This window comes from Carcharodon carcharias (genome assembly GCF_017639515.1).
Source record: "Carcharodon carcharias isolate sCarCar2 chromosome 27 unlocalized genomic scaffold, sCarCar2.pri SUPER_27_unloc_7, whole genome shotgun sequence".
Lineage (NCBI taxonomy): Eukaryota > Metazoa > Chordata > Chondrichthyes > Lamniformes > Lamnidae > Carcharodon > Carcharodon carcharias.
Window position 1 is genome coordinate 346303 of NW_024470651.1, and position 144179 is coordinate 490481.

General features: G+C 44.7%; 2 protein-coding genes, 1 long non-coding RNA gene, 8 other non-coding genes and 1 pseudogene across 18 annotated transcripts; 7 read left to right on the forward strand and 5 right to left on the reverse strand.

The window, feature by feature from the left end:
- Positions 1 to 6243: 6243 nt before the first annotated feature.
- On the reverse strand, positions 6244 to 81248 carry LOC121273968 (zinc finger protein 239-like; the record flags this gene model as incomplete). The annotated part of the gene is made up of 3 exons (XM_041181107.1): positions 81208 to 81248; positions 76891 to 77276; positions 6244 to 6688 (listed from the first exon to the last, which is right to left on the reverse strand). Coding segments are annotated over exons 2-3 (732 nt in total), but the record flags the coding sequence as incomplete, so codon positions are not given.
- LOC121273969 lies at positions 22640 to 26316 on the forward strand. The gene is made up of 3 exons (XR_005942140.1): positions 22640 to 22731; positions 23094 to 23185; positions 25171 to 26316. It is a non-coding gene; the product is annotated as an uncharacterized LOC121273969 (long non-coding RNA).
- trnae-cuc lies at positions 36132 to 36203 on the forward strand. The gene has a single exon. It is a non-coding gene; the product is annotated as a tRNA-Glu (tRNA).
- trnal-aag lies at positions 46652 to 46733 on the reverse strand. The gene has a single exon. It is a non-coding gene; the product is annotated as a tRNA-Leu (tRNA).
- Positions 48748 to 48821, forward strand: trnan-guu. The gene has a single exon. It is a non-coding gene; the product is annotated as a tRNA-Asn (tRNA).
- On the reverse strand, positions 50999 to 51070 carry trnae-uuc. The gene has a single exon. It is a non-coding gene; the product is annotated as a tRNA-Glu (tRNA).
- trnak-cuu lies at positions 55799 to 55871 on the reverse strand. Its single transcript has one exon. It is a non-coding gene; the product is annotated as a tRNA-Lys (tRNA).
- LOC121273967 (zinc finger protein 135-like) lies at positions 58632 to 70413 on the forward strand. 8 transcript variants are annotated; one of them, XR_005942138.1, is made up of 3 exons: positions 58632 to 58783; positions 60552 to 60657; positions 62888 to 63453. XR_005942138.1 is itself a non-coding variant. In XM_041181105.1 (3 exons), the coding sequence occupies exon 3, from the start codon at positions 69178 to 69180 to the stop codon at positions 70300 to 70302; it is 1125 nt and encodes a 374-aa protein (XP_041037039.1). In that variant the 5' UTR covers positions 58632 to 58783; positions 60552 to 60657; positions 69082 to 69177; the 3' UTR covers positions 70303 to 70413. The 8 variants fall into 8 exon arrangements, 3 of the variants coding, with proteins under 3 accessions (XP_041037039.1, XP_041037037.1, XP_041037038.1); XR_005942139.1 differs by having other exon boundaries at positions 62938 to 63453; XM_041181105.1 differs by lacking the exon at positions 62888 to 63453 and adding an exon at positions 69082 to 70413.
- A 9433-nt stretch (positions 81249 to 90681) lies between the features above and the next one.
- On the reverse strand, positions 90682 to 104250 carry LOC121273964 (annotated as a pseudogene).
- Positions 104251 to 107014: 2764 nt separating this feature from the next.
- Positions 107015 to 107087, forward strand: trnak-uuu. Its single transcript has one exon. It is a non-coding gene; the product is annotated as a tRNA-Lys (tRNA).
- A 3448-nt stretch (positions 107088 to 110535) lies between these two features.
- trnas-aga lies at positions 110536 to 110617 on the forward strand. Its single transcript has one exon. It is a non-coding gene; the product is annotated as a tRNA-Ser (tRNA).
- Positions 110618 to 111812: 1195 nt separating this feature from the next.
- Positions 111813 to 111884, forward strand: trnae-cuc. The gene has a single exon. It is a non-coding gene; the product is annotated as a tRNA-Glu (tRNA).
- Positions 111885 to 144179: the final 32295 nt, after the last annotated feature.

Genomic DNA, 144179 nt, shown 5'->3' on the forward strand with positions numbered 1-144179 from the left:
TGTTTCTAAAACAATACTCTTTTTATACTGGATTTGGGGACGGGGGAGTAAGGCTGTTTATTTAGCAAACCATTTTCCCAGGGTCAAACAGGAAATGTTGGAAACACTCAGCTGATCAGGGAGCATTTGTGGAGAGAGAAAGTTAACATTTCAGGCATTAGGCTTTGTCAGAGTTAACAACTGCCTTAAAATGAAAGATGGAGGACTGTCTCACACACACACACACACACACACACACACACGTTAAATCTTTCTTTCATTCAGAAATATTAATTCACAGAATACTTAATACAGTTATTTTCAGACTGGAAACTTAAACCTGCCGTTTCACAGATCACAGTTTTACACCAATGTCTGATTTGACAAAAGCAAAAAAACTGCAGATGCTGGAAATCCAAAACAAAAATACCTGGAAAAACTCAGCAGGTCTGACAGCATCTGCAGAGAGGAATACCATTAATGTTTCAAGTCCGAATGACTCTTCATCAGAACTAAGAAAAAATAGAAAAGAGATGAAATATAAGCTGGTTTAAGGGGTGGGACAGGTGTGCCTCTGTTCTCTCAGGTCCAACACTGACATTGTCACCAAACCCACTGACAAGGGTGGTGCTGTTGTTGTCTGGCGCACTGACCTCTACCTCGCAGAGGCTGAGCATCAACTCACAGACACTTCCTCCTACCTCCCCCTGGACCATGACCCCACCACTGAACATCAAGCCATTGTTTCTAGGACTGTCACTGACCTCATCACCTCTGGAGATCTTCCTTCCACAGCTTCCAATCTCATAGTCTCCCACCCTTGGATGGCCCGCTTCTACCTCCTGCCCAAAATCCACAAACAGGACTGTCCTGGCAGACCGATCATGTCAGCCTGTTCCTTTTTGCTATCTTGACTCCATTCCCTCTCCTCTTGTCCAGACTCTTCCCACCTACATCCATGATCCTTCTGACACCCTACATCATATCAACAATTTCCAGTTCCCTGGCCCCAACCACCTCCTCTTCACCATGGGTGTCCAATCCATCTACACCTCCATCTCCCACCAGGATGGTCTGAGGGTTCTCCGCTTCTTTCTCAAACAGAGGCCCGAAAAATCCCCATCCATCACTACTCATCCGTCTGGCTGAACTAGTTCTCTCACTGAACAATTTCGCCTTAAACTCCTCTCACTTTCTCCAAATAAAGGGTGTGGCTATGGGTACCCACATGGGCCCCAGTTATGCTTGTCGCTTTATGGGGTATGTGGAACGTTCCTTGTTCCAGTCCTACTCAGGCCCCCTCCCACAACTCTTTCTCCAGTACATCAATGACTGCTTCGGTGCTGCTTCATGCTCTTGTCTGGACTTGGAAAAATTTATTAATTTTGCTGCCAATTTCCACCCCTCCATCATTTTCACATGGTTCATTTCTGACACTTCCCTTCCTTAACCCCTCTCTCAATTTCTGGTGATAGACTGTCCACCAATATTCATTACAAGCCCACCAACTCCCACAGCTACCTTGATTACAGCTCCTCACACCCCGCTTCCTGTAAGGACTCCATCCCATTCTTTCAGTTCCTTCGGCACCGTCGCATCTGTTATATGATGTCACTTTCAAAAACAGTTCCTCTGACATGTCTTCCTTCTTCCTTAACCAAGGTTTTCAACCAACGGTGGTTGCCAGGGCCCTCAACTGTGTCCGGCCGATCTCCCACGCATCTGCCCTCACACCTTTCTCTCCCTCCCAGAACCATGATGGTGTCTCCCTTGTCCTCATTTATCACCCCACCAGCCTCCGCATTCAAAGGATCATCCTCCATTTCCGCCAACTCCAGCATGATGCCACCACTAAACACAACTTCCCTTCGCCCTCAGGGCGGCATTCCACAGGGATCATTCCCTCTGGGACACCCTGGTCCATTCCTCCATCACCCCCTACATCTCAACCCCCTCCCAAAGCACCTTCCCATGCAACCGCAGAATGTGCAACACCTGCCCCTTTACTTCCCCTCTCCTCCCCGTCCAAGGGCCAAAACATTCCTTTCAAGTGAAGCAGCGTTTCACTTGCACTTGCCTCAATTTAGTTTACTGCTCCCAATGCAATTTCCTCTACACTGGAGAAATCAAATGCAGACTGAGTGACCACTTTGCAGAACACCTAGTGTCTGTCCGCAAGCATGACCCAGACCTCCCTGTCGCTTGCCATTTCAACACACCACCCTGCTCTCATGCCCACATGTCCGTCCTTGGTCTGCTGTAATGTTCCAGTGAAGCTCAACGCAAACTGGAGAAACAGCACCTCATATTCCGACTAGGCCCTTTATAGATTTCTGGACTGAATATTGAGTTCAACAATTTTAGATCATGAACTCTCTCCTCCATCCCCACCCCCTTTCTGATCCCAGATTTTCCAATAATTTATATAGATTTTTCTTTTCCCACCTATTTCCATTATTTTTAAATATATTTCCACCCATTGTTTTATCTCTACCTTTTAGCCTATTTCGATCCCTTCCCCCCACCCCAACAAGGGCTATCTGTACCTTGCTCATCCTGCTTTCTACCCTTAATGTCATCATTAGCACATTTCTTAGCTAATATCACCATCGTCAACACCTCTTTGTCCTTTTGTCTGTGACATCATTTGGCAATCTCCACCTATCACTGGCCCTTTATCCAGCTCTACCTGGTCCCGTGCCCCCACCCCCACCCCTTAAACCAGCTTATCTTTCACCTCTTTTCTATTTCTCCTTAGTTCTGGTGAAGAGTCATTCGGACTCGAAACATTAACTGTAATCCTCTGCAGATGCTGTCAGACCTGCTGAGCATTTCCGGGTATTTTTGTTTCTGATTTGACAACACTTTTCCGGCATTCACCGTTGTTCTTCCTGACTCAAAACACAGCTGTAAAGGAATCTTCTGTATCATGTCTAGGAGATCTGAACCCTGGAACAGAGCAGCCAGGACAAACTTTATACACATCTCAGGGATTAACCCACACAGAGATTTTCCTGCCAGTGAAGAGAGACAAGAATGACCAAAGTGTTGTTTGTCCCTCTCAGTGTGACCCTGATCCAAACAGGTGAAGGTAGATAAGTGTATAGATGGAATGTGAAATGGGCCGCTCCTACTACCCAAGGGACACTGATTGTGTTCCAAACCTCATTTGTTTTTTAATAAGCTTCTGATAAAATGCTGAGGGAATGAAGTCTCAGGACTTGTTAAATAACCTGATGGTGTTTTATGACAAGTTTAACAGGGAGGGGGGTTGAGGCCAGTGCAGTTTGTGCTGTGTTTGCAGACATTGGATCAAGTACCATTTATTAAGTCTGTTAGTAAACTTGACGCTCATCTGATCAAAACATCAGCAGTAGCATGGATACAAAGATATGTAAGTGATAGCAATCAGAGAGCTAGGGTGAATGGCATTTCCTTTGGAAAGAAGTGAGATTTACAGTGCAGTTCCCAGGGTTCAGCACCAGGATCTCTGCTGTTTTTTGATAAAAATGACTGACTTATGTTACAAATGTGCATAAGCTTATTTCTGGTTTGGAAATTGTAATTTTTAAATGTAGGATAAATGAAAGAGCACCTGGCCTGAAGGGAAAGTAGACAGGTCTGGGGTAATTTCAGATCAAAGTGAGGTCCCATGTTATGTCCATGAAGCCATAATAGGAGGTGTTAAAAGTTAAACAATGGAGGTCTCGGTAACTGTCTCTTGAGGAGATGACTGTCTGTGAGGGTTTATATTATTAATAATTTCCCCCAGATCAGAGAAAGTTGAAGGCCACTGGTAACCAAGAGATGGTTTCAAAGTATCCAAATACTTTTCAGGTCAAAGAAGTGGTTTAAAGTTAAAGATAAATAATTTCCATTTATTTCTAAATACAGGCCATGTGTATCAAGTGATAATGGAAATGGGTTGAGAGGGGAAAGTTCACCATATTTCTGCAGTAAATGTCAGTCTGGGGGTCAGTCTGTGTCCTCAGCAGTTTGTAGAAGCAGAGAGAGAATCTGCCTGCAGCCTGAATAAGGAGCAGAGCACCATCAGGAACCAGGGGTGTTTCTGATTTGAAGACAATATGCAAGGATGTGAGTGAGGCCCATGCTCAGGCTGGACGAATCCAAATTCAGTTCTATGATGACAGGATTCTCCTCCAGAAGGAATGAGGTCAGTTACGGTCTGAGAATTGAGTGACGTGTTTCAGATTTCCAGCATCTGCAGTATTTTGCTTTTAAACTTTCAGACAGTGTATTACAGATGAAAACAACTGACTGTAGAATGAAATGTTTTCTAATGATGACCAGTCTGCTGTGAGTTTCTAACTTAGTTCCAACTTCTCTTTCCCATGAGGAAAGACTAGAGAAACTGGGAGTCTTTTCATTAGAATGAAGTAGGATGAGAGGAGATGTGAGCAAGGAGTTCAAAACTGGATCAAGGACATGATCCAAAATATTACAGACACTCCTTGTCCTTCAGGATCTGTGTCCAGGGAGGAAGCTGATGGGTTTATCTCATCATCATCATCTCATTGTCAGAATCAAACACTCTCCAGTAAAATACAGCATGGATTAGATACAGAGTAAACCCATCAGCCTGTCCCCCAGATACAGATACTGAGGGACAGGGAGTGTCCGGATCAATGACATAACTCACTCTGTAAGGTAGAAATTAATCCTGTATCTCTCCCCAATAAAGGTGGAAATCTGGGACATCCTGTCTCCAAACACATCCCAACCTGTTCACAATGAGATTCCCAGTGTGGAGAACTGGGACATCCTGTCTCCAAACACATCCCAACCTGTTCACACTGAGAATCCCAGGATGGAGAACTGGGACATCCTGTCTCCAAACACATCCCACCCTGTTCACACTGAGAATCCCAGGGTGGGGAACTGGGACATCCTGTCTCCAAACACATCCCACCCTGTTCACACTGAGAATCCCAGGGTGGGGAACTGGGACATCCTGTCTCCAAACACATCCCACCCAGTTCACACTGAGAATCCCAGGATGGAGAACTGGGACATCCTGTCTCCAAACACATCCCACCCTGTTCACACTGAGAATCCCAGGGTGGGGAACTGGGACATCCTGTCTCCAAACACATCCCACCCTGTTCATACTGAGAATCCCAGGGTGGAGAACTGGGACATCCTGTCTCCAAACACATCCCTCCCTGTTCACACTGACAATCCTAGTATTTGGGAGGTGACAGCATGCTCCAACAGTGTAGAGAGAAGAGGGAGGTTGGAGATGGGGCAGTTATTTGCAAGAATGTTGGGATCAAAGGTTTGTTATTGAGGAGGGCTGGTGATGGCAGATTTGAGGCAAAGAACAGCACCTGAACAGAGAGAACCGGTAACCATGTCTTCAAACATGGGGAAGTTGTGTGATCAACATTGTCACGGGAATAGGGTCGATGGAGCAAGAGGTGGGTCTCATGGACAAGATGAACACTGAGAGGGCAGGAGGGGAGATGGGAGAGAAACTGGAGAAAGATCTGGGTTCAGGGCTCAGACAAGGAGGATCTTTAGAGACAGTTTGTCCCGGTGGGCTAGTGGAAGGGAGGGAAGCAGCAGAGACAGCTGATCGGATTGTCTCAATCTTAGTGACAAAGAAGCTCCATGAGCTCCTCACACTTGTTGTTGGAGGTGAAGGTGGAGGAGACAGGGGAGGAGAGCCCTTCAAAATGAACTAACAGAGATGTTCAACAGATTCAACACACACTGTATTTAACAAAAAGCTGATTTATTTAACTTCATCCAGTATATTAGGAGTCGATGAACATCAGCAGAAACAGACCCCAAAGAATATGGTTCAGTCTGGATGTGATTAACAGCAAAATCCAATCACTACAGTTACTTGTGAACTCGCTGGTGTCTCAGCAGGTGGGATGAGGTAGTGAATCCCTTCCCACACTCGGAGCAGGTGAATGGCCTCTCCCCAGTGTGAATTTGCTGGTGTACAGTGACCTGAGATGATGTCCTGAACCCAGTCCCGCAGTAAGAGCACTTGAATGGTCTCTCATCAGTGTGAACACGTTGATGGCACATTCGCTCCCAGAACTTCCCAGAGTCTGGGCATTTGAAAAGTCTCTCCTCAGTGTGAACTCGCTGGTGTGCCAGCAGATGGGATGACTGAGTGAATCCCTTCCCACACTGAGAGCAGGTGAATGGCCTCTCCCCAGTGTGAATCCTCAGGTGCACAGTGAGGCTGGATAATGTATTGAACCCAGTCCCACACTGAGAGCACCTGAATGATCTCTCATCAGTGTGAACTCGCTGATGATCACTGAGTTGAGATGATCGCCTGAACCCAGTCCCACAGTGAGAGCATCTGAATGGTCTCTCGTCAGTGTGAACACGTTGATGGAACATCAGTTCCCCGGAACTTTTATAGCACTTCCCACAGTCTGGGCATTTAAAAGGTCTCTCATCAGTGTGAACTCGCTGGTGTTTCTGCAGGTGGGATGACTGAGTGAATCCTTTACCACATGTGGAGCAGGTGAATGGTCTCTCCCCAGTGTGACTGCGCTGATGCTTTTCCAGCTCAGATGGGTATTTGAATCCCTTCCCACAGTCCCCACATTTCCATGGTTTCTCTACAGTGTGACTGCATTTATGTCCTGCCAGGTCAGATGATCGGCTGAAGCCTCGTCCACACACAGAACACGTGTACGGTTTCTCCCCACTGTGAACAGTGCTTTTTCCCTCCATGTTCAAAATCCAATGATATTCAGGTTTTGATAAATTGGGCGACTGCATCAGATCCTGATGTGATGTTTGGTTTCAGTTTCCAGACTGCAAATCCTCCCCTTCTAACACCCTGTGAAATTGATTTAAAACAGAAAAAAGGGAGTGAGAGAGAACCCACAAAAACACAAAGGCAGGTTGTGAAATTGAGCTGAATGAATCTGGGAATTTGTGGGGCCGGCACGAGGAAAAAGTGACCATGAAAACTGCTGGATTGTCATAAAAACCCAACTGGTTCACTAATGTCCTTCAGGGAAGGGAACCTGCCACCCAGTCTGGACCCACACAAGACTCTGGCCTCTCAGAGAGAAAATAGAGATAGAGAGAGGGAGGGAGAGAGAGGGAGGGAGAGAGATGGCAGAGTCATTCGGTAAAGCAAATGGATTTTATCATCTCCAATTCAACCAGAACTTTGACAGAATCTTCCGAACCCTCAACCTCTTCACTCCAGAAGGACCAGGGTAGGAGGTGTATGTGAACAATATCACCTTCAAGTTCCCTTTCAAGTCATACACCAGCCTAACTTGTCTGACATCCAGTACTGGGTGAACAGAAATTTCCTCGTTAAATATTAGGAAGACTGAAGCCATTGTCTTCAGTTCCCGCTACAAACTCCATTCCCCACACACGGACTCCATCCCTCTCCCTGACAACTGTCTGAGACTGAACCAGACTGTTCACAACCATGGTGAAATATTTCACCCCAAGAGGAGCTTCCAACCATATATCTACATCATCACCAAGACCGCCTATTTCCACCTCAGTAACATCGCCCGACTCCATCCCAGTCTCAGCTCATCTGCTGTTGAAACTCTCATCCATTCTTTTGTTACCTCTAGACTTAACTATCCTAACGCACTCCCGGCTGGTCTCCCACATTCACCCTCCCTGTAATCTTGAGGTCATCCAAAACTCTGCTGCCCATGTGCTTACTCACACCAAGTCTTGTTCACCCATCACCCCTGTGCTCACTGACCTACAAAGGCCCTGGGATAAGGAGAACCTAAATTTTAAAATTCTCATCCTTGTTTTCAAATCTCTCCTTGGTCTTTCCCTCCCTATCTCTCTAATCTCCTCCAGCCTCACAGCCCTCTGAGATGTCTGCGCTCCTGGAATTCTGACCTCCTGAGCATTCCCAAATTTAATTCCTCCACCTTTGGTGGCCACGTCTTCAGCTGCCAAGACCATGAACTCTGAAATTTCCTCCATAAACTTCTCCACCTCACTTTCCTCCTTTAAGATAATCCTTAAAATTTACCTTTTCAGCTGCACATTTGTTAATCTGCCCTGATATCTCTTCATGTGGTTCGTTCTCAAATGTTTCTTGAAACACTCCTGTGAAACAACTTGGAGCATTCTGTTACACAAAAGGTGCTATACAAATACTAAAAAGGCTAGTATCTTAAACCTAAATAATGGCAACAATGTGGGGATGAAAGCTGAGCTAGCTGAAGTGAACTGGGAAACTAGGCTAGAGAATAGATCAATAGAGAAGCAGTGGCAGACATTTAAGGGGATACTTCAGAGTATTCAGAATAAGTACATTGCTACAATAATGAACAATTCTAAGGGGAGGACCCAACATCTGTGGTTTACTAAAGAAGTTAAGGGAAGCATCAAACTTAAGGAAAAAGCATATCACAAAGATGAGTGGCAGGACAGATGATTGGACAGAATATAAAGAACAACAGAGAATGACTAAAAGGTTTATCAGGAGAAAGAGATTAGAGTATGAAATTTAAAAATGGATAGCAAGAGTTTCTTCAGATACTTAAAAAGGAAAAGAGTGAGTTAAGTCAGTGTTGGTCCTCCAGAGAGAGTCAATGGGGAGTTAATAGTAGAAAAGGAAATGGTGGAAGAGGTGAACAAATATTTTGTTTCTGTGTTCAATATAGAGGATACAAAAACACTCCAGTAATCGCTGCAAATCAGGAGGTGAATAGGAGAAAGGAACTTGGTGAAATTGAAATCACTGGGGAAATGTTACTGAGCAAATTGATGGAGTTGCAGGCTGCCAAGTCTCTGGGACCCAATGAACTACATCCTGGGGTCTTAAAAGAGGTGGCTAATGAGGTAGTCAGTGTTAATTTTCCAAAATTTGCTAGATTCTGGAAAGGTTCCATCAGATTGGAAAGTACCAAAAAAAACCCTCTATTCAAGAACGGAGGGAGGCAGAAAACAGGAAACTATAGGCCAGTTAGCTTGACTTCTGTTGTGGAGAGTTATTAGTATTGATCATTAAAGAGGTTATAGCTGAGCACTTAGAAGAGCTCAAGGCAGTCAGGAAGAGTCACCATGGTTTTGTAAAAGGAAAGTCATGTTTAAACAAATTATTAGAGTTTTTTGAAGGAATAACATGCACAGTGGATAAAGGGGAGGCTGTAGGCATACTGCACTTGGATTTCAAGAAGGCATCTGATGGAGAGTGCGAGAGGAGGACCCTGGGACAGGCAGTCAGCAGCACCTAGAGGAGAGAGCGAGAGGAGGACTCTGGGACAGGCAGTCAGCAGCACCTAGAGGAGAGAGCGAGAGGAGGACCCTGGGACAGGCAGTCAGCAGCACCTAGAGGAGAGAGCGAGAGGAGGACCCTGGGATAGGCAGTCAGCAGCACCTAGAGGAGAATGCAAGAGGAGGACCCTGGGACAGGCAGCTAGCAGCACCTAGAGGAGAGAGCGAGGGGAGGACTCTGGGATAGACAGTCAGCAGCACCTAGAGGGGAGAGCGAGAGGAGGACTCTGGGACAGGCAGTCAGCAGCACCTAGAGGAGAGAGCGAGAGGAGGACTATGGGACAGACAGTCAGCAGCAGCTAGAGGAGAGAGTGATAGGAGGACCCAGGAATAGGCAGTCAGCAGCAGCTAAAGGAGAGAGCAAGAAGAGTGCCCTCTGCAGTCACCGTTGCCGAGTGAAAAACAAAGAGTGGCATCACCGGAAAACTGTAAGTTCATTAGTTGGTAAGTAACTGCTAGTTTGAACTACCTATTTGAAGTTGATTTCAGCTTAAAGGTGTTGACAGGGCCCCAGGATCGGAGGCCTAACACTTCAGCTTCAACTCAGCAGAGAGTGTGTGTTCCAATTGATTTTAAAAAGTGTATTTTGAATTTCTATTCTAACTTGCTTTCAGATTAAAGGTAAATAGGAGAAACATTTTACAGATTGGTAAACTAAAGACCAGGAGGAAATTTAAAAACTAATTTAAAAATGAATTAAATAAAATAGAGATGCAGGGCCAGGCGATGTGTTGTAGCTGCATGATGTGGGAGCTGGTGGACCCCATTGTGGTTCCTAGTGACACCTGTGGCAAATGTTGGTTGCTCGAGGAACTTCGGCTCAGAGTTGATGAGCTGGAGTCTGAGCTTCGGACACTGCGACACATCAGGGAGGGGGAGAGTTACCAGGACACTGTGTTTCAGGAGACAGTCACACCCCTTAGATTAACTACCTTAAATTCGGCCAGTGGTCAGGGACAGGAGGGTGTGACTATGAGTGAGGCAGGTAGAGGGATCCAGGAAGTAGCACTGTAGGAGCTCAGCCCTTGCCCTTACCCAACAGGTTCAAGATTCTTGCTCCCTGTGTGGACGAGAGCGGGGACTATAGGGAGGATGAGCAAACTGACCATAGCACCATGGTACAGGGAGCCATTCAAGTGGGAGGAGAAAAGAAAAATGTAGTTGTAATCAGGGACAGAATAGTTAGGGGAATAGATACTGTTCTCTATGGCCAGGATCGTGGGTCCCGAAGGCTGTGTTGCCTACCTGGTGTCAGGATTAAGGATATCTCAGCTGAACTGCAAAGGAACTTGGAGTTGGAGGGGAAAGATGCAGTTGTCGTGGTCCACGTAGGTACCAATGATATAAGTAGAACGAGGAAAGAGGTTCTGCTGAGGGAATATGAGCAGCTAGGAGCTAAATTAAAATGCAGAACCAAAAAGATAACAATCTCCGGATTACTACCTGAGCCATGAGCTAATTGTCACAGGGTCAATAAGATTAAACAGGTAAATGCGTGGCTCAAAGATTGGTGTGGGAGAACTGGGTTTGAATTCATGGGACATCGGCACCAGTACTGGGGAAAGAGGGAGCTATTCCATTCGGACGGGATCCTCTTGAGTCATGCTGGGATCAGTGTCCTGACGAATCACATAACTAGTGTTGTAGATAGGGCTTTGAACTAAATAGTGGGAGGGAGGGTTCAGTTGTATGGAAATATAAATCAAAGTTTAAGGAGAGGGTAAGAGTGCAGCTTAGGGACGAGGCTGATTGCTATCAAAAAGTGAAAGGAAGGGACAGAGTGTGTGAACGCCACACTGCACCAAAGAAACATATAAGGAGTAGGGAAAATTGACAATAGGACAAACTTAAAGGCTTTGTATCTGAATGCACATAGCATTTGGAATAAAACTAATGAGTTAACAGCGCAAATAGAGATAAATAGGTATGATTTGGTGGTGATTACTGAGATGTGGTTACAGGGAGAACAGGTTTGGGAGTTGAACATCCAAGGGTACTCAGTGTTTCGGAAGGATAGGCAGGAAAGAAAAGGAGGTGGTGTAGCTTTGTTCATAAAGGAAGAGATTAGTGCTATAGTGACGAATGATATAGGCACTGGAGAACTAGATGTAGAGTCAGTCTGGGTAGAAATAAGAAATAGCAAGGGAAAGAAGTCCCGGGTGGGTGTAATCTATAAGTCCCCAAACAGTAATTTAGCAGTAGGGCACAGTGTAAACCAGGAAATACTGGGAGCATGTAAGAAAAGCACGGCAATAATCATGAGTGATTTTAATATGCATATAGACTGGAGTAATCAAATTGGCAAGGGTAGCCTTGAGGGAGAGTTCATAGAGTGTATTAGAGATTGTTTCTTGGAGCAATATGTTGTGGAACCAACCAGGGAGCAGGCTATTCTGGATTTGCTTTTGTGTAATGAGAAGGGATTGATTAATGATCTCATAGTAAAGGATCCTCTAGGGTAGAGTGATCATAGCATGATGGAAAAAACACATCCCAGGATCTTAAAGGGAGTGACAGCGGAGATAGGGGATGCATTGGCTATAATATTCCAAAATACCCTGAATTCTGGAAAGGTTCCAGTGGATTGGAAAAATGCTAATATAACGCCCCTATTCAAAAATTGGGAGGGGGGCAGAAAGTAGGAAATTATAGATCAGTTAGTTTCATGTCTGTAATTGGGAAATTGTTGGAATCCATTATTAAGGAAGTAGGAATGGGGCATTTGGAAAGTCAAAATGCAATCCATCAGAGTCAGCATGGTTTTATGAAGAGTAAATCATGTTTGACTATGATAGGTTAGAAAAGGTAGGTAAAGAAAAGCAGTTCCTATCAACTGATTGTAAAAGGGTCAGAATGTAAATGGGACAGAGATTTCAGATTTTGGCCAAGAGGTATGGGGGGTGCGAGGAAGAATATGAGTGTTGATGACCTGGCACTCAATGCTTACACTCAGAGACCAATAATATCCAGGTCCTGAATTTCTATCTTGGACTGACAGTGACAGGTTTGGGAAACAGTTTGTACAGAACATTAGAAAAGGAGGATCCAGGTCTTGATGAATCGAGTGACTGTCAGATCTTAATGTGATGTTTGGCTTAACTTTCCCATCTGTAAATCCTTCTCTTCTAACCCCCAGTAAAAGGAGTTTCCAAAATCCAACCTGTCAGTCCAGGACAGATATTGAGAAAAAGCAAACATTTCATTTGGTTTGAGTTTACTGTCTGTAAATCCTCCCCTTCTAAACCCTCTGTAAAAGGAGTTTCCAAAATCCATCTCTGTCAGGCCAGGATAAAAATGCACAACATTCTTTCCTCGAACGCTAGTTCTGTCGAAGGGTCATGAGGACTCGATACGTCAACTCTTTTCTTCTCCGCCGATGCTGCCAGACCTGCTGAGTTTTTCCAGGTAATTCTGTTTTTGTTTTGGATTTCCAGCATCCGCAGTTTTTTTGTTTTTTTTCTTTCCTCCTGCTACCTGGACCAGGATGACCGCGCATGCGCCGTGCTGCACATTGCCCCCTATAAAGATGGCGCCCGTTACCCCGGGCCTGGCTAAGGGAGAAATCCAGATTTTTTCGGCCTGTTCTCTGCAAACACAAGACCGGTACCTTGTTATTTGGGGTCTGCAGCTTGTACTGTGTCTTACTGAAGCCTCCCTGCCCACTCCGCTGGCTCCATTCCTCCTCACACACCCACTAACTCTATTAGTTTGCTCCACACGATAGTCTCTCACCAGCTCTGAGCAACTTCAGTCACAAGACCAGTACTGCGCATGTTCATGGAACAGACCGCAATGCGCATGCTCCAAACATACTCTCCAATGCGCACGCGCACCGAACTGTTGTCATGAAGATAGGGCACATTCTGCTCCCCTTTGAATGCTGGGTAGCGCCGCCGCCATTGAAAGTCCTTATTTTTTGAACAAAAAAAATATTTGTGATCCGATGACGATTGGAGTCACAGGGCCACGTTATAACGTTATTAAGCCAATTGATATGACAAACAAAGTGCACATGTCCATAGTTCTGTCCCGAGTGTAAACAACAGAAGAACAATCCCCTACGTTTTGATGTGAACTCACTAGAGTCTCAGCAGGCAATATGAGCAAGTGATTTTCCTTCCGATACACAGAACATCTAAATTCCATCTTGACAGCAAACGGTAAATGATCATTTTACAGTGTGATTTCACCCATAAGTTTTGAGCTAACACTGGGATCTCAACCCCTTCTGATAACAACTTCTACATTCTGAACCATCTACAGTTATCAAAAAGCAGGTGCTGTAAATCTGAAATGAAAACAGAAAATGCTGGAATTTTCAGCAGATCTGGTAGTTTCCGTGGAGAGAGAAACATAGTTCATAGTGATTTTCTTGTGCTTATTGTAAATCAGTATCGTGTATTCACTGCTCACAATGCGCTCTCCTCTACGCTTAGGATACTAAATACCATTGGGTAACTGTTTTGTGGAATATCACCTTTCATTGTGATCCTGAGCTCCTGGTCATTTACCAGTTTAATTTTCCACCCACTCCCACCCTGACCTCTCTGTCCTTGACCTCCTGCACTGTTCCAATGAAGCTCAATGGAAGCTCAAGGAACAGCAGCTCATCTTTGATTAGACACTTTACAACCTTCCACACTCAACATTTATTTCAACAATTTCAGATCATAACCATCAATCCCCTTTTTTCAGACAGTAGGTGCTGCTAATGTTTCTGATGTTACCATGTGTCCCTCCTCTGGTCCTGCCTTTTGTTTCTTCATTTGTCCCATTAGTTTAATTCATTGTCTCTTATCACCCAATGTTGCCTCGCACCATCAACCCTTTTGTCATTTAATCATGGCAATCATCCTATCACAAATCCATTTGTTCTTTCTTCCTCAACTCACCACTCCCCAGCCCCCACCCCCCGTCTCTTTTTCCTGACTCTAAACTTATCTGTAAACAATTACATCTCTAAATTCCTCCAGTTTCGATAAAAGATCCATTATTAAGGAAGAAATAGCAAGACGTTTAGAAATGATAACACAATTATTTAGAAATAACACAATAAAACAGAGTCAATGTGGGTTTGTGAAAGGGAAATCATGTTTGACAAACTTGCTCGAGTTCTTTGAGGATATAACAAACAGAATTGATAAAGGGGGACCGGTAGATGTAGTGTATTTGGATTTCCAGAAGCATTTGATAAGGCACCACATAAAAGGTTATTGCACACGATAGGAGCTCATGGTATTGGGGATAATGTATTAGCATGGATTGAGGATTGGTTAACACACAGAAGACAGGGATTCGAGATTAATGGGTATTTTTAATGTTGGAAAGATGCAACTATTGGAGTGCCGCAAGGATTAGTCCTAGAGCCTCAATAATTTCCTATCTATATTAATGAGTTGGAGGAGGGGGAAAAGTGTAATGTATTTGCTGACGATACAAAAATAGGTGGGAGGGCATGTTGTGATGAGAACATAAGGAATCTGCAATCGGAGAGAGACAAATTGCGTGAGAAGGTAAAAACTTGGCAGATGGAGTTTAATGTAGGAAAGTGTGAGGTCATGCACTAGTAGGAAAAATCAAAAGGCAGGCTATTATTTAAATGGAGACAGACGTCAAAAAAGTGCAGGATCTGGTTGTTCCTGTGCACAAAACACAAACAGTTAGCATGCAGGTGCAGCAAGTTATTAAGAAGGCAAATAGAATTTTGGCCTGTATTGCTAGGAGGTGGGAGTTTAAAAATAGGGAATTCTTGTTACAACTGTACAAGTTGTTGGTGAGGCCTCACCTGGAGTATATGCATAGTTTTGGTCCCCGTAATTATGAAAGGATATACTGGCATTGGAGGCAGTTCAAAAGAGATTCATCAGTTGATTCCTGGGGTGAAGGGGTTGACTTATCAAGAACGGCGAAACAGGTTAGGCCTTTATTCATTAGAGTTAGAAGAATGAGGGGTGATTTTATTGAAACGTACACGATTCTGAGGGGGCTTGTCAGGGTAGATGTTGAGAAGATATTTCCACTAGTGGGAAATCTCGAACTAGGGGACATAGTTACTGAATAAGGGGACGTTCATTTAAAACTGAGATGTGAAGGAACTTCGTTCTTCAGAGTAGTGAATTCAGGCAGTGAATGTCTATAATTCTCTACCCCAGAGAGTTGTGGAGGCTAGATCACTGATAGCATTTAAATAGAAGGTAGATTGATTTTTAAAATATTGGGAAGTTGAGGGCTATGAGGAGCTGCCACGAAAGAGGAGTTGAGGCCTGGAGCAGATCAGCCGTGATTTTATTGAATGGCAGGGCAGGCTAGAGGGGCCGAATGGCCGACTCCTGCTCTTATTTCTTATGTTCTTATGAAAATGTTTCTGGTGAAAAGGGTCGGAAATGAAAATAGAAGGCACAGGTAGCATGGATAAGCCAGGTTGTAAGGCTTGTCAGCAGTTTCCCTGATGGTCTAGTTGTTATGATTCGGTACTTTTACTGCTGTGGCCTGGGTTTGATTTCCGTTTAGCGAATGATACAAGCTCGTAAAATGAGCTCGAATTATTTCCTGATTAAAATTATTAGCTCTGCCAGAATCAGTGGAGTGAGAGCTTGAGTTTTGCATCAGAGTTGGAAAATGTCATCCGTGCAAAAGGTCGAGAACAAACACAGAGATGGAGATAGGGAATGAGAGAAGGGCTCCGATAGGCTGCAAATCACTGACTATAGAGATGCTGGTGAAAGGAAAGATATAGCAATAATCGGGGAGATTTTATTATTTACACCGACACAAATATCTCCCAGATCTGGTTCCAAATCTCGTGTTAAATGAACAGAAAACTTCTCACTCAATCTTCCACTTCTTAGCTGCACCTCCTTCCAATCATTGTAAACTCCTCTTGCATCTTTCATCCTGATATTTTTCTCTGTAACATTTTGATATGGAGCTGCACAACTAATGTGAATAAAGTTAATGATGGTAAAAATGTGTTCAACCCCTCGGGAACTGAACCACATTGACACACACACAGGCATTTATACTAAGAGTGACAGAAGGCAACCGTTTGTCTAAGGAGAGACAAACAACCTGAGAGCAAGCATTTCACCAAACCTGGCTCCGCTTTTGTTCCATTTCCGACTGGACATTTTGTGAATGCTTTCATCAATGAACGGAGATAGGAAAAATCCAGAGTTTCTGGATGGAGTTGATTCAATGTAACCGATAATTACCTCTGTAGACACAGAGCTAAAACCAGGAATAATGAGAAGTGGAAACCCAAATGGATTTGGACTCCATCACCTTAATCACTCGGCCACAACGACCAACCCTATGGATAGGTTAAAATTATTTCTATATAAGCATAGATGGCTGCAGCAGAGAAGGAGGGCGTTCGGCCTATTGTGTCCATGCTGGCTCTCTGGAAGAGCAACTCAATTACTTTCACTACTGTACATTCTCACAAAATCAATTAGTATTTGTACTGCCTCTCCTCCTTCTCCCAGTTAAAATGAAACCCAATACACGCCCGCATTCACTTTGAACTGGCACTTTTTCGTCAGAAGAGGGCACTCAAAGTTATAGGTGAACCACCTATAACTTTGGCAGCGGTTCCACAGAGACTGGAACCTGAATCCAGCGCCTGAGGCCGTTCTGCCAGGCTACCTCTCTCAACCTGCTGTTTCCCATTGCTTTGATGATATTTCCACTGAGATGGAACATTGAAAACATCAAAAATGAAATAGGAATTGGCCATAAGCCCCCTCGAGCCTCCTCCACTAGGTCCTAACATCATGTCAGATCCCCAGCCTCAACACCAATTTCCCACCCAATCCTGATAGCCCTTCATTCCCTTAAAGTCCAAAAATCTATCCACCTCAGCCTTCAATATACTCAGCAACCGAGGATCCACAGAACTCTGGGCTACAGAATTCCAAAGATTCACAAGCCTTTTAGTAAAGAAATGTCTCCTCACCTCAGTCCTAAATGGCTGACACATTATCTGGAGAATCTGAGCTCAGTTCTTGACGCTCCAGCCAGGGGGAAACAGCCTCTCAGCATGTTCTCTGTCAAGCTGGCTCAGAATGTCAGACTGTTCAATGAGATCACCTCTCATTATTCGAAACTCCAGAGAGAACAGACTCATCTCACTTAATCGTTCCTCCTAGGACAACCGCCTCATCTCAGGAATCAATCCAGTGAATCTTGGTTGCACAAAGAAAGCGAGTGAATAGAGGGAACAAAGAGCACAAGAGTCAACAGAGATAGAAACACAGACAGAGAGACTGAGAGAGTGAAAGAGACCGAGGCTGATATAGAGAGACATAGAGAGACAGATAGAGACAGAGAGTGAGGTAAACCTGAAAGGAACAGATACGCTTCACCATTCCATACGATTGTTAACTTAGTTTGTCAGACAGAAAGAAAGAAGAGAAAGAAAGACTTACATTTAAACAGAGTCTTTCACCAACTCAGGACAATGGGAGGCGCTTTAGAGTCAATGAAATCTTTTTGAAAAGTGTAGTCACTGTTGTAATCTAATGACAGAGAGAGTTTGATAAAAATGCTGATTCAGCAGATGACAAAATCTGATCTTAAGAATTCCATCTCAATGTAGAATCTTCCTATATCTCTAGACATTTCATTGTTTGTTTGATGCAGGTTCAGCTGATATAAATCTGCAGCTGAGTGAATAAATTTCACCTCGAATCCCTGACGAAACAAAGCATCCTATTTCTATCAGGTCATCTCTCAGCCTTCTCCTTTCTAGATGTCCGAGGGATTTCCATTTGGACTATTTGTATTTACAAATTCATTCTCTTGATGTGTCCATTGCCTTAACCACTCGACCACAAGGACTCAGTGTCTGTTTAAATGTTGCTCAGTGAAAATTTCAATCATCCTCCGCTTTGTAGCATACGGGCAGTTAGTAACTGAAAGATACAATGTGGCAAAGATTAATGGTAAACCAGAGCATTGGAAAAGTTTTAAAAAACAACAAAAGATGACCTAAAATAACAAAGAGGGAGAAAATTAACTTTGAGGATAAACTAGCAAGTAATATAAAAACTGACTGTAAGAGTTTATTTAAATAGATTAAAAGGAAGAGAGAGGCCAAAGTGAGCTCAGCTCCTTAGAGAATGAAGCTGGGGAAATAATAATGGGGAACCAGGAAATGGCAGAGGAGTTGAATAAATACTGTGCATCAGTCTTCAGGGTAGAAAACACTAATAGCATGCCAAAAATACTAAATAATCAAGAGCTAAAAGTATGGGGGTGTGGAGTCGTGGGGCTGAGGAACTAGGTACAATAACTATCACAAGAGAAAAAGTTCTAGTGGAACTAATGGAGCTAAAAGCCAATAGGAAACCTGGACCTTATGGGTTGCATCCTTGAATATTAAAGGAGATAGCTAAAGAGATAATGGATGCACTGGAAGTAATCCTCCAAGATCTTTAAATTCTGGAAAAGTACCAGAGGATTGGAAAATTGCCAGTGTGACACCCTTATTCAAAAGGGGGTGGAGACAAAAGGCAGATAACTATCGGCCAGTGAGATAAACATTTGCTATTTGGAAAAAGTTGGAGTCTATTAAAAGGATGTAATTGTAGAGTATTAAAAAATATATAATATAATCGAGCCGAGTCAACATGGCTTCATGATGAGGAAATCATGCCTGACAAATTTATTAGAATTATCTGAGGATGAAACAAGCTGGATAGATAAAGGGGAACCAGTAGATGTAATATGTTTAGATTTCCAAAAGGCGTTCAATAAGGTACCACACATAAGACTACTTAATAAGGTAAGAGTCCATGGTTTGGGGGTAGTATATTAGTATGGATAGAGGATTGGCCAACTAATGGAACACAGAGAGTTAGGATAAGTGGGGGCATTTTCAGAATGGCAACCTGCAACTAGTGGAGTGCCACAGTGATCAGTGATTAGGCCACAATTATTTACAAAATATATTAATGGCTTGGATGAGGGAAATGAATGTACTATCACCAAGTTTGTGGACGACACAAAAATAGTTGGGAGGGCAAGTGGTGTGGATGACAGAAAGAGTACGGAGGGATATGGACAGGTTAAGTGAGTGGGCAAAAACTTGGCAGCTGGAATATAATGCGGGAAAATGTGAGTTTATGCACTTTGGCAGGAAGAATAGGGGAGCTGAATATTATTTAAATGGAGAAGGACTGCTGAAAGCTGCAGCACAGAGGAATTTGGGGGTCCTCGTGTATGAATCACAAAAAGCTAGCACACAAGTTCAAAAGGTAATTGGAATGTTGGCATTTATTTCAAAGAGAATGGAATATAAAACAAGGGGAAGTCTTGCTAAAACTTTACAAGGCATTAGTTAGACAATGCCAAGTATATTGTGAACTGTTTTGATCCCCATATCTAAGGAAAGATACAATAGCATTGGAGGCAGTCCAGAGAAGGTTCACTGGGTTGATCCCGTGTATGGAGAGATTTTCTTATGACGAGAGGTTGAGTAGGTTGGGCGTGTACTCATTGGAGATTAGAAGAATGAGAGGTGACCTTATTGAAACATTTAAGTTTCTTAGGGGGCTTGACAGGGTAGATGCTGAGAGGTTGTTCCCCCTTGTGTGAGAGTCGAGGACCAGACGGAATAATATCAGAGTAAGGGGTTGCCCATTTAAAACAGAGATGAGGAGGAATTTCTTCTCTCAGAGGGGAGTGAATCTGCAGAATTCTTTACCGCAGAGGGCTCTAGAGGCTGGGTCATTAAATTTATGCAAGACTGAGATAGACAGACTTTTAATCAGTAAAGGAATCGAGGATTATGGGGAAAAGGCAGGAAAGTGGAGTTGAGCATTATCAGATCAGTCATGATCTCATCGAATGGTGGAGCGGACTCGATCAGGTAAATGGTCTACTTCTGCTCCCTCGTCTTATGGTCATATGGTCAGTCTCCTCTGATATAAATAAACAATGAGATAAGTCTCCTCTTGTATGTTTTAACACTGCTCTTTTTACTTTGTACAATGTTAATGTGCAAATACACGATGAATGAGTTAATGTTTAGATTGGTAAAAATGTGGAACTGAACCACATTGACACACACAGAGGAACACACAGAGACATATACCCCGAGAGTGACAGAGCACAAGGTTTGTCTCTCAGGGGAGACAAACACCCAGAAGGCAAGTCTGACACCAACCGGGCTCCATTTTTGTTCCATTTCCAACCGGATATTTGGTAATGATTGCTGCATTTGACCAAATGTGGCATTATGGAACCATAGCAAAACTGGAATCAATGGGAATCAGGGGGATAACTCTTCCCTGGTTGAAATCATACCTAACCCAAAGGAAGATGGTTGTGGTTGTTGGAAGTCAGTCATCTCAGCTCCAGGACATCACTGCAGGAGTTCCTCAGGGTAGTGTCCTCGGCCCAACCATCTTCAACTGCTTCATTGGTGACCTTCCTTTCATCATAAGATCAGAAGTGGGGATGTTCGTTGATAATTGCACAATGTTCATCAACATTCACGACTTCTCAGATACTGAAGCAGTCCCATGTTCAAATGCAGCAAGACCTTGACAATATCCTGGCTTGGGCTGACAAACGGCAAGTAACATTGGCGCCACACAAGTGCCAGACAATGAATATCTCCAACAAGAGAGAAACTAACCATCAGCCCTTGATATTAAATAGCAACAATCCACATTGAAAGAAAAGGAAAACAACTGCAGATGCTGGAAATCTGAAATTAAAACAGAAAATTCTGAAATTCTTATCACATTTGGTAATATATGTGGGACAGAATAATAGTTTATATTTCAGGTCTGTGACTTTGCATCAGGACTGTATAACTAGATAGAAATCAATAACCTGGAACAATCGATCTGTTTCCATTTCCAGAGATACCGCTGAGCATTTCCAATATTTTCTGTTTTAAGATCGGATTTCCAGCAGCTGCATTATTTTGGATCACTTTGAATCAGTTTTCTCTTACTTAACGTTACCTGGTTAAATAGGTAAAAGGTGGAGGCTTTAATTAATGAGACAGCAGTTATGTCACCCTGTTCGACATGAAATGAAACAAAATGACAATTGCTCACTCTTAAATATTCTTTCATGGGATTTTGGTGCCGCTGTCAGGTGCAGCATTTGTTTTCCATCCCTAATTACCCTTGATGAGAGTGACTTGCTCGGTTACTTCAGAGGGCAGTTAAGAATAAACCCACATTGCTGTGGGTATGGAGTCACATGTAGTTCAGACTGGGTAGGGACGGCACATTTCTTTCCTTAAAACATATTACTGAACTAGATGGGTTTTCATGACAATTGAAGAAAACTTCAATGCACCATTACTGAGACTAGCTTTCAATTCCAGATTTATTAATTCAATTCCCAACTCACCAAGGCTCATTCAACAGCACCTTCCAAACCCGTGTGCCAACCACCACTAAGGACAAGGGAAGTGGATCATTGGGAACACCACCACCACCTGCAAGTTCCCCTCTATTCAAACATCATGCTGACTTGGAACTATATCGCCGTTACTCCACTGTTACTGATTCAAAATCCTGGAACTCCCTTCCTAACAGCATTGTCATTGATTTTTCTCCTGTTATACAGTCTGATGCAAAGTGATAGACCTGAAATATAAACGATGATTCTATCACCACATATGTGGCCAAATGTGATAAGAATTTCAGAATTTTCTGTTTCAATTTCAGGTTTCCAACATCTGCAGTGTTTTGCTTTTCTTTCAATGTAGAGAGTTGAGAATCTGGAATTCCTTACCAGAATGGTTTGAGATCCATGTGTGAGCTGGTGACCCATGGGTAAATTCCCACTGTGAAAATACGAGCTGAATGAATGGGAAGACATTCATTCAGTCATCCCATTTACTGAGACAGCAGCACAGTCACAATGGAAAGAGACCAGTCAGATAATTTACGTATGTGAACTGAGGTGAACGGAAGTGACTCAGTCTCCGCACCGGTTAAAACTCCAGCTTTAAAAGTTCAAAGGATTTGATCCATAATTAGTACACTCTGGCAAGACACAGGTTAGATGTTTCGTATGTGGGGGAAAAATTCACTTGTTCACCCCAATTTTTGAGATTCCAATGAGTTCAGATCTTACTGTAGGGGTTTGTTCTGCTGTTAATTACACTCAGGACAGAACTGCTGGAAGGTTCGTGTGCTTTGGTTGCTGCATTAATTGATTTCATAATTTTCTACCTTGACCCTATTACTCCAATCGTAAGCGGATCTCATAACATAATTTTCGATTGAATCATATTTCATATTTCAATGGCGGTGATCTTACCCAGGATTCGCGGCGCGATAGAAGGTGCCTTATTCTCACTCAATGAGCCGGTTGCGCAGGCGCTCCGGGGAGTCAAGAATAGAGCATGCGCAGTATAGTGACCGACGGTGCATGCGCAGTGTGGGTGCTGCAGCTGCAGGGTGGTGGTGGTAATTTGGATTCCGCAATCGGAGAGAAATGGCCAAGTTTTGGAGGGTAATGGAGGTGGCGGGGTGGGTGGGGAGGCTTCATGAACACCCAGTGGGGGCCTCAAAAGCTGAATAAGAGCCTATAGAGCCCGTTAGCACCGAACGGGCCGGTAACAGCTGCAGGGCCGCGTCAACAGGCTGGAGGCCCGAGTTAATGCAGCAGGGCGCATGCGCGGTCATCCTGGTCCAGGTAGCAGGAGGAGAGAATGTTGTGAATTTCTATCCTGGACTGACAGGGATGGATTTTGGAAACTCCTTTTACAGGGGGTTAGAAGGGGAGGATATACCCACAGTAAACTGAAACCAAGAGAAATGTTTGTCTCTTCTCAATTTCTATTTGCGGACTGACAGGGATGATTTTTTTTACAGGATATTAGAAGAACAGGATTTGAAGGCGGGTAACTCAAACCAAACATCAGATCAAAACCTGATAGAGTCACTCGATTCATCAGAACCTGAAAGTATGTATGTCTGTGGAAAATGATTCAAACATCTATTTGACTGGAAATAGGGGAGAGCAAAGTCACAGAGGGGTTTGAAAAGAAGGATGAGAATTTTAAATTTGAGTTCCTGTTTAACCAGGAGCCTGTGTAGGTCAGTGAGGACAGGGTGATGGGTGAGTGAGTGGGACTCAGTGCGGAGGATACTGGCAACAGAGATTTGGATAAACTCCAGGTCATCAAAGGTTGAATGTGGGAGGCCAGCCAGTCAAGTTTAGAGGCCACAAAGGAATGGGTGTGAGTTCAGAAACATGTGCTGAGACAGGGCCAAGTTAAATGATGTTACTGAGATGTGTTTGGGACAGGAGGGGAATAATTTAAACTACACTGATTTCTCTCACCATCTGCTCGTAAATAGAAAGGTGTTTTTGATTTGCTTCCCTCTTTCTAAGTATTCTTCAACCCTCGGTTTTCACATGTTATAATTTCTATTAATAACCCCACAGCAAACTCAAGATGGGACAAGCTCAAAGGGTTAGTTCATTTGCACACACCCACAACATGGGTGGTGATCGCAATGTAGCTCCTTTGCATTCATACAGTAAAAAAGGGATGGAGGAAAAAAAGATTGACAGGACAGGGACCACAGAGAACAAGTATTTTATGTGGGTTCCAGAATCTGGAATCAAAGTGCAGTGAGGTGTTCCTTTATGGAGGTCGGCAGGTTGAAAAACGATGCTGTGTAATTCACTTTTCCGGTGGAGTTGACTTCATGCGATGAGATAGCTATGCAGAGATGAATCAGTCTTGTAGACAAAGGCACAGATGTTCCAGCAGAAACAGTGTAGATGTGGTCTGGTATTAAATTTGGGCAGAACACCTTTTCTGTCTGCTGCTTGTAGATGTTAAAATGGCAGACTGAGGTTTATCAGTGCAGCAGGGCAATATTACTGGTTACACAAGCTGGAGGTCCATGTCCAATGACTCCCATCAATTAGTTTTGTCTTTGACAAGGGATGTGTATCCCTTATCTGGGTCCCTGAAATGGTTAAATGTCTCAATCATTAAGAATTGTCTCAGCAGACCGTTGGACCCTGTTGGCCAGCCTGGGTTATGAAATGCAGATGGCTTTGGATAGCTGTCTTTGAATTTGGCCTGTGCAGCCCGGAGTATGTCATGAATGTCTCAGAGTTAGCGAGTTCCAAATTTCTCCGATAATGTCAGACAGAGTCTTTTGTTCAGGGGCCACAGACTGCTTCAGCCATTTTAAAAGGTCCTTGTCCAGTTTTTAAATTTTTAGAAATAGCCATGAGGATATCTATATCTATTTTCTAAAAAAATATACAGTGTGAGGTCTCAGTATCCTCATATATGGAAACCCACTCTTGGAGAAGGCAAAGATATGTGGTTGGAAGTTCATCTTGAGGTGAAATATTTCACCATGGTTGTGAACAGCCTGGTTCAGTCTCATACAGTTGGCAGGCAGAGGGATGGAGTCAGTGTCTGGGGAGTGGAGTTTGTCCTGGGGACTGAAGACAATTGCTTCAATCTTTCCAATGTTTAAATGAAGGAAATTACTGTTCATCCAGTATTGGATGTCAGACAAGTCAGGATAGTGTGTGACTTGGAGGGGAACTTGGAGGTGATAGTGTTCACATGCACCTGCTACCCTAGTCCGAGTTGGTGGTGGATAAGGGTTTGGGACACTATTTCTAGTTATAGATATATAAAATACCTTTCCTTCATTCCTTCTACTCCCATCTCTCTCAGCCTCGCTCCTCACATAGCACCCAGAGTCTAGTGTAGGCCCAGAGCGGGTGGCAGGTTCCCTTCCCCGAAGGACATTAGTGAACCAGTTGGGTTTTTATGACAACCCAGCAATTTTCATGGTCACTTTTTCCTAGTGCCGGACCCACAAGTTCCCAGATTCATTCAGCTCAATTTCACAACCTGCTTTTGTGTTTTTATGGGTTCTCTCTCACTCCCTTTTTTCTGTTTTGAATCAGTTTCACAGGGGATTAGAAGACGAGCATTTACAGTTGGGAAACTCAAACCAGACATCAGCTCAGGACTTGACGGAGTCACCCAATTTATTGTAACCTGAATATCATTGGATTTTGAACATGGAAGGAAAAACATTGTTCACAGTGGGAAGAAACCGTACACGTGTTCCGTGTGTGGACAAAGCTTCAGCCAATTGTCTGGCCTGTCAGAACATAAGCGCAGTCACAACAAGGAGAAACCATGGAAGTGTGAGGATTGTGGGAAGGGATTCTATTACCCATCAGAGCTGGAAACTCATCGACACAGTCACACTGGGGAGAGGCCATTCACCTGCTCCCATTGTGGGAAGGGATTCACTCAGTTATCCAACCAGCTGATACACCAGTGAGTTCACACTGACGAGAAACCTTTTAAATGTCTAGACTGCAGGAAGTGCTATAACAGTTCCAGTGAAGTGATGTACCATCAACGTGTTCACACAGACCAGAGGCGATTCAAGTGCTCTCAGTGCGGGAGTAGGTTCAGGTGGTCATCTGACCTCACTAACCACCAGCGCACTCACACTGGGGAGAGACCTTTTAAATGTCCAGACTGTGGGAAGGGCTACAAAAGTTCCTGGAACCTGATGTCCCATCAGCGTGTTCACACTGACGAGAGACCGTTCAGGTGCTCTCACTGTGGGACTGGGTTCAAACATTCATCTGACCTCACTAAACACCAGCGCACTCACAGTGGGAGAGACCTGCTCCGAGTGTGGAAAGGGATTCACTCAGTCATCCACCCTGTTGAAAAACCAGCAAGTTCACAATGACAAGAGACATTTTAATTGCCCAGAGTGTGGGGAGTGCTTTAAGGGTTCCCGGGAACTGTTTCACACTGTTCAGGTGCTCTCACTGTGGGCATGAGGAAATCATCTCAACTCACTGTCCACTGGCAACTTCACACTGGGGAGAGACTATTCACCTCATCTCGAGTATGGTTAAGGATTCACTCAGTCATCCTACCTGCTGACACAGCAGTGAGCTCACAAGTAACCACACTGATTGGATTTTACTCAAACCCAGGACTGAATGATTTTCATTGGGGTCTGTTTCTGCTGATGTTAATTAACTCCAGCCCAGTTAGAGGGGTTAATATTGATGATTAAAGTGAAGTAAATTAACTTTGTGTTAAAGACAAGTTGTGTCCAGCCTTTTTAATATCTTTCACACAATTTACACACAAGTTAAAATCAGGAATAGGCCAGTCGGCCCCTCAAACCTTCTCCACCATTCAATAAGATCATGTTGATCTGATTGTAACCTCAAATTCACATTCGCAACCAGCTCAGATAACCTTTCACCCCCTTGATTATCAAGAATCAATCTACCTCTGTCTTTAAAATATTCAGTGACTCTGCTTCCACTGCCTTTTGGGGAAGATTCACGACCATTTGAGAGAAAAAAAATTCTCCTCATCTCTGCCTTAAATGGGTGGCCCTGTCTTTTTAAACAGTGAACCCTAGTTCTCGATTCTCCCACAAGAGGAAACATCCTCTCCACATCCACCCTGTCTAGACCCCTCAGGACCATATATGTTTCAATCAAGTCACCTCTTACTCTTCTAAACTCCAGCAGACACAAGCCTGACCTTTCCAACATTTCCTCATAAGACAATCCGACTATTACAGATATCAGTCTAGTGAACCTTCTCTGAACTGCTTCCATTGCATTCACATTCTTCCTTAAAACAAGGAGACCAATACTGTACACAATACTCCCAATGTGATCTCACCAATGACATGTATAACTGAAGTATAACCTCCCTACTGAGATTCAATTTCCCTTACAATAAACAATAACACTCCAATAGCTTTTCTAACCACTTGCTGCATCTGTACACTAACATTCTGCAATTCCTGCTCTAGGACACCCAGATCCTTTACATCTCAGAGCTCTGCAATCTCTCACCATTTAGTTAAGAAGTTTTTCTATTCTTCCTGCCAAAATGGACAATTTCACGTTTTCCCACATTCTCTGCCATTTGCCAGATATTTGCCCACTCACTTAACCTATCTATATCCCTTTCTAGCCTCTTTATATCCTCTTTGCAACTTATTTTCCTACCTATATTTGTTTCATCAGCAAATTTAGTAACCATACCTTGGTCCCTTCAAACAAGACATTTATATAAATTGTAAAAACTTGAGGCCCCAGCACTGATCCCTGTGGCACACCACTTGTCACATCATGCCAACCAGAAAATGACCCATTTATGCCTGTTAGCTCACCAATCTTCTATCCACACCAATGTGCTACCCACTATACCATGAGCTTTTACTTTCCGCAATAACCTTTGATGTGGCACCTTATCAAATGCCTCCTGGAAATCTAAGTACAGCACATCCACAAGTTCCCCATTATACACAGCACCTGATTTGCCTTTAACAAAATCATGTTGACTCTGCCAGAATACCTTGAATTTTTCTTAGTGTCTTGTTATAACATGATTCAGATTTGCATCTAACGTTTTCCCCACGACAGATTTTAAGCTAACTGGCCTGTAGTTTTCATTTTTCTGTCTCCCTCCCTTCCTGAATAAAAGCATTACATTTGTTATTTTTCCAATCTCAGGGAGCCTTCCCTGAATCTACAGAACCTTGGAAAATTGATACCCACTCAACAACTATTTCACTAACCACTTCTTCAAAGACCTTAGGATCATGTCCATTGGGATGTGGGGAATTGTGAGCCTGCAGCTCCAGCAATTTTCTCAGAACCATTTCCCTGCTGATTGTAATTATCTAGAGTCCCTCCCTCCTTTCCATTTACCAATTTACAGCTATTTCTGGGATGTCACTTGAATCCACTAAACTGAAAGGTACCCGGCTGGAATGTTAAACGGTGACGTCATGCAGCAGCACTTTGGGTCTTTGTTTTGAAGAAATGGAATTCGGCTGTTCTCATTAGGAATGCTGGAGACAGACTGATCAACAATGTCATCATCAAATGGCACAACACAGTAAGAGGACCTTCACCAACAGTTTCATTGTCATAAGCTTTTTTACAAAGAGCTTTCTAATTCATCCTAAATCCCCTCTTTCTCTCCAGGACCCTGATTTTCCCCGCCTCAAGCCGATGTGCAATTCCTTTTTTTGAAAACTTTGAGTTAAGAGAAAACAATATTGAAAGATAATCAAGAGCTTCGGCAGTGTCCAGTCTGCTAAATTCTGCAGTTTTAGCAAAGTTTCCTTGACCCTTTGACATGAGGAATTGGACTGAGGATTCTTAAATTGTTTCTGAACCAAAACAATCCACTTAATCTGTTGATTTTTTGAATTATTTTTTTAAAGTTTTTTCTGATCATCACATCATTTTTCTCAGTTGATACATAGACTCTAACCCCTTGCTGTACAACCTGTTACAGAGATAGTTATAGGAAAGAGGGAAAGATTTGCAACAGCTATACAAAGCCCTGGTTAAATCATACCTGGAGGACTGTGTATAGTTCTGGGAACGGCACCTTATAAAGGATCAATATTTGCCTTGAAAGTTTCAGAGGAGCCGCATTGATGAGGTTGGTGGGTTTTGGAAATTGGAAGCTGTACATCCGCAGCTTGTGGCACTCTTTCACCTCACTGTTCACTTCATGTTCATGTCTAACACACTCAATGCTGTTATTGGCTGAAACAGTCTCCTAGGTTTTCACTAAACATGTTCGTATTTGGCACTCCTGCTCCTGCCACCCGAGTTTGGCCCTCAGCAGGGAATGTTGTTTTCCTGTTGCTGTGTGAACTGCCACAATGAACTGATCATGGATCCTATTTCCCCTGGGATCTACAAAACCTGTCACTTCTCTTTTTCTTTCATTCTCACTCTTCCATTCCCAGGATGAGTCAAGTCTCCTTTCGGACTCTTCAACAAATCCATTTGGGCAGACAAGTGGCAGCTGAAATTTAATGTAGGGAAGTGTGAAGTGATTGATTTTGGCCAGAAGGATGAGGAGAGACAACATCAAGTAAAGTGCCAAAGCAAAATTCTGCAGATGCTGGAAACCTGAAATAAAAACAGAAAATGCTGGAAAAGCTCAGAAGGTCTGGCAGTATCTATGGAGGAAGAAACAGAGTTAATGTTTCAAGTCCAATATGACTCTTCTTCAAAGAAGCATTTTCCCTCTTCCTTTTTCCACAGATGCTGCCAGACCTGGAAAGATTTTCCAGAATTTCCAGTTTTCAAATGAAATGTACAATTCTAAAGGTGTTTCTCTGTTACACAGTGAGTGGTTAGGATCTGGAATGCACTACCTGAGAGTGTGGGGGAGTCAGATTCAATCGTGGATTTCATAAGAGAATTGGGCGAAAAATGCAGGTCCACAGGGAAAAGGCGGGGGAGTGGGACCAGATGAGTTAGTTTCCAGAAGAGTAGGAGATCTCCCTTTTCAGACAGAGTTGAGGATTCTTTTCGCTCTCTCTAAGGGCCATTAGTCTATGGAACTAGTTTCCCCAGAAGACAGTGGAGGCTGGGTCACTGAATTTATTCAAGGCAGAATTAAGTTTCTCATAGACAAGGGAGTTAGGGGTTATGGGGGCGGACAGGAAAGTGGAGTTGAGATCACAACCAAATCAGCTGAGATGTTATTGAATTGTGGAACAGGCTCGAAGGGCTGAATAACCTACTTCTGCTCATTAGTCCGATGTTGCTATAAAACGGGCCGAATAGCCTCTATCTGTGGTGTAACCTTGGCTCTGAGTGTATAACACTAAGAGGGGCCCGAGGGGAAAATGGTCTATTCCTGCCTCTATTGCAGTCCATCTGTCTCTAATTTCAGTAAATTAGCCACACCCACAGAACCACACACACGCATACGCTGACTTTACAATACCCCGCAATAGTATTATGAAAACAATATAATGATTTCCTGATTAATGAAAGTGTTGACTGCCACTCCACAGACATATGAGCATTTCTTCCAGTCTGAAATAGAAATGAATGGGTTTATTGAATCAGATTAACGTATTTATTCACCATCTCACAGGGTAACTGAGAATAATATGGTCACCTTAAAGCTAAGAGCACCAATGTTAAAATATTGAATATTAAGTCCTGAAACAAGCCCTGAAGATGAATTTCAATATTTGGAAGGAGGTGCAGCTAAGAAATGGAAGATGTGAATGATGTTATTGATGATTGAGAGGAATACATTGCAACCTTGGGACTTTTGTAGGTCGGCTACCTTCTTGACTTTGAAATTCAGAACAATCTGAGGCTCCAGGTTGAAAACAACATTTCTCTTTGTTACTTGTGATATGACGCTTGCCACTTGGATGTCCGGCTATTTCAGGTGGTAGAGTCTGCGACCCTTGCTTTCAGCACAGTGTGTTCAAGCCTCACACTGGGCTCAATTGTTTTTTAAACTTTGCTGCTTTGATGGGTGATCCCCAGCTCTACATCCTCCAGCAGTGTCACCGCTCAAACTGAGTCTTTCTCCATCTCACTTTGTTAATATCACAGCCGTTGGTTTATGACTGAAACTGCCCTCTCCTTCAGCGTGGGAGACAAGTTTGTAGCTGCAGCCTAAGTTACAATGAATGATGACTTTAAAAGTGTCGAGTTCCACTCAAGCCCCTGGACCAACAAAACTGCGCAGCCGCAATCGGACAGATTTTTCTCCCTGCTGTTCAAACTGGTACAAATATCCCTCCTGATCAACCAATTGGAACTGCTCCTTCACAGCAGCTAGCGGGGTCGAATGGCCTCCTCCTGTGCTGTAACTTTCTATAGTTGTTTCATTTCCATCCCCAATGCTGCTGCCTTCACAGTCATTCTATCATCTTACAACCCATTCCAGCAAAATCCACACACTTCCCTTGTGTTCAGCTCCTCTGATGTCATGGGACTGAGTAAATTCAGTGAGAAGTTTTCTTGTTACTTAACATGAGATTCGGAACCAGGTCTGGGAGATATTTGTATCAGTGTCAATGGTAAAATCCACCCCATTACCACCCATATTTTGCCTTGTACCAACCAACACGTCTAACATCAGCCCTTTTCAGCCTCTCACTGCCCTTCTCTTTCTGCCTCTGTGTTTGTTCTCAGCCTGTTGTACACGCGTCACGTCCAGCTCTGATGCGAAACGAAAACTCTCACTCCTCGCAGCTTCTGGGCAGAGCTGTTTTCGATCAGGAAGTCATTGATGTTATTTTTTACATGAGCAATAACTTCATTTCCTGAATTGGAACCTAATGCCGGTTGCGGTGTTGAGAAAACACAGTCCAACCATTGGACAACCAGGGAACTGCCTCCGAGCCTTTTAGCCTGGCTTATCCATGATACCCTTGCCTTTTATTTTAATTTCAGGCCTTTATCACCAGAGGCAAGTTTCTCCTACAAAATGGTAGGTTTAGGTTGAACACAAGCATCTTTTTCAGCTAATGACAGCAACAGTTGCTGTGAGCTGGAACATAAAACCGACAAAGAGGTGAAATAGCCCCACAAGCTGCTCATGTGTAACTTTCAATTCGGCTGGTGTGCTGCTTTCAAACAGCAGTTGTGATTGTTTGATCAGGAGTGATATCTGTGCCAGTGCCAAAAGTGGACAGTAAAATCTGTCCCATTAACTCCCATACTTTGTCTGGCACCAATATGTCTTCCGTCTGTGCTGTGCATCCTATCACAGCCCTTCTATTCTGCTTTCACATCCTCCCTCTACCGCTGTGTTTGTCCTCAACCTGTTCCACGTGTGACATTTCCAGCTCTGATGTGAAACTTCTCCTCTCCCTCCACTGATTCTGGTAGAGCCGTTCTGTGTTTTCTGTTTTCAATCAATAATTAAATCAAGTTCGTTCTAACAATTTCACAAAATCGTCATTCTCTGACCGGAAATGAAAGTCGGCCACAGCAGTAAAACCACCAAATCCCTAACCACGAGACCATCAGTGAAGCTGTCAACAACCCTAGCGGCTACTTTGGCCTACTTTTCCATTTTCACCTGAGACAAGTTTCTCTGACAGAGGGGTCTGTTTAGGTAAAACACAAACAGCTTCTTCAGCCAATCACAACAATGATGTCATTGTAAGTTGACTGGCCGGTAAGTGCTTTGTGTTCGGCACAGTGTGTTAATAACCAGCTTAGGGCACGGGAGTTAAGGAAGATCCATAAATAAATTAACTAAAACTTTAAAAATACCATAAAATAATTAAAATAAACACTTGAAACACATTGCTGTGTGGTTAATAAACGTTATTAAACGTACAAATATTTAATAAGCACAGTAAATTGTACCATACATAGGAATTATCTAAGTTAATAAATGAAGTAATTAAATTAAGTTAACTAAATAAAATAATTAACATTGGCAGGACAGGTGTAATTGCAGCGGTGGAATGTAGGCCCTTTGGACACCAAGGTGATCCAGGACAAACACGTCTGCAGAAAGTGTATACAGCTAGAGGAATTCCAGATTATTGATCTGGAAGCCAAACTGCAGGCACTGCGCAACGTAAGGGACGGTGGAATATACATGGGCTCTTCATTCCAAATGACAGTCGTGCCTTTAAAAATTGAGTCATCTATTGTGGTTAGTGGTGAGGGACAGGAGGATGTGACCGTAAGTGAGGCAGGTAATGGAACCGAGCAGACAGTGGTGGAGGAGCCTCAGACGTTGCAATTGTCAAACAGGTTTGAGGTGTTCACAACCTCTGTGGCTGAAAGAGAAAATGTAAGTTGAAGGAGCAAGCTAGCAATGGCACGATAGTACAGGGAGCTGTTCAACTGTGGGGAGCAAACAGGAATATAGTGGTAGTAAGGGACAGTATGGTGAGGGGTATTGACACCATTCTCTGTAACAAAGAGCAAGAGTCCAGGAGGCTGTGTTGCAAACCTGGTACTAGGGTTTGTGACAATTGCTCAGGGATGGAGAGGAACTTGCATTGGGAGGGGATGGATCCAGTTATCATGGTACATGTAGGTACCAATGACATAGAAAGGAAAAGGAAAGAAATTCTGCATCGCAAGTATGTAGAGCTAAGCACCAAATTAAGAAGCAGAGCCTCAAAGGTAATACCCTCGAGAAAGGGAGCAGGAAGTCGAGACGAATCCATCAGCTCTTTTTTTAAAAAAGCAGACATAGACATGATGGGTGGAACGGCCTCTTACTGCGCTGTGCCATTTGATGATGACATTGTTGATCAGTCTGTCTCCAGCATTCCTAATGAGAACAGCCGAATTCCATTTCTTCAAAACAAAGACCCAAAGTGCTGCTGCATGACGTCACCGTTTAACATTCCAGACAGCTCCATTGGGATCTTTACAGCGCAGGGTTTATGTAGGGCAATGAGGGTCACGGTCACCTCATAGACGAATGGTTCTCTGTTTGAAACCAGAAAGCAGCATTATCAAAATACAGAGTGGGGAAAAGTTGCATCGTTGCTGTTTTTTGTAAAATAGTCAATGACTGTATTATCTCACAGCCATGTGACATTTATAGTTCCCAGGTTTTTAATGATATTCTGAAAAATGCACTGTCCTTAAGGAATAGAGAAGGATAGGGGCTGAACTGCACTAAGATAGTTCGCACATGTGAGGTGTTGAATGAGCTGCTGATGTGCTATGTTATCTGATGATACTAATGTTAGATCAATTTCTCTGCCACATGGCTAAGGTTTACAGCTGAATTATACTTCCACAAAGCAAGGATCAGAAGTGCAATAAGACTGCACGGTTTGTCGTCCTCGGTCGTTTGCAAGGAGCTGCGCTTGTTTTTGATGTGTTGTGGTTATCACATTTGCTTTAGACACCGAAGATACCCTGATTCGAAATTCACCATAGAACAGCAGAACTGGCAACATCTGTGGAAATTTTTCTTGCTGTCATTGACAACCTGGGTCTGTGTGACGATGAATGTAGATGAGATGGGGGGAGATGTGAGGGGGGAAGGGAAAACATTGAAAGCTTCATCTTTGAGTACTTTTGTACCACCAAGCTTTCAGTTAACAGCCGAATGCACTGACCAATGGTACAACACAGACTGATGCAACTTCTGTCTTCCTTGTACAAAAAGTCTCTTTGAACACCAGAACATAACTTTCTCAGCTTTTGAAAAATGTGCTGCCTTGTTGGTTTTTTAAAAAAATACATATTTTTAAAGCCAAATGACGTCTTGCTAACCCATCTAACTTTGCAGCTTCTACATTGTCCAGCCCATCGCCCACTTTTCCACGGAACTTGGTTTCATCAACTAAACTGTAGCCACAGGCTCCAGTGAGAGTTGAACGCGTGACGCCTGGTTTACGAGACGAGTGCTATACCCACTGAGCTTTGGGGCCAATTGCTAAATAAGGTCCACAGAAAGTTGACCATTATCAGTGGACGAGGACCAGGGTAAAGTTCCAAACGAATGACATTTGACCGGCCTGGAAACATCTGAGAGGGAGAACAGGAAGTTAAAAGATGCGACATGAAAAGTGGCAGAGTTTGATGTGCGTCACTTACTTTCAGTGATGAATTTCTGCCGCGTGTCGCCTTCTCAGTTTCACAGGAGCCGCAGGGATGAAGTTGGCTGCACCTGGTTAAAATGAGGAATATTGGGAACTGTAGTCAGCAGGATTCAAACCTACAGGGGGAAACCCCAATGGATTTCAAATCCATCACCTTAAACATTGAGTTATGAGCAACTGCTGCTCCGAGCTCAAAGGTGTTCTTATCAAATCAGAGATGGCGACAAAATAAGTCACTCGGCCCATCGTGTCTGTGCTGGCTCTCTGGAAGAGCAACTCAATAAATTCCACACATCCGCCTTTCCCCCACAATAATTTATATTGGGATCTTTACAGCGCAGGGATTATAGAGGCGAGTGGGGTCATATACACTTCACATATGATGGAGCTGCGGTTTGAAACCTGGTAAGAGCATTATCCAAGCTTTTTAATTGAGTGTGAGAGAAAGCCCGATAATTTACGTTTGTTGTAAATATGAACACGACGGTTGGAATCCTGCTGACTAAAGTTTTCACCATTTGTGATTTTAACCAAATTAATTATCAGTTAATTAGAAGGAAACCCATTCAAATGCGTCCGTATTTTCTGATTCCCATTCATTTGTCAACATTCAGTAAATTTGCTTTCGGAAATGGAACAAACACTGAACCAAACTGGTGACACCCTTGCTTTCTGAGCCTGTGTCTCTCCTTAGGCCTCTGTCACTCTCAGTGTATATCTCTCTGTTCCTCCGTGATTGTCAATGTGGTCCAGTTCCCTGAGGGGGTGAAAACGTTTTTAACGTCGCAAACTTGATTTCAGGTTAAAATGTCGATGAGAAAAGTATCAGCGTGAAAAATAAAACAGGAGATTGGCCCTTTCTATATTTATCCTACAACAACAACAACTTGTATATATAAAGCGCCTTTAACTTGTTGAAACGTCACAAGGCGTTCCCCAGGATCATTATATAACAAAGTGTGACACCGAGCCTCATATTCGGCCAGATGACTAAAAGCTCGGTCAAAGAGGGAGGCTTTAAGAATTGTCTTAAAGGAGGAAAGTATCGATTTCATGTTCCAGCTCTTCTCATTGCAGAAGAAGTCACTTGTGTTCAACCTCAACAGACTATTTGGTCGGAGAAAGTTGTCTCTGGCGAAGGAGATCGGGAATAAAAGAAAAAAGTCAAACGTTGCCTCCATAATCCAAATGTCAAGCCTTATTGTTAGTTTCCGTGATATCCAGTGACTGGGAATCGGCGCTTCCATTGGACCAATAGCGAACAGGGTGGAGGATTTTGGAAATTGAAAGTTACGCATGTGCAGCTTGTGGGACTATTTCATCTCACTTTCGGTTTCATGTTCCAGCTCACGGCAACTGTTGTTTTCATTGGCTGAAGAAGTCGTTTATCTTGAACGTAAACAAGCAGTTTTGTGCTGAAAGAGATCTGAACTGAAAAACAATAGGCAAAAGCAGCATAGATAAGCCGAATCGAAAAATGTTATTGTAACTTCCCTGGTGGTCTAGTGGTTAGGATTCGGCGCTCTCACCGCCGCGGCCCGGGTTCGATTCCCGGTCAGGGAATGTTGGTTCATTTCATTTGTTAAAACGAGTGTTGATCACTCATTGCTTAAAACTCCACCATAATCAAAGGAGTGAGAGTTTAAGTTTCGCCTCAGGTCTGGCAAACATCACACTCGTGAGTGGCAGTGAAGGAAGAGGAGAGAAGGGCTGGTTGCAAAGCACTGACTATAGAAATGTTGGTGTGAGGCAAAATATGGGTGGGAGAAGAACAAGTTTTGCTGCCTACATTTTGCATTGGCACAAATATCACTCTTGATGGATCAACCAATCACTACTGCTCTTTGAAAGCAGCACGCCCGGCCGAATGGCCTATTTTTGTAACTTTCTATAATGTTATGTTTCCCAACAGCACGGGTCATTCTGCCATTTTATAACCGACTCGAGCGAGTTGAACTTTCTTACCTTGTATTTAGCTCTTTTGAAACGTAAACACGGAGCAAATTCAGCGAGTTTTCTTGTCATTTCCAGCGCGAGATTAGTTACGAGACTAATTGAGCGACACATTAATGGTGCCAATCCTTCACTGGAGCTCACCGCGGCCAAAGAGCACTTTTACCATCAGCCTGTTATGTACCTTCTTGCAGTACATCTGCTGAACAAATATAAGCTTCTCACAGCTCTGCTTTCTTCACATTGGAACCCAGTGTGAAAATCAATTTCAAAGCTGAACAACTGGGTGGAGAGAGTGACTGTGGATAATCGGAACTGTGCACATTCCTGTAATCAGTATCTGGGAGAAGCAGGAAGATGAGATCCCGGTGTCTTTTTACCCACGAGTTTTACCCATTCCCACCAACTGGCTGTGTCTGCATCGAGCAGCTAATTGACCTGGAGGCTGGACGGGCAAAGGGAGCTGGAGGCGAGGCAGGGACAGAAGCAGGAAGAAATGCGACAATAAAGTGCTTTGAATTTGAAGTGTTTCAGTGGTGAATGTCTGTCTTGTAAGTTTCACAGGAGCTGCAGTGATTAGTTGGTGTTTTTTTTTAAGCAGCAAGATTTAAAAGTAAAAAGATAAAAGCAAATTACTGCAAATGATGGAAATCTGAAACAAACACAGAAAATGTTGGAAAAACTCAGCAGTTGGACGGAGACACAGAGTCAATAATTACAGACCGTACGACTCTTAATCAGATTTTTAAAGTATTACAGCTGCCAAAGTGGGGCTTGAACCCACGACACTGAAATTAAGGATCGCATGCTCTACCGATTGAGTTAGATGGGTATGTGATAAACAGCTTCGTCTCCCAACATACATGGATGGTTTTGTTGCTTTCCACCTGATACCTCAGCTTGGTCGGAATTTTAAAGTGTGGAACATAATCGGCCTACAAAAGCCCCAAAGTTGCAATTCATTCCTCTCAATCATCAATCACATCATTCACATCTTCCACTTCTTAGCTGCACCTCCTTCCAAATACTGTGATCGATTTTCCTCTCGATCTTCTCATGGATTTAATGCTTGGCTGCTTTGTGTCCTCATTTTGATATCAGATTCGCATCAACATCCAACACAAATTGAATTGCAAACCTGTAGGACAAACAATGGAAAACAAGTCACTCGGTAACTCAAATCCCATGATGCTCATTTTCAGATTCACAACAGACAGCTTTGCAATAAAATGAAGGGATTTTGCAGTGAAAAGATTACAAAGTTGGTGTGACTTTTATTTGTGACTCGCTCACTCGGGTATTCTGTAAATGCTGTTCGGAGGTTTAGTGACCAGGATATAATCTACCTGCCTTTTCCTGAGCCTGTGCTCGGTGTATTGGGAGGTTTGGTCCGGGTTGGAGAATCTTGCGTCCCAGGGATGGGCAGTAACCCGCTGATTGAAGCTGCAGTCACCGCTTTCTGCGGGCAGCGGGTGATTGGAGAGTGCGGGGCCGGAATTTGCTGCCTTGCTGCTTTTCGCTGTCTCACTCACTGTGGAAATGAGGAAGAGGGAAGAATTGATGGATTTGTTTGAATCCAATAACTTCATAGATTTCCAGTGTGTTGGATATCGGTACATGGTATGCCTAATTGTTTTCCCATTACATTTGAAATTAATATTCGGGAAAAAGCCACTTAACTGGGAACTCACTGGATAACAGTGGATCCGGCAACATTTCTGGAGTCTTGACATTCAGTTCAAGGACCCAATGACAACCAGGAACTGTGTGACAATGAAAGCTGATGGGGAGAAAACAGTAATAACTTCGCCCCTGGGTGGCCTCGAACACGGTAACCGATTGTGCCACGGAGACCGATTCAAACGCAAATAGCGTGTCAGCGAGTTAAAGCTTCAGATGGTTGAGAACAGAATGACAATTGCTCTCTATCAGTTTTACTCTTCCAAAATAAAGGTTGAGACATTCATTGTGGACACATGGAAACAGTCTGACCCCACCCACTGCAGACACATCCCTGTCACCAGGAACTGGCTCTCCTACAACCGGAGCCATTTCCCTTCACGCCTTTCGGTGCCTTGACTGTTACCAAGTATTCTGATTGTCCCGAAGCCGATATTAGGCTTGAATTCCTGCTGTGCAGTAACGAGAATCCTTTCAAAGTCTCAGATCAGTAAATTTCACTGATAACATCAGAGTCAATGTTCCAGCGTCTTAAAGAAGGTTATGGTGCCTTGACTGTCTCTGGTCAGTCGGCCAGTTCACCCTTCATTCTCCTCTGATTCCGGTTCCCAAAGTCTTTCTGAAGATTCACAAAGCTGGGGACTGGGTTTTCTGTTTTGGCTGTTTATCCATTTTCCCACCTGTCAACTGACAATATTTTCCAAAGTCTCATCTCAATCCTCCGCTTTTCATCATGTCCAAGGATGATGAAATTCAGTTTGGTGGAGAGATTACAGAGACCGGGATTTTTCTCATTAAAACAAAGACGGTTAAACGGAGATTTCATGGAGCTGGTCAAAATGATGGGGGTGGGGGCAGTGGGGACGGGCGCTCTCCACTGACGGGGGTCAGTAACCAGAGGACAGGGATTTAAGATAATTAAAGATGGCCAGACCTGCATTTTTCTAGCGATTTTCCCGATCGGTGGATGCCTCAAACCACTTTCCAGCTAATTAAGTACTTTTTTGAAATAAGAACAGGAAATGTTGGAAAAACTCAGCAGGTTTCTCTCTCTACAGATGCTGTCAGATCTGCTGAGCTTTTCCTGCATTTTCTGTTTCCCTTTCCAGATTTCCGCAGTTTTGCGTTTATTGAAGTGGAGCCATTGTTGTAATGTAGGGAACACGGCAGCCAAGCAGCGCTCAGGAAACAGCCAAAACCAGACACGTCACAATGAGCAGACCATGTGTTTGTTGTTGAGGGATAAACACTGACCAGGTCACGTCAACCCATATGTTTTGGAAATGGCTTTGCCCAGTTTTGAACCAGAGACCTTTTCACGTGTTAGGTAAGCATGATAATCGCTGCATCACAGAAACAGGAAACAACACAAAGGCCCAATGGGCTTCACTAAAATGTTAAACGGTGACGTCATGCAGCAGCACTTTGGGTCTTTGTTTTGAAGAAATGGAATTCGGCTGTTCTCATTAGGAATGCTGGAGACAGACTGATCAACAATGTCATCATCAGATGGCACAGCGCAGTAAGAGGCCTTTCGGGAGATCATATCTGTGTCCGTTTTGTACAAAGACATTTCCAGTTAATCTCAATTTCGTTGCCTCTTTCCATAACCCTTTTTTCATTTCCGTGCAAGTCATTGTCCAATTCCCTTTTGAAAACTCTGAGTTAAGAAACACAATATTGAAAGAGGTGCAGGAGCTTCTGCAGTGTCCACGCACAGTGTGTGAAAATTAACAAAGTTTCCCTGACCCAATTTTCCCAGCGTTCTCTAATTTCCATTCGTCTGCAAGGATTCACAAAAGTTACAGCTAGAAATGGAAGAAAAGCAGTGCGACGTTGGTGTTATTCTTGCTTTCTGGGTGTTTGTCTCTCCTTAGAGACTTGTTCTCTGTCACTCTCGGTCTATGTGTGTTCTTGTGTGTGTGTGTCAATGTGGTTCAGTTCCCCATTTTTACCATCCAAACATTATTCACGTTAATTGTGTAGCTTCATATTAAGATGGTACAGAGAACAAAAAGGCCGGATTTAAAGTATACAAGAGAGGTTTTCTTTCTTCTTTTTGACTGGAGACTTTTCAACTTCTAAGGGTCGGGATGGTACAAAGTGGAGAATGATGGAAATTGTCACTGAGCAACATTTAAACAGGCAGACACCGAGACATTGTGCTGGAGTGGCTAAGGCAATGGACACATCGAGAAAATGAGTTTCTAACAACAAATAGTCCAAACTCAAATCACTTGGACAATAGGAACTGTTTACATTGCTGTCAGGTGCCGCAAGGAACAGGAAAATAAAAGTTCCATCACAAATGTTACAGGAACGGATAGGTTATAATCACCAGGAAAGGCTGAACAGCCTGAAACTCTTTTCTCTGGAAAAGAGAAGGCTGAGAGATGACCTGATAGAAATGAAATGCTTTGTCCCTGTTTCTTCCGCGATTCGAGGTGAAATTTATTTCTTCAGTTGCAGGTTTACGTCTTCTGAATCTGCATCAAACAAACAATGAAATGTTTAGGGACATAGAAAGAAAGATTCTACATTGAGATAGAATTCTTAAAGTCGGATATTGTCATCTACTAAATGAATAACTTTTATCAAACTCTCTCTGTCATTAGATTACAACATTGACTGTACTTCAGCAAGATTTCATTGGCTGTAAAACGCCTCCCGTTTTCATGAGTTGAGGAAAGGCTCTGTTTAAATGTGAAACTTTCTTTCTCTTCTTTCTTTCTGACTGTCAATATGAGTTAACAATCATATGGAATGGTGAAGTGTATCTGTTCCTTTCAGTGTCTACTCCACTCTCTGTCTCTATCTGTCTCCCATTGTCTCTGTATACCTGTCTCACTCTCTTCACTCTCTCAGTATCTCTGTCTGTGTCTCTATCTCTGTTCACTCTTGTGCGCTTTGTTCCCTCTATTCGCTCGCTATCAGTGCACAAACAAGATTCACTGGATTGATTCCTGAGATGAGACGGTTGTCCTAGGAGGAGAGATTAAGTGAGATGAGTCTGTTCTCTCTGGAGTTTCGAATAATGAGAGGTGATCTCATTGAACAGTCCGACATTATAAGAAAGCTTGACAGTGAACATGCTGAGAGGCTGTTTCTCCCCGGCTGGAGCGTCTAGAACTGGGCTCACATTCTCCAGATATGTGTCAGCCGTTTAGGACTGAGGTGAGGAGACATTTCTTTACTAAAAAGCTTGTGAACTTTTGGAATTCTGTAGCCGAGAGGTCTGTGGATCATCAGCCGTTGAGTATATTGAAGGCTGAGATGTTTAGATTTTTGGTCTTTAATGGGATGAAAGGGCATCAGGATTGGGTGGCAATTGGTGTTGAGATTGTGGATCCACCTGATCTTATGAACTGGAGGAGGAGGCTTGAGGGGGCTTATGGCCAATTCCTGTTCCTTTTTTGATCCTGTCAATGTTCTATCTCAGTGGAAATACCATCAAGGCGATGCGAAACAGCAGGTTGAGCGTGATAGTCTGGCCGAACGGCCTCAGGTGCTGGATTCAGATTTCAGTCTCTGTGGAACCGCTGCCAAAGCTATAGGTGGTTCACCTGTGAGTCACTTTGAATGCTCTCTTCTGACGAAAAAGTGCCAGCACAAAGTGAATGTGGGAGTCTATTGGGTTTCATTTTAACTGGAAGAACGAGGAGAAGCAAAACAAATATTAATTTATTTTGTGAGAATGCACAGTAGTGGAAGTAGTTGAGTTGCTCTTCCAGACAGCCAGCATGGAGAAGATGGGCCGAATGCCCTCCTTCTTTGCTGCAGCCATCTATGCTCACATACCATCAACATTAAACTATCCGTAGGGCCAGTCGTTGTAGCTGAGTGGGTAAGGCGATGGAGTTCAAATCCATTGGGGTTTCCACATCTCATTATTCCTGGTTTTAACTCTGTGTCTACAGAATTAATTATCGGTTATGTTGAATGAAATCCATCCAGAAACTCGGGAACTATTTCCGTTAGTTGATGAAAGCATTCACGAAATTTCCAGTCATAAGTGGAACAAAAACGGAGCCAGGCTGATGCCATTCTTGCTTTCTGGGTGTTTGCCTCTCCTTAGAGACAAGCTCTAACTCTCGGTGTATATGTCTGTGTGTTTTCCTCTGTGTGTGTCAATGTGGGTCAGTTCCCCGAGAGATTGAAAACAGTTTTACCATCAAAAACTTTATTCACGTTAGTTGTACAGCTTCATATCAAAGTGTTGTAGAGACAAATATCAGGATGGAAGATGCAAGAGGGGTTTGCAATGTTTGGCATGAGGTGCAGCCATGAAGCAGAGGATTCAGAGAGAAGCTTTCTTCTCATTTAACACGAGATTTGGAACTAGGTCTGGGAGATATTTGTATCAGTGCAAACATTAAAATCTCCTCGATAAACCTACAAGATTTAGGGGAGGCTTGACAGGTTAATGTAAAGAAGACTTTCCAGAAGTGGGGAATCTTGATTCAGTAGGCTCATTTTTGTGATGAAGAGGCTGACTTATCAAAAACAGCGAAACAGGTTAAGCCTTTATTCATTAGAGTTTATACGAGTGATGGGTGATCTGATTGAAACGGACAAAATTCTGAGGAGGCTTGACAGGGTAGATGTAGAGAAGATGTTTCCACTAGTGGGGAGTCCCGAACTAGGGGACATAGTTACAGAACAAGGGGACACTCATTTAAAACTGAGATGCGAAGGAATTCCCTCTCTCAGAGAGCAGTAAATGTCTGGAATTCTCTACTCCAGAGAGTTGTGGCGGCTAGATCACTAAAAGTATTTAAAGAGGAGGTAGTTGGATTTTTAAAATATCGGGAAGTTGAGGCCTATGAGGAACTGGCACGAAAGAGGAGTTGAGGCCTGGGGTAGATCATCCATGATCTTATTGAATAGCGGGGCAGGCTAGAGGGGCCAAATGGTCGACTCCTGCTCTTTTCCCTTATGTTCCTGTGTTCGTTTGAAACGTGTCTCTGGTGAAAGGGGCCAGAAATAAAAGGCACAGATAACATAGGTAATCCAGGTTGTAAACATTGTATGCACTTTCCTTGATGGTCTATTAGTCAGGATTCAGCGCTTTCACAGCTGTTGTCAGGGTTCGATTCCACTGGCCAGGGGTAACAATTTATTGACCTCGTGCAAACTGTTAAAATGAGCTCGAATAATTTCCTGATTAAATGCGAGAAATGCAAGTCATCTGACTCTTAGTGGCGTGAGAGCTCGAGTTTTGCATCAGAGTTGGAAATGTCATTCAGTCGCAACCGTTCGAGAACAAACACAGAGATGAAGATAAGGAATGCGAGAAGGGCTGTGATCGGCTATAAAGCACTGACGGTGGTGTACGACAAAATATGGCGGTAATAGGGGAGATGTTATTGTTGACACCGATACAAATATCTCCCAGAACTGTTTCCAAATCTCATGTTAAATGAGAATTAAACTTGTTGCTGAATCTTTCACATTTTAGCTGCACCTCCTTCCAAACATTGCAAACTCCTAAGATAAAAGCAAAATACTGCGGATGCTGGAAATCTGATACAAAAACAAAAATAGCTGGAAAAGCTCAGCAGATCTGACAGCATCTGTGGAGAGGAATACAGTTGAAGTTTCGAGTCCGTTTGACTGACTCTTCAACAGAACTCATGAAGAATCATAAGGACTCGTAACGTTAACTCTGTCTTCCTTTCCACAGATGCTGTCAGACCTGCTGAGTTTTCCCAGCTATTTTTTTTTAATTGCAAACTCCTCCTGCGTCTTCCATCCTGATATTTTTCTCTGTAACATTTTGATATGAAACTGCAGAACTAATGTGAATAAAGTTCGTGCTGGTAAAAATGTGTTCACCCCCCTCAGGGAACTGAAGCACATTAACACACATAGAGGGATACACACAGATTCATACACCGAGAGTGACAGAGGGCAAGGGGTGGTATAGAAGGAGAGACAAACACCCAGAAAACAAGCATGACACCACCTGGCTCCATTTTTGTTCCGCTAGAACTACAAGTTTCGTGAGTGGTTTCATGAATGAACGGAAATAGGAAAACCCCCTTGGGATGCTTTAATACTTGGATGGATTTGATTGAATCTAACCAAGAATTAACTCTGCAGACACAGAGTTAAAACCAGGAATAATGAGAGCGGGAAACCCCAATGGATTTGAACTCCATCACCTTAACCACTCGGCCACGACAACTGGCCTTATGGACAGCTTAATGTTGCTGGTATAAAAGATGGCTGCAGCACAGAAAGGCGGGCTTTCGGCCCATCTTCTCCGTGCTGGTTGTCTGGAAGAACAAGTCAGCTACCTCCACTGCCGTGCATTCTCACAAAAGCAATTAATATTTGTATTGCCTCTCCTCCTTCTCCCGGTTAAAATGAAACCCAATACACGCTCGCATTCACTTTGAGCTGGCACTTTTTCGTCAGAAGAGAGCATTCAAAGTGACCCACAGGTGAACCACCTATAACCGCTTGGCAGCGGTTCCACAGAGACTGGAACCTGAATCCAGTGCCTGAGGCCGTTCGGCCAGGCTACCTCTCTCAACCTGCTGTTTCCCGTCGCTTTGATGGTTTTCCCACTGAAATGGAACATTGAAAGCATCAAAAAAGGAACAGGGATCGGCTATAAGGCTCCTCGAGCCTCTGCTACCATTTCATTAGATCATGTCAGATCACGAAACCCAACACCAATTTCCCATCCGATCCCAATAGTCCTTCATTCCCTTAAAGTCCAAAACCATATTCACCTCAGCCTTCAATATACTCGTCGACTGAGGATCCAGAGACATGTGGGCTACACAATTCGAAAGATTCACAAGCCTTTAAGTAAAGAAATGTCTCCTCACCTCAGTCTTAAATGGCTGACACATTATCCAGAGAATGTGAGCCCAGTTCTAGACACTCCAGCCGGGGGGAAACAGCCTCTCAGCACGTTCACTGTCAAGCTGGCTCAGAATATCAGACTGTTCAATGAGATCACCTCTCATTATTCTAAACTCCAGAGAGAACCGACTCATCCCACTTAATCTCTCCTCCTCATCTCAGGAATCAATCCAGTGAATCTTAGTTGTACACAGGCAGCGAGTGAATAGAGGGAACAAAAAGCACAAGAGTGAACAGAGATAGAGACACAGACATAGAAACAGAGAGAGTGAAAGTGACCGAGACAGGTATACAGAGGCAAAGAGACGCAGACAGAGAGAGGGGGGTGGGTAGACACAGAAAGGAACAGATACACTTCACCATTCCATATGATTGTTATCTTTAGGTTGACAGACAGAAAGAGAGAAATAAAGATTTACATTAAAACAGAGCCTTTCACCAATTCAGGAAAACAGGAGGCTCTTGAGAGACAAGGAAATCTTTTTGAAACGTAGTCACTGCTGTAATCTAATGACAGAGAGAGTTTGATAAAAATGCTGATTCAATAGATGACGAAATACGATCTTAAGAATTCCATCTCAATGTAGAATCTTTCTTTCTATCTGTCCAAACATTTCCTTGTTTGTTTGATGCAGATTCACAGGATGTAAACCTGCAGCTGTGTGAATAAATTTCACCTCGAATCCCTGACGAAACAGGGGCAAAACATCCCATTTCTGTCAGATCAGCTCTCAGCCTTCTCTTTCCCAGAGAAAAGAGTTTCAGGCTGTTCAGCCTTTCCTGGTGATTATAAGCTATCCGTTCCTGCAACATTTGTTATTGAGATTTCACTTTCCTGTTCCTTGCGACACCTGGCAGCAGTAGAAACAGTTCCTAATGTCCGAGTGATTTCAATTTGGACTATTTGTATTTAAAAATTAATTCTCTCGATGTGTCCATTGCCTTACCCACTTGACCACAAGGACTCGGTGTCTGTCTTTTTAAATGTTGCTCAGTGACAATTTCCATCATCCTCTACTTTGTAGCTGTAACGTTTGTAAATGCTTGTAGACGAATGGAAAATAGAGAACGCTGGAAGTTATAGATGTTTTTTATTCAACTTAATCGTCAATTAATTGTACAGGCACACAGTAAAATTTAGGGATGGTAAGAAGCGTAGCTGTCAGGATTCCAGCCGACCTGTGGATATCCCAATTCATTCAAACCCATCACCTTAACAACTCAGTCCAAATCCCAGATTTGCATGAAAGTTGTTTGTATAAAACCATAGACGGCTGCATCAGACGGCCATTCACATGCCGAGTCCCTGGAAGAGCAGCTCAGCGACTGTAATTCCACAACCCGCCTTTTTCCTACAGCAACTCAAATTTATGTTGTCTTTCCTCGTTCCTCATATCAAAGTTAAAAACAGAACACTCCGCTGGATTTAATGTGAGTTGGTATCTGTTGGTTCAGATCTGTTGGACTGCTGCAGATCCTAAAAGGCGGAAAACTTAAATATTTGGCAGCGGTGGGATTCGAACCCACGCCTCCGTAGAGACTGGAGCCTTAATCCAGCGCCTTAGACCGCTCGGCCACGCTACCACATAAAGCTGCCAGCTTCATAATTTCCTTCAATCGTATTGCCAACGAAATTGAATAGCAGCAAAGAAGCAGGAGTAAGTCATTTCGAAACACGAAACAACTCTACCAGTAATCAGATCATCCTGCATTTTGTAACATACAGAAATCATCTCCGCTGCTAAATTATTTTTTCAATATCTGATTGTTTAGATGTTTCCAATTATGATTCTTTTTTTCCTGTGTGACTCTGCGTGTACGCTCAATGAAGTGTTCGTAATAGGTAATGAAGTTGTATCTGAGAAAAATAAGATGATTGGTCAGGATAAACATTTTTTGATAATTCGATTTGACACCAACTATTTCAAAAATTTTGAAAACTGTAAAAAGTTTCAGAAACCAACTCTTCATGTCATTGGGTCAGGGAAGCTTTCTTAATTTTCACACATTATGCATGTAGACTGCAGAAGTTCCTGCGCCTCTTTCAGTATTGTTTTTCTTAACTCAGAGTTTTCAGAAGGGAATTGGACAATGACATGAAAGGGAGAAAAATAATCAGGGTTATGGAAAGAGACAAAGAAGTTGAAATTAACTAGAAATCTCTTTGTACAAAACTGACATAAATATGATTGTCCGAAAGGCCTCTTGTAGAGCTGTATCATGACATGATGACATTTTTGATCAGTCTGTCTCCAGCATTCCTAATGAGAACAGCCGAATTCCATTTCTTCAAAACAAAGGCCCAAAGTGCTGCTGCATGACGTCACAGTTGTACATTTTAGTGAAGCCCATTGAGCCTTTGCACTGTTTCCTGTTCCTGTGGTGCAGCGATTATCATTCTTGTCTAACATGTGAAATGTTCTCTGGTTCATAACTGGGCAGAGCCATTAACAAAATCTGTGGGTTCACGTTGCAGCCACGTGGCCTGGTCAGTGTTTATCCCTCAACCAACAGCGCATGGTCTGCTCATTGTGACGTCCCTGGTTTTGGCTGTTTCCTGAGCGGTGATTGGCTGCCGTGTTCCCTGCATTACAACAATGGCTCCACTTCAATAAACGCAAAAAACTGCAGAAATCCGGAAAGGGAAACAGAAAATGCAGGAAAAACTCAGCAGGTCTGACAGCATCTGTGGAGAGAGAAACCTGCTGAGTTTTTCCAACATGTTCTGTTTTTATTTCAAAAATGTACTTAATTGGCTGGAAAGTAGTTTGAGACATCCACTGGTCGGGAATAGCGCTATTAAAATGTAAGTCTGTCCTTCTTTAATTATCTTAACTCCCAGTCCTCTGGTTACTGACCCCCGTCAGTGGAAACAGTCCCTCCCCTATCTGCACTATCAAACCGCCTCGTCCCTGTTGTCCCCACCCCCGTCATTTTGAACAGCCCCGTGAAATCTCCGTTTAAGCTACTTTGCTCCAAAGAGGACAATCCGGTCTCCATAAACTCTCCACAAAACTGAATTTCCTCATCTCTGGACATGACGCAAGGCGGACGATTGAGACGAGATTTTGGACAATATTGTCAGTTGGCAGGTGGGAAAATGGAGAAAGAACCAAAAGAGAAAACCCAGTCTCCAGCTTTGTGAATCTTCAGAAAGACTTCGGGAACCGGAATCAGAGGAGAATGAAGGCTGAACTGTCCGATTGACCAGGGACAGTCAAGGCAACTTTCCCTTCTTTAAGATGCTGGAACATGGACTCCGATGTTATCAGTGAAATTAACTGACCTGTGACGTTGAAAGGATTCTTGTTGCTGCACATCAGGAATTCAAACCTAATATCGGCTTCAGGACATTCAGAATACTTGGTAACAGTCAAGGCACCGAAAGACTCGAAGGGAGACGGCTCCGGTTGTCGGACAGCCGGTTCCCGGTGAGAGGGATGTGTCTGCAGTGGGTGGGATCAGATGGTTTCCATGTATCCACAATGAATCTCCCAACCTTTATTTTGGAAGAGTAAAACAAATAGAGAACAGTTGTCATTCCGTTCGCCGCCATCTAAAGCTTTAATTCGCTGATACCCAAGCTACAATAGTATGGGTTTCTGTGGCGCAATCGGTTAGTGTGTTCGGCCGTTAACTGAAAGGTTGGTGGTTCAAACCCACCCAGGGACGAAGCTGTTACTGTTTTCTCCCCATCAGCCTTCATTGTCACACTGTTCCTGGTTGTCACTGGGTCCATGAACTGAATGTCTAGACTCCAGGAATGTTGCCGGCTCCACTGTTATCCAGTGAGCTCCCAGGCAAGCGGCTTTTTTCCGGATATTCATTTCAAATGTAATGGGAAAACAATTAGGCATACCATATACCGATATCCAACACACTGGAAACCTATAAAGTTACTGGATTCAAAGAAATCCATCAATTCTTCCCTCTTCCTCATTTATATCTACAGTGAGTGAGAGAGGGAAAAGCAGAAAAGCAGCAATATTCCGGCCCCGCACTCTCCAATCACCCGCTGCCAGCAGAAAGCGGCAACTGCAGCTTCAATCAGCGGGTTACTGCCCATCCCTGGAATGCAAGATTCTCCAACCAAGGCCAAACCTCCCAATACACTGAGCACAGGCTCAGGAAAACACAGGTAGATTATATCCCGGTCACTCAACCTCCGAGCAGCATTTGCAGAATTCCCGAGTGAGTGAGTTACAAATAAAAGTCACATCAACTTTCTAATCTTTTCACAGTAAAATTCCTTCATTTTATTGAAAAGCTGACTGTTGTGAATCTGAAAATGAGCACCATGGGATTTGAGTTACTGAGTGACTTGTTTTCCATTGTTTGTCCATTAGGTTTGCAACTCAATTTGTGTTGGATGTTGATGCCAATAATTTCAAAATGAGGACACAAAGCAGGTAAGTATTAAATCCAGGAGAATTTCCTGAGGGAAATCGAACACAGTATTTGGAAGGAGGTGCAGCTAAGAAGGGGAAGGTGCGAATGATGTTATTGATGATTGAGAGGAATGCATTGCAACTTTGGGGTATTTGTCGGCCGATTACGTTCCACACTTTAAAATTCCGACCAAGCTGAGGTATCAGGTGGAAAGCAACAAAACCATCCATGTATGTTGGGATGCGAAACAGCTTCACACATTCCCGGCTAGCTTAGTCGGTAGAACATGTGACCCTTAATCGTGGGTTCGATTCCCAAGCTGGGTGCTGTTTAAAAATCTGAATAACCGTCGTACGGACTAGGAACATTGACCCTGTTTCTCCTTCCAGCTGCTGAGCCTTTCCAGCATTTTCTGTTTTTGTTTCAGGTTTCCATCATTTGCAGTAATTTGCTTTTATCTTTTTACTTTTACATCTTACTGCTTAAAAAACAGCAATTGATCACTGCGGCCCCTGTGAAACTTACAAGACAGACATTTACCACTGAAAACAACTAACACACATCAAATTGAATGTAATTTCATTTCGCATCTCTTTCTGCTTCTGTCCCTGCCTCGCCTCCAGCTTCCTCTACCCGTCCAGCTCCCATGTCAATGAGATACTTGATGTAGACACAGTCTGTTCGTGGGAATGGGTAAAACTCGTGAGTAAAGAGACACATGGATCTCATTTTCCTGATTCTCCCACTGATTACATGAAGGTGCACAGTGCCGATTATCCACAGTCATTCAGCTTTGAAATTGATTTTCACACTGGATTTCAATGTGCAGAAAGCAGAGCTGTGATAAGCTTATATTTGTTCAGCAGATGTACTGCAAGAAGGTGCATAACAGGCTGATGATAACAGTACTCTTTGGATGCAGTGAGCTCCAGTGAAGGATTGGCAACATTAATGTATCGCTCATTTAGTTTCGTGACTAATGTCGTGCTGGAAATGATAAGAAAACTCACTGAATTTGCTCCGTGTTTAGGTTTCAAAAGAGCTGAATACAAGGTAAGAAAGTGCATCTCGCTCGAGTGGGTTACAAAATGGCAGAATGACTAGGGCTGTTGGGAAACATAAAATTATAGAAAGTCACAGCACATAAAGTGGCCATTCGGCCGGGCATGCTGCTTTCAAAGAGCAGTAGTGATTGGTTGATCCATCAGGAGTGATATTTGTGCCAATGCAAACAGTAGGCAGCAAAAGTCGTGCTGCTCCCGTCCTTATTTTGCCTCACGCCGACATGTTCTATGGTCAGTACCTTGCAAAGAGCCCTTCTACCTTCCCTTCACTGATACTCACGAGAGTGACGTTTTTCAGATCTGAGGCGTAACTTAAACTCTCACTCCGCTGATTATGGTGGAGTTTTTAATCAATGAGTGAACAACACTCGTTTCAACAAATACAATATATCGACATTCCCTGACCGGAAATCGAACCCAGGCCGCGACGGTGAAAGCGCCGAATCCTAACCACTAGACCACCAGGGAAGCTGTACTGGTATTTTTCGTTTCGGCTTATCTACGCTGCTTTTACCTATTGTTTTTCAGTTCAGATCTCTTTCAGCACAAAACTGCTTGTTTAGGTTCAAGATAAACGACTTCGTCAGCCAATGAAAACAACAGTTGCTGTGAGCTGGAACATGAAACCGACAGTGAGATGAAATAGTCCCACAAGCTCCACATGATCACTTTCAATTTCCAAAACCCTCCACCCTGTTCGCTGAGCAGTGATTGGCTGCCGTGTTCCCTGCATGAGAACAATGACTCTCCTTCAGAAAGTACTTCAATAAAAGCAAAATACTGGAAATCTGAAATAAAAACATTAAACGCAGGTATAACTCAGCAGGTCTGACAGCGTCTGTGGAAAGCAAAACCTGCTGAGTTTCTCAAGCATTTTCTGTTTTTATTTCAACAAGTGCTTAATTGGCTTGAAAGTGGTTTCAGACATCCGCTGGTCAGGAATGCGCTGTATAAAGGCAAGTCTGTCTTTCCTTCACTATCTTTAAATCCCAATCCTGTGGTTACTGAACCCCGTCAGTGAAAACAGTTTCTCCCTATTTTTACCATTTTTACCCAATGCCCCCACCCACCTCATTTTGAACAGCTCCATGAAATCTCCACTTAAACTTCTTTGCTCTAAAGAGAACAATCCCGGTCTCTATAATCTCTCCACAAAATGGAATTCCCTCAGTCCTGGACATGTGATAAAATGCTCCCGGGAAACGCCTTGTGACGTCTCATTAGGAAAAAGGAACTTTATAAATATAAGTTGTTGTTGTCGTCCATACATAGAGAGAGACAAACTACTCTTTCCTCTTTCATCCTGATATTTTTCACTGTAAAATTGAAATTTGAGGTTGCACAACTAATGTGAATACAGTTTGTGCTCGTAAAAATGTGTTCACCTCCTCAGGGAACTGAACCGCATTGACCCACACAGAGAAACACACACAGAAATGGACATCGAGAGTGACAGAGGCCTAAGGGGAGACAAATGCCAGAATGAAATCATGTCACCAAATTGGCTCCGTTTTGTTTTCCATTTCCGACTGGAGATTTGTAGAAGGCTGACAATGAATGGAAATAAGAGAACATGGATGTGTTTGGAGCGCTTTCTCTCGATTCAGACAATAATTAGCTCTGTCTGTGCGCCAATAAAATCCAAAATAGCGAGAAACATAGTCGGCAGAATTGGAACCTGCGCAGGGTAACCCCAATGGATTTCGAATCCATCACCTTAACCACTCGGCCATGACTACAGAAGCTGCATGCTTGCTGCTATTATTATATGAAATCATACAATGGTTACAGCAGAGAAAGCGGTCTTTCTGACTGTCCTGTCACTGCCATTACCTGATCTTCTCCCCAGAACCCTGCAATTTACACTGTCTCTCCTCGTTCTTCTCACCAAACTGGGAAAGAAAGAGTGAGAATGATCCAACCCAGCCAATTACCGCCCCATCAGTCTACTCTCCCTCATCAGTAAAGTAATGGAGTCAGCAACAGTGCTAAATGCGGCACTGACTGAGCAATAACTTGCTCACTGATGCCCAGCTTGGGTTCCACAAGGACCACTCAGCTCCTGACCTCATTGCAGCCTTGCTTCAAATATAAACAAAGGAGCTGAACTCCCAAGATGAGGTGAGATCAGCATTGACTGAGTGTGGCATCAAGGTGCCCGAGAACAACAGGAGTCAATGGGAATCAGGGGGAAACTCTCGGCTTGTTGGAGTCATACCTAGCACAAAGGAAGATGGTTGTGGTTGTTGGAGGTCAGTCATCTTAGCTCCAGGACATCACTGCAGGAGTTCCTTAGCGTAGTGTCCTCGACCCAACCATCTTCAGCAATGAACTTCCATCCATCATAAGGTCAGAAGTGGGCATGTTCACTGATGATTGCACAATGTTCAGCACCATACCCGACTCCGCAGATACTGAAGCAGTCCATGTCCAAATGCAGCAGGAGCTGGGTAATATCCAGGCTTGGGCTGACAAGTGACAAGTAACATTCGCACCGCACAAGTGTCAGGCAATGACCATCTCCAACACAAGAGAATCCAACCATCACCTCTTGATGTTCAATGGCATTACTATCACTGAATCCCTCACTATCAACATTCTGGGGGTTCCCATTGACCAGGAACTGAACTGGAATAGCCATATAAACACTGTGGCTACAAGAGCAGGTCAGAGGTTAGGAATCGTGCAACGTGTAACTCACTTCCTGACTCCCTAAAGCCTGTCTACCATCTACAAGGCACACGTTAGGAGTGTAATAGAATAGTCCTCACTTGCTTGGATGAGTGCAGCCCCCGCAATACTGAAGAAGCTGGACACTGTCCAGGGCAAAGCAGTCTACTTGACTGGCACCACCTCCACATCCAGGTTTAGCTGCAAATTACATTGCCTTGAACGTCTGACCAAAGTAAAGCACTGCAAACATCAGACCCTGGAGCAAGGCTGACATATTTGCGCAGGTGAGGAACCAGCTGAAGCTTTCAGTATTGATTTCCTTAACACCGATTTCCAAATGGGAATTGTTCAATGGCTTGAAAGCGAAAAAAACAGGGCTAAGGAGAAAGAGAAGGAAATTGTCATTAATTATAAAGCTCTTTGTACAAAACTGACATAGATACGATGTGTGGAAGGTTCTCTTACTGCGCTGTGCCATTTGATGATGACATTGTTGATCAGTCTGTCTCCAGCATTCCTAATGAGAACAGCCGAATTCCATTTCTTCAAAACAAAGACCCAAAGTGCTGCTGCATGACGTCACCGTTTAACATTCCAGACAGCTCCATTGGGCTCTTTACAGCGCAGGGTTTATAGAGGCGAGTGGGGTCATATTCACTTCACATATGATGGAGCTGCGGTTTGATACCTGGCAAGAGCATTATCCAAGCGTGTTTATTTGAGTGAGTGAAAGTTCGATAATTTACGTTTGTTGTAAATATGAACACGACGGTTGGAATCCTGCTGACGAAATTTTTCACCATTTGTGATTTTAACCACATTAATTATCAGTTAATTAGATGGAAACCCATCCAAATACGTCTGTATTTTCTGATTTCCATTCATTTGTCAGCATTCAGGAAATTTGCTTTCGGCAATGGGACAAACACTGAGCCAAGTTGGTGACATCCTTGCTTTCTAGGTGTGTGTCTCTCCTTAGGCCTCTGTCACTCTCGGTGTATATCTCTGTGTCTGTTCCTCTGTGATTGTCAATGAGGTTCAGTTTCCTGAGGGGGTGAAAATTTTTTAACGTCGCAAACTTAATTCACATTAGTTCAGGTTAAAATGTCGATGAGAAAAGTATCAGCGTGAAAGGTAAAACAGGAGACTGGCCCTTTCTATATATATCCTACAACAACAACAACTTGTATATATAAAGCACCTTTAACCTGTTGAAACGTCACAAGGCGTTCCCCGTGAGCATTTTATCACAAAGTGTGACACCGAGCCTCATATTCGGTCAGATGACTAAAAGCTCGGTCAAAGGGGGAGGCTTTAAGAATTGTTTTAACAGAGGAAAGTATCGATTTCATGTTCCAGCTCACAGCAATGGTTCTTCTCATTGGTGAAGAAGTCACTTGTGTTCAACCGAACACAAGTCCAGTGACTCGGGATTGGCGCTTCCGTTGGACCGACAGCGAATAGGGTGGAGGGTTTTGGAAATTGAAAGTTGCACATGAGCAGCTTGTGGGACTATTTCACTTCACTGTCAATTTCATGTTCCAGCTCAGAGCAACCGTTGTTTTCATTGGCTGACGAAGTTGTTTATCTTGAACCTAAACAGACAGTTTTGTGGTGAAAGAGATCTGAAATGAAAAACAATAGGCAAAAGCAGCGTAGATAAGCCAAATCGAAAAAACTCTCGTGCAACTTTCTTGGTGGTCTACTGTTTAGGATTCGGTGCTCTCACCGCCGCAGCCCGGGTTCGATTCCTGGTCCGGAAATGTCTATTTATTGATTTTTTTTTAAACGAGTGTTGATCACTCATTGATTAGAAACGTTTAAAGGCTTCACCATAATCAGAGGAGTGAGGGTTAAATTTCGCCTCAGATCTGGAAAACATCACACTCGTGAGTGGCAGTGAAGGAAGAGGAGAGGAGAAGGGCTGTTTACAAAGCAAAGTACCTTCTTGCAGTACATCTGCTGAACAATATAAGCTTATCACAGCTCTGCTTTCTTCACATTGAAATCCAGTGTGAAAATCAATTTCAAAGCTGAACAACGGGGAGGAGAGTGACTGTGGATAATCGGCACTGGGCACATTCCTGTAATCAGTATCTGGGAGAACCAGGAAGATGAGATCCAGGTGTCTCTTTACCCTAGAGTTTTACCCATTCCCACGAACTGACTGTGTCTGCATCGAGCAGCTCATTGACCTGGGGGCTGGACGGGCAGAGGGAGCTGGAGGCGAGGCAGAGACAGAAGCAGGAAGAAATGCTGACAATAAAGTGCTTTGAATTTGATGTGTCAGTTGTTTTCAGTGGTGAATGTCTGGCTTGTAAGTTTCACAGGAGCCGCAGTGATTAGTTGGTGTTTTTTTTAAGCAGCAAGATTTAAAAGTAAAAAGATAAAAGCAAATTACTGCAAATGATGGAAATCTGAAACAAACACAGAAAATGCTGGAAAAGCTCAGCAGCTGGAGGGAGAAACAGAGTCAAAGCTTCCAGACCGTACAACTCTTAATCAGATTTTCAAAAATTACAGCACCCAACATGGGGCTCGAACCCACGACCCTGAGATTAAGAGTCTCATGCTCTACCGACTGAGCTAGCCAGGAATGTGAAAAACTGTCTCGTATCCCAACATACATGGATAAACCTATTGCTTTCCACCTGATACCTCAACTTGGTCGGAAGTTTAAAGTGTGGGACGTAATCGGCCTACAAAAGCCCCAAGGTTGCAATGCATTCCCCTCAATCATCAATAACATCATTCACATCTTCCACTTCTTAGCTGCACCTCCTTCCAAATACTGTGATCCATTTTCCTCAGGATTTTCTCCTGCATTTAATATTTGCCTGCTTTTTGTCCTCATTTTGAAATCAGATTCGCTTCAATATCCAACAGAAATTGAATTGCAAACCTGACAGACAAACAATGGAAAACAAATCACTCGGTAACACAAATCCCATGGTGCTCATTTTCAGATTCACAACAGTCAGCTTTTCAATAAAATTAAGGAATTTTACAGTGAAAAGAATTAGAAAGTTGGTGTGACTTTTATTTGTGACTCACTCACTCGGGTATTCTGTAAATGCTGCTCGGAGGTTTAGTGATCGGGATATAATCTACCTGTGTTTTCCTGAGCCTGCGCTCAGTGTATTGGGAGGTTTGGCCCGGGTTGGAGTATCTCGCGTCCCAGGGATGGGCAGTAACCGCTGATTGAAGCTGCAGTCGCTGCTTTCTGCTGGCAGCGGGTGATTGGAGAGTGTGGGGCCGGAATATTGCTGCTTTTCTGCTTTTCCCTGTCTCACTCACTGTGGAGCTGAGGAAGACTTAGTAATTGATGGGTTCGTTTGATTCCAACAATTTCATGGATTTCTAGTGGGTTACAGAGTGGGTCCAAATCTTTTCTCACTGTATTTGACAGAAAACGTAATTTTAAAAAGAAGCTGTTTTTGTGGGAGCTGACTGGACAGCAAAAGACCTGCCACCGTTTTGGGGATGATATCTTGCAGCCCAAGTATCCAATCACAATCCAGAACTGTGTGGCAATGATTGGTGATGAGGGGGGTGAAACGGTAAAAACCTTCACCCCCTGGGTGGTTTTGAATCACTAACCTTTCAGTTAACAGGCAAACATGCTGACCAATTGTATCACAGACACTTACACAAACCTGACCGAAAAGGTATCAGAACCAGGGTGTCAGTGAGTCTAATCTTCAGATTGCCACTACCCAGATGGCTATCGCACGCTATCAGTTTTATACTTCCAAAAAAAGGGTGAGACATTCATTATGGATATATGGAAACAGTCTAATCCCACCCACTACAGACACATCCAAGTCACCGGGAATCAGCTCTCCTACAACCGGTGCCATTTCCCTTCGAGCCTTTCATTGTCTTGTCTGTTACCAAGTATTCTGATTGTCCCGAAGCCGATATTAGGTTTGAATTCCTGATGTGCAGTAACGAGAATCCTTTCAATATCTCAGATCAGTTAATTTCACTGATAACATCAGAATCTATGTTCCAGCGTCTTAAAGAAGGGAAAGGTGCCTTGACTTTCTCCAGTTCACCCTTCATTCTCATTGGATTCCATTCCTCAAAGGGGATTTTCATTTCCTTCTTGAGCTCCCTGACCTCATCTGGCAACATCTTTGGATTGAGAGGCTTAATTAACATTTCAGATGCAGTGCAGTTCTAATTAAAGGCAACAGACCTGAAATGAAAACGATGTCTCTCTCTCCACAGACGCTACCAGATCTGCTGAAAATTCCAACATTTTCTGTTTTTATTTCAGATAACCAGCATCTGCAATGCTTTTCTTTTCTTTTCCTGATTAGTGAAACATATAAGACCCTGAGACCTTGACAGGGCGGGTTTGGGGAGGATGTTACCTCTTGTGGGAGAATCTAGAACTCAGGATCGCTGTTTAAAAATAAGGGTTCACCCATTTAAAACGGAGATTAGGCGATTTTTTTTCTCTCAGTGGGTCGTGAAACTTATGAACTCTCTTCCTGAAAAGGCTGTGGAAGCAGAGTCGTTAAATATTTTTAAGGCTGAGGTGGATATATTCTTGGCAAGCAAGGGTGAGACAGGTTATTGGAGATAGTTGGGGTACAGATTTCAGGTGACTATCAGATCAGCCATGATCTTATTAAATGGCGGAGCAGGATTGAGGGGCCGAATGGCTACTCCTGCTCCTTTTCCTTATGTAGTGCTAAGAATGTGGAACCCATTACCAGTAGATTTCGAGATCATGTCTGAGCTGAAAATGTGTCGGTAAATTCACACTGTAAACAGATTGTTTACCATCTGGAATTGGAAAGGGGCTCACTATCATCCCATTTACTGACACAGGAACACAGTCTTGCTGGTGCGAGACCATTCAGATACTTCACGTGTGCAAAGGGCTTTATTCAGTTTTCCCACAAGTTAACACTCCAACTTTATAAGTTCAAAGGATTTGATCCACAATCAGAGAAATGATAATAGCATGACACGGTTTAAATGTTCCACGTATAGGGGGAAAAGTCACGAGCTCACCCCATCTGCTGAGACTGCACTGAGTTCAGATCTAACTGAAGGATTATTATGTCCAGGCGAAAAGTGTGGTGGAGCCCTGATCAATTTGGCCGCTGAATCAATTGATTCAACAATTTTATGTCTTGCCCCAATGTCACACATCTTATTCTGATTACAGGACATAGGTTTCTGTTCTTTTATATGGTCTTTCAATGGCGGAGCGGAGAGCCAGGTTTCACTGCGAGAAAGAATGTGCCCTATCCTCACTCCAGCAGCTCCCTGCGCATGCGCATTGCTGCGTGTGGTGGGGCATGCGCATTTCGTCTGTTTCATGAGCATGCGCAGTGCTGGTCTGTGACTGAAGCTGCTCAGAGCGGGTGAGAGAATGTCGAGCGGAGCAAACTAACAGAGTTAGTGGGTGTGTGAGGAGGAATGGAGCCAGCGGAGTGGGCAGGGAGGTTTCATAAGACACAGTGCAGGCCGCAGACCCCAAATAACAAGGTACCGGTCTTGTGTTTGCAGAGAACGGACCGAAAAAGTCTGGATTTCTCCCTTCGCCAGGCCCTGGGTAACGGCCGCCATCTTTATAGGGGGCAATGTGCAGCAGGGCGCATGCGCGGTCATCCTGGTCCAGATAGCAGGAGGAGAGAATGTTGTGAATTTCTATCCTGGACTGACAGGGATGCATTTTGGAAACTCCTTTTACAGGGGGTTAGAAGGGGAGGATTTACACACAGCAAACTCAAACCAAGAGAAACGTTTGGCCTTTCTGAATTTCTGTTCGGGATTGACTGATGGATTTTGTGAACTCTATTTACAGGGTGTTAGAAGAGGAGGGCAAACTCGAGGAGATGAGAAAGCAAAACCAAACATCACGTCAAAATCTGAAAGTCACTTGATTCACCAGGACCTGAATATTACCTGCCTTTGAATGTAAGCTTTGAGTTCCAGGTCATTACCAGTCACTGGGTAAAAAAAACTCTTCCTGGCATCCCCCTTGTGGATCTTGCCCAAAATCTTAAAACTCTGTCCCTTAATTCTTTCATAATCAGCTAATGGGAACAGCTTTAATTTAACTAACTTTCATAATCCTGTACCCCTCTATCAAATCTTCCCTCAATCTCCTTTACTCCAAGGAGAACAACCCCAGTTTCTCGAACCTCATCTTACAGTTGAAACCCCTCATCTCTTGAACCATTCTGGTTAATCTCCTCTGTACCCTTACATCCTTCACAACGTGTGGTGATCACTGGTTTGCACAGACCCAGATGTTCTGTTTTGTGCCTGTGACATCATCACACATTGACAATTACACTGTGACATCATCACACATCGACAATTACACAGTGACATCACCCCGCTCCCCGGGTATTTCCTCAACTGGGAGATTTTTCTCTGACTCCAGTGTTTCTGATATCTTTCCAGCTGCAGGCTCCAGCAGGAGAGTTTAAAGTTGAAAACTGAAACTGTTTCAGAGTTGACTGTTTTTCACCATCCACCTACAATTTAGAGCTTTTAGGTCTATGCTCTGTATCTGTGAGAGGCTCCATGGCTCTGGGGCTGGTGTGGCTCCTTTACTGTGGATCTGAATCCATGTTCATCCATTGATCTGTTTCACCTCTGCCCTCCCTGATCACTTCGCTGCCATTTTTTAACTTCTCCTGTCTCTAATAATGGATGTATTTGACTTATGTTTAGTATTTTACTGTTACTTCTGTCGATTGTGTCTAAATGAAGTTTCCACCTGCTGCCCACCCCCTGACCATGTGCTGCTGGCTTCCCAGCTTTATCTTCCCACAGTATCTTTCATAGTCAGGAATTGCTTTTCCTGACCTATAGTCCATTTCTATTCCACTTCTGAGCTTATATTGACCATCATATTCGGCACCATTTTTACTCCCTGAGAGGAGGCGATGGTGTAATGGTATTGTCACTGGACGAGTAATCCAGAGACCCAGGGCAATATCCTGGGGACCCGGATTCAAATCCCGTCATGGCAGATGGTGGAATTCCAATTCCATGAAAAAAATCTAGAATTAAAAGTCTAATGATGACCAATGATGATTGTCGTAAAAACCCACCTGGTTCACTAATGCCCTTTAGGGAAGGAAATCTGCCGTCCTTAGTCTTGGCCTACACGTGACTCCAGACCACAGCAGTGGTTGACTTTTAACTGCCCTCTGAATGCTGGCCTAGCCAGTGATGCCCACATGAATTTAGAAAAATCATTCTGCAAACCTTGAAACGTTAACTCTGTCTCTCTCCACAGATACCAGCATCTATTGTGATCCCCAGTTGCCTGTGGAGAAGATGATGTTTGACCTTCTTGAACCGCTGCAGTCCGTGTGGTGAAGGTGCTCCCACAATGCTGTTAGGTAAGGAGTTACAGGTTATTCACCCAGTGATGATGAAGGAACAGTGATATATGTCCAAATCAACAACAACAATTTGTATTTATATGGCACTTTCAGTGTAAGACAATGTTCCAAGCATTTCACAGAAAGGTTAAAAGCAAGGTTTGACACTGAGCCAAACAAGGAGATATTGGGGCAGGTGACCAAACGTTTGGTCAAAGAGGTAGGTTTTAAGGAGTGTCTTAAAGGAGAAAAATGAAGTAGAGAGGAAGAGAGGTTTGGGGAGAAAATTCCAGGGCTTGGGGCCATGGAAACTGACAGAATGCTCAGCAGGTCAGAACGAAAGGAGCACAAACATCTCAGAGGGTTGTGAGGCTGGATTACAGTGATAGGGAGGGGCGAGACCAACATGGAATTTCAAAAAGTGTATGAGAATTTTAAAATGTAGGTGCTTCTTATCCTAGATCCTTTGTAGGTCAGTGAGCACATGGGTGATAGGTGAATAAGACTTGGTGCGAGTAATTCTCCGCCCCACTCCCACTCTGACCTCTCTGTCCCTGGCCTCCTGCACTGTTTCAATGAAGCTCAATGGGGGCTCGAGGAACAGCAGCTCATCTTTCAATTCGGCACTTTACAACCTTCCAGGACTCAACATCGAGTTCAGCAGTTTCTGCACCAACAGTGAGTTGTCAGGATCTGGAACATTCTACCTGAAAAGGTACTGCAACCTGACTCTATCAGGAATTTTAAAAGGGAGTTGACAGGGATTTGGGATTGAGTAACTTACAGGGTTACAAACCGAAAGTGGGTGTGTAGGACTAAACACGACAGCTCTTTCAAAGAGGCAGCACAAGCACAAAGGGTTGAATGGCCTCCTGTGCTGTAAGTTTCTATGATTCTAGGAGTTGGCCATTTAGCCCCTCGAGTCTGTCCCACCATGCAATCAGATCACGGCTGATCTGTGACCCTTTGTCTCATGTCCCTTGATTTATACCTTGTGTTAGGAAGGATCTATCAATGCCAGATTGAAACTGAACATTGATCAAGCATGAACTGCTAATTCAGGAAGAGAATTCCAAACTTCTCCCAACTTTACCTGGAGAAGATTTTCCTAATCTCACCCCTGAAAGGTCTGGCTCTAATTTTTAGACCATGTTCCTCAGTCCTGGATTCCCCAACCAATGGAAATAGTTCCCCTCTATCTACCACACCATTTCCAATTAATATCATGAAAACTTCGAGAAAATCCTCCTCAATCTTCTAAATTCCAGGGAATACAAACCTCACAGTGAGATGATGAATATTGGCAGAACGAATAGGGTACTCAATGGTACAGTCCTAAAGAGTGTGTAGGGACTTGGGGAACAAGGGGTTAATGTGCATACACATTTGAAGGTGAAAGGACATATTGAGAGAGCAGTTCGCAAAATATATGAGATCGTGGGTTTCATAAGCAGATTTAATGTGTATAAACGCAGGGAAAAGAAGCTGACCCGTTATAAAGCTCTGGTTAGGTCACAACAGGAGTATTGCATCCAGTTCTGGTCTCCACACTTTAGGAAAGCGGTGAGAGTCCTTGAGAGGATGCGGAGGAGATTTACCAGAATGGTTCCAGGAAAAAGGGAATTCGGTTACAAAGTGAGATTGGAGAAGCTGAAGTTGTTCTTCTTGGAGTTACAGAGTTGAGGGGAGATTTGTTAGAGGTGAACAAGATTGTGACAGGTTCAGATAAGGTGGACAAAGAAAATGTTGTTTCCATTTGGTGATGGTACAAGGATTAGGGAGACACAGATTGAAGGTTATGGGCAATAGATACAGGGCAAATGCAGGGAGGAACATTTTACACAAGTGGTAATAACCCAGAACACTCTGCCTACGAGCAGGCTGGAAGCAGACATGATCAATGCTTTAAAATTAAATTGGACCAGCATTTAAGAGAAATAAATATGCAGGGAGTTGAAGACACAGTGGGGCAATGAGACAGACTGGACTGCTCTACAGAGAGCTGGCATGGACTCAATGGGCTGAATGGCCTCTTTCTGTCCTGCAATGACTCTGAAGCATTTGTTTGACCTCTCCTCATAATTTAACCCTTTGGAATCCAGGTGTTATTCAGGTACATCTGCACTCCACTCCCACTAAGGCCAATATAGTTAATCCTCCTTAAGGTGCTGCCCAGAACTGAACACAGTATTCCTGTTCTGATGAAAGGTCATGTTGACCTGAAATGTTAATTCTGTTTCTCTCACAGATGCTGCCAGACCTGCTGAGCACTTCCAGCATTTTTTATTTTTATTACAGTGGTTTAGGTGCAGTCTAACCAGGATTTTGAAAATCTCGGTGCTTTTCCCACAAACAGACCAGACAAACTTTTTTCTTTCCACAGTCAAAGTCATTTAGATCCTGATGACTCGAGTGACTCTGTCAGATCTTGATGTGATGTTTGGTTTGAGTTTCTCCATCTGCAAATCCTTCCCATTGGAAATCCTGTAAAAAGGAGATTATAAAAAAATTCCCTGTCAGTCAGGGTAGAAATTGAGAAGAGACAATTATTTCTCTTGGTTTGAGTTTGCTGTGTGTAAATCCTCCCCTTCTAACCCTCTGGAAAAGGAGTTTCCAAACACTCGGTGTAAACTGGGCTCCGAGCGTTTCTAATCCGGGTTTGGAGTCCTACACCAGGTGTTTGTGAATCCTCCCAGTCCACCCTCCGGCTCCATTCCTCTCCTGCACTCGGCCCTTTCTCACCCGCTGGACTGTCACCTGATCGCCTTCATCCTAGTTCCGCACTGGTAGTGCGCATGCTTCAATGCAAGACCGGCCACGCCCCTCATTCACTTCCGATTGGTCAGAGAACCAGCCGCTCACACTCTATCCTCCAGCCCCGCCCCCTCTTCCTATTGGTCTGGAGCTGCCGTAAATCATTGTGAGCTGGAGCATGTGCAGAGCGTGAAGTCAGACGTGAGGAAAGCTTGAGCGAACGGATTTAAAATGTGGGATTTACAAAGACCGAGTGCGGACTGAGAGCTGGAAAAAAAAAACCGTGAGCATAGATAGGGCTGACGGGTAAGTCGGGAGGCTTTATGGATTCACGGTCTCTGTCCTAAACCCTCAATAAGGAACCATCCGTCCAACCACAGATTAGGCTATTTCTCCGGAAGTAGGCCCGAGCTAAAGGCTGCCATCTTTGTAGGGGGCAAGAAGCGCAGCAGCGCATGTATGTTCACCATATCTGTAGGGGGCAATGTCCAACAGGGAGCATGCGTGGGCGCCATCTTTACAGAGGCTGCAGACCCGGATGAATGACCCGCAGGAGGGACAATAAATCAGAGATAGAGTTTGGTGTGAAATCAATGGGTTGTTGTAAAACAGGAGATCAGGGTAACAGTCAGAAACAACAACAACTTCTACTAACATCATAAATCATCCCAGTGAGCTTCACAGGAAAATTATAAAACAAAGTGTGACACACAGACACAGAAAGAGGTGTCCAAAACACTTAAACTGTTGTTTGCTTGTACAGAATTTGATTATTACTGTAAAAAGAGACAAGCTGTCAAAGCTTTTCGACTTGCACTCACCAGGACGGACACAAGAATCCAAATTTCGAAGGGAATCACAATTTCTACTGTATGAGAAAAGGGTGCAGATTGGTTGGCCCGTCAGCTCTGATTGTTGTCATGGAGAACACAGCCAGGAGCTGTCATCTCCTGTGCTTTTGTTTAATTCCACAAAAGACCCCATGTCTGGACTTGTTCCTTCTGCCTGCAGAGGACAGGTCCCTGTGGATGAACATATGTAGCTTCTAGTAAGTGTAAGTGAGACACATTACAACCCCGACTGATAATTTTTGAAATTTGGTATTTTTTAAATTAATATTCAATTGTCTCAAAAGGTGGCAGACAGACGGAGAATTTCAGAGCTTGGGGTCGAGGGAACTGAAGGCACAGACACTAATGGTGGAGCAATTAAAATAGGTGATGCTAGAATTAGAGGAGTGCAGATATCATAGAGGGTTGTGGGTCTGCAGGAGATTGCAGAGATAGGGAGAGAGGAGGCCATGGGGGGATTTGAAAATAAGGATGAGAATTTTAAAATCAAGTTGCTGCTTGACCGGGAGGCAAGGAAGTTCAGGGAATGGGCCGAGCTGTGAGTGAAGACACAGACAGCAAAAATATTTCTTCAAGGTTACAGAGGGTAGAATGTGGGAGACCAGCCAGGAATGTGTTGGAATGGTCGAGTCTGGAGGTAAACATGGCAGTGATGAGGGTTTCAGCAGCAGATGAGACACTCCTGAGACGGGTGTGGTCAGGTGATATTACGGAGGTGGAAACAGGCGATCTTAGTGATGGCACAGACATGAGGTCAGCAGCTCATTTCGAGATCAAATGTGACACCGAGGTTGTGAACAGACTGGTTTAATGTCAGACTGTTCCCAGGGAGAGGGATGGAGTTGGTATCTGGGAAATGAGATTGGAGCAGGGACCGGAAACAGTGTCTTCAGTCTTCTCAGCGTTTAATTGGAGTTAATTAATCATCAGGAAGAGAAGCAGGAGCCAGAATAGGGCCATAAGACTGATCCCAGCTTTAACTCAGATAGAGAGGGAGAGAAGGAAGGAAGGAAACCTTGGGACGTTTGGACAAACCACCTTCACGATCACTAATTAAATCTCCACACGGTAATTTTTGGACACAAGGTTAACGTTTGCTATTCTGTATGGTTGGTCAGGGGGTTTCAGATTAATGTTTTGTCACGAGTAATGACTGAAGTGAATGATCAAACATATTGTCATCTCCAGTTGTAGAAATTTGTTCAAAAGGTACAGAAAGAATTGTCCAAAACTCTGGTTGGATTTCAGCACAGGGAGGAGGGAGAGTGTGTGGGATGGGGATTTGTAGCTTTCAGGGAACAAGAGAGGAAAAAATGTTCCATAGAAATAAGAATTGTGTGTTCTGAATTTCTATCCTGTACTGACAGTGATGACTTTTGTAAACTCCTTTTACAGGGTATTGGAAGGGGAGGATTTTTAATGGGAAGGATTTAGAGACAAGAAAACTCAAACCAAACATCACATCAAGACCTGACAGTCAGTTGATTCATCAGACATCATCCAGCTTTGATTCTCGAAGAAATGTTTGTCTGTTCTGTCCGTGGGGCAAGATTTCAAACATCAGTGTGACTGGAAAAGCACCAAGACACACACACACCCGAGTGAGGGTATTCAAGTGAATTGACTGTGGAAAGAGCTTTAACCAGTTACACAGCCTGAAGAATCATTGCACCATTCAGAAACCAGACATGTGTTCTGTGTGTGGATGAGGCTTCAACTGATCATCAAACTTGGAGAGACACAGGGACACAGGCACCATGGAGAAACCATGGAAATGTGGGGATTGTGGAAAAGGATTTAATCGTCCATCCCAACTGGAAAACCATCGACGCAGTCACACTGGGGAAAGGCCGTTCACCTGCTCCGAGTGTGGGAAGGGATTCACTCAGTTTTCCAACCTGCTGACACACCAGCGAGTTCACACTGGAGAGAGATCATTCACCTGCTCTGAGTGTGGGAAGGGATTCAATCGGTTATCCCACCTGCTGAGACACCAGCGAGTTCACACTGGAGAGAGACCATTCACTTGCTCCAAGTGTGGGAAGGGATTCACTCAGTCATCAAACCTGCGCACACACCAGCAAGTTCACACTCCAGAAAGACCATTCACCTGCTCTGAGTGTGGGAAAGGATTCACTCAGTCATCCAGCCTGCTGACACACCAGCAAGTTCACACTGGAGAGAGACCATTCACCTGCACGATATGTGAGAAAGGATTCACTGGGTCCTCTGATCTGCTGAAGCACCAGCGAATTCACACTGAGGAGAAGCCCTTCAGCTGTACTCCCTGTGGAAAGAGATTCAGGACTTCCTTCAATCTCAAAGTTCATCAGCGAGTTCACACTGGGGAGAGGCCATTCACCTGCTCCAAGTGTGGGAAGGGATTCACTAAGTCATCCAACCTACTGACACACCAGCGAGTTCACACTGGAGAGAGACCATTCACTTGCTCCGAGTGTGGGAGGGGATTCACTCAGTCATCCAACCTGCTGACCCACCAGCGAGTTCACACAAGAAGAGGCCGTTCTGCTGTATTTCCTATGGAAAGAGATTCAGGCCTTCATTCCACCTCAGTGTACACCAACGAGTTCATACTGGAGAGAGGCCATTCACCTGCTCTGTGTGTGGGAAGGGATTCACTTGTTTCTCCAACATGTTGAAGCACAAGCGAGTTCACACTGGGATGAGGCTATTCACCTGATCTGAGTGCAGGAAGGGATTTACTTGTTGATCTCACCTGTTCAGACACCAGCGAATTCACAAGTGTCTGCAGGGGTTGGATTCTGCTGTTATTGCTGCTGTTAATCACATCCAGAACTGAACCATGTTCATTCTGACAGTTGTGGTTTGTTTCTGCTGATATTAGTAATCCATGTAACTGGGCTTAATATTTTGGATCCATAACTGATTGTGTTCTTGGGGCTGTAGTGTCCCTTTAAGAACTGCTGTCCCTGATCTTTCCCCATGATTCAGGAACTCTCATCAGACATTAGTTTTCAACAAAATTCTGAACGTTTACTTCAATCCCAAATTGGTCTTTGGTATGAACTCTACAGCTCAGTGTCTGAGAGGTTTTGATCGAGTGCATAGAGAGAGAATGTTTCCTCTTGTGGGGAAGAGCATAACTAGAGACCATCAATATAAGGTAGACTCTGCCCCCATCTCCCGACACCCTGCCCGCATCTCCAGACATCCTGTCCCATCTCCCGACATATTGCCTCATCTACGGACACCTTGCCCCACCTCCCGACACGTTGTCCCCATCTCTATATTCTTCCAGTTTGGTTGATAGATCACCGACCTGAAACATTCACTCTGTTTCCCTCTCCATAGAAGCTGTTTGACCTGCTGAGTGTTTCCAACATTTTCTGTTTTGAGGTCGGATTCCCAGCATCTGCAGTATCTTGTTTTTGGGTCACAGTGGATCAGTTTTCTCTGATTTATCGTTCCCTGTTTAAAGGTGAAGAAGGAGCTTTTACAGAATGAGACAATAACTGTCCCCCTGTTCGACATGAAACTAAACTCACTGTTAATTCCTCCTCAGTAACAATTGTAAACACAAAGCTTCCAGCCGGGATTGAACCGGGGACTTTCTCATGTAAAGTAAACGTGATAATCAGTGCACTAGGGAAATGAGTGTGAATCCCCCCCGGACAGAGGGGAACTGACCATCCATCTCCAGCTCTAATTCCCAAACAGAAAATGCTGCCAAGAATCAGCAAGTCAGGCTGAGTCTGTGGCCGCTCTCACCATCTGAAACCGTCACAATGCCCGGCTGATTGACGGCAGCTCCGGACCAATAGGAAGAGGAGGCGGGACTGGAGGACCGGGCGGGAGCGAATGGTCCTCCAACCAATCGGAGTAAACGAGCGGCGGGATCGAGAGCTGAGGTTCCGCGCAGGCGCGGTGTCATTGTACCTGAAGCCCGGGGATTGCGGCAGCTGAAGGAGGAGGCGGGAAAGGGTGAGTGACAGCCGAGTACAGGAGAGAAATGGAGTCAGTGTGGACTCGGAGGATTTATAAACACCCCGTGCAGGCCTCCGGATCCGAATTAGAAACTTCCGGTTCAGCGTTTGCGCGAAAACGACAACTTCAAGTCTCAGGTCCCGGGTAGCGGCCGACATCTTTATAGAGGCAATGTGCAGCAGGGCGCATGCGCGGTTATCCTGGTCCAGGTAGCAGGAGGAGAGAATGTTGTGCATTTCTATCCTGGACTCTCAGGGATGGATTTTGGAAACGCCTTTTCCAGGGGGTCAGAAGGGGAACATTTACAGACGGGTGAGATCTGACAGAGTCACTCAATTCATCAGGACCTGGATCCTCCTTTTTTAATGCTCTGTACGAACCGTTTCCCAAACCTGCCACACTCAGTCCAGTATAGAAATTCAGGAACTGGATTCTATCGGCCTCTGAGTGTAAGCATTGATTTCCAGGTCATTACCACTCACTGTGCAAACATTTCTTTCTCACATCCCTCCTGTACATCTTACCCAGAATCTTAAATCTGTGACCCATAATCCTCTCACGATCTGCTACTGTGAACAGCTTTTCTTTAACTACTTTATGTAAACCTTTCATAATTTTGTACACCTTTTGTTAAATCTCCCCTCAATCTACTTTGCTCCAAGGAGAACAATCCCAGTTTCTCCAACCTAACCTTGCAACTAAAATCCCTCATCGCTCTACCCATTCTGGTAAATCTCCTCTGCCCCCTCTCAAGGACTTTACAGGGGGTTAGAGGGGGAGGATTTACACGCAGCAAACTCAAACCAGGAGTAATGTTTGTCTCTTCTGAATATTTAATCCTGGACCGACAGTGATGATTTTTTTTTTACAGGATTTTTGAAGATCTGGAATTTGAGGCAGGAAACAGCAGTCAAATCTGACAGAGTCACTTAGTTCATCAGATCCTGAACAGCATTGGATTTTGAACATGGAAGGAAAAAGCACTGTTCATAGTGGGGAGAAACCGTACACGTGTTGTGTGTGTGGACAAGGCTTCAGCGAATCATCTGACCTGTTGAGGCACAAGTGCAGTCACAACAGGGGGAAACCATGGAAATGTGGGGACTGTGGGAAGAGATTCAGAACCCCTTCTGAGCTGGAAATTCATCAGCGCAGTCACACCGGGGAGAGGCCATTCACCTGCTCTGAGTGTGGGAAGGGATTCATTCAGTTATCCACCCTGCAGACACACCAGCGAGTTCACACTGGGGAGAGGCTGTTCACCTGCTCCAAGTGTGGGAAAGGATTCACCCGATCATCCAACCTGCTGAGACACCAGCAAGTTCACACAGGGGAGACACCATTCACCTGCTCCAAATGTGGGAAGAGATTCACTCGCTTATCCACCCTGCTGCAACACCAGCGAGTTCATGCTGGGGAGAGGCCATTTACCTGCCCTGAGTGCAGAAAGGGATTCACTACCTCATCTATCTTGTCGAAACACCAGCGAGTTCACACTGGAGAGTTCGCCTGCCCTGAATGTGGGAATGCATTCACTGATTCATCCACCCTGCAGAAACACCAGCGAGTTCACACTGGGGAGAGACCTTTTCAATGTCCAGACTGCGAAATGTGCTTTAAGAGTTCCGGAGAGCTGATATCTCATCAGCGTGTTCACACTGAGGAGAGACCGTTCAGGTGCTCTCTGTGTGGGACTGGGTTCAGGTGGTCATCTCAACTCACTGTGCACCAGCGAACTCACACTGGGGAGAGACCATTCTCCTGCTCCGAGTGTGGGAAGGGATTCACCCAGTCATTTAACCTGCTGAGACACCAGCGAGTTCACACTGCTGAGAGACCTTTTAAATGCCCAGACTGCGGAAATTGCTTTAAAAGTCCCAGGGAATTGATATCCCATCGACGTGTTCACACTGACGAGAGACCATTCCAGTGCTCTCAGTGTGGGGCTGGGTTCAGGCATTCATCTCACCTCACTGTACATCAGCGTACTCATACTGGGGAGAGACCATTCACCTGCTCCAAGTGTGGGAAGGGATTCACTCAGTCATCTCACCTGCTGACACACCAACGAGTTCACAAGCAACAACAGTAATTGGATTTTGCTTTTACTCACATCCAGGACTGAACGCCATGTTCATTGGGGTCTGCTTCAGCTGATGTTAATAAACTCCAGCACAATTATAGGTGTTGTTAATATTATGAATAAAAGTGAAATAAATAAGTTTTGTGTTCAACAGACAATGTTGAGCCTCTTTAATATCTCTAACACAAGTTAGTTCCTTTTGAAGGGCTCTCCCTCTCCCCTGTCTCCTCCACCCTCAACAACAAGTGTGAGGAGCTCATGGAGCTTCTTTATCACTAAGATTGAGACAATCCGAACAGCTGCCTCTGCTGTTTCCCTCTCTTCCACTAGCCCACCGAGACAAACTGTCTCTTAACTCCCCCCTTGTCTGAGCCCGAACTCACATCTTTCCCCATCCAGCCTCCACATACTCAGCAAGTTCAGATGGCAGAGAGAGGTTTAAATGCTTAGATGTATCAAGAGCTTTAAAAACCCACATTCACTGATGTTTCACCAGTGCATTCACTCCGGTTCCACTCCATTCATCTGCTCTCACTGCGGGTAGAGGTTCAGGTGATTGTCCATCCTGCTGCAACACCAGTGAGTTCACACTGGGGAGAGGTCATTCACCTGCTCCATATGTGGGGAGGGATTCACTGATTCATCCAACCTGTTGGCACATCAGTGAGTTCACACTCACCAAAGATCTTGTAAACGTCTAGATTGTGGGAAGTGTTATAAAGGTTCTCTGGAGCTGACAACATGTTCAAACTGACGAGACCGTCAGGTCCTCTCACTGTGGGACTGGGTTCTGTGATCATGTGAACTCAGTATCTACCAGTGCACTGACACTGGGGAGAGACTGTTCACCTGTTCCGTGTGTGGGAGAGATTCACTCAGTCATCCCACTTGACTACACATCAACCTGTTCATTCTGATAAGAAACTGTTTCAAAGTTCTGCCTGTGAAAGAGATTTTAAACCAAAGTAGATGCTCTGAAACACAAATACATTCTAACTCACCATCACCATCCCTGGGTATGTCCTGTCCCAGCGGCAGGACAAACCCAGTAGAGGTGGTGGCACAGTGATATACAGTCAGGAGGGAGTTGCCCTGGGAGTCCTCAACATCGGCTCCGGACCACATGAAGTCTCGTGGCATCAGGTCAAACATGACCAAGGAGACTTCCTGCTGATTCTCATGTACCGTGCTCCCTCAGCTGATGAATCAGTGCTCCTCCATGTTGAACACCACTTGGAGGAAGCTCTGAGGGTGGCAAGGGCACCGAATGTACTCTGGGTGGGGGACTTCAATGTCCATCACCAAGAATGGCTCGGTAGCCCCACTACACACTGAGCTGGGTGAGTCTGAAAGGACATAGCTACTAGACTGGGTCTGCAGCTGGTGCTGAGTGAACCAACAAGAGGGAAAAACATAATTGTCATCAACCTGCCTGCCGCAGAGGCATCTGTCCATGACAGTACCTGTAAGAGTAACCACCACACAGCCCTTGTGGAGATGAAGTCCCATCTTGACATTGAGGATACCCTCTATCGTGTTGTGTGGCTATCACCATGCTAAATAGAAAAGATTTCGAACAGACTGGGCAGCCATGAAGTGCTGTGGGCCATCACTGGCAGCAGCAATGTACTGAATCACAATCTGTAACCTCATGGCCCGGCATAACTCCCACTCTACCATTACCGTCAAGCCAGGGAATCAACCCTGGTTCCATGAAGAGTGCAGGAGCAGCACCAGGTGTACCTAAAAATGAGGTGTCAAGCTAGTGAAACTATAACACAGGACTACTTGCATGCCAAACAGCATAAGCAGCAAGTGATAGACAAAGCTAGGCATCCCACAATCAATGGATCAGATCTAAGTTTTGCAGTCCTATCACATCCAGAAAGGGGACATCAATAGTGCTATCAAGTGGCACTTGCTCAGTAATAACCTGCTCTTTGACACTCAGTTTGGGTTCCACCAGGGCCACTCAGCTCCTGTCCTCATTGCAGCCTTGGTTCAAACATGGAGAAAAGAGCTGAACTCCTGAGATGAGGTGAGAGCTACTGTCCTTGACATCAAGGCAGCATTTGACCGAGTGTGGCATCAAAGAGCCCTAGCAAAACTGGAGTCAATGGCTTCAGGGGGAAAACTCTCTGCTGGTTGGAGTCATACCTAGCACAAGAAGATGTAGTTGTTGGAGGTCAGTCATCTCAGCTCCAGGACATCACTGCAGGAGTTCCTCAGGGTCGTGTCCTCAGTCCAACCATCTTCAGCCAATTCATTAATGACCTTCCTTCCATCATAAGGTCAGAAGTGAGGGTGTTCGCTGATGATTGCACAATGTTCACCATTCGTGACTCCTCAGATACTGAAGCAGTCCATGTCCAAATGCAACAAGACCTGGACAATATCCAGGCTTGGGCTGACAAGTGGCAAGTAACATTCGTGCCAGACAAGTGCCAGGCAATGACCATCTCCAACAAGAGAAAATTCAACCATCGCCCCTTGATGTTCAATGGCATTACATCACTGAATCCACCACTATCAATATTTTGGGGGTTACCATTGACCAGAGACTGATCTGGAATAGCCAAATAAATACTGTGGCTACAAGTCCAGGTCAGAGGCTAGGAATCCTGCTACAAGTAACTCACCAGCGAGTTCACACTGAGTTCATTCAGCCATTCAGCTGCACTTCCTGTAGACAGAGGCTCAGGTATTCAGGCAACCTCAAAGCCCACCAGCGAGTTCACACTGGAGAGAGGTCATTCACTTGCACTGTGTGTGAGAAGGGATTCCATTGGTTATCCAGCTACTGAGACTCCAGCAAGTTCACAAGTGACTGTAGGAGTTAGATTCTGCTGTTATTGCTGGTCTTAATCACATGCAGGACTGATAGTGACACCTCCATTATAGAAACATATAGGAACAAAAGACTTAGGAGCAGGAGGAGACCATTCAGCCCTTTGGGTTTGTTTCAGCATTCAATTAGATCATGGCTGATCTGGTTGTGGTATCAACTCCACTTTCCTGTCTGTCCCCCATAACCCTTGACTCTGTTGTCTATCAATAATCTGTCTAACTCAGCTCTGAATACATTCAATGACCCAGCCCCCACTGCTTTTTGTAGAAAATAATTCTACATAACAATGACCCCTTGGGAAAACAACATTTCTTATCAACTCCGTCTTAAATGGTAGACCACATATTCTTAAACTGTGTCCGCTCGTTCTGTGTCTCACAAGTGGAATTATCCTCCTGCTACCTACCCTATCAAATCCCCTCAAGATTTGAAGAAGAGTCATACGGAGTCGAAACGTTAACTGTGTCTTTATCTCCACAGATGCTGGCAGACCTGCTGAGATTTGGCAACATTTTCTGTTTTTGTCCCCTTAGGATCTTATCTGTTTCATTATGATCACCTCTCATTTTTCTAAACTCCAATGGATGAATGTCAAATTTTCTTCAGAAGATAAGCCCCTCATCCCAGGGATGAGTTGAGTGAACTTTCTCTGAACTGTTTCAATGCAATTATATCTGTTTCTAATGAGACCACAGCTGTACACAATATCCCAGATGTGGTCTCACCAAGGCCCTGTACAGCTGCAGTAAAATTTCCCTACTTTCATATTGCATTTTATATTGGTGAAATTTAATAATCAAGGAAGATAAACAAAATAGTCAAATATTTTATAGGCTCATCAATGGAAGCTTCATCAGTCAATGTTGATATTGCTGAATCTTGGAAGTGGCTGAGTTCAATCATTTCTGACACAGCAGCAGCAACATTTGGGAAAGGTGGAACCCACAACAAAGACTGATTTGAGACCCAGTCAGCAGAGATGAATCTGTCATTGAAGCAAAAAGCAAAGCCTACCCAATTACAACATAAGCTTGAACACTGTGTAACTTGAAATTAGCTGAGACAGTTGTTTAAAACAGAGGAAGATACTGTGCGAATAAACACTGGATCAGCCCATGTCAAGAAATCCAAGCTGCCTGTGACAGTGGAAATCTACGTGCTGTGTATGATGGGATCAGGAGGGCATTTGGTCCGACCATCACCAAAGTTGTCCCCCTAAAATCAGTAGATGTTGAAGTACTCACCGACAGAATTAGACAGATGTCCCGCTGGGGTGAACACGACTGTGAGCTGTACCTGTCGGACAGACATCTCCCAGTCTCCGTTTGACTCTCTCCTGCAGCTTCCTTTCATGGTTGAGTTGGATGAGGAACCCTCATCACTTGAGCTCGAAAAGGCCATTGATTCCTTGGCAAGCAGAAAGACACCCGGCAAGGATGGAATTCCAGCTGAACTGCTCAAGCCCAGAAAATCCCATCCACTGTCGCACCTTTGTGACCTCCTCCACCTCTATTGAAATTTCTTTCTCTTTTGAAGCTGATTTGAACTGGCAGATTTTGCTCCGAAGATTAAGTTGGGATTGATATTCAAAATTAACTATTTAACTGCAGCAACAACTTCAGCTGGGAGTCAGTGAATTAAGAGGAAAGATCCCAGACAGCGGTTCTGCAAGGTACACTGCAGGCCCGACAGCTCAATCAGCTCCACTCTCAGCTCAGGAGAGCTCAACAACTCCACATCCTTTCCACAGGGGAGTTCTCCTGGTGCAGTGGGACCAACATTTGTGCTTTAACTAACAGCACCAAAAAAAACTGGATTAATCAGTTAGTCTGATTGCTGTTTGTGGAATCTTACTGTGCACAAACTGGCTGTCGTGAAACAGAAACAACTTGTATTTATATAATACCTTTAATGTAACAAAACAGGCCAAGGTGCTTCACAGGACTTTCATAAAGAAACATTTGACATCGAGTGACATGGGTCAATATTCGGGTCAATGGACAGAACCTTGATTGGAGAGGCAGATATTAACAAGCCTCTTTAATCAGGAGAGAGCTGGAGGGGTTTCGGGAGGAAATTCCAGAACTTTACACCTAGGCACAGCCACCAATGGTGGAGTAATTAAAATCAGGGATGCTAAAGAGTATGGGATGAGACAGCACAGGTATGTCGGTGGGTGTGCGACTAGAAGTTACAGAGATAGGGAGGGTCGTGGCCACGCAGGGATTTATTAACAAGGTTACGAATTTTAAAATTGAGGCATTGCTTGAACAGGGGCCAATTTAGGTCAATGACTACAGGGGTGAAGGGTGAACGGGACTTGGCCTGATAAAGCTCATGGATTGCAGAGTTTTGGATGACCTCATGTTTCTGTGTGGGTACAGAGTGAATGTGAGGGGCTGGCCAGGAATGTATTGGAATTGTCAAGTCTAAAGGTAACATGGGCATGGATGAGGGTTTGAGCAGCAGATGAGCTGGGGGTGGGGTGGAGACAGACAGCGTTATGGAGATTGAAATATCTGGTGTTAGTGGTGGTGTAGATATGTGGTCAGAAACTCACCTTGGAGCCAAATAAAAGACCAAGACTGTGAACAGTGTGGTTCAGTTTCAGTCAGTTCCTGGAGAGAGGGATGGACTCGGTAGTTAGGGAACGGAATTTGTAATGGTGACCGAAGACAATGGCTTTGGTCTTCCCAATTTTTAATTGGAGGAAATTTCTGCTCATCCTGTACTGGATTTGGGATAAGCAGTTGGATAATTTAGTAACAGTGGAGGAATGGAGAGGGATGGTGGTGAAGTAGAGCTGGGTGTTGTCAGTGTACATGTGAAAACTAATACCGTGCTTTTGGATGATGTTGTCTAGTGATGGCATGTAGATGAGAAATAGGAGGGGCCAAGGATAGATCCTTGGGGGACACCAAGTTCAAGGATTTTGGAGAGAAAAGGGAGGTTGGAGATGGGGCAGTTGTTTGAAAAGACGGTCAGGTCAAGAGTTTATTTTTAGGATGGGTGATGATGATAGAGTTGATGATGAGAGGGACATTACCAGAAGAGAGAGAAACATTAACAATATCAGCTAACATGGGGAAGTTGGATAATCAGCAGTTTGGTGAGAATAAGGTCAAGGGAGCAGAAGGAGGGCCTCATGGACAAGATGAACACTGAGAGGGCATGAGGAGAGATGGGAGAGAACCTGGAGGAAAGTGTGAGTTCAGGGCTCAGACAAGAAGGAACCTTAGAGACAGATTGTCCCAGTGGGCTAGTGGGAGGGAGGGAAGCAGCAGAGGCAGCTGATCGGATTGTCTCAATCTTAGTGACAAAGAAGCTCCATAAGCTCCTCACACTTGTTGGTGAGGATGGAGGTGACAGGGGAGAGGGAGAGCATTGGAGACATTAAAAAGATTCGACACACCTTGTATTTCACACCAAGTTGATTTAATTGATTTGTATCAACAATATTAGCCTCTATAACTGGGCTGGAGTTTATTAACATCAGCAGAAACAGAACCCAATGAACATGGTTCCATCCAGGATGTGATTAACTACAGTAATTGGATTTTGCTGTTACTTGTCAACTCGCTGGTGTCTCAGCAGCACAAATGACTGAGTGAATCACTTTCCACACACAGACCAGCTGACTGGTCTCTCCCCAGTGTGAACTCGGTGGTGTTTCAGTGAGTAGGTTCAATTAATGAATCCCTTCCTCCAGTCAGGGCAAGTGAGCGGCCCCTTCTCCAGTGTGAATTCGCTGGTGTCTCAGCAGGTTGGATAACTGAGTGAATCCTTTCCTACACTCAGAGCAGGTGTACGGTCTCTCCCCAGTGTGAACTCGCTGGTGTGTCAGTAGGTCGAATGATCGAGTCAGCAGGCTGGATGACTGAGTAAATCCCTTCCCACACTCAGGGCAGGTGAATGGATTCTCCCCAGTATGACTGTGTCGATGAGTTTCCAGGTCAGATGGGTAATTGAATCCCTTCCCACAGTCCCTGCACTTACACGGTTTCTCCCCAGCGTGAGCAGCGCTTTCTGCTTCCATGTTGAAAGGCCGATAATATTCAGGTCCTGATGAATCAAGTGACTCTCTCAGGTCTTGGTGTGAGTTTCCCAACAGCAAATCCTCCCCTCCCCTGTGGAACTGATTTAAAACAGAAAAAGGGGAGTGAGAGAGAACCCACAAAAACACAAAGGCAGGTTGTGAAATTGAGCTGAATGAATCTGGGAATTTGTGGGGCCGGCACAAGGGAAAAGTAACCATGAAAACTGCTGGATTGTGATAAAAACCCAACTGGTTCACTAATGTCACCCGGTCTGGGCCTACACAAGATTTGGGCTTCTCGGAGAGGAGGGAGAAAGAGCGAGAGAGAAGTGAGAGATGCAGGAGAACTCTGACAGAACCTCCCAAACCCTCAACCTCCAACACCCAGAAGGACAAGGGTAGCAGGTGTATGTGAACACCATCACCTCCAAGTTCCCCTCCAAGTCACACACCGTCCTGACTTGTCTGACATCCAGTACTGGATGAGCAGAAAATTACTCCATTTAAATATTGGGAAGATTGAAGCCATTGTCTTCAGTCCCCACTACAAACTCTACTCCCCACTACAAACTCCACTCCCCAGACACTGACTCTGCACCTCTCCCTGACAACTGTCTGAGACTGAACCAAACCGTTCATAACCATGGTGAAAACTTTCACCCCAAGATGAGCTTCCAACCACATATCCACATCATCACCAAGACCGTCCATTTCCAGCTCAGTAACATCGCCCGACTCCACCCCAGTCTCAGCTCATCTGCTGCTGAAACTCTCATCCTTTCCTTTGTTACCTCTAGACTTAACTATCCTAACGCACTCCTGGCCGGCCTCCCACTTTCACCCTCCCTGTAATCTTGAGGTCATCCAAAACTGTGCTGCCCGTGTGCTTACTCGCACCAAGTCTTGTTCACCCATCACCCTGTGCTCACTGACCTGCAGACTCTGGATTAAGGAGAACCTAAATTATAAAATTCTCATCCTTATTTTAAAGGCTGTGTTTGCTTTTTTTTTGCAAAAATATACTCGATTCATAAAATATCTTCAACAACATTTCAAACCATTTCAAAATCGCCATCACAAAAATACAATCAGGTTCAACTTTTACAATGTGTATCACGAAATGCATCAATACAATAAATAAATATTACAATCATTTGCAGACATTCATTTTGAGCTGTACAGCCCGAGGGGATTGAAACAGTTCCCAGTCCCTCGATGCACTGTGGCAGAAAGGTCTTAGGCAGCGACCCCTCCCCATTGCACCTTTGTGGCAGCTGCCCCAAGCTTTAGTGCGTCCCTCAGCACGTAGTCCTGAACTGTGGAATGTGCCAGTCTGCAACACTCGGTCGGGGGGGACACAACTCTTTGCGCTGGAAGACCAACAAGTTTCTGGCAGACCAAAGAGTGTCTTTCACCAAGTTGATGATCCTGCAGCTGCAGTTGATGTTTGTCTCGGTGTGTGTCCCTGGGAACAGCCCGTAGAACACAGAGTCCTGTGTCACAGAACTGCAGCTCTCTCCAGACCTTCTTTGCAAAGGCACAATCCACAAGGAGGTGAACAACGGTCTCTTCCCCACCACAGCCACCTCGAGGGCAACGTGCAGAGGGGGTGAGACTCCTGGCGTGTAGGAAGGATCTGATAGGGAGGGCCTTTCTCACCACCAGCCAAGCTACATCTTGGTGCTTGTTGGAAAGTTCTGGTGATGAGGCATTCTGCCAAATGACTTCGTCAGTCTGCTCGGGGAACCATCCCACCGGGTCCACCCTCAGGGCCTTTAAGACATTACATGCTGACCACTGCCTGATGGACCTGTGGTCAAAGGTGTTTCTCTGCATAAATTTTCCCACGAGGGACAGGTGGTACGGCACGATCCAACGACTTGGAGCGTTCCACGTCAGCGTGGCCAGACCCATCCTTCGTAACACCGGGGACAGGTAGAACCTCAGCATGTAGTGACACTTGGTGTTTGCATACTGAGGGTCTACGCACTGCTTGATGCAGCCACACACAAAGGTGGCCATCAGAATGAGGGCGATGTTGGGCATGTTTCTCCCCCTTTATCTAGAGGCTTGTACATTGTGTCCCTGTGGACATGATTCATTTTCGACCTCAAGATAAAGAGGAAGATGGCTCGGGTGATCGCCACCATGCAGGAATGTGGAATGGGCCAGACCTGCACCACGTACAGCAACAGCGAGAGTGCCTCACACCTGATGACCAGGTTCTTACCCACAATGGAGAGGGAGCGTCACTCCCACATGCCCAGTTTCCTTTTCACCATAGACACTCGCTCCTTCCAGTTTCTAACGCATGCCCTGGTCCCTCCGAACCATATCCCCAGCACCTTCAGGTCATCAGCCCTGACAGTGAAGGGGACAAAGGATTGGTCACCCCAGTTCCCAAAGAACATGGCCTTGCTCTTCCCACGATTTACCTTGGCTCCCGAGGCCAGTTCAAACTGGTAGCAGATGTGGATCAGTCTGTGCACCGACAGCGGATCCGAGCAGAAGACGGCGACATCGTCCATGTACAGGGAGACTTTGACCTGAGTGCCTCCACTGCCTGGGATCGTCACTCCTCTTATGCCCGGACCCTTCCTGATGGACTCAGCAAAGGGTTCTATGCAACACACGAAAAGAACAGGCAAAAGAGGGCAGCCCTGCCTGACTCCAGATTTAATCGGAAAGCTATCTGATTCCCACCCATTGATCGAGACTGCACTATTGATGCTGGTGTTGAACGGTTGGATCCAGTTGCGGATTCCCTCCCCAAACCCCATTTTGGGGAACACATCCACCATGTAGGTGTGTGATATTCTGTCAAAGGCCTTCTCCTGATTCAGGCTGATGAGGCAGGTATCCACACCCCTGTCCTGTACATAGGCAATCGTATCCCTGAGCAGCATGAGGCTGTCAGAGATCTTCCTGCCCGGCATAGTGCAGGTCTGGTCAGGGTGGATCACCAATTCCACACCTCAGTTTTTTTGTTTTTGCAAAAATATACTTTATTCATAAATCTTCAAAAACATTTCGAACCATTTCAAAATCACCATTACAAAAATACAATCAGGTTCAACTTTTACAACATGAATCACAAGGTGTATAAGTACAAAGAATGAATATTACAATCATTGGCAGACAAAGGAGGTGAACAACGGTCTCTTCCCCACCACAGCCACCTCGAGGGCAACGTGCAGAGGGGGTGAGACTCCTGGCGTGTAGGAAGGATCTGATATAGGGAGGGCCTTTCTCACCACCAGCCAAGCTACATCTTGGTGCTTGTTGGAAAGTTCTGGTGATGAGGCATTCTGCCAAATGACTTCGTCAGTCTGCTCGGGGAACCATCCCACCGGGTCCACCCTCAGGGCCTTTAAGACATTACATGCTGACCACTGCCTGATGGACCTGTGGTCAAAGGTGTTTCTCTGCATAAATTTTCCCACGAGGGACAGGTGGTACGGCACGATCCAACGACTTGGAGCGTTCCACGTCAGCGTGGCCAGACCCATCCTTCGTAACACCGGGGACAGGTAGAACCTCAGCATGTAGTGACACTTGGTGTTTGCATACTGAGGGTCTACGCACTGCTTGATGCAGCCACACACAAAGGTGGCCATCAGAATGAGGGCGATGTTGGGCATGTTTCTCCCCCTTTATCTAGAGGCTTGTACATTGTGTCCCTGTGGACATGATTCATTTTCGACCTCAAGATAAAGAGGAAGATGGCTCGGGTGATCGCCACCATGCAGGAATGTGGAATGGGCCAGACCTGCACCACGTACAGCAACAGCGAGAGTGCCTCACACCTGATGACCAGGTTCTTACCCACAATGGAGAGGGAGCGTCACTCCCACATGCCCAGTTTCCTTTTCACCATAGACACTCGCTCCTTCCAGTTTCTAACGCATGCCCTGGTCCCTCCGAACCATATCCCCAGCACCTTCAGGTCATCAGCCCTGACAGTGAAGGGGACAAAGGATCGGTCACCCCAGTTCCCAAAGAACATGGCCTTGCTCTTCCCACGATTTACCTTGGCTCCCGAGGCCAGTTCAAACTGGTAGCAGATGTGGATCAGTCTGTGCACCGACAGCGGATCCGAGCAGAAGACGGCGACATCGTCCATGTACAGGGAGACTTTGACCTGAGTGCCTCCACTGCCTGGGATCGTCACTCCTCTTATGCCCGGATCATTCCTGATGGACTCAGCAAAGGGTTCTATGCAACACACGAAAAGAACAGGTGAGAGAGGGCAGCCCTGCCTGACTCCAGATTTAATAGGAAAGCCAACTGATTCCCACCCATTGATCGAGACTGAACTACTGATGTTAGTGTAGAGCAGTTGGATCCAATTGCGAATTCCGTCCCCAAACCCCATTTTGGAGAGCACATTCACCATATAGGTGTGCGATATTCTGTCAAAGGCCTTCTCCTGATCCAGGCTGATGAGGCAGGTATCCACACCCCTGTCCTGTACATAGGCAATCGTATCCCTGAGCAGCACGAGGCTGTCAGAGATCTTACTGCCCGGCACAGTGCAGGTCTGGTCAGGGTGGATCACCAATTCCAGAGCGGATTTGACCCGATTGGCGATGACCTTGGACAGAATCTTATAGTCCACATTCAACAGTGAAATGGGTCGCCAATTTCTAATTTCCTCCCTTTCCCCCTTGTGCTTGTAGATGAGGGTGATGATGCCTTTCCTCATGGATTCTGACATACTGCTGGCCAGGAGCATACTCTCGAATACTTCTAGCAGGTCCGGGCCGATCCAGTCCCACAGACCCGAATACAACTCCGCCGGCAAGCCGTCGCTTCCGGGAGTTTTACTCTTCTCGAAGGACTCAAGGGCCTCAGTCAGTTCGTCAGGACTTAGCCCTTTGTCCAGACTCTCCCGTGTACTGTCGTCTAAGACCTCCGTGATAGAGGACAGGAAGGACTGGGAGGCCGTGCTGTCTGTGGGCTTTACGTCATACAATCCGGCATAAAAGGATTTGCTGATCTTCAGAATGTCGAACTATGATGACTTTACTGAGCCGTCTTCTTCCTTCAGGCTGCTGATCACAGAGCTCTCTGTGTGTACCTTTTGGAAGAAGAAACGTGAGCACGTCTCATCCTGCTCCACGGAGTGGACTCTGGAACGGAAGATGATCTTGGAGGCCTCTGAAGAAAAGAGCGAAGCTTGCTGGCTTTTCACCTCTTGGAGTTGCTCCTTGATATCGACCCCCATCGACTGCAGCCTAAGCAGATTCTGCATGTTTTTCCACACCTCAGTTAAAACTCATTGGCTACAACACTACCCCTGCACAAAGCTAATGGAGTCTCCCCGGACAAGTGGTGGTCTAGCAAACGCACACTGTTCACACTTGTGGTGAGCAAAAATTAATTGATTTCTGCACAATGCACATTCTTGCTTGGGATTGAGTCGATCAGTTATAACTAATTTTCTAAAATTATATCAGCAGATTGAAACATTATTTATCTGCTGGAATGTTGAAATAAGAAGGAAAGGCTTATGGGATGGGGGTATGCTAATCCTCCCTATGATACCTTGTGAAGTGAAATGATGCCCTGTCTGCTGGGAGCACGTGTCCAAGCTCCCCAGAGGGTAGTTTAAACAGTTGTGTTAACACACTCTAACATAACTAATAGTAACACTACTTTGAACACTATTTATAAATAATAATTTTAAAAAACTCTGGACACAGTAATGGCTCCTTCTGCATTGTACCCAGTTCAGACTCAGTGAGGGGGAGTAGGAGCAGGGAGGAGAGAGTTTTCTACTTCATGTTGACACATTGTATCCAGTTCAGGCTCAGTGAGTGGGAGCAGGGAGAAGAGAGTTTTCTACTTCATGTTGATACATTGTACCCAGTTCAGACTCAGTGAGCGGCAGTGGGAGCAGGGAGAAGAGAGTTTTCTGCTTCATGTTGATACATTGTACCCAGTTCAGACTCAGTGAGGGGCAGTGGGAGCAGGGAGAAGAGAGTTTTCTACTTCATGTTGACACATTGTACCCAGTTCAGACTCAGTGAGTGGGAGTGGGAGCAGAGAGAAGAGAGTTTTCTACTTCATGTTGACACATTGTACCCAGTTCAGACTCAGTGAGTGGGAGTGGGAGCAGGGAGGAGAGAGTTTTCTGCTTCATGTTGATACATTGTTGGGAACTGGACAGGGCAGTTCTGATGAATCATGCACCCCCCAGCTGATGATGCTGCTGAACATTTCCAGCTTTGTTTTTATACTTTTAAATTACAAGAATCACCTTCTGCAATTATTATTTGGACAGATCTGAATTTCATTTGATCCCAGCCATGTTTTCAATGTGTGATTAGTGGTTTTACAGTTTTGTGTATCCATGCACAGAGTGTGAGACAGCATTTATTACCAATCCCTACCTGCCCTTGAGAAGGTGGTAGTGAGCTGCTTTCTTGAACGGCTGCAGTCCTTGTGGTGTAGGGACACCCACAGTGTTGTAATTATGTTACAACCTTTCAGAGCCAATAATTAAACTTGGCTCAAATATATTAAGTGGAGAAATGAAAGCAAAATGTTACTTAAAAGGTACTGAAACATGATATTTATTCATGTGCTGATATAATACACTGCTATTTAATTGATTTCTTAACCTGTGTGTGCTGCTCCACCTGTGTTTTCCAACCCATCTTTTGAAGACTCCAGCTGAGCAAAGAAAGCAATCAAATTTAAATCAGCAACCTCGAACTTTATATTCACCCCCTTTCAGAGTTAGGTGATTTTTTTTGTGCTAAGCAGACTTCATACAATCTAAAGGAAGACATTTTATTAAATGGAAGTGACTTCTATCCCATCTTCACTGGATATTCTTAATTATTGCACACGTGTCCTCTGAAGGCTGTGGCACATTTGTAACATTTAACTGTTAAACTGGCCTCTGAGTTGAAGATCGCTGCTCTAAATGGAGAAATCCAACTAAGATGATAGTTGTAACTGTTTGTAAATATCAGGCTCCAGGTCAGTAGTTGGATTTTTTTTTAAGATTTTGTATGAGTGACATCTGTTGTTTGATGTTTGACGTATAACTTAAGGACACTGGCTCCAATATTGTATGCACATTTGTAAAGTTAACTGCTGGTCTGTTTTATAATGATTGGTGCAATAACCACCTCGTGTTTGATTTCTTATTTTGAATGCAAAGTTTGGGTTGTTTTCAGGATGAGCTGTCTTTCTAAATCCGTCTGAGTAGCCCCAGAAGCCCAGGCTCATGCTCTGAGGACACAGGTTCAAATCCCACCACGGCAGCTGATGGAATTTAAATTCAATTAATAAATCTGCAATCACAAGCAACGAGACTAACATCAGTTTTCGTAAAAACACATCTGATTACTCATGTCGTTTGGGGAAGGAAAATTGCCATCCTCACCTGGTCTGGCCTACATGTGACTGATAAATAACAATAAATAAGGTAAGTAAAATAAATTGAATAAGAATAAGAAAAATATGGTTAAGTAACTGATTTCCTGGTGGTAATTTAACCTGGAATCACCAGAGATGATATTAATAATTAACACATTCCCATGATATCTCAGTTTACCAAAGTCTGTCCCAATCCATGTGAATAATAAATGGGTTCTCACAATAGTGGGAGGTTAATTTATTAGTGAATCTTCATCTACTGTACCCAATATTTCATGCTGCAATTTATCCATTGATGCGTTTTTGACATCCAAAAGTTTCAGCAATATTACCAAACAGAAACAGACTGTCACCTCCAACAAGTCTATGTTTAGATTCCCCAACAGAATTAGTCCTAATCTCACAGACCCGCCAATCCGCCACGTTCTTTCTCCCCGTGTCTTCCCATCACCTTTTTAACATGTTCTTCTATGTTGCCCTGGTCTCTGCTTCAATCATTGACTCTGCTAATACATTTCATAGTCTCCAGGGAGAAAACAACTCATCCAGCTCAGGAATAGAGCCCAAATGTTCAAGTATTTCTCCCGAGCTGTACTTCCACACATGAGGCAGAATGCCACTGACTGAGCTGGATCCTTTCTGTCCCCTCAGCTCTAATCCTACCGTGTGGAGCTGAACAACAACAATTTTCACTGATTAACATTTAATCCAATAAAACACCGCAAAGCACTTCACAGGAAGCATTCCCAAAGTTTGATCGTGACCCACCCAGAAGGAGATATTAGGATGGGTGGCCAGGAACGTGGTAAAAGGAGTAAGTTTTGAGGAGCATCTTAAAGGAATGGAGAGAGAGTGGACAGAGGTGGAGAGTTTGAGAGAGTGAATTCTATTACTTGGAGCCTCGGCAGCTGAAAGTGAATGAAGGATGAAAGTGAGATGAATTTTATGCCGAGAGCTTAATAGTGAATTGACTCTAACTTTCTGAAATGGTCTGATCCATTTTTCAGAAGTGAGTCAAATCGCGGAGTCACAGGAAAGTACAACACAGGAGGAGATGGTTTGACTCACTGTTCCTACAAGGGGAGTGCAACCAGTCCCACTTCCCCACCCTTTCCCCACACAGAAGGCAGTTTGACCCACTGTGTCTGCAAGAGCTGTGCAACCAGTCCCACATCCACACCCTTTCCCCACACAGGAGGAGATGGTTTGACCCACTGTGTCTGCAAGAGCTGTGCAACCAGTCCCACATCCACACCCTTTCCCCACACAGGAGGAGATGGTTTGACCCACTGTGTCTGCAAGAGCTGTGCAACCAGTCCCACTTCCCCATCCCCACACAGGAGGAGATGGTTTGATCCATTGTGTCTGCAAGAGCTGTGAAACCAGTCCCACATCCACACCCTTTCCAAACACAGGAGGAGATGGTTTGACCCACTGTGACTGTAAGAGCTGTGCAACCAGTCCCACATCCCCACCCTTTTCCCACACAGGAGGAGATGGTTTGACCCATTGTGTCTGCAAGAGCTGTGAAACCAGTCCCACATCCCCACCCTTTCCCCACACAGGAGGAGATGGTTTGACCCACTGTGTCTGCAAGAGCTGTGAAACCAGTCCCACATCCACACCCTATCCCCACATTGCTGCAGATTTTCCTCCTTCTCGTCTTCCCTTTTAAAGGCTGCAATTCATTTTGTTTGCACCATCCTATTAGGCAGTGATTTCCAATAAATCACTTTCCATTTTAAATAAAACACCTTATTGCCTCTGGTACTTCGGATACTCATCTTAAATCAGTGCCATCTGGTTATCGACCCTTCATCCATTTGAAGGTATTGTTTAGCTGAAGAGTTAATGGATAACAGCAGCATTGGCAAATTTTAGGGAATATTTTCTGGCAGCGAAAAGACACATAAAAAAGCCTGGAACTGTGCAGCAGTCAATATCCAAGGGGGTAAAAAGAGAAAATATTTGACTGTTCTCGATCTACCGACCTCATACAATTGTTACATGTAGTAACTAATTACACCACGGAAACATGTACCAAGGTGAGTTGCAAGATACCTAAAGCTGGTATTAACAAGCTGAAGTTTCAGATTGTTGCCACAATAATTGCAGTTGTCCTCATTCCGTTTCTGTTACTGATGGACAGTGATAGGATGCAAGGCACAAGGAATAAACTGACTAAAGGGATGATGCTGCGAGGCTAAATGTGGGGGATAAAAGGATAAGTTTTTCTGCTTGGTGTTCAAACCGGCAGAAATATCACTCCTGATCAAACAATCACAGCCACTATTTCAAAGCAGCACGCCAAACCGAGAAGTGCAACTTCCTATAATTTTATATTTCCCAACAGCATGGTTGTTTTTTCAAGCTCATTCTGCCATTTTATAACCCAATCCAGTTAAATATATTTTCTTACCTTGTATCCTGTTCGTTTGAAGTCAAGACATAGAGCAAATTCAATGTATTTTCTTGTCATTTCTCGAATGAGATTTTGGAACCAGGCTAGTTGAAGGACACTTTTATCGGTGCCAATCCTTCATTGTCTTTCACTGTTTAAAACAGGCACTGTTATCATCAGCCTGTTATGTACCTTACATAAGAAAATAAGAACTAGGAGCAGGAGTAGGCAATTCAGCCCCTCCAGCCTGCCCCGCCATTCAATACAACCATGCCTCATCTCATTTCGGCCTCAATCTCTCCTGGTTCCATTCTTCTCTATCTAATCATAGCTAGAGATTCACTTGGAATGTCTTCCCTTCCCACTCCCACAGTTCCCTCTGGTGTCCCCCAGAGGATCCAGCCTTGGCCTCCTCTTATTTCTCATCAACATGTTCCCCACAACGACATCATCTGAAGACACAATGTCAGTTATCAAGTGTACACTGACAGTGCCCAGCGCTACCTCACCACCACCTCTCTACACTTTTGTTAAATTATCAGACTGTTGTCTGATATCCAATGGTGAATGTGCAGAAATTTCCTCCAATTAAGTATTGGGAAGACTGAAGCCATTGTTTTCATTCCCAAGCGACCAGCTCCATTCCTCTTCCTCACAACTGTCTGAAACTAAACCAGACTTTTTGCACACTTGATGTCAGATTTGACCCCGAGATGCGATTCCAACTCATGTGTGTGTGTATCCCGCTGATTTTCCAGTCACACTGATGATTTAAATATTTCTGCACAGACAGAACAGACAAACAATTCTCCTTCCATAATCAGAGGCTGATCAGATATGAATTCAGTGATTTTATAAGATCTTGCAAGATTTTTGGTTTGAGTTTCCCATCTGAAAATGCTCTCCCTCTAATCCCCTGTAAACAGAGTTTACAATAGTCATCACTGTCAGTACAGGATAGAAACTCAGAACAGACTATTCTAGTTTCTATGGAACATTCTTTCTCCTTTCATTCCCCCAAATCTATAAATCCCTGTCCCACACACTCCTCCCCCTCTCTGCTCATTGTTCCAGATTCAGTGCCCAGTCACCTACTAATTCTTTTCCCCTCTCCAAATTCTCTCTCTTCCTGTCCTTAAAGTGGTGGCTCAGGCTGTGGGTCAATCCCACTCCTTCACTCTAATTCTACCAAATAATTCAACTTAAAACAACAAACCATCTTTAATTACTTGATTCATCATTTGGATGCTTGGAAAGAATCACCTTTTTCCCAACTGTGGAGAACAGAAAGTCCAGTGATTAATTCAGAGCCTCTTTCTCCCCAGGTCTGTTCCAACAAGCTGTGTCTATCCAAGTTACATTGATATAGACTCAATAAGTGATCAGGTCTAACTGAACTATGACACAAGCTGTGTCTATCTGAGTTACATTCATACAGACTCAATAAGTGATCAGGTCTAACTGAAATACAACAACAAATGCAACAACTTATATTTATATCGAGCTTCTAACGTAATACATTGTCTCAAGAATTTCAAAGGGGCATAAGGACATTTTAGGTCAGATGACCAACTGCTTGGACAAAGAGGTCGGTTATAAGGAGTGTCTGAAAGGAGGAAAGTGAATTAGAAAGGTGGAGAGGTTTAGGGAGGAAATTCCAAAGCTGAGGGTCCAGGCAGCTGAAGGCCCGGCCACCAATGGTCGAGTGATTAAAATCGTGGATGAAGGTAATGGTGCTCCATGTATGTGGGCCCCATAGCCCAGGCTCAAGGCGCAATGCTGAACTTTGGGAGATAGTTTGACCGTCCCGGGTCTCAGAGAAAAACAATTCCCCAAATAAACATCTTGTTGGATTTTTGTTTATTGATACCATAAGAGGTTTGGACCAGTTGAGTCCTCCTGTGTACTCGATGGGGATTGACTTTAACAGAGTTAAAATCCTCTGGATTTCAGTGTCAGAACAAGAACATGTTTTAGCAAAAATAAAAATATATAAATACTGAAATACTGAACAGGACAAACCTGGGGAAATACACAGCAAGTCAATCACCATTAGAAAGTGATAAGTTAATAGTCACTGTTTCAGGTGGGACTCCTTCCGAATGAACACTTCCCACCACCAGCACCAACCCCCCTCCCCCCATCCCCCTCCCTGTGAACTGAACATTCCTCCACCCACTCATCCACCCATTGCACATCCACCCAATGGCTCCAGCCTGGATTGACATTCAGTATGAACCCAGTGAGAGGGCGAGCTGGCCCATGGGATGTCAGAAAGGACAAGAGCTGGAAATGGTCGCAATCAATGTGTTTTATGTGTCATTGTTCAAAATAGGAAACGTAATATTTTGTCAAGCCCCCATGTGCACATCCTTGGTGAATTACAATTTCTCACCCAGTCCTTTCCTCTGGTTTCAACATAGTGCATCCTGTGTGGGTTCAGCAGAGGTTGAGGCAGACTGCTCGGGAGATGGGGGCAGCGTGTCGGGGGTTGGGCAGAGTGTCGGGTAATGGGGCAGCGTGTCGGGAGATGGGGGCAGAGTGTCGGGAGATGGGGGCAAGGTGTCGGGAGATGGGGGCAGAGTGTCGGGGGTTGGGCAGAGTGTCGGGAGATGGGGGCAGAGTGTCGGGGGTTGGGCAGAGTGTCGGGAGATGGGGGCAGAGTGTCGGGAGATGGGGGCAGAGTGTCGGGGGATGGGGGCAGAGTGTCGGGAGATGGGCAGAGTGTCAGGAGATGGGGGCAGAGTTTCAGGAGATGGGGGCAGACAGACGGGAGATGGGGCAAAGTGTCGAGAGATGGAGGCAGATTGTGGGGAGATGCGGGCAGAGTGTGGGGAGATGGGGGCAGAGTGTCGGGAGATGGGGGCAGAGTGTCGGGAGATGGGGCAGAGTGTCGGGAGGTGGGGGCAGCTTTTTGGGAGACGGGACATGTATACTGTACACGTCCTTCTTCATAATTCACAACACTATTCCTGATGTCCATGAACTGCCTCACTTTCTTTCCCATTAATTCCATTTGCTGATCTATCAGTAATGGACTTGCTGCCATCTCGAACAAAACTGTTTTCACCACTAAGGCTCTGCTGGTATTTAATAGTCTTCATGACATCATCGCACTGGGATTGGATGACATCATCCCACTTGGACTGGATGACATCATAAGAGTCCATTGTTTCTTAATGATCCACATCAATAACAAGAGGAAATATTAATAAACCTGAGCACATTATCTAGGCTGACACTCCAGGGTGACATTGAGGGACTGCTGCACTATCAGAGACAGCATCCTTCATATGGAACTTGTGGAGGCTCTGGTCACAATCTTCCTTATACAGTAGTGGTGTCAAAGGACTGACAGATTGTAAATGTTACACCCCTGTTCAAAAACACAGCAATTCCAGGACAATCCGCTTAATATCATTGGTGGGGAAAGGCTGGAGACAATAGTCCGGGAGAAAATCAATTCGCACTCGAAAAGTATCGGTTATTTCCAGCATTTTCTGTTTTTAATACTGATACTTCCCTGGATCCCAAGGCTCTCTAGGAGGTATGGGGAGATGGGACTTATCCATGAGAGTAACCAAAGGTCTGAGAACTGGAAGAATCTAGAGTGAGAAAGGAGAAAAGATCCAAAAATGGAGCAGTTGGGAACAGGACATCAATCAGTCTCCTCTTATCCTGGAGAAATCAAGGACTCGACATTCTTAGAGATTGAAGCAAAACTGATTTATTTAACAGACATCAAGATATTAAACTTCAACCCAGTTACAGGGATTAATAACATCAATAGAAACAAACCACAGCTATCAGAATGAACATGGTTCAGTTCTGGATGTGATTAACAGGAGCAATAACAGCAGAATCCAACCCCTGCAGACACTTGTGAACTCGCTGGTGTCTGAGCAGGTGGGATGACCAAGTGAATCCCTGCCTCCATTCGGAGAATGTGAACAGCCTCTCCCCAGTGTGAACTCGCTGGTGTCTCAACAGGTTGGATAAATGAGTGAATCCCTTTCCACACTCGGAGAAGGTGGACGGTCTCTCTCCAGTGTGAATTCACTGGTGTACACTGAGGTGGAATGAAGGCTGAATCCCTTTTCCACAGGAAGTTCAGATGAACGGCCTCTCCTTGTGTGAACTTGCTGGTGTTTCAGCAGGCTGGATAACTGAGTGAATCCCTTCCCACAATCGGAGCAGGTGAACGGTCTCTCCCCAGTGTGAACTCGCTGGTGTGTCAGAAGGTTTGATGAATGAGTGAATTTCTTCCCACATTTGGAGCAGGTGAATGGTCTCTCTCCAGTGTGAACTCGCTGGTGTGTCAGTAGGTTAGATGACTGAGTGAATTTCTTCCCACACTCGGAGCAGGAGAATGGTGTCTCTTCATTGTGAACTCGTTGGTGTTTCAGCAGGGTGGATGACTGAGTGAATCCCTTCCCACACTTGGAGCAGGTGAAAGGCCTCTCCCCAGTGTGAAGCCTCTGGTGTGTCAGCAGGCTTGATGACCGAGTGAATCCCTTCCCACACTCGGAACAGGTGAATGGTCTCTCCCCAGTGTGAACTTGCTGGTGTGTCAACAGGTGGGATGACCGAGTGAATCCCTTCCCACACTGGGAACAAGTGAATGGTCGCTCTCCAGTGTGAACTTGCTGGTGTGTCAACAGGTGGGATGACCGAGTGAATCCCTTCCCACACTCGGAGCAGGTGAATGGTCTCTCCCCAGTGTGAACTCGCTGGTGTATCAGCAGGTGGGATGACTGAGTGAATCCCTTCCCACACTGGGAGCAAGTGAATGGTCTCTCTCCAGTGTGAGCTCGCTGGTGTGTCAGCAGGGTGGATAACTGAGTGAATCCCTTCCCACACTCGGAGCAGGTGAATGGTCTCTCTCCAGTGTGAACTTGCTGGTGTCTCAGCAGGTGGGATGACCGAGTGAATCCCTTCCCACACTGGGAGCAGGTGAATGGTCTCTCTCCAGTGTGAACTCGCTGGTGTGTCAGCAGGCTGGATAACTGAGTAAACCCCTTCTCACACTCGGAGCAGGTGAACGGCCTTTCCCCAGTGTGACTGCGTCGATGGATTTCCAGTTTGGATGGACAATTGAATCCTTTCCCACAGTCCTCACATTTCCACGGTTTCTCCATGGTGCAGGTGTCCCTGTGTCTCTCCAAGTTTGATGATCAGTTGAAGCCTCGTCCACACAGAGAACACGTGTACAGTTTCTCCCCACTGTGAATGGTGTGATGTTATTTCAGGCTGTGTAACTGGTTAAAGCTCTTTCCACAGTCAGTTCACTGGAACACTCTCACTCGGGTGTGTGTGTGTCTCGGTGCTTTTCCAGTCACACTGATGTTTGAAACATTTTCCCACAGACAGAACAGACAAACGTTCCTCCCTCCACATTCAAAGGTGATGATATTCAGGTCCTGATGAATCGAGTGACTCTGTCAGATCTTGATGTGATGTTTGGTTTGAGTTTCCTGCCTGAAAATCCTCCCCTTGTAATTCTCTGTAAAAGGAGTTTACAAGAGTCATCACTGTAAGGACAGGATAGAAATTCAGAACAGACAATTCTAGTTTCTACAGAACTTTTTTTCCTCTCTTGTTCCCTGAAAGCTGCAAATCCCCATCCCACACACTCTCCCTCCTCCCTGTGCTGAAATCCAAACAGAGTTTTGGACAATTCTTTCTGTATCTTTTTAACAAATTTCTACAACTGGAGGTGACAATATGTCTGATCATTCACTTCAGTGATTACTCGTGACAAAACATTAATCTGAAACCCCCTGACCGACCAGGCAGAATAGCAGATGTTAACCTTGTGTCCAAAACTTACTGTGTGGAGATTTAATGAGTGATCGTGTAGGTGGTTTCTCCAAACGTCCCAGGGTTTCCTTCCTTCTCTCCCTCTCTAACTGAGTTAAACCTGGGATCAGTCTCATGGCCCATTCTGGTTCCTGTTTCTCTTCCTGATGATTAATTAACTCCAATTAAACACTGAGAAGACTGAAGACACAGTTTTCGGTCCCTGCTCCAATCTCCATTTCCCAGATACCAACTCCATCCCTCTCCCTGGGAGCAGTCTGAGATTAAACCAGTCTGTTCACAACCTCGGTGTCACATTTGATCTCGAAATGAGTTGCTGACCTCATGTCTGTGCTATCACTAAGATCGCCTGTTTCCACCTCCGTAATATCAGCTGACCTCACCCCTGTCTCAGGAGTGTCTCATCTGCTGCTGAAACCCTCATCACTGCCATTTTTACCTCCAGACTCGACCATTCCAACACACTCCTGGCTGGCTCTCCGACATTCTACCCTCCGTAACCTTGAAGACATCCATATTTTTGCTGTCTGTGTCTTCACTCACAGCTCGGCCCACTCCCTGACCTTTCTTGGCTCCCGTTCAAGCAGCAACTTGATTTTAAAATTCTCAGTCTTGTTTTCAAATCCTCCCATGGCCTCCTCTCTCCCAATCTCTGCAATCTCCTGCAGACCCACAACCCTCTATGATATCTGCACAGCTCTAATTCTAGCATCCCTGTTTTAATTGCTCCACCATTAGCGTCCGTGCCTTCAGTTCCCTTGACCCCAAGCTCTGAGATTCTCTCCCTCTGTCTACCACACTTTCCCCCTTTAAGACAATTGAGTATTAATAAAAAAAGACATTTTGTCAAAATGTTTTATCTTGTACTCATCAGGATAGAGGGAAGAATACTAAATTTCAAAAATTATCAGTCGGGCTCATAATGTGGCTGACTTACACTTGCTAGAAGCTCCCTATGTTCATCCACAGGGCCCTGTCCTCTGCAGGCAGAAGGAACAAGTCCAGGCACAGGGTCTATTGTGGAATTAAACAAAAGCACAGAGGATGACAGCTCCTTGCTGTGTTCTCCATGACAACAACCAATCAGAGCTGACTGGCCAAACAATCTGCACCCTTTTCTCATACAGTAGAAATTGTGGTTCCCTTTGAAATTTGGGATTCTTGTGTCTGTCCTGGTGAGTGCAAGTCGAAAAGCTTTGACAGCTTGTCTCTTTTTTACAGTTATAATCAAATTCCGCACAACCAAACTACTATTTAAGTATTTTGGACACCTCTTTCTGTGTCTGGATGTCACACTTTGTTTTATAATTTCCCTGTGAAGCTCACTGGGATGATGTATGATGTTAATAGAAGTTGTTGTTGTTTCTGACTGTTACCCTGCTCTCCTGTTTTACAACAACCCATTGATTTCACACCAAACTCTATCTCTGATTTATTGTCGCTCCTGTGGGTCATTCATCCGGGTCTGCAGCCTCTGTAAAGATGGCGCCACGCATGCTCCCTGTTGGACATTGCCCCCTACAAATATGGTGACCGCACATGCGCTCTGCTGCTTCTTGCCCCCTCCAAAATGGCAGCCGTTATCTCGGGCCTACTTCCGGAGAAATAGCCTAATCTGTGGTTGGACGGATGGTTCCTTATTGAGGGTTTAGGACAGAGACCGTGAATCCATAAAGCCTCTCGACTTACCCGCCGACCCTATCTATGCTCACGGGTTTTTTTTTCCGGCTTTCATTCCAAACTCGGTCTTTGTAAATCCCACATTTTAAATCAGCTCGTTCGAGCTCTCCCCACGTCTGACTTCACGCTCTGCGCATGCTCCAGTTCACAATGATTGACGGCAGCTCCGGCCTGGAGGACAGAGCGTGAGCGGCTGGTTCTCCGACCAATCGGAGTGAATGAGGGGCGTGGCCGGTCTTGCATTGAAGCATGCGCACTACCAGTGCGGAACTAGGATGAAGGCGGTCGGGTGACGGTCCAGCGGGTGAGAAAGGGCCGAGTGCAGGAGAGGAATGGAGCTGGAGGGTGGACTGGGAGGGTTCACAAACACCCGGTGTAGGACTCCACACCCGGATTAGAAACTCCCGGAGCCGACTTTACACCGAGTGTTTGGAAACTCCTTTTACAGGGGGTTAGAAGGGGAGGATTTACACACAGCAAACTCAAACCAAGAGAAATGTTTGTCACTTATCAATTTCTACCCCTGACTGACAGGGAATATTTTTATAATCTCCTTTTTACAGGATTTCCAATGGGAAGGATTTGCAGATGGAGAAACTCAAACCAAACATCACATCAAGGTCTGACAGAGTCACTCGAGTCATCAGGATCTAAATGACTTTGACTGTGGAAGGAAAAAGGTTTGTCTGTTCTGTTTGTGGGAAAAGCACCGAGATTTTCAAAATCCTGGTTAGACTGCACCTAAACCACTGTAAAAAAAAAAAATGCTGGAAGTGCTCAGCAGGTCTGGCAGCATCTGTGAGAGAAACAGAGTTAACGTTTCAGGTCAACATGACCTTTCATCAGAACAGGAATACAGTGTTCAGTTCTGGGCAGCACCTTAAGAAGGATTAACTATATTGGCCTTAGTGGGAGAGCAGTGCAGATGTACCTGAATAACAACTGGATTCCAAGGGTTAAATTATGAGGAGAGGTCAAACAAATGCGTCAGAGTCATTGCAGCACAGAAAGAGGCCATTCAGCCCATTGAGTCCATGCCAGCTCTCTGTAGAGCAGTCCAGTCTGTCTCATTGCCCCGCTGTGTCTTCAACTCCCTGCATGTTTATTTCTCTTAAATGCTGGTCCAATTTAATTTTAAAGCATTGATCATGTCTACTTCCAGCCTGCTCGTAGGCAGAGAGTTCTGGGTTATTACCACTTGTTGTGTAAAATGTTCCTCCCTGCATTTGCCCTGTATCTATTGCCCATAACCTTCAATCTGTGTCCTCCTAATCCTTGTACCATCACCAAATGGAAACAACATTTTCTTTGTCCACCTTATCTGAACCTGTCACAATCTTGTTCACCTCTAACAAATCTCCCCTCAACTCTGTAACTCCAAGAAGAACAACTTCAGTTTCTCCAATCTCACTTTGTAACCGAATTCTCTTTTTCCTGGAACCATTCTGGTAAATCTCCTCCGCATCCTCTCAAGGACCCTCACCCCTTTCCTAAAGTGTGGAGACCAGAACTGGATGCTATACTCCTGTTGTGACCTAACCAGAGCTTTATAACGGGTCAGCTATTTTCCCTGCGTTTATACACATTAAATCTGCTTATGAAGCCCAGGATCTCATATATTTTGCGAACTGCTCTCTCATTATGTCCTTTCACCTCCAAATGTGTATGCACATTAACCCCCAGTTCCCTGAGTCCCTACACACCCTTTAGGACTGTACCATTGAGTGCTCTATTCATTCTGCCAATATTCATCATCTCACTGTGAGGTTTGTATTCCCTGGAATTGAGAAGATTGAGGAGGATTTTCTCAAAGTTTTCATGATATTAATTGGAAATGGTGTGGTAGATAGAGGGGAACTATTTCCATTGGTTGGGGAATCCAGGACTGAGGAACATGGTCTAAAAATTAGAGCCAGACCTTTCAGGGGTGAGATTAGGAAAATCTTCTCCAGGTAAAGTTGGGAGAAGTTTGGAATTCTCTTCCTGAATTGGCAGTTCAACCTTGATCAATGTTCAGTTTCAATCAGGCATTGATAGATCCTTCCTAACCCAAGGTATAAATCAAGGGACATGAGACAAAGGGTCACAGATCAGCCGTGATCTGATTGCATGGTGAGACAGACTCAAGGGGCTAAATGGCCAACTCCTCGGATCATTGAAACTTAGAGCACAGAAGGAGGCCATTCAACCCTTTGTGCTTGTGTTGCCTCTTTGAAATAGCTATTGTGTTTAGTCCCACACACCCACTTTCTGTTTGTAATCCTGTAAATTCCTCAAATTTTCAATCCCTGTCAACTCCCTTTTAAATATCCTGATAGAATCAGGTTCCAGCATCTTTTCAGGTAGAATGTTCCAGGTCCTGACAACTCTCTGTTGGTGCAGAAACTGCTGAACTCGATGTTGAGTCTGGAAGGTTGTAAAGTGCCGAATTGAAAGATGAGCTGCTGTTCCTCGAGCCCCCATTGAGCTTCATTGGAACAGTGCAGGAGGCCAAGGACAGAGAGGTCAGAGTGGGAGTGAGGCGGAAAATTAAAATGACAAGTGACCGGAAGCTCAGGATCAAGCTCACAGACTGAACGGAGGTTGTTACAAAGTGATCACCCAATCTGTGTTTGGTCTTCCCAATGTAGAGCAGATCGCATCGTGAGCAGTGAATACAGTAACTAAACTGCAAGAAGTACAAATAAATCACTGTTTGGTTTCATCTTGCACAACCTTGAGAACAGCCTGAAGAAAGATACTTTACTTGAAGAATAAAGGTTAAAATATAATGACATTGTCTATCTCAGGGTGTAATCCAAGAACAACACCTTGTATTTACAGGAAGGGTTGTGGGGCTGGAGGAGGTTACAGAGATACGGAGGATCTGGTTGACATTGTCTATCTCACCGGTGTCAAATTCATTTTCCATGGTGGCTCTGATCCAATATCCTGACACTGGGCGAGGGCCACATTCAGCAGAACTTATAAAAATGGAACTAGATACAAATAAACTATATCAATATTTACTGACACCTCGGTTTGATTTATTGTTCCTGCTGCTCCCGGTACCCGGCATCTCTTAGCTTGAACCATCACATCGACACTCGGGGCAAATGACTGGGCTGAGGCCTGTCTCAGATAAAAACACGAGGACCACTTGTCACCACAGAATCATAGAAATTATAGCACAGAGGAGGCCATTCAGCCCATCATGTCTGTACTGGCTGAAAATGAGCAATCCAGTCTAATCCCGCTTCCCAGCTCTTGGTCCGTAATCCTGTAGGTTACAGCACATCCAGTGTATATCCCAGTACTTTTTAAATCTGTGTATTTCTGCCTCTACCACCCTTTCAGTCAGTAAGTTCCAAGACTCACCACCCTCTGGGTAAAAGCATTATTGAACTCCCCTCTAATCCTTCCACTAATTACTTTAAATCTCTATCCTCTTGGTTCTGACCTCTGTAAATGAAATAGGTCCTTCCTATCTGGGACCCTCATAATTTTTACACTTCAATTAAATCTCCCCTCTTCCTCCCCTGTCCCAAAGAAAACAACCCCAGCCTCTCCAATCTTTCCTCAGAGTTAAAATTCTCCAGTCCTGGCAACATCCAGGTAAATCTCTTCTGCGCCCGCTCCAGTGTGATCACATCCTTCCTGTAATGTGCTGACTACAACTGGACTCAGTACTCTAGCTGTGCTCTAACTAGTGTTTTTTATAGTTCTAGAATAACTGCGCTCTCACCTTCCATTAACTTCAATGTGATGGAAACTGACAGCTGGAATCTCTCAGCATTTGAAAGATATTTACAAATGATTCGAGGGTTTCTTCCAGTTGGGATCTTTCTCTGTTCTGTCCATTCGAGGTGTTCGATAACAGACTTTCTCCTGTGAATATCAAGCTGGAGTTTTGGGCCGTGATGTGTTTCCTTGTTCATCTTGTTGACTCTAAATGGTGAATCTTGTGGATTCAGGCACCAGATAATCAAGCTCACAACAGATTGTCTGACGCTGACTTTATTAACAGCACCGCAGTAATACAGACAGAGTATAGTTCCCCAATCCAGAGGACAGGGATAATGTTGGGGTAGACTCCTCATTGTTCGAGTGCCCAAACTGTAAATGATTTAATCATTTCCTGTGGGTCCTCTCCTGACTGAAGAGTTCGGTATGGGATCGACATGGACATCCACAGAACTGACCGTTCATATTGTTGTTGGTGGTGCTTGGGTTAACTTCTGCAGCTGTGCCACCTCTGACCTTCCTGTGGGCATGTCAGATGTTGAGTTTGGTGTAGATGGTCCTCGAAACACGCTGAAGCAAATTTCACTGCTTGCCTCCACATATACACTCATAGAGCACAGAAGAAGGCCATTCGGCCCATTGTGTCCACACAGCTCATAAAGTTCTGACTACACAAATCCCATTATCCAGCACTTGGCCTACAGCCCTGGAGCATAAAGCAATGCAAATGAATATTTAAATACTTCTTAAATGTTGGAAGAGTTTCTGACTCAAATCATTTACACCCTTTCAGGCAGTGAGTTCTAGACTCCCAGCACCCTCTGGGTGAAAAAACAATTCTCCTGAACTCCCCTCTTAGCTTTCTACTTCTTACCTTAAATCTATGCCCCCTGGTTACTGACCCCTCTACTAATGGAAAAAGTGCCTTCCTATCCACCCAATTATGCCCCTCATAATCTTATAAACCTCTATCAGGTCCCCTTCGCTGCTCTAGGGAAAACAGCCCCGGCCTATCCAATATTTCCTCATAGCTCAGACCCTCCAGCCCGGGCAGTATCCTGGTAAATCTCCTCTGCACCCTCTCCAGTTCAATCACATCCTTCCTACAATATTGTAACCAGAACTCAGGCTGGCCGACTGCAGTGTTTTCCCAGGAGAGGTGGTCTGCAATGCAGAAGTTTGTGAGGCTCTTTTTTAGGGTGTCCTTGTATCGGTTGTACTGACCACCTTGATGTTGTTTGTCCTGAGACAGTTCCCCATGGAAGATCAGCTTGGGAATTCTGTGATTGTCCATGTGGGAAACCTGGCCTGGCCATCGGAGCTGAATTGTCTGGAGGGTGGTCTCCAAGCTGTTGAACCCAGCGTGATGGAGAACCTCGTTATTTGTGATTGTTGTCCTGCCATCTAACTCTCAGGATGGACCTCGGGTGTCTTTGCTGGAAGTGTTCCACAGCTTTAATGTGGCTGCAAGAGCAGACCCAGGATTCTGCTCCATACAGCAGGGTGCTCAGGACAATGGCCTGGTAAAGTTTGATTTTAGTTTTCAGTTTAATGCCATGCTGCTTCCAGACAGATAATACCATGGATTTAGACTAGATTGCACAGGAGGTCACGGGATATACAGCAGAGAACCAGGCCATTCAGCCCAATCAGTCCATGCTGGTGTTTGTGCTCTACCTCCCATTTTTTCTCAGCTAAATCTACCAATGTAATCATCTATTCCCTTCTTTCTCATAGAGCTATCCATTTTCCCCTGAAATGCACCAATTTTATTCACTTCCTGATGCAAATTCTATGCAATTCACCCCTGTCCCAAGAGGACAGATCTTTGTCCCAGTGGGCTAGTGGATGGGAGGGAAGCAGCAGGGGCAGCTGATCGGATTGTCTCAATCTTAGTGACAAAGAAGGAGGTTGGAGGTGAGGGTGGAGGAGACAGGGGAGAGGGAGAGTCCTTCAAAAGGAACTTACTTGTGTTAAAGGTATGAAAAAGACTCAATACACTGTATTTAACACACAGCACTTCAAAAATACAAATGGCCCCCTATAACTGGGCTGGAGTTTATGAAAATCAACAGAAACCGACCCCAATGAACATAGTTCAGTCCTGGATGTGATTATCAGCAAATCCCAATCACTGTAGTTACTTGTGAACGTGTTGGTGCCTCAGCAGGTTGGATGATCGAGTGAATTCCTTCCCACACTCCATACAGGTGAACGGTCTCTCCCCAGTGTGAATTCTCTGGTGTACCGTAAGGTCAGATGACCATCTGAACCCAGTCCCACAGTGAGAGCACCTGAATGGTCTCTCGTCAGTGTGAACACGTTGATGGGACATCAGGTTCCCGGAACTTTTAAAGCACTTCCCGCAGTCTGGGCATTTAAAAGTTTTCTCCCCAGTGTGAACCCGCTGGTGTTTCAGCAGGATGGATGGATCAATGAATCCCTTACCGCACTCGGAGCAGGTGAATGGTCTCTCCGCAGGGTGAATTCGTTGGTGTCTCAGCAGGCTGGATAACTGAGTGAATCCCTTTCCACACTCTGAGGAGGTGAAGGGTCTTTCCCCAGTGTGAGTTTGTTGGTGTCTCAGCAGGTTATATACACTAATGAATCCCTTCCCACACTCAGAGCAGATGAACGCTCTCTCCCCGTTGTGAATTCGCTGGTGTGTCATGAGGTGGTGTAACTGAGTGAATCCCTTCCCACACTCAGAGCAGGTGAACGGTCTCTCCCCAGTGTGACTGCGTCGATGAGTTTCCAGGTCAGACGGGTAAGTGAATCCCTTCCCACAGTCCCAACATTTCCGAGGTTTCTCATCGCTATGACTGCATTTATGTTCTGACAAGCTAGATGATCGGCTGAAGCCTCGTCCACACACAGAACACGTGTACGGTTTCTCCCCACTGTGAACGGTGCTTTTTCCTTCCATGTTCAAAATCCAAAGATATTCGGATTACAATAAATTGGGCGGCTCAGTCAGATCCTGATGTGATGTTTGGATTGAGTTTCCTGACTGTAAATCCTCCCCTTCTAATACCCTGTGAAATTGATTTAAAACAGAAAAAAGGGAGTGAGAGAGAACCCACAAAAACACAAAGGCAGGTTGTGAAATTGAGCTGAATGAATCTGGGAATTTGTGGGGCCGGCACGAGGAAAAAGTGACCATGAAAACTGCTGGATTGTCATAAACACTCAACTGGTTCACTAATGTCCTTCAGGGAAGGGAACCTGCCACCCAGTCTGGATCGACACTGGCCTCTATAGAAAGAGAGAGTGAGAGAGAAAGAGGTAGGTAGTGCAGGAGGCGAAGGAGATGGATTATTTATATCTATAACATAAGCAGAACTTTGACAGAATCTTCCAATCCCTCAACCTCCACCCCCAGAAGGACCAGGGTAGCAGGTGTATGTGAGCATCATCATCTCCAAGTTCCCCTCCAAGTCACACACCGTCCTGATCTGTCTGACGCACTCCCGGCTGGTCTCCCGCTTTCAACCTCCCTGTAACCTTGAGGTCATCCAAAACTCTGCTGCCCGTGTGCTTACTCGCACCAAGTCTTGTTTACCTATCACCCATGTGCTCACTGACCTACAAAGGATCTAGGATAAGAAGCACCTACATTTTAAAATTCTCATCCACTTTTTGAAATTCCATGTTGGTCTCGCCCCTCCCTATCACTGTAATCCAGCCTCACAACCCTATGAGATGTTTGTGCTCCTTTAGTTCTGACCTGCTGAGCATTCTGTCAGTTTCCATGGCCCCAAGCTCTGGAATTTTCTCCCCAAACCTCTCTTCCTCTCAACCTCATTTTTCTCCTTTAAGACACTCCTTAAAACCTACCTCTTTGACCAAACGTTTGGTCACCTGCCCCAATATCTCCTTGTTTGGCTCAGTGTCAAACCTTGCTTTTAACCTTTCTGTGAAATGCTTGGAACATTGTCTTACACTGAAAGTGCCATATAAATACACATTGTTGTTGTTGATTTGGACATATATCACTGTTCCTTCATCATCACTGGGTGAAAAACCTGTAACTCCTTACCTAACAGCATTGTGGGAGCACCTTCACCACACGGACTGCAGCGGTTCAAGAAGGTCAAACATCATCTTCTCCACAGGCAACTGGGGATCACAATAGATGCTGGTATCTGTGGAGAGGGACAGAGTTAACATTTCAAGGTTTGCAGAATGATTTTTCTAAATTCACGTGGGCATCACTAAGGCCAGCATTCAGAGGGCAGTTAAAAGTCAACCACTGCTGTGGTCTGGAGTCACGTGTAGGCAAGACTAAGGGCGGCAGATTTCCTTCCCTAAAGGGCATTAGTGAACCAGGTGGGTTTTTATGACAATCATCATTGGTCATCATTAGACTTTTAAATCTAGATTTTATTCCTGGAATTGTAATTCCACCATCTGCCATGATGGGATTTGAACCTGGGTCCCCAGGATATTGCCCTGAGTCGCTGGATTACTCATCCAGTGACAATACCATTACACCATCGCCTCCTCTCAGGGAGCAAAAATGGTGCCAAATGTGATGGTCAATATAAGCTCAGAAGTGGAATAGAAATGGACTATAGGTCAGGAAAAGCAATTCCTGACTGTGAAAGATACTGTGGGAAGATAAAGCTGGGAAGCCAGCAGCACATGGTCGGGGGTGGGCAGTGGTGGAAACCTCATTTAGACACAATCGACAGTAGTAACAGTAAAATACTAAACATAACTCAAATACATCCAGTATTAGAGACAGGGGAAGTTAAAAAATGGCAACGAAGTGATCAGGTAGGGCAGAGGTGAAACAGATCAAAGGATGAACATGGATTCAGATCCACAGTAAAGGAGCCACACCAGCCCCAGAGCCTCTCACAGATACAGAGCATAGACCTAAAAGCTCTAAATTGTAGGTGGATGCTGAAAAACAGTCAACTCTGAAACAATTTCAGTTTTCAACTTTAAACTCTCCTGCTGGATTCTGCAGCTGGAAAGATATCAGAAGCACTGGAGTCAGAGACAAATCTCCCAGTTGAGGAAATTCCCGGGGAGCCGGGTGATGTCACACTGTAATTGTCGATGTGTGATGATGTCACCGTGTAATTGTTGATGTGTGCTGATGTCACAGACATGGACACAGAATATCTGGGTCTGTGCAAACCAGTGATCACCACATATTGTGAAGGATGTAAGGGTACAGAAGATATTAACCAGAATGGTTCAAGAGATGAGGGGTTTCAACTGTAAGATGAGGTTCGAGAAACTGGGGTTGTTCTCCTTGGAGTAAAGGAGATTGAGGGAAGATTTGATAGATGGGTACAGGATTATGAAAGTTAGTTAAATTAAAGCTGTTCCCATTAGCTGATTATGAAAGAATTAAGGGACAGAGTTTTAAGATTTTGGGCAAGATCCACAAGGGGGATGCCAGGAAGAGTTTATTTTACCCAGTGACTGGTAATGATCTGGAACTAAATGCTTACATTCAAAGGCTGGTGATATTCAGGTCCTGGTGAATCAAGTGACTTTCAGATTTTGACGTGATGTTTGGTTTTGTTTTCTCATCTCCCTCGAGTTTGCCCTCCTCTTCTAACACCCTGTAAATAGAGTTCACAAAATCCATCATTGTCAATCCCGAACAGAAATTCAGAAAGGCCAAATGTTTCTCTTGGTTTAAGTTTGCTGTGTGTAAATCCTCCGCTTCTAAGCCCCTGTAAAAGGAGTTTCCAAAATTCATCCCTGAAAGTCCAGGATAGAAATTCACAACACTCTCTCCTCCTGCTACCTGGACCAGGATGACCGCGCATGCGCCCTGCTGCACATTGCCCCCTATAAAGATGGCGGCCGTTTACCAGGGCCTGGCGAAGGGAGAAATCCAGACTTTTTCGGTCCGTTCTCTGCAAACACAAGACCTGGTACCTTGTTATTTGGGGTCTGCGGCCTGCACTGTGTCTTAATCAAACCTCCCTGCCCACTCCGCTGGCTCCATTCCTCCTCACACACCCACTAACTCTGTTAGTTTGCTCCGCTCGACATTCTCTCACCCGCTCTGAGCAGCTTCAGTCACAGACCAGCACTGCGCATGCTCATGAAACAGACGAAATGCGCATGACCCACCACATGCAGCAATGCGCACGCGCAGGGAGCTGCTGGAGTGTGGAAAGGGCACATTCTTTCTTGCAGTGTAACCTGGGTCACCGCTCCGCCATTGAAAGACCATATAAAAGAACATAAACCTATGTCCTGTAATCAGAATAAGATGTGTGACATTGGGGCAAGACATAAAATTGTTGAATCAATTGATTCAGCGGCCAAATTGATCAGGGCTCCACCACACTTTTCGCCTGGACATAATAATCCTTCAGTTAGATCTGAACTCAGTGCAGTCTCAGCAGATGGGGTGAGCTCGTGACTTTTCCCCCTATACGTGGAACATTTAAACCGTGTCATGCTATTATCATTTCTCTGATTGTGGATCAAATCCTTTGAACTTATAAAGTTGGAGTGTTAACTTGTGGGAAAACTGAATAAAGCCCTTTGCACATGTGAAGTATCTGAATGGTCTCGCACCAGCAAGACTGTGTTCCTGTGTCAGTAAATGGGATGATAGTGAGCCCTTTCCAATTCCAGATGGTAAACAATCTGTTTACAGTGTGAATTTACTGACACATTTTCAGCTCAGATATGATCTCGAAATCTACTGGTAATGGGTTCCACATTCTTAGCACTACATAAGGAAAAAGGAGCAGGAGTAGCCATTCGGCCCCTCAATCCTGCTCCGCCATTTAATAAGATCATGGCTGATCTGATAGTCACCTGAAATCTGTACCCCAACTATCTCCAATAACCTGTCTCACCCTTGCTTGCCAAGAATATATCCACCTCAGCCTTAAAAATATTTAACGACTCTGCTTCCACAGCCTTTTCAGGAAGAGAGTTCATAAGTTTCACGACCCACTGAGAGAAAAGAAATCGCCTAATCTCCGTTGTAAATGGGTGAACCCTTATTTTTAAACAGTGATCCCGAGTTCTAGATTCTCGCACAAGAGGTAACATCCTCTCCAAACCCGCCCTGTCAAGGTCTCAGGGTCTTATATGTTTCACTAATCAGGAAAAGAAAAGAAAAGCATTGCAGATGCTGGCTATCTGAAATAAAAACAGAAAATGTTGGAATTTTCAGCAGATCTGGTAGCGTCCATGGAGAGAGAGATATCGTTTTCATTTAGGGTCTGTTGCCTTTAATTAGAACTGCACTGCATCTGAAATGTTAATTAAGCCTCTCAATCCAAAGATGTTGCCAGATGAGGTCAGGGAGCTCAAGAACGAAATGAAAATCCCTTTTTAGGAATGGAATGCAATGAGAATGAAGGGTGAACTGGAGAAAGTCAAGGCACCTTTCCCTTCTTTAAGACGCTGGAACATAGATTCTGATGTTATCAGTGAAATTAACTGATCTGAGATATTGAAAGGATTCTCGTTACTGCACATCAGGAATTCAAACCTAATATCGGCTTCGGGACAATCAGAATACTTGGTAACAGACAAGACAATGAAAGGCTCGAAGGGAAATGGCACCGGTTGTAGGAGAGCTGATTCCCGGTGACTTGGATGTGTTTGCAGTGGGTGGGATCAGACTGTTTCCATGAATCCATAATGAATGTCTCACCCTTTTTTTGGAAGTATAAAACTGATAGCATGCGATAGCCATCTGGGTAGTGGCAATCTGAAGATTAGACTCACTGACACCCTGGTTCGGATACCTTTTCGGTCAGGTTTGTGTAAGTGTCTGTGACGCAATTGGTCAGCATGTTTGCCTGTTAACTGAAAGGTTAGTGATTCAAAACCACCCAAGGGGTGAAGGTTTTTACTGTTTTCCCCCCTCATTACCAATCATTGCCACACAGTTCTGGATTGTGATTGGATACTTGGGCTGCAAGATATCATCCCCAAAACGGTGGCAGGTCTTTTGCTGTCCAGTCAGCTCCCACAAAAACAGCTTCTTTTTAAAATTACGTTTTCTGTCAAATACAGTGAGAAAAGATTTGGACCCACTCTGTAACCCACTAGAAATCCATGAAATTGTTGGAATCAAAAGAACCCATCAATTACTAAGTCTTCCTCAGCTCCATGGTGAGTGAGACAGGAAAAAGCAGAAAAGCAGCAATATTCCGGCCCCACACTCTCCAATCACCCGCTGCCAGCAAAAAGCAGCGACTGCAGCTTCAATCAGCGGTTACTGCCCATCCCTGGGACGCGAGATACTCCAACCCGGGCCAAGCCTCCCAATACACTGAGTGCAGGCTCAGGAAAACACAGGTAGATTATATCCCGATCTCTAAACCTCCGAACAGCATTTACAGAATACCCGAGTGAGTGAGTGAGTCACAAATAAAAGTCACACCAACTTTCTAATTCTTTTCACTGTAAAATTCCTTAATTTTATTGAAAAGCTGACTGTTGTGAATCTGAAAATGAGCACCATGGGATTGTTGTTACTGAGTGACTTGTTTTCCATTGTTTGTCTGTCAGGTTTGCAATTCAATTTCTGTTGGATATTGAAGCGAATCTGATTTCAAAATGAGGACAAAAATCAGGCAAATATTAAATGCAGGAGAAAATCCTGAGGAAAATGGATCACAGTATTTGGAAGGAGGTGCAGCTAAGAAGTGGAAGAAGTGAATGATGTTATTGATGATTGAGGGGAATGCATTGCAACCTTGGGGCTTTTGTAGGCTGATTACGTCCCACATTTTAAACTTCCGACCAAGTTGAGGTATCAGGTGGAAAGCAATAGGTTTATCCATGTATATTGGGATACGAGATAGTTTTTTTACATTCCTGGCTAGCTCAGTCGGTAGAGCATGAGACTTTTAATCTCAGGGTCGTGGGTTCAACCCCCACGTTGGGCGCTGTAACTTTTTGAAAATCTGATTAAGAGTTGTACGGTCTGGAAGCTTTGACTCTTTCTCCCTCCAGCTGCTGAGCTTTTCCAGCATTTTCAGTGTTTGTTTCAGATTTCCATCATTTGCAGTGATTTGCTTTTATCTTTTTACTTTTAAATCTTGCTGCTTAAAAAAAAACACCAACTAATCACTGCGGCTCCTGTGAAAATTACAAGCCAGACATTCACCACTGAAAACAACTGACACATTAAATTCAAAGCACTTTATTGTCGCATTTCTTCCTGCTTCTGTCTCTGCCTCTCCTCCAGCTCCCTCTGCCCGTCCAGCCCCCAGGTCAATGAGCTGCTCGATGCAGACACAGTCAGTTCGTGGGAATGGGTAAAACTCTAGGGTAAAGAGACACCTGGATCTCATCTTCCTGGTTCTCCCAGATACTGATTACAGGAATGTGCCCAGTGCCGATTATCGACCGTCACTCTCCTCCCCGTTGTTCAGCTTTGAAATTGATTTTCACACTGGATTTCAATGTGAATAAAGCAGAGCTGTGATAAGCTTATATTGTTCAGCAGATGTACTGCAAGAAGGTACTTTGCTTTGTAAACAGCCCTTCTCCTCTCCTCTTCCTTCACTGCCACTCACGAGTGTGATGTTTTCCAGATCTGAGGCGAAATTTAGACCCTCACTCCTCTGATTATGGTGAAGCCTTTAAACGTTTCTAATCAATGAGTGATCAACAATCGTTTAAAAAAAAATCAATAAATAGACATTTCCAGACCAGGTATCGAACCCGGGCTGCAGCGGTGAGAGTACATAACAGTAGACCACCAAGAAAGTTGCATGAGAGTTTTTTCGGTTTGCCTTATCTACGCTGCTTTTGCCTATTGTTTTTCATTTCAGATCTCTTTCACCACAAAACTGTCTGTTTAGGTTCAAGATAAACAACTTCGTCAGCCAATGAAAACAACGGTTGCCGTGAGCTGGAACATGAAATGGACAGTGAAGTGAAATAGTCCCACAAGCTGCTCATGTGCAACTTTCAATTTCCAAAACCCTCCACCCTATTCGCTGTCAGTCCAACGGAAGTGCCAATCCCAAGTCACTGAACTTGTGTTCGGTTGAAAACAAGTGACTTCTTCACCAATGAGAAGAACCATTGCTGTGAGCTGGAACATGAAATCGATACTTTCCTCTGTTAAGACAATTCTTAAAGCCTCCCCCTTTGACCGAGCTTTTAGTCATCTGACCGAATATGAGGCTCGGTGTCACACTTCGTGATAAAATGCTCACGGGGAACGCCTTGTGACATTTCAACAGGTTAAAGGTGCTTTATATATACAAGTTGTTATTGTTGTAGGATAAATATAGAAAGGGCCAGTCTCCTGTTTTACCTTTCACGCTGATACATTTCTCATCGACATTTTAACATGAACTAATGTGAATTAAGTTTGCGACGTTAAAAAAGTTTTCACCCCCTCAGGAAACTGAACCTCATTGACAATCACAGAGGAACAGACACAGAGATATACAACGAGAGTGACAAAGGCCTAAGGAGAGACACACACCCAGAAAGCAAAGATGTCACCAACTTGACTCAGTGTTTGTCCCATTGCCGAAAGCAAATTTCCTGAATGCTGACAAATGAATGGAAATCAGAAAATACAGACGTATTTGAATGGGTTTCCATCTAATTAACTGATAATTAATTGTGGTTAAAATCACAAATGGTGAAAAATTTAGTCAGCAGGATTCCAACTGTCGTGTTCATATTTACAACAAACGTAAATTATCGAACTTTCACTCACTCAAATAAACAAGCTTGGAAAATGCTCTTGCCAGGTATCAAACCGCAGCTCCATCATCCATGAAGTGAATATGACCCCACTCGCCTCTATAAACCCTGCGCTGTAAAGAGCCCAATGGAGCTGTCTGGAATGTTAAACGGTGACGTCATGCAGCAGCACTTTGGGTCTTTGTTTTGAAGAAATGGAATTCGGCTGTTCTCATTAGGAATGCTGGAGACAGACTGATCAACAATGTCATCATCAAATGGCACAGCGCAGTAAGAGGACCTTCCACGCATCGTGTCTATGTCAGTTTTGTACAAAGAGCTTTATAATTAATGACAATTTCCTTCTCTTTCTCCTTAGCCCTGTTTTTTTCTCTTTCAAGCCATTGAACAATTCCCATTTGGAAATCGGTGTTAAGGAAATCAATACTGAAAGCTTCAGCTGGTTCCTCACCTGCGCAAATATGTCAGCCTTGCTCCAGGGTCTGATGTTTGCAGTGCTTTACTTTGGTCAGACGTTCAAGGCAATGTAATTTGCAGCTAAACCTGGATGTGGAGGTGGTGCCAGTCAAGTAGACTGCTTTGGCCCTGGACAGTGTCCAGCTTCTTCAGTATTGCGGGGGCTGCACTCATCCAAGCAAGTGAGGAGTATTCTATTACACTCCTAACTTGTGCCTTGTAGATGGTAGACAGGCTTTACGGAGTCAGGAAGTGAGTTACACGTTGCACGATTCCTAACCTCTGACCTGCTCTTGTAGCCACAGTGTTTATATGGCTATTCCAGTTCAGTTCCTGGTCAATGGGAACACCCAGAATGTTGATAGTGAGGGATTCAGTGATGGTAATGCCATTGAACATCAAGAGGTGATGGTTGGATTCTCCTGTGTTGGAGATGGTCATGGCCTGACACTTGTGCGGTGCGAATGTTACTTGTCACTTGTCAGCCCAAGCTTGGATATAACCAAGCTCTCGCTGCATTTGGACATGGACTGCTTCAGTATCTGAGGAGTCGGGTATGGTGCTGAACATAGTATAATCATCAGTTAACTTCGCCACTTCTAATGTTATGATGGATGGAAGTTTATTGCTGAAGATGGTTGGGCCGAAGACACTCCACTAAGGAACTCCTGCAGTGATGTCCTGGAGATAAGATGACTGACCTCCAGCAACCACAACCATCTTCCTTTGTGTTCGGTATGACTCCAACAAGCGGAGATTCCCATTGACTCCAGTTGTGCTCGGGCACCTTGATGCCACACTCGGTCAAATGCTGATTTCGCCTCATCTCGGGAGTTCAGCTCTTTTGTTTATATTTGAACCAAGGCTGTAATGAGATCAGGAGCTGAGTGGTCCTTGTGGAACCCAAGCTGGGCATCAGTGAGCAGGTTATTGCTAAATCAGTGCTGCTTGATAGCACTGTTGATGACCCCTTCCATTACTTTGCTGATGATGGAGAGTAGACTGATGGGGTGGTAAGTGGCCGGGTTGGATCATTCTCACTCTTTCTTTCCCAGTTTGGTCAGAAGAACGAGGAGAGACAGGATAAATTGCAGGATTCCAGGGAAAAGGTCAGGTAATGGGAGTGATAGGACGGGCAGAAAGATCGCTTTCTCCGCTGTAACCATTGCATGATTTCATACAAATAATAGTGACAAAAGAGCACCTTCTGTAGTCGTGGCCGAGTGGTTAAGGCGATGGATTAGAAATCCATTGGGGTTTCCCCGCGCAGGTTCGAATCCTGCTGACTACGTTTCTCATTAATTTGGATTTTAACCGCGCACAGACAGAGCTAATTATCGTTTGAATCGAGGAAAAGCGATCCAAACACATCCGTGTTCTCTTGTTTCCGTTCATTTGTCAGCCTTCTGCAAATCTCCAGTCGGAAATGGAAAACAAAACGGAGCCAATTTGGTGACGTGATTTCACTCTGGTATTTGTCTCCCCTTAGGCCTCTGTCACTCTCGATGTCCATTTCTGAGTTTCTCTGTGTGGGTCAATGCGGTTCGGTTCCCTGAGGAGGTGAACACATTTTTACGAGCACAAATTGTATTCACATTAGTTGTGCAACCTCAAATTTCAATTTTACAGTGAAAAATATCAGGATGAAAGAGGAAAGAGTAGTTTGTCTCTTTCTATGTATGGACTACAACAACAACTTATATTTATAAAGCCCCTTTTTCCTAATGAGACGTCACAAGGCGTTCCCCAGGAGCATTTTATCACATGTCCAGGGATGAGGAAATTCAATTTTGTGGAGAGATTATAGAGACCGGGATTGTTCTCTTTAGAGCAAAGAAGTTTAAGTGGAGATTTCATTGAGCTGTTCAAAATGAGGTGGGCGGGGGCAGTGGGTACGGGCGGCTTAATGGTAAAAATAGGGAGAAACTGTTTTCACTGACGGGGGTCAGTAACCACAGGATTGGGATTTAAAGATAGTGAAGGAAAGACAGACTTGCCTTTATACAGCGCATTCCTGACCAGCGGATGTCTGAAACCACTTTCAAGCCAATTAAGCACTTGTTGAAATAAAAACAGAAAATGCTTGAGAAACTCAGCAGGTTTTGCTTTCCACAGACGCTGTCAGACCTGCTGAGTTATACCTGCGTTTAATGTTTTTATTTCAGATTTCCAGTATTTTGCTTTTATTGAAGTACTTTCTGAAGGAGAGTCATTGTTCTCATGCAGGGAACACGGCAGCCAATCACTGCTCAGCGAACAGGGTGGAGGGTTTCGGAAATTGAAAGTAACTCATGTGCAGCTTGTGGGACTATTTCATCTCACTGTCGGTTTCATGTTCCAGCTCCCAGCAACTGTTGTTTTCATTGGCTGACGAAGTCGTTTATCTTGAACCTAAACAAGCAGTTTTGTGCTGAAAGAGATCTGAACTGAAAAACAATAGGCAAAAGCATCGTAGATAAGCCGAATCGAAAAATGCTGGTACATCATTCCTGATGGTCTAGTGGTTAGGATTCGGCGCTCTCACCGCCGCGGCCCGGGTTCGATTCCCGGTCAGGGAATGTAGATTTATTGTATTCATTGAAACGAGTGTTGTACACTCATTAATTAAAAACGTTTAAAAACTCCACCATAATCAGAGGGGTGAGAGTTTAAGTTTCGCCTCAGATCTGAAAAACATCACTCTCGTGAGTATCAGGGAAGGGAGAAGGGCTGTTTGCAAGGCACTGACAATAGAAATGTTGATGTGAGGCAAATTAAGGGTGGGAGCAGTACGGGTTTTGCTGCCTACTGTTTGCATTGGCACAAATGTCACTCCTGATGGATCAACCAATCGCTACTGCTCTTTGAAAGCAGCACGCCCGGCCGAATGGCCACTTTCTGTGCTGTGACTTTCTATAATTTTATGTTTCCCAACAGCACGGGTCATTCTGCCATTTTGTCACCCACTCGAGCGAGATGCACTTTCTTACCTTGTATTCGCCTCTTTTGAAACCAAACCACGGAGCAAATTCAGTGAGTTTTATCATTTCCAGCACGACATGAGTCACGAGACTAAATGAGCGACACATTAATGTTGCCAATCCTTCACTGGAGCTCACTGCGTCCAAAGAGCACTGTTATCATCAGCCTGTTATGTACCTTCTTGCAGTACATCTGCTGAACAATATAAGCTTATCACAGCTCTGCTTTCTGCACATTGAAATCCAATGTGAAAATCAATTTCAAAGCTGAACAACTGGGAAGAGAGTGACTGTGGATAATCGGCACTGTGCACCTTCATGTAATCAGTATCTGGGAGAATCAGGAAAATGAGATCCAGGTGTCTCTTTACCCACGAGTTTTACCCATTCCCACGAACAGACGGTGACTGCATCAAGTAGCTCATTGACATGGGAGCTGGACGGGCAGAGGGAGCTGGAGGCGAGGCAGGGACAGAAGCAGAAAGACATGCGAAATGAAATTACTTTCAATTTGATGTGTGTCAGTTGTTTTCAGTGGTGAATGTCTGTCTTGTAAGTTTCACAGGAGCCGCAGTGATTAGTTGGTGTTTTTTTAAGCAGTAAGATGTAAAAGTAAAAAGATAAAAGCAAATTACTGCAAATGATGGAAACCTGAAACACAAACAGAAAATGCTGGAAAAGTTCAGCAGCTGGAAGCAGAAACAGGGTCAATGTTCCTAGTCCGTACGACGCTTATTCAGATTTTTAAACAGCACCCAGCTTGGGGCTCGAACCCACGACCCTGAGATTACCGACTAAGATAGCGGGGAATGTGTGAAGCTGTTTCGTATCCCAACATACATGGATGGTTTTGTTGCTTTCCACCTGATGCCTCAGCTTGGTCGGAATTTTAAAGTGTGGAACGTAATCGGCCGACAAATGCCCCAAAGTTGCAATGCATTCCTCTCAATCATCAATAACATCATTCACATCTTCCCCTTCTTAGCTGCACCTCCTTCCAAATACTGTGTTCGATTTTCCTTAGAATTTCTCCTGCATTTAATACTTACCTGCTTTGTGTCCTCATTTTGAAATTATTGGCATCAACATCCAACACAAATTGAGTTGCAAACCTGATGGACAAACAATGGAAAACAAATCACTCGGTAACTCAAATCCCATGGTGCTCATTTTCAGATTCACAACAGTCAGCTTTTCAATAAATGAAGGAATTTTGCATTGAAAAGATTAGAAAGTTGATGTGACTTTTATTTGTAACTCACTCACTCGGGAATTCTGTAAATGCTGCTCGGAGGTTTAGTGACCAGGATATAATCTACCTGTGTTTTCCTGAGCCTGTGCTCGGTGTATTGGGAGGTTTGGCCTGGGTTGGAGAATCTTGTGTTCCAGGGATGGGCAGTAACCCGCTGACTGAAGCTGCAGTCGCCGCTTTCTGCTGGCAGCGGGTGATTGGAGAGTGCGGGACTGGAATTTTGCTGCTTTGCTGCTTTTCCCTGTCTCACCCACTGTGGAAATGAGGAAGAGGGAAGAATTGATGGGTTTGTTTGAATCCAATAACTTCATTGGTTTCCAGTGTGTTGGATATCGGTACATGGTATGCCTAATTGTTTTCCCATTACATTTGAAACGAATATTCGAAAAAAGCCACTTGCCTGGGAGCTCACTGGATAACAGTGGAGTCAGCAACATTTCTGGAGTCTTGACATTCAGTTCAAGGACCCAATGACAACCAGGAACTGTGTGACAATGAAGGCTGATGGGGAGAAAACAGTGACAGCTTCGTTATAAAAACAAAAAAACTGCGGATGCTGGAAATCCAAAACAAAAACAGAATTACCTGGCAAAACTCAGCAGGTCTGGCAGCATCGGCGGAGAAGAAAAGAGTTGACGTTTCGAGTCCTCATGACCCTTCGACAGAACTTGAGTTCGAGTCCAAGAAAGAGTTGAAAAGTAAGCTGCTTTAAGGTGTGTGAGAGAGAGGGGGGGAGGGGGGGGGGGGCGGAGCCGGAGAGAGAGAGAGAGAGAGAGAAGCGGAGGGGGGGTGTGGTTGTAGGGACAAACAAGCAGTGATAGAAGCAGATCATCAAAAGATGTCACCAATAATAGAACAAAAGAACGCATAGGTGTTAAAGTTAAAGTTGGTGATATTATCTAAACGAATGTGCTAATTAAGAATGGATGGTAGGGCACTCAAGGTATAGCTCTTGTGGGGCTGGGGAGAGCATAAAAGATTTAAAAATATTTAAAAATAATGGAAATAGGTGGGAAAAGAAAAATCTATATAATTTATTGGAGAAAAACAAAAGGAAGGGGGAAACAGAAAGGGGGTGGGGATGGGGGAGGGAGCTCAAGACCTAAAGTTGTTGAATTCAATATTCACTCCGGAAGGCTGTAAAGTCCCTAGTCGGAAGATGAGGTGTTGTTCCTCCAGTTTGCGTTGGGCTTCACTGGAACAATGCAGCAAGCCAAGGACAGATATGTGGGCAAGAGAGCAGGGTGGAGTGTTAAAATGGCAAGCGACAGGGAGGTTTGGGTCATTCTTGCGGACAGACCGCAGGTGTTCTGCAAAGCGGTCACCCAGTTTACGTTTGGTCTCTCCAATGTAGAGGAGACCGCATTGGGAGCAATGAATGCAGTAGACTAAGTTGGGGGAAATGCAAGTGAAATGCTGCTTCACTTGAAAGGAGTGTTTGGGCCCTTGGACGGTGAGGAGAGAGGAAGTGAAGGGGCAGGTGTTGCATCTTTTGCATGGGCATGGGGTGGTGCCATAGGAGGGGGTTGAGGAGTAGGGGGTGATGGAGGAGTGGACCAGGGTGTCCCGGAGGGAGCGATCCCTACGGAATGCCAATAGGGGGGGGTGAAGGGAAGATGTATTTAATGGTAGCATCATGCTGGAGTTGGCGGAAATGGCGGAGGATGATCCTTTGAATGCGGAGGCTGGTGGGGTGATAAGTGAAGACAAGGGGGACCCTATCATGTTTCTGGGAGGGTGGAGAAGGCGTGAGGGTGGATGCGCGGGAGATGGGTCGGACACAGTTGAGGGCCCTGTCAACGACCGTGGGTGGAAAACATTGGTTAAGGAAGAAGGAGGACATGTCAGAGGAACTGTTTTTGAAGGTAGCATCATCGGAACAGATGCGATGGAGGCTAAGGAACTGAGAGAATGGGATGGAGTCCTTACAGGAAGCGGAGTGTGAGGAGCTGTAGTTGAGGTAGCTGTGGGTTTGTATTGGATGTTGGTGGACAGTCTATCACCAGAGATTGAGACAGAGAGGTCAAGGAAGGGAAGGGAAGTGTCAGAGATGGACCACGTGAAAATGATGGAGGGGTGGAGATTGGAAGCAAAATTAATAAATTTTTCTAAATCCCGATGAGAACATGAACCAGCACCGAAGTAATCATCGATGTACCAGAGAAAGAGTTGTGGAAGGGGGCCGGAGTAGGACTGGAACAAGGAATGTTCCACATACCCCATAAAGAGACAGGCATAGCTGGGGCCCACGCAGGTACCCATAGCCACACCTTTTATTTGGAGGAAGTGAGAGGAGTTGAAGGAGAAATTGTTCAGTGTGAGAACAAGTTCAGCCAGACGAAGGAGAGTAGTGGTGGATGGGGATTGTTCGGGCCTCTGTTCGAGGAAGAAGCCAAGGGCCCTCAGACCATCCTGGTGGGGGATGGAGGTGTAGAGGGATTGGACTTCCATGGTGAAGATGAAGCGGTTGGGGCCAGGGAACTGGAAATTGTTGATGTGACGTAAGGTGTCAGAGGAATCACGGATGTAGGTGGGAAGGGACTGGACAAGGGGAGAGAGAAGGGAGTCAAGATAACGAGAAATGAGTTCTGTGGGGCAGGAGCAAGCTGAGACGATCGGTCTACCGGGGCAGTTCTGTTTGTGGATTTTGGGTAGGAGGTAGAAGCGAAGTTAGTGGGTGTGTGAGGAGGAATGGAGCCAGCGGAGTGGGCGGGGAGGCTTCATAAAGACACAGTGCAGGTTGAAGACCCCAACTAACAAGGTACCGGGTTTGCGGTTGCAGAGAACGGGCCGAAAAGCTCTGATTTTCTCTCTTCGCCAGGCCCGGGGTAATGGCCGCCATCTTTATAGGGGGCAATGTGCAGCAGGGCGCATGCGCGGTCATCATTGTCCAGGTAGCAGGAGGTGAGAATGTTGTGAATTTCTATCCTGGACTGACAGGGATGGATTTTGGAAACTCCTTTTACAGGGGGTTAGAAGGGGAGGATTTACACACAGCAAACTCAAACCAAGAGAAATACTTGTCTCTTCTCAATTTATGTCCTGGATTGACAGTGATGGATCGTTTGTAAACTCCTTTTTCACAGAATCACACAGTGCTGAAGAGGCCCTTCGGCCCATCGAGTCTGCACCGACAAGTGAGAAATGCATGACCTACCTACCTAATCCCATTCACCAGCACTTGGCCCATAGCCTTGAATGTTATGACATGCCAACTGCTCATCCAGGTATTTTTTAAAGGATGTGAGGCAACCCGCCTCCACCACCCTCCCAAGCAGCTCATTCCAGACTGTCTCCACCCTCTGGGTAAAAAAGTTTTTCCTCACATCCCCCCTAAACCTCCTGCCCCTCACTTTGAACTTATGTCCCCTCGTGACTGACCCTTCAACTAAGGGAATCAGCTGCTCCCTATCCACTCTGTCCATGCCCTTCATAATCTTGTACATCTTGATCAGGTCACCCCTCAGTCTTCTCTGCTCCAACGAAAACAACCCAAGTCTATCCAACCTCTCTTCACAACTGAAATGTTTCATCCCAGGCAACATCCTGGTCTATTAAATGGGAAGGATTTGCAGATTGGAAACGGAAACCAAACCTCACATTAAAATCTGACAGAATGACTTGATTCATCGGAACTTGATATTATCGGCCTCTAAGGGTAAGCATTGAATTCCAGGTCATTGTGTAAAATTTTTCCCTCACATACTCCCTGTAGATCTTGCCCCAAATCTTAATCCCTTAAATTTGTAGTCCTGTAATCCTTTTACAATCAGATAATGTGAACAGTTTTGCTTTAACAATGTTATGTAAGCCAATTGTAAACTGGTACACCTCTATCAAATCTTCCCTCAACTACTTTGTTCCAAGGAGAACAACTCCAGTTTCTCCAAACTAACCTTACAATGACCCTCATCCCTCAACCCATTCTGGTAAATCTCCTCTGCCCCCCTATCAAGGACCCTCACATTCTTCATAATGTGTGGTGATCTACAATCGAGACCTTTAATGCTGTGCTCTGTTATCTGTAAGAGATTTCATGCCTCAAGGGCTGGTGTGACTCTTTTACTGTGGATCTAAATCCATGTTCATCCATTTCTCTATTTAACCTCTGCCCTCCCTGATCACCTCTCTGCCATTGTCTAACTTCCTCTGTCTCTAATAACGGGTGTATTTTAGCTCCATTTAGGATTTTACTGTTACTTCTGCGGACAGTGTCTAAATGAACTTTCCATCACTCCCCAACCCTGACCATGTGCTGATGGCTTCGCAGCTTTACATTCCCATCTTTCATAGTCAGGAATTGTTTTTCCTGCACTATAGTCCATTTCTCTTCCACTTCTGAGCTTATATTGATCATCAAATTCTGTATAATTTTTATTCTCTGTAATTCATTCCGCATGGCCTGAAACGTTAGCTCTGTTTCTTTCTCCACAGATACCAGCAAATATTGCCAATCCCCAGTTGCCTGTGGAGAAGATGATGTTTGACCTTCTTGAACCGCTGCAGTCCGTGTGGTGAAGGTGCACAATGCTGTTAGGTAAGGAGTTACAGGTTATTCACCCAGTGATGATGAAGGAACAGTGATACATGACAAATTATTGTATTTATATCACACTTTCAATGGAAGGCAATGTTCCAAGGCATTTCACAGAAATGTTGCAAAACAAGGTTTGACACTGAGCCACATAAGGAGATATTAGGGCAGGCGACCAAAAGCTTGGTCAAATGGGTCGGTTTTAAGGAGCATCTTAAAGGGGAGAAAGAGAGGTGGAGAAGTTTAGGGAGGAAATTCCAGAGCTTGTGGCCCAGGCAAATGAAAGAACGGTCACCAGTGGTGGAGCGATTAAAATCAGGAATTCTCAGGAGGTCGGAATTAGAGGAGCTGAGATACCTCAGAGTGTTGTGAGGCTGGATTACAGAATTGGGGAGGGTGAGACCCTGGAGGGATTGAAAATATGGATGAGAAATTTAAAATTTTGCTTCTTATCCTGGAGCGTTTGTAGGTCAGTGAGCACAGGGGTGATGAGTGAACAAGACTTGGCGAGTTTTGGATGACTTCAAGATTACAGGGAGGGTGAATGTGGGAGGCCGGCCGGGAGTGCGTTAGGATAGTTATGTCTAGAGGTAACAAAGGAATGGATGAGAGTTTCAGCAGCAGATGAGACTGGGGTGGAGTTGAGCGATGTCACTGAGGTGGAAATAGGCGGTCTTGGTGATGATGTGGATATGTGGTTGGAAGCTCATCTTGGGGTGAAATATTTCACCATGGTTGTGAACAATCTGGTTCAGTCTCAGACAGTTGTCAGGTAGAGGGATGGAGTCGGTGTCTAAGGAGTGGAGTTTGTAGTGGGGACTGAAGACAATGGCTTCAGTCTTCTCAATATTTAAATGGAGGAAATTTCTGTACATCCAGTATCGGATGTCAGGCAAGCCAGGATGGTGTGTGACTTGGAGGGGAACTTGGAGGTGATGATGTCCACAAACACCTGCTACCCTGGTCCTTCTAGGTGGTGGAGGTTGATGGTTTGGGAAGTTTTGTCAAAGTTCTGGTTTAGTTGTAGATCTATAACAACCTTCTCCTCATCCCCTACCTCTCCCACTCCCCTTCTCTCCCTGCCTCTCCCACTCCCCTTCTCTCTCTGCCTCTCCCATTCCACTTCTCTCTCTGCATCTCCCACTCCCCTTCTCTCTCTGCATCTCCCACTCCCCTTCTCTCCCTGCCTCTCCCACTCCCCTTCTCTCCCTGCCTCTCCCACTCCCCTTCACTCTGTCTCTCCCACTCCCTTCTCTCTCTGTCTCTCCCACTCCCTTTCTCTCTCTGCCTCTCCCACTCCCCTCTCTCCCTGCCTCTCCTACTTCACTTCTCTGTCTGCCTCTCCTACTCCCCTTCTCTCTCTTTCTCTCTCTGTCACATAGAATTATCCAGCCCAGTGAGTTGTGGATGCTCCATCATTGAATATATTTCAGGCTGAGATGGAGAGATTTTTGGTCTCTCAGGGAGTTGAGGGATATGGGGAGTGGGTGGGAAAGTGGAGTTGAAGCCCAAGATCAGCCACGATCGTATTGAATGGTGGAGCAGGCTCGACGGGGTGTCAGGACTTCTCTTGATCCGACTACTTATGCTCCTAAAGAGGCCAGAGTCTTGTGTAGGCCCAGGCCGGCTGGCAGGTTCCCTTCCCTGAAGGACATTAGTGAACCAGTTGGGTTTTTATGACAATCCAGCAGTTTTCATGGTCACTTTTTCCTCGTGCCAGCCCCACAAATTCCCAGATTCATTCAGCTCAATTTCACAACCTGCCTTTGTGTTTTTGTGGGTTCTCTCTCACTCTCTTTTTTCTGTTTTAAATCAATTTCACAGGGTATTCGAAGGGGAGGATTTGCAGTCAGGAAACTGAAACCAAACATCACATCAGGATCTGACGGAGTCGCCCTATTGAACATGGACGGACAAAGCACCGTTCATGCTGGGGAGACACCGTGGAAATGTGGGGATTGTGGGATGGGATTCAGATTCCCGTCTGAGCTGGAAACTCATCGGCGCAGTCACACTGGGGAGAGACCGTTCATCTGCTTCGTATGTGGGAAGGGATTTACTCGATCATCCAGCCTGTTGAGACACCAGCGAGTTCACACTGGGGAGAAGCCGTTCACCTGCCCCGAGTGTGGGCAGGAGTTCACCCGATCATCAGGACTGCATCAACACCAGCAACTTCACACTGGGGAGAGACCGTTCACCTGCTCCCAGTGTGGGAAGGGATTCACTGAGTCATCCTTCCTGCTGAGACACCAGCGAGTTCACACAGGGGAGAGACCGTTCACCTGCTCTGAGTGTGGGATGGGATTCATTCAATTATCACATCTGTTGACACACCAGTGAGTTCACACTGACGAGAGACCTTTTAAATGTCCAGACTGCGGGAAATGCTACAAAAGTTCCGGGAACCTGATGTCCCATCAACGTGTTCACACTGACGAGAGACCATTCAGGTGCTCTCACTGTGGGACTGGGTTCAGGGAATCATCTCAACTCACTGTACACCAGCGAACTCACACTGGGGAGAGACCGTTCACCTGCTCAAGTGTGGGAAGGGATTCACTCGGTCATCCAGCCTGCTGAGACATCAGCAAGTTCACAAGTAACTCAGAACATTGAGTGGATTTTCTTGTTAGTCACATCCAGGACTGAACCATATACATTGGGGTCTGTTTCTGCTGATGTCAGTAAATTTCAGCCCAGTTATATGTTTAATATTAAAAAAAATGTATAATGTGATAAAGTCAAATAAATCAGCTTTGTATGAAATACAGTGATTTGAATCTTTTTAATGGCTCTAACACAAGTTAGTTCATGTTGAAGGACCCTCCCTGTCCCCTGTCTCCTCCACCCTCACCTCCAACAACAAGTGCAAGGGGCTCATGGAGCTTCTTTGTCACTAAGATTGAGACAATCCGATCAGCTGCCTCTGCTGCTTCCCTCCCTTCCACTAGCCCACTCGGTCAAACTGTCTCTAAAGCTTCCCCTTGTCTGAGCCCTGAGCCCACATCTTTCTCCAGTTTCTCCCCCATCTCCCCTCATGTCCTCTCAGTGTTCATCTTGTCCATCAGACCCACCTTCTGTCCCATCGATCCTATTCTCACTAAATTACTGACCATTCAACTTCTCCCTGTAGCTGATATTGTTCATGGTTCTCTCTCTCTGTTCTGTTACTGTCTCCCTCACCTCTAAATCAATTGTCATCACTCATCCTAAAAAAAACAACTTGTGACCCCTCACCATCTTTGCAAACTACTGGCCCATCTCCAACCTCCCTTTCCTCTTGTACTTGGTGTCCCCCAAGGATCTATCCTTGGCCCCTCCTATTTCTCATCTACATGCTGCCACTCAGTGACATCCAAAAGCACCGTGTTAGTTTTCACATGTACACTGACAACACCCAGCTCTACCTCATCACCATCCCTCTCCATTCCTGCACTGTCCCTAAATTATCAAACTGCTTATCCCACATCCAGTACTGGATGAGCAGAAATTTCCTCAATTAAGAATTGGGAAGACCAAAGCCATTGTCTTCGGTCACCACTACAAATCCCATTCCCTAACTACCGAGTCCATCCCTCTCTCTGGGAACTGTCTGAGGCTGAACCACACTGTTCACAATCTCGGTGTCTTATTTGACTCCAAGATGAGTTTCTGACTACATATCCACACCATCACTAACACCAGATATTTCAATCTCCATAACGTCGCCTGTCTCCACCCCACCCCCAGCTCATCTGCTGCCCAAACCCTCATCCATGTCCATGTTACCTTTAGAATTGATGACTCCAACACATTCCTGGCCGGCCCCTCACATTCAATCTGTACCCACGAATGTGAGATCATCCAAAACTCTGCTAACCATGTACTTTCTCACATCAAGTCCCCTTCACCCATCATCCCTGTGCTCATTGATCTACATTGGCTCCTGGTCCAGCAGTGCCTCCATTTTAAAATTCAGAATTCTGTTTCGAATCCCTCCTTGGTCTCATCATTCCCTATCTCTGTAACCTCCAGTCACACAACCCTCTGAGATATTTGCACTCTTCTCATCCTAGTCTCTGGAACATCCCTGCTTTGAATTACTCCACCATTGGTGGCCGTGCCTACCTATGATGCTCTTAAATCTCCTCCTTAAACCTCTCCACCTCTCTCTCCTGATTAAAGATGTTTGTTAAAATCTGTCTCTCCAGTCAAGGTTCTGTTCATTTACCTGAATCTCTCCCCATGTGACTCACTGTCGGAATTTTCTTTCTGAAACTCCTGAAGAAATTTGGAACATTTTATTACTTTAAATGTGTTTTATAAATACAAGTTGTTGCTGTTTCATGACAGCCAGTTTGTGCACAGTAAGATTCCACAAACAGCAATCAGACTAACTGATTAATCCAGTTTTATTTGGTGTTGTTAGTTAAAGCACGAATGTTGGTCCCACTGCACGAGGAGAACTCCCCTGTGGACAGGAAGTGGAGTTGTTGAGCTCTCCTGAGCTGAGAGTGGAGCTGATTGAGCTGTCAAGCCTGCAGTGTACCTTGCAGAACCGCTGTCTGGGATCTTTCCTCTTAATTCACTGACTCCTAGCTGAAATTGTTGCTGGGGTAAAATAGTTAACTTTGAATATCCATCCCAATTTAATCTTCGGAGCAAAATCTGCAACTTTAAATTAGCTGCAGAAGAGAAGGAATTTCCTGTGTTCATTTATCATCTTTCAGACCCCAGAACAATCCAAAGTGATTCACAGGCAATGATGTATTTTGGAGGAAGAATGAGGAGAGGCAGAATAAACTAAATGGCACAATATTAAACAGAGTGCAGCAACAGAGTGACCTGGGACTGTATGAACACCAATCTTTGAATGTGACAGGACAAGCTGATCAAGCTGTTTAATAAAAAGCTAATGGGGTCCTCGGCTTATTCATGGAGACATGGAGTACAAAAGTGAGGCAGTTATCCTGAATCTTTACAAATCACTGATTAATCCTCAGCTGAAATATTGTGCTCAATTTTGAGCACCACACTTTAGGAAATATGTCAAGGCCTTGGAGAGGGTGTGGGGGAAATGTCCCAGAATAGTCTCAGTGATGAGGGGTTTCAGTTCTGTGGAGAGACTGGAGAAGCTGGGATTGTTCTCTTTAGAGCGGAGAAGGTTAAGGAGTGATTTAATAGAGATGCAGAGATTTTTGAGGAGTTTTCATCTACACAGGGAGAAATTGTTTTCATTGGCAGGATGGTTGGTAACCACAGAACACAGCTTTAAAACAATTGGCAAAGAATCCAGGATGGAGATGAGGAGGAATTATTTTACTCAGTGAGTTCTGATGATGTGGAACACATTGTCTGAAAGTGGTGGAAGCAAATCCACAAGTAACTTTCCAAAGTGATTTGGACTGATTGATCTTGACGTGTGGGGTCCATGTGTTCACAGAGAGAACTCGGCTGCCATGGCAACACACACTCCCTTTGTTGGTTCAGGGGCTTTAGTGTAGCTTTCCGCTATTAAACTATCATTCATTGTACATTAGGCCAAACCTACAATCTTGTCTCTTCATAATTCCAGTGAAGAGGAGAATCTGTGGATGGATGGATCACTTCAAGAATGTCTTTGCTGTCTGATGTAATTATTTTCCCCTCAAAAACCATTTATATACCTTATTTCTTGGGGACATGACAATCAGTTATTCAATTAACAAGGGACAGATATTCAAGGTAACCCCTCCTATTTCCATCAAAAGCCCATTAAGTCATTTTGTGTCTCATCACTTGCTGGGACATCCTGCTTAATCTTTACTCAGACAGTTGGTTTACATATGGGTCATGAGATCCCCTCACCCTGTCAAGCTTTCTTGTTTTAGGGTCTGTGCCAGAGACATATCCTTGGTAGAGAAACAGGCCTCACTATCCTGTGTTTCTCAACCCAGGAAGCTTTCTTCCTTGAGACAGAGAGAGAGAGAGCTATTCAATACATTCCTGAAGATTTTATAAGGTTGTTAGTGATCAGCCCCCTTGAGAAGGGAATATCCTTGTTGATTTCTCACAACTGATTTCTGAATAACCTCCCTATTTCTAAGCTATGAGATTGTTTTCCTAATTTCTTCATGACAAACCGTAGATAACATACTAAAGCTACTAGAATAATCAGAATCAGCAACACAGACCCTTGAGCTGCCACCAAGAATAAATATCAAAACTTTTCCACTAAAATGTGATAACTATCGACTTAGATTCATCCTCCCCATCTGCTGATCATCTCACACAATCTAAATCATTGACATGTGGTAAATACATCTGGATCAAACAAAAGTTCATGCACAGACTTTAAAGATTCTCCAGCTCTCTGCTCACCTGCATCCACCTTGTGGATATTTTCTAACTGATTCTGGACCTTCTTCAACTTAATTTGTCATTTCTGACCCTCTTTAGAAATTGTATTGAGGATATACTCGTAATCCCGGTCACACTCTTCACCAATCCCCAGGATATCTCTCACCCCCGGCTTGCATGTTTTCTCTGTGAGACTGTCAGTCACTCCCTGTAATGTGTCAATGCCATTGTATACTCCTGGTTTCACTTAGGAACTTCTCCATTCATGTTCAACTAAGACTGTTGCTTCTCAAGCCTATGATCTCAACTCCTGTGATCCCACTCCTAACACCACTTATAAGATCTAGGTTCGGGAACCACAGATTACCCGAAAAGAGGATCGAGTTCAGAAGTGATTTTAAAGTAGTTTATTGAGAAGCAACAGTTTAAATATGATGTGTAAGCTAAATTGACAGGAAAACACACGACCGGTGACAGGTGAGAACGGTTTACCGGTCCGGAGGACAAACGGATGGATGATGCAGAGTGAGTGCTGGTCTCTGTAGCTGGTGGTGACAGTCTCCTCTGAACGGTTAACTGGTGTGAGCCAGAGTGTGCGTGTTGGGCTGAAGCCAGTATGGATCACGTCAATATCTCTGTGCTCTCGAGAGCCTGTTTTAACCTTGACACAGGCAGTTGGCTTACGGATGGGTCATGAGATCCAAATGTATCAGGGTTAGAAATGTCTTGTTTCAGGACCTGTGTTAGAGACATGTCCTTGAAAGAGATAACAGGCCTGCCCTGTGTTTGTCAGCCAGCAAGCTGCTATGGACCTGGCTTCACAAGAAAGAGACCGAGCGATTCTTATAATATTCCACAAATTGTCTCAGGTTATTAAGCAGTGATTTCTTACAGTCCGTTACTTGGATTGAACTTGTCGCCGTTCCCGTGCTGAGGGGATTTCTGTACCACACCCTCAATTACTGACACTCCAATAATGCAGCACACCCTCAATTACTGACACTCCAATAGTGCGGCACATCCGCAATTACTGACACTCAAATAATGCAGCACACCCTCAATTACTGACACCCCAATAGTGCAGCACACCCTCAATTACTGACACTCCAATAGTGCAGCACACCCTCAATTACTGACACTCCAATAGTGCAGCACACCTTCAATTACTGACCTTCCAATAGTGCATCACACCCTTAAATACTGACACACCAAAAGTGCAGCACATCCTCAATTACTGACACTCCAATAGTACAGCAAACCATCAATTACTGACAATCTAATAGAGCAGCATGCCCTCAAATACTGACCCTACAATATTGCAACACAACCTCAATTACTGACACTCCAATAGTGCAGCACACCCTCAATTACTGACTTTCCAACAGTGTAGCACACCCTCAATTACTGACACTCCAATAATGCAGCACACCCTCAATTACTGATCCTCCAATAGTGCAGCACAACCTCAATTACTGACCTTCGAATAGTGCAGTACACCCTCAATTACTGACACACCAATAGTGCAGCTCACCCTCAATTACTGACACTCAAATAGTGCAGCACACCCTCAATTTCTCACCCTCCAATAGTACAACAAACCCTCCATTACTGACAATCTAATTGAGCAGCACACCACTAAATACGATATTGAAGCACAACCTCAATTACTGACACTCCCATAGAGCAGCCAACACTGAATTACTGACCCTCACAGAGTGCAGCACACCATCAATTATTGACACTCCAATAGTTCAGCACACCCTCAATTATTGACACTCCAATAGTTCAGCACACCCTCAATTACTGAAACCCCAATAAGTCAGCACAACCTCAGTTACTGACACTCCAACAGAGCAGCACACTGTCTATTACTGACACTCCAATAGTCCAGCACACCCTCAATTACTGACACTCCAATATGGCAGCACACACTCAATTTCTAACCCTAAAATAGTGCAGCACAATCTCAATTACTGACACTCCAAGAATGAAGCAAACCCTGAATTACTGACACTCCAACAGAGCAGCACACCCTCAATTACTGACACTCCAGTAGAGCAGCACATTCTCAATTACTGACACTCAAATAGTGCAGCACAATCTCAACTACTGACACTCCAATAGTGCAGCTCACCATCAATAAATGACGCTGCAACAATGCAGCAAACACTGAATTACTGACCCTCATAGAGAGCAGCACACCCTTAATTACTGACAGTCCAATAGGCAGCACACGCTCAATTACTGACACTCCAATATTGCAGCATAGCCTTAAGTACTGACGCGCCAATAGTGCAACACACATGAAATAACTGACACTCCAATATTGCAGCATAACCTCAATTACTGACACTCCAATAGTGCAGCACACCCTCAATTACTGACACTCCAATAATGCAGCACCTCCCCAATTACGGACTCTCAAATAGTGCAGAACGCCCTCAATTACTGACACTCCAATAATGCAGCACATCCTCAATTACTGACCCTCAAATAGCACGGCACACCCTCAATTACTGACTCTCAAATAGGTCAGCACACCCTCAGTTACTGACACTCCAACAGAGCAGCACACGGTCAATTACTGACACACCAATAGTGCAGCACACTGTCTATTACTGACACTCCAATAGTGCAGCACACCCTCAATTACTGACACTCCAACAGAGCAGCACACCCTCAATTACTGACACTCCAACAGAGCAGCACACCCTCAATTGCTGACACCCCAATAGTGCAGCACACCCTCAATTACTGACACTCCAGTAAAGCAGCATATCCTCAATTACCGACACTCAAATAGAGCAGCACATCTTCAATTACTGACACTCAAATAGTGCAGCACAATCTCAACTACTGACAATCCAATAGTGCAGCTCACCATCAATAACTGACGCTCCAGCAATGCAGCAAACACTGAATTACTGACCCTCATAGAGAGCAGCACACCCTTAATTACTGACAGTCCAATAATGCAGCACCTCCCCAATTACTGACTCTCAAATAGTGCAGCACAGCCTCAGTTACTGACACTCCAACAAGTGCAGCACATCCTCAATTACTGACACTCCAATAGTGCAGCACACCCTCAATTACTGACCCTCAAATAGTGCAGCACACCGTCAATTAATGACACTCCAACAGAGCAGCAGACCCTCAATTACTGACATAATAGAGCAGCACACCCTCAATTATGGCACTCCAGTAGTGCAGCACACCCTCAATTACTGACACTCCAATAGCGCAACAGACCGTCAATTACTGACACTCCAATAGTGCAGCACACCCTCAATTTCTAACTCTCAAATAGTGCAGCACAATATCAATTACTGACACTCCAATAGTGCAGCACACCCTCAATTACTGACACTCCAACAGAGCAGCACACCCTCAATTGCTGACAGTCCAATAGTGCTGCACACCCTCAATTACTGACCCTGCAATAGTGCAGCACACCCCCAATTACAGACACTCCAATAGGGCAGCACACCATCAATTACTGACACACCAATAGTGCATCACACCCTCAATTTCTGACCCTCAAATAGTGCAGCACAATCTCAATTACTGACACTCCAATAGGGCAGCACACCCTCAGTTACTGACACTCCAATAGTGCAGCACACCCTCATTTACTGACCCTCAGATACAGCAGCACACCCTCAATTACCGACACTCAAATAGAGCAGCACATCCTCAATTACTGACACTCAAATAGTGCAGCTCACCATCAATAACTGACACTCTAATAATGCAGCAAACACAGAATTACTGACCCTCATAAAGTGCAGCACACGCACAATTACTGACACCCCAATATTGCAGCATAACCTCAAGTACTGACACTCCAATAGTGCAACACACACGAAATTACTGACACTCCATTAGTGCAGCAAACCCTCAATTACTGACGCTCCAATAGTGCAACACATCCTCAATTACTGAAACATCAATAATGCAGCACACCCTCAGTTACTGACACTCATACAGAGCAGCACATGGTCAATTACTGACACACCAATAGTGCAGCACACCGTCTATTAATGACACTCCAATAGTGCAGCACACCTTCAATTACTGACACTCCAAAAGAGCAGCACACCCTCAATTGCTGACAGTCCAATAGTGCTGCACACCCTCAATTACTGACACTCCAATAGTACAGCACACCCCAAATTACTGACTCTCCAATAGGGCAGCACACCATCAATTACTGACACTCCAATACTGCTGCACACCCTCAACTACTGACCCTGCAATAGTGCAGCACACCCTCAATTACTGACACACCAATACTGCATCACACCCTCAGTTTCTGACCCTCAAATAGTGCAGCACAATCTCAATTACTGACACTCCAATAGGGCAGCACACCCTCAGTTACTGACACTCCAATAGTGCAGCACACCCTCAATTTCTAACTCTCACATAGTGCAGCACAATATCAATTACTGACACTCCAATAGTGCAGCACACCCTCAATTACTGACACTCCAACAGAGCAGCACACCCTCAATTACTGACACTCCAACAGAGCAGCACACCCTCAATTGCTGACACCCCAATAATGCAGCACACCCTCAATTACTGACACTCCAGTAAAGCAGCATATCCTCAATTACCGACACTCAAATAGAGCAGCACATCTTCAATTACTGACACTCAAATAGTGCAGCACAATCTCAACTACTGACACTCCAATAGTGCAGCTCACCATCAATAACTGACGCTCCAGCAATGCAGCAAACACTGAATTACTGACCCTCATAGAGAGCAGCACACCCTTAATTACTGACAGTCCAATAGGCAGCACACGCTCAATTACTGAGCCTGCAATATTGCAGCACACCTCAATTACTGATACACCAATAGTGCAGCACACCCTAAATTTCTGACCCTCAAATAGTGCAGCACAATCTCAATTACTGACACTCCAATAGGGCAGCACACCCTCAGTTACTGACACTCCAATAGTGCAGCACACCCTCAATTACTGACCCTGCAATAGTGCAGCACACCTCAATTACTGATACACCAATAGTGCATCACACCCTCAATTTCTGACCCTCAAATAGTGCAGCACAATCTCAATTACTGACACTCCAATAGGGCAGCACACCCTCAGTTACTTACACTCCAATAGTGCAGCACACCCTCAATTACTGACCCTTAAATACAGCAGCACACCCTCAATTACCGACACTCAAATAGAGCAGCATATCCTCAATTACTGACACTCAAATAGTGCAGCACAATCTCAACTACTGACACTCCAATAGTGCAGCTCACCATCAATAACTGACACTCTAATAATGCAGCAAACACTGAAATACTGACCCTCATAAAGTGCAGCACACGCACAATTACTGACACTCCAATATTGCAGCATAACCTCAAGTACTGACACTCCAATAGTGCAACACACACGAAATTACAGACACTCAATTAGTGCAGCACACCCTCAATTACTGACGCTCCAATAGTGCAGCACACCCTCAATTACTGACGCTCCAATAGTGCAGCACACGCTCAATTACTGAAACACCAATAATGCAGCACACCCTCAGTTAATGACACTGCAAGTGTGCAGCACACCCTCAATTACTGAAACACCAATAATGCAGCACACCCTCAGTTACTGACACTCCAAGAGTGCAGCACACCCTCAATTACTGACCCTGCAATAATGCAGCTCACCCCCAATTACTCGCACTCCAATAGGGCAGCACACCATCAATTACTGACACTCCAAAACTGCTGCACACCCTCAATTACTGACCCTGCAATAGTGCAGCACACCCTCAATTAATGACACACCAATAGTGCATCACACCCTCAATTTCTGACCCTCAAATAGTGCAGCACAATCTCAATTACTGACACTCCAAGAATGAAGCAAACCCTGAATTACTGACACTCCAACAGTGCAGCACACCCTCAATTACTGACCCACTAATAGTGCAGCTCACCATCAATAATTGACACTCTAACAATGCAGCAAAAATTACTGACCCTCATAGAGTGCAGCACACGCACACTTACTGACACTCCAATATTGCAGCATAACCTCAAGTACTGACACTCCAATAGTGCAACACACACAAAATTACTGACATTCCAATAGTGCAGCACATCCCAATTACTGACAATCCAAAAGAGCAGCACACCCTCAGTTACAGACACTCCATCAGAGCACCACACCCTCAATTACTGACAGTCCTACAGAGCAGCACACCCTCAATTTCTGACCCTCAAATAGTGCAGCACAATATCAATTACTGACACTCCAATAGTGCAGCACACCCTCAATTACTGACACTCCAATAGTGCAGCACCCCCTCAATTTCTGAACCTCAAATAGTGCAGCACAATCTCAATTACTGACACTCCAATAGTGCAGCACACCCCCAATTTCTGACCCTCAAATAGTGCAGCACAATCTCAATTACTGACACTCCAAGAATGAAGCAAACCCTGAATTACTGACACTCCAACAGTGCAGCACACCCTCAATTACTGACCCTCTAATAGTGTAGCACACCCTCAATTACTGACCCACTAATAGTGCAGCTCACCATCAATAACTGACACTCTAACAATGCAGCAAAAATTACTGACCCTCATAGCGTGCAGCACACCCTCAATTACTGACACTCCAATAATGCAGCACACCCTCAATTACTGACACTCCAATAGTGCCACATAACCTCAATTACTGACATGCCAAAAATGCAGCACACACAAAATTACTGACACACCAAAAATCCAGCAATCCCTCAATTACAAACACTCCAATAGTGCAGCACACCCTCAATTACTGACACTCCAATAGTGCAGCACATCCTCAATTACTGACTCTCAAATAGTGCAGCAAAAACTCAATTACTGACACACCAAGAATGCAGCACCTCGTCAATTACTGACACTCCAACAGTGTAGCAAACCATCAATTACTGACCCTCAAATAGTGCAGCACCACCTCAATTATTGTCACTTCAATAGAACAGCACACCCTCAATTACTGACCCTCAAATAGTGCAGCACACCCTCAATTACTGACACTCCATTAGTGCAGCACACCCACAATTACTGACACTCAAATAGTGCAGCACACCCACAATTACTTACACCCCAATAGTGCAGCACACCCTCAAATACTGGCACTCCTGTAGTGCAGCACACCCTCATTTACTGACGCTCCATTAGTGCAGCCAACATTGAATTACTGACCCTCAAAGAGTGCAGCACACCCTCAATTACTGACACTCCAATAATGCAGCACACCCTCAATTACTGAAACGCCAAAAATGCAGCACACACAAAATTACTGACACTCCAAAAATCCAGCAATCCCTCCATTACAAACACTCCAATAGTGCAGCACACCCTCAATTACTGACACTCCAATAGCGCAGCACATCCTCAATTACTGACACTCCAATAGTTCAGCACACCTCAATTACCTGACACTTCAATAGTGCAGCAACATCCTCAGATTACTGACACCTCCAATAGTGCAGCACACCCTCAATTACTGACACTACCAATAGTGCAGCAAACCCTCAATTACTGACCCCTCAATAGTCCAGCACACCCGCAATTACTGACACTCCAATAGTGCAGCACACACTCAATTTCTGGACCCTCAACTACGTGCAGCACAATCCCTCAATTACTGACACTTCCATAGGGCAGCAAATCCTCAATTACTGACAATCCAATAGTGCAGCAAACCCGCAATTTCTGACCCTCAAATACTGCAGTACAATCTCAATTACTGACACTCCAAGAATGAAGCAAACCCTCAATTACTGACCCAGCAATAGTGCAGCACACCCTCAATAACTGACACTCCAACAGAGGAGCACATCCTCAATTACTGATGCTTCAGTAGAGCAGCAGACCCTCAATTACTGACATTCCAATAGTGCAGCATACCCTCAATTACTGACCCTCAAATAGTGCAGCAAAAACTCAATTACTGACACTCCAATAGTGCAGCACATCCTCAATTACTGACACTCAAATAGTGCAGCACAATCTCAATTACTGACACTCCAATAGTGCAGCTCACCATCAATAATTGACACTAACAATGCAGCAAACATTGAATTACTGACCGTACTAGAGTGCAGCACACCCTCAATTACAGACCCTGCTTTAGTGCAGCACACCCTCAATTACTGACATCCAATAGTGCAGCACACCCTCAATTACTGACACTCTAATAGTGCAGCACAACCTCAATTACTGACACTCCAATAGTGCAGTAAAACCTCAATTACTGACACTCCAATAGTGCAGCAAAACCTCAATTACTGACACTCCAATAGTGCAGCACATCCTCAATTACTGACACTCAAATAGTGTAGCACAATCTCAACTACTGACACTCCAATAGTGCAGCTCACCATCAATAACTGACACTCTAACAATGCAGCAAACATTGAATTACTGACCCTCATAGAGTGCAGCACACCCTCAATTACTGACCCTGCAATAGTGCAGCACACCCTCAATTACTGAAACTCGAATAGTGCAACACACCCTCAATTACTGACCCTGCAATAGTGCAGCACACCCTCAATTACTGACACCCCAATAGTGCAGCACACCGTCAATTACTGACACTCCAATAGTGCAGCACACCCTCAATTACTGACACTCCAATAGTGCAGCACACCCTCAATTACTGACACTCCAATAGTGCAGCACACCCTCAATTACTGACACTCCAATAGTGCACCCACACTCAATTACTAACCCTCTATAGTGCAGCACACCCTCAATTACTGACACTCAACAGCACAGCAGACACTCAATTACTGACACTCCAATAGTGCAGCACACCCTCAATTACTGACACAGACATAGTGCAGCACACCCTCAATTACTGACACTCGAAAAGTACAGCACACCCTCAATTACTGACACTCAAATAGTGCAGCACACCCTCAATTACTGACACTCCTAGAGTGCAGCACACACTCAATTACTGATACTCCAAAAGTGCAGCACACTCTCAATTAGTTACACTCCATTACTGCAGCACACCCTCATTTAATGACACTCCAATAGTGCAGCATAACCTCAATTACTGACACTCCAATAGTTCTCCGCACCCTAAGTTACAGTCACTCCAATAGAGCAGCACACCCTCAAATACTGACACACAAATACTGCGGCACACCCTCAATTGCTCAAACTCCAATGTTGCAGCTCACCTTCAATTGCTGACACTCAAAAGGTGCAGCACACGCTCAATTACTGACACTCCAATAGTGCAGCACACCCTCAATTACTGACACTCCAATAGTGCAGCACACCCTCAATTACTGACACTCCAATAGTGCAGCACACGCTCAATTACTGACACTCCAATAGTGCAGCAGACCCTCAACTACTGACACTCCAATAGTGCAGCACACCCTCAATGACTGACACTCCAATAGTGCAGCACACCCTTCATTACTGACACTCCAATAGTGCAGCACACCCTCAATGACTGGACACTCAATAGAGCAGCACACCCTCAATTACTGACACACCAATAGTGCAGCACACCCTCAATTACTGACACTCCAATAGTGCAGCACACCCTCAATTACTGACACTCCAATAGTGCAGAACACACTCAATTACTGACACTCCAGTGGTGCAACACACCCTCAATTACTGACCCTGCAATAGTGCAGCACACCCTCAATTACTGACACTCCAATAGTGCAGCATACCAATTACTGACACTCCAATAGTGCAGAACACCCTCAATTACTGACACTCCAATAGTGCAGCACACCCTCAATTACTGACACTCCAATAGTGCAGCACACCCTCAATTACTGACACTCCAATATTGTAGCACACCCTCAATTACTGACACTCCAATATTGCAGCACACCCTCAATTACTGACACTCCAATATTGCAGCACACCCTCAATTACTGACACTCCAATAATGCAGCACACCCTCAATTACTGACACTGCAATAGTGCAGCAGACCCTCAATTACTGACACTCCAATAGTGTAGCAAACCCTCAATTACTGACACTCCAGTAGTGCAGCAAACCCTCAATTACTGACAATCCGATAGTGCAGTGCATCCTCAATTTCTGACACTCCAATAGTGCAGCACACCCTCAATTACTGACATGCCAAAAATGCAGCACACACAAAATTACTGACACTCCAAAATTCCAGCAATGCCTCAATTACAAACACTCCAATATTGCAGCATAACCTCAATTACTGACACTCAAATAGTGCAGCACAATCACAACTACTGACACTCCAATAGTGCAGCTCACCATCAATAACTGACACTCCAATAATGCAGCACAATCACAACTAATGACAGTCCAATAGTGCAGCTCACCATCAATAACTGACACTCCAATAGTGCAGCAAACAGTGAATTACTGATCCTCAAAGAGTGCCACACACCCTCAATTACTGACACTCCAAAAATGCAGCACAGCCTCAATTACTGACACTCCAACTGAGCAGAAGACCCTCAATTACTGAAACCCCAATAGTGCAGCACACCCTCAGTTACTGACACTCCAACAGAGCAGGACACGGTCAATTACTGACACACCAATAGTGCAGCACACAATATATTACTGACACTCCAACAGAGCAGCACAACCTCAATTACTGACACTCCAATAGTGCAGCAACACCTCAATTATTTTCACTCCAATAGTGCAGCACTATCTCAATTAGACACTCCAATAGTGCAGCACACCCTCAATAACTGACAATACAATAGTGCAGCACACTCTCAATTACAGACACTCCTATGGTACAGCACACCCTCAATTACTGACACTCCAATAGTGCAGCACATCCTCAATGACTGACACACCAATAGTGCAGCACACCCTCAATTACTGACACTCCAATAGTGCAGCACACCCTCAATTACAGACACTCCAATAGTGCAGCACACCCTCAATTACTGACAATCTAACAAAGCATGACACCCTCACATCTGACCCGCGATTAGAGTAGCACACCCTCAATTACTTACCTCCAATAATGCAGCACACCCTCAATTTCAAACTGTTCAATAGTGCAGGAAATACTCAATTACCGACAATCAAATAGTGCAGCACACCCTCAATTACTGACACTCCAATAGTGCCGCACACCCTCAATTACTGGCCCTGCAATAGTGCAGCACACCCTCAATTACTGACACACCAATATTGCAGCACACCCTCAATTACTGACCCTCCAAAATTGCAGCACACCCTCAATTACTGCCATTCCAATAGTGCAGCACACCCTCAATTACTGAAACTCCAATAGTGCAGCACACCCCCAATTACAGACACTCCAATGGTGCAGCACACCCTCAATTACTGACACACCAATGATGCAGCACATCCTCAATTATTGACACTCCAATGGTGCAGCAAACCCGCAATTACTGACCCTCCAATAGTGTATCACACACTGAATTACCGACATTCCAATAGGGCAGTACACCCTCAATTACTGACACTCCAATAGTGCAGCACACCCTCAATTACTTACCTCCAATATTGCAGCACACCCTCAATTTCAAACTGTTCAATAGTGCAGGAAATACTCAATTACCGACAATCAAATAGTGCAGCACACCCTCAATTACTGACACTCCAATAGTGCAGCACACCCTCAATTACTGAAACTCCAATATTGCCGCACACCTTCAATTACTGGCCCCGCAATAGTGCAGCACACCCTCAAATACTGACACTCCAATAGTGCAGCACACCCTCAATTACTGACCCACCAATAGTGCTTCGCACCCTCAATTACTGACACACCAATATTGCAGCACACCCTCAATTATTGACCCTCCAAAATTGCAGCACACCCTCAATGACTGACACTCCAATGGTGCAGCACACCCTCAATTACTGACACTCCAATAGTGCAGCACACGCTCAATTACTGACACTCCAATAATGCAGCACACCCTCAATTACTGACACTCCAATAGTGCTGCACACCCTCAATTACTGGCCCTGCAATAGTGCAGCACACGCTCAATTACTGACACTACAATAGTGCAGCACAACCTCAATTACTGACACTCCAATAGTGCATCACACCCTCAATTACTGACAATCTAACAGTGCATGACACCCTCACTTACTGACCCGCATTAGGTAGCACACCCTCAATTACTTACCTCCAATATTGCAGCACACCCTCAATTTCCAACAGTTCAATAGTGCAGGAACACCTCAATACTGACACTCCAATAGTGCAGTGCACCCTCAATTATTGACGCTCTAATAGTGCAGCACACCCTCAATTATTTGCCCTCCAATAGTGCAGCACACCGTCAATTACAGACACTCCAAAAGTGCAGCACACCTCAATTACAGACACTCCAATAGTGCAGCACACCCTCAATTACTGACACTCAAATAGTGCAGCACACGCTCAATTACTGATACTCCAATAGTGCAGCACACCCTCAATTACTGACACTCCAATAGTGCAGCACACCCTCAATTACTGACACTCCAATAGTGCAGCACACCCTCAATTAGTGACACTCCAATAGTGCAGCACACCCTCAATTACTGACACTCCAATAGTGCAGCACATCCTCAATTACAGACACTCCAAAGGTGCAGCACACCCTCAATTACAGACACCCCAATAGTGCAGCACACCCTCAATTACTGACACACCAATAGTGCAGCACACCCTCAATTACTGACACTCCAATAGTGCAGCACACCCTCAATTACTGACACTCCAATAGTGCAACAACCCTCAATTACTGACAATCTAACAGTGCATGACACCCTCACATCTGACCCGCGATTAGAGTAGCACACCCTCAATTACTTACCTCCAATATTGCAGCACACCTTCAATTACCAACTGTTCAATAGTGCAGGAAATACTCAATTACCGACAATCAAATAGTGCAGCACACCCTCAATTACTGACACTCCAATAGTGCAGCACACCCTCAACTACTGACACTCCAATAGTGCAGCACACCCTCAATCACTGACACTCCAATAGTGCAGCACACCCTCAATTACTGACACTCCAATAGTGCAGCACACCCTCAATGACTGACACTCCAATAGTGCAGCACACCCTCAATTACTGACACTCCAATAGTGCAGCACACCCTCAATGACTGACACTCCAATAGTGCAGCACACCCTCAATTACTGACACTCCAATAGTGCAGCACACCCTCAATTACAGACACTCCAATGGTGCAGCACACCCTCAATTACAGACACTCCAATGGTGCAGCACACCCTCAATTACAGACACTCCAATGGTGCAGCACACCCTCAATTACTGACACACCAATGGTGCAGCACATCCTCAATTACTGACACTCCAATGGTGCAGCACACCCTCAATTACTGACCCTCCAATAGTGTATCACACACTGAATTACCGACATTCAAATAGTGCAGTACACCCTCAATTACTGACACTCCAATAGTGCAGCACACCCTCAATTACTGACACTCCAATAGTGCAGCACACCCTCAATTACTGACAATCCAACGGTGCATGACACCCTCAAATCTCACCCCCGATTAGAGTAGCACACCCTCAAATACTTACCTCCAATATTGCAGCACACCCTCAATTTCTAACTGTTCAATAGTGCAGGAAATACTCAATTACCGACAATCAAATAGTGCAGCACACCCTCAATTACTGACACTCCAATAGTGCTGCACACCCTCAATTACTGGCCCTGCAATAGTTCAGTATACACTCAATTACTGACCCTGCAATAGTGCAGCACACCCTCAATTACTGACACTCGAATACTGCAGCATACCCTCAATTACTGACACTCCAATAGAGCAGCACACGCTCAATTACTGACACTACATTAGTGCAGCACACCCTCAATTACTGACAATCTAACAGTGCATGACAACCTCACATCTGACCCGCGAGTCGAGTAGCACACCCTCAATTACTTATCTCTAATATTGCAGCACACCCTCAATTTCCAACTGTTCAATAGTGCAGGAAATACTCAATAACCGACAATCAAATAGTGCAGCACACCCTCAATTACTGACACTCCAATGGTGCAGCACACCCTCAATTACTGACACACCAATAGTGCAGCACACCCTCAATTACTGACACCCCAATAGTGCAGCACACCCTCAATTACTGACACTCCAATAGTGCAGCACACCCTCAATTACTGACACTCCAATAGTGCAGCACACCCTCAATTACTGACACTCCAATAGTGCAGCACACCCCTCAATTGCTGACACTCCAATGGTGCAGCACACCCTCAATTACTGACACTCCAATGTGCAGCACACCCTCAATTACTGACACCCAATAGTGCAGCACACCCTCAATTACTGACACTCCAATAGTGCAGCACACCCTCAATTACTGACACTCCAATAGTGCAGCACACCCTCAATTACTGACACACCAATAGTGCAGCACACCCTCAATACTGACACTCCAATAGTGCAGCACACCCTCAATTACTGACACTCCAATAGTGCAGCACACCCTCAATTACTGACACTCCAATAGTGCAGCACACCCTCAATTACCGACACTCAATAGTGCAGCGTACCCTCAATTACTGACCCTCCAAAATTGCAGCACACCCTCAATGACTGACACTCCAATGGTGCAGCACACCCTCAATTACTGACACTCCAATAGTGCAGCACACGCTCAATTACTGACACTCCAATAATGCAGCACACCCTCAATTACTGACACTCCAATAGTGCTGCACACCCTCAATTACTGGCCCTGCAATAGTGCAGCACACGCTCAATTACTGACACTACAATAGTGCAGCACAACCTCAATTACTGACACTCCAATAGTGCATCACACCCTCAATTACTGACAATCTAACAGTGCATGACACCCTCACATCTGACCCGCGATTAGAGTAGCACACCCTCAATTACTTACCTCCAATATTGCAGCACACCCTCAATTTCCAACTGTTCAATAGTGCAGGAAACACTCAATAACCGACAATCAAATAGTGCAGCACACCCTCAATTATTGACACTCCAATAGTGCTGCACACCCTCAATTACTGGCCCTGCAATAGTGCAGCACACCCTCAATTACTGACACTCCAATAGTGCAGCACACCCTCAATTACTGACACTCCAATAGTGCAGCACACCCTCAATTACTGACACTCCAATAGTGCAGCACACGCTCAATTACTCACACTGCAATAGTGCAGCACACCCTCAATTACTGACACACCAATAGTGCAGCACACCCTCAATTACTGACACTCCAATAGTGCAGCACACCCTCAATTACTGACACTCCAATAGTGCAGCACACCCTCAATTACTGACACTCCAATAGTGCAGCACACCCTCAATTACTGACACTCCAATAGTGCAGCACACCCTCAATTACAGACACCCCAATAGTGCAGCACACCCTCAATTACTGACACACCAATAGTGCAGCACACCCTCAATTACTGACACACCAATAGTGCAGCACACCCTCAATTACTGACACTCCAATAGTGCAGCACACCCTCAATTACTGACACTCCAATAGTGCAGCACACCCTCAATTACTGACAATCTAACAGTGCATGACACCCTCACATCTGACCCGCGATTAGAGTAGCACACCCTCAATTACTTACCTCCAATATTGCAGCACACCTTCAATTACCAACTGTTCAATAGTGCAGGAAATACTCAATTACCGACAATCAAATAGTGCAGCACACCCTCAATTACTGACACTCCAATAGTGCAGCACACCCTCAATTACTGACACTCCAATAGTGCAGCACACCCTCAATGACTGACACTCCAATAGTGCAGCACACCCTCAATTACTGACACTCCAATAGTGCAGCACACCCTCAATTACTGACACTCCAATAGTGCAGCACACCCTCAATTACTGACACTCCAATAGTGCAGCACACCCTCAATTACTGACACTCCAATAGTGCAGCACACCCTCAATTACTGACACTCCAATAGTGCAGCACACCCTCAATTACTGACACTGCAATAGGGCAGCACACCCTCAATTACTGACACTCCAATAGTGCAGCACACCCTCAATTACTGACACTCCAATGGTGCAGCACACCCTCAATTACTGACACACCAATGGTGCAGCACATCCTCAATTACTGACACTCCAATGGTGCAGCACACCCTCAATTACTGACCCTCCAATAGTGTATCACACACTGAATTACCGACATTCAAATAGTGCAGTACACCCTCAATTACTGACACTCCAATAGTGCAGCACACCCTCAATTACTGACACTCCAATAGTGCAGCACACCCTCAATTACTGACAATCCAACGGTGCATGACACCCTCACATCTCACCCCCGATTAGAGTAGCACACCCTCAAATACTTACCTCCAATATTGCAGCACACCCTCAATTTCTAACTGTTCAATAGTGCAGGAAATACTCAATTACCGACAATCAAATAGTGCAGCACACCCTCAATTACTGACACTCCAATAGTGCTGCACACCCTCAATTACTGGCCCTGCAATAGTTCAGTATACACTCAATTACTGACCCTGCAATAGTGCAGCACACCCTCAATTACTGACACTCGAATACTGCAGCATACCCTCAATTACTGACACTCCAATAGAGCAGCACACGCTCAATTACTGACACTACATTAGTGCAGCACACCCTCAATTACTGACAATCTAACAGTGCATGACAACCTCACATCTGACCCGCGAGTAGAGTAGCACACCCTCAATTACTTACCTCTAATATTGCAGCACACCCTCAATTTCCAACTGTTCAATAGTGCAGGAAATACTCAATAACCGACAATCAAATAGTGCAGCACACCCTCAATTACTGACACTCCAATGGTGCAGCACACCCTCAATTACTGACACACCAATAGTGCAGCACACCCTCAATTACTGACACTCCAATAGTGCAGCACACCCTCCATTACTGACACACCAACAGTGCAGCACACCCTCAATTACTGATCCTCCAATAGTGTATCACACACTGAATTACCGACATTCCAATAGGGCAGTACACCCTCAATTACTGACACTCCAATAGTGCAGCACACCCTCAATTACTTACCTCCAATATTGCAGCACACCCTCAATTTCAAACTGTTCAATAGTGCAGGAAATACTCAATTACCGACAATCAAATAGTGCAGCACACCCTCAATTACTGACACTCCAATAGTGCAGCACACCCTCAATTACTGAAACTCCAATATTGCCGCACACCTTCAATTACTGGCCCCGCAATAGTGCAGCACACCCTCAAATACTGACACTCCAATAGTGCAGCACACCCTCAATTACTGACCCACCAATAGTGCTTCGCACCCTCAATTACTGACACACCAAAATTGCAGCACACCCTCAATGACTGACACTCCAATGGTGCAGCACACCCTCAATTACTGACACTCCAATAGTGCAGCACACGCTCAATTACTGACACTCCAATAATGCAGCACACCCTCAATTACTGACACTCCAATAGTGCTGCACACCCTCAATTACTGGCCCTGCAATAGTGCAGCACACGCTCAATTACTGACACTACAATAGTGCAGCACAACCTCAATTACTGACACTCCAATAGTGCATCACACCCTCAATTACTGACAATCTAACAGTGCATGACACCCTCACATCTGACCCGCGATTAGAGTAGCACACCCTCAATTACTTACCTCCAATATTGCAGCACACCCTCAATTTCCAACTGTTCAATAGTGCAGGAAACACTCAATAACCGACAATCAAATAGTGCAGCACACCCTCAATTATTGACACTCCAATAGTGCTGCACACCCTCAATTACTGGCCCTGCAATAGTGCAGCACACCCTCAATTACTGACACTCCAATAGTGCAGCACACCCTCAATTACTGACACTCCAATAGTGCAGCACACCCTCAATTACTGACACTCCAATAGTGCAGCACACGCTCAATTACTGATACTGCAATAGTGCAGCACACCCTCAATTACTGACACACCAATAGTGCAGCACACCCTCAATTACTGACACTCCAATAGTGCAGCACACCCTCAATGAGTGACACACCAATAGTGCAGCACACCCTCAATTACTGACACTCCAATAGTGCAGCACACCCTCAATTACAGACACTCCAAAGGTGCAGCACACCCTCAATTACAGACACCCCAATAGTGCAGCACACCCTCAATTACTGACACACCAATAGTGCAGCACACCCTCAATTACTGACACACCAATGGTGCAGCACATCCTCAATTACTGACACTCCAATAGTGCAGCACACCCTCAATTACTGACACTCCAATAGTGCAACAAACCCTCAATTACTGACAATCTAACAGTGCATGACACCCTTACATCTGACCCGCGATTAGAGTAGCACACCCTCAATTACTTACCTCCAATATTGCAGCACACCTTCAATTACCAACTGTTCAATAGTGCAGGAAATACTCAATTACCGACAATCAAATAGTGCAGCACACCCTCAATTACTGACACTCCAATAGTGCAGCACACCCTCAACTACTGACACTCCAATAGTGCAGCACACCCTCAATGACTGACACTCCAATAGTGCAGCACACCCTCAATTACTGACACTCCAATAGTGCAGCACACCCTCAATGACTGACACTCCAATAGTGCAGCACACCCTCAATTACTGACACTCCAATAGTGCAGCACACCCTCAATGACTGACACTCCAATAGTGCAGCACACCCTCAATTACTGACACTCCAATAGTGCAGCACACCCTCAATTACAGACACTCCAATGGTGCAGCACACCCTCAATTACAGACACTCCAATGGTGCAGCACACCCTCAATTACAGACACTCCAATGGTGCAGCACACCCTCAATTACTGACACTCCAATGGTGCAGCACATCCTCAATTACTGACACTCCAATGGTGCAGCACACCCTCAATTACTGACCCTCCAATAGTGTATCACACACTGAATTACCGACATTCCAATAGTGCAGCACACCCTCAATTACTGACACTCCAATAGTGCAGCACACCCTCAATTACTGACACTCCAATAGTGCAGCACACCCTCAATTACTGACAATCCAATAGTGCAGCACACCCTCAATTTCTGACACTCCAATAGTGCAGCACACCTCAATTACTGACCCTCCAATAGTGCAGCACACCTCAATTACTGACACTCCAATAGTGCAGCACACCCTCAATTACTGACCCTCCAATAGTGCAGCACACCCTCAATTACTGACACTCCAATAGTGCAGCACACCCTCAATTACTGACCCTCCAATAGTGCAGCACACCCTCAATTACTGACCCTCCAATAGTGCAGCACACCTCAATTACTGACACTCCAATAGTGCAGCACACCCTCAATTACTGACACTCCAATAGTGCAGCACACCCTCAATTACTGACACTCCAATAGTGCAGCACAACCTCAATTACTGACACTCCAATAGTGCAGCACACCCTCAATTACTGACACTCCAATAGTGCAGCACACCCTCAATTACTGACACTCCAATAGTGCAGCACACCCTCAATTACTGACACTCCAATAGTGCAGGAAAACCTCAATCACTGACTATCAAATAGTGCAGCACACCCTCAATTACTGACACTCCAATAGTGCAGCACACCCTCAATTACTGACACACCAATAGTGCAGCACACCCTCAATTACTGACACTCCAATAGTGCAGCACACCCTCCATTACTGACACTCCAACAGTGC

What these genes read in the sequence shown, in the direction of transcription:
- LOC121273967 (XM_041181105.1), top strand. Translation starts at nt 69,178, where the DNA reads ATGGAAGGAAAAAGCACTGTTCATAGTGGGGAGAAACCGTACACGTGT.